Here is a 139,649-nt window from a genome sequence, read left to right as displayed (position 1 = left end):
GCCTAAGAAAGGATTTCTTAAAGATAGAAGAAATTAAGGCATTTTCTTATACTTATGGGAAAGAAAAAATAGAGAAAAATTTGATGATTCCAGGAGAGAGAAAAGGGAATTGTTGGGCTCTAAGGAGAAGTACTCTTGTGATTGCTTTCATTTTCTCAAGGAAATCATCAAGGTCATCAGCTAAGAGGAAGGATGGGAAAACGAGGTGTTGGGAGACTTGAGAGGAGAGGAGATGGTATGAGTAGTCATCCAGAAGGTCAAGAGTGAATAGGGAATGTAGTGGGGGTACCAAGTAGTATGAAGGGTCCACTTGAGGTGATTAGGAATTTAAGTGAGACTTGTTTTTTTAATAAGATTTTATTTATTTATTTTCGAGGGGGAGAGAGAGAGAACAGGGTGGGGAGTGGAGGGACAGAGGGAGAGGGAGAGGGTCCCAAGCAGACTCCATGCTGGGTGCAGAGCCCAACGTGGGCCCGATCCCACGACCCTGAGATCACAACCTACATGGAAACCAAGAGTCAGACACTCAACCAACTGTGCCACCCAGCACCCCTCAAAGTGAGACTTATTAACACGAATGTGTTGGGGTTTTTCTCCTGCCACGTTAAGCACAGAATAGACAGGATTAGCCCGGGCTGCCAACTTACCATATGACTACAACACAGGGGAGAGAGAGAGAGGCCAGGGGATTGAAGGCATATGCAAGGGAGTGATTCTATTAGTTGGCTGTGGACTTTGCATCGGTTAAAGAGGGAAGAGAGAATGAGAAAGGAGAGAGGCACGATGGAGGTACGATCAGTAGATGGCAGGCCCTGGTGGGACCAAAGGAATTTTGGAGATAGGGTATTAGAGAGAATGAGTTGGGAAGAAATGAGATGGTAATCAGAGGGTGGGATGCATGAGAGTGAGATGATAGAAGGTGCTATGGGCTAAACTGTGCCCCCCTCAAAAAAAAAAAAGATGTTGAAGTCCTAACCCCCGGTACCTCAGATGTGACCTTACTTGGAAATAGAGACTTTACAGAGGTAATCCAGTTAAAACAAAGTCGTGTGGGTGGGCCCTAACCCAATATGATTGGTGTCCTTACAAAACGCATAAAATTAGACATAAGGACAGATAGGCACATGGGCAGAGGCCACGTGAAGACCCAGACAGAGATCACGGCGATGCAACTACAGGCCAAGGAGTGCCTGTCAGCAATTGTCAGCAAACCACTAGAAGTCAGGCCGAGGGCCGAAGGGAGCAGATGCTCCCTCACCATCCTCAAGAAGGAACCAACCCCGCCGACACCCTGATCTCGGACTTCTGGCCTCCAGAACGGTGAGGCAAAAACCTGCTGTCTTTCCAGAGACCGCGGGACACTAGTACAGAGGGGCTACAGTCACCGGTGATGACAAGGACCAGGAAATGACCACAGGAGTGAGTAGTTCAGACATGGTAAAGGGCAAGGTCGTTGGAGGAGAAGAGATCATGGAACTATCTGTGTGGATGTTGAAATCTCTAAGAACTAGGACAGGATTAGCCTCGGAGGGAATGACCATGAGGCAGGAGCCAAAGCCTTCAGGAAATGAGAGGAAGTAACCCAGGGGTTGGTAGATGAGCGGGAAAGGGGGGTAGACTGAGCAGTATGGTCTGTCAACAAGAGATTCAAAGCCGAGGGGCTTTAGGGAAGAAGAAGGGTCCGCAGGCCACGCTGAGGAGTGAGGAGGGTGCCTGCACACCTTCTGGCCTGGGGGGGACCGGCCAGCTGAGGGAAAGAAGGCGGCCTCCTCAGGGCAAGGCTGCAGGGGGAGGTACTCTTCACAGAGGCTCTGTCGGCTTGCTGAGGAGGAGCCGTGAGCTCTAGAGGCCCCAGCGGAAGGGTTCCAGGAGATGGGAACTGAGGAGGGAATGTGCAGGGCTAAGAGGATCAGAGTGTGGGAGATGGGTGGCCATCGCACGCCAGTGGGAACGACTACCAAGTACTGCGGCCATGTTCATCAACTTCCCACAGTCCAATGTCCCCTTTTGTGCCTTTTGAATTTCATAGCACGTGGATGGGGAACGTGGGGAAGATGTGGAATGGTCACTGCCGACAGAGAAGAGGGACCGGGGTAAGGACAAGTCCAGGATTTTCAAACGAGGCTGGGGCCCAGTGGCAGGTGAAGAGCGGGAATGTCTAGGGGCACCAATCTCCAGGAAAGTGGAGTTCTTGTGGTTGCTTTCTTTTCTTACCGGGGTGCAGAGGCCTGGTTCGAAGCCTAGAGAGGGAAGAGTGTGGGATTAGTGCAAGGATGGGTTTTGCCAGTGAGGGAGTTGAGGTGGCTGGTGACGTCACCCACCATAGGCTCTGGCTTGGGCAAGAATAATAATAAATCAGAGCAAACATCATTTACAGTGGGCCAGGCACTGTTCTTAGTGCTTACCCGTAGTAACTCAGTTACCCTCACCACAGTCTTTTATCCCCACTTTAATATGAGAGTGTGGGGCTCAGAGAGCTCACGGGAGCTGTCCGAAGCCAAAGCCCATCTGCGGACGAGCTGGGCGTCGAACAAGGCAGTTCAGCTCCAGACGGTGCTTTCAACAGCACGATGGAGGAGGGGCCGCTAGGAGGGCGCCGAAAGGAGCGGGATGCAGGGGAGGGGTGAAGGGGCAAGGCTGGGGTTTCAGTGTAACCACAGTGCAGGGGAGAAGCAGAGAGGAAGTAAGAGTTGGCACCATGTGTGGTTGTGGTCTGAGGGCTGAAGAGCAGACTTTTACATCCGGTGCAGCTGGCCGAAATGAGGCAGAGGGAGAAGTCCCCGCAGAGAACCGAAGATCGGGAACCGGGGAGCTGGGGGCTGGAGGGTCATCCACGGGACACTGAAGTCTCCCGAAGTGACATGGACCTGGAGGAAGAGGCCAGCTGGAGGCAGAGCTCTGATAACTGCAGAGAAGGTTTCCTGCAGGACACTGGGTGGGCAGGGAAGGGTCTGGGCAGAGGGCCACCGGGGCTTATGGTGGCAGATGCCATCGGGAAAGCAGGTTTCTGTCATTGAGTCGTGGGGAAGCCAACAGGGTAGCCCCGGGGGCCTTCTCTCAGGCAGGAGCACTCCACGGAGTTAGTTTAAAATCCCTCATTTAAGTTTGCCACATATTTTCTTTGGTTACGATTCTTTATTGCGAAAAAAATCATTTTCTGCAGAACAGTCGGGAAATAAATTGCCACCAAGTGGCGCCCTGGCCGCCGTGCCCGAGGGAGAGGTTCGCAGGCCTGAATTGCCACTCCGTGGAGAGAAGAAGAAATGCGGGGTGCCCGCCCTTCCTCATGTCACCAGGGCCCCAAACCAGCTGCCCTCCGTCTCCCCACGCCCTCGCAGGGTTGCGCGAAGCGCGGAGAACACGCGTATGTGCCCTTGGCCCTCCCCTCTCCTTCCGTCATTTCCTCACACTGTCGTTTATACAACAAACATCGCTTGGGCCCCTAGTGGGTGTGAGGCCCTGCGCTGGGCACCAGGACCCAGAGGGGCATGTGACATGCCCCTTCCCTCGGGACTCACAGTTCTGGCGCCTGATGCCAGTCACTGGGCGACCTCAGGAGAACGCGGGTGGTGCTGTAACGGAGGGTACCCACGTGCTGTGGGGGCCGCCGAAGGGCTCTAACCCAGTGTCCTTGGGTGAGGTGATACCAGGACTCAGACCTGCAGGTGGGTGTGGCCGAGTCACGCAGAGGGTGGGGGTGAGAGTTCTAGGCAGAAAAACGTAAATGCCCAAGCCTAGCGGTGAGGGACTGAATGGAACATTCCATGACATAAAGATGAGCTTATTATGGCTGGAGCACTGAAAGATGAGAGGATTTTGAGTACACAATGAGAAGTTTGCACTTTCTCCTGACAGCAAAGAGGTGCCATTGAAAAGTTCAGTGCTTATGATCAGAAAGATCCATCTAGGGGCGCCTGGGTGGCACAGCGGTTAAGCGTCTGCCTTCGGCTCAGGGCGTGATCCCGGCGTTATGGGATCGAGCCCCACATCAGGCTCCTCTGCTATGAGCCTGCTTCTTCCTCTCCCACTCCCCCTGCTTGTGTTCCCTCTCTCGCTGGCTGTCTCTATCTCTGTCGAATAAATAAATAAAATATTAAAAAAAAAAAAAAAAGAAAAAAAAGATCCACCTAGAAATAGTGTGCAGAGACCCAAGGCTGGGGCTGAGGCCAGTGAGGAGGTGGGAGCCATAACCCAGGCAAGGCTCAGTAGGGCCGGAACCTAGGCAGCACTTGCGTTGAGAGCTGTGGACTAGGTGTCCATATGCTCCTTAACTATGAGGTTCCTGGGGTTCCGTTGGGCTTGATCATTCCTCCTAAAATAATGCCTTTGAGATCCATCCAGGTTGTTACACGTATCTAGGGCTGACCCCATCTCACTGCAGAGTACTATTCCACTGCATGGACGTACCACAGCTAGTCTGTCCATTCACTGGTGAAGGCTATTCGGATTGTTCCAGATTTGGGTTATTACAAATGACGCTTCTGTGAATGTTCAGGTACAGGTTTGTGTGTGAACACACATTCTTATTTTTCTAGGATAAACATCCAGTAGTGCAATTGCTGGGTTGTGTGGTTAATAGGCATTTAATTTTATGAGAAACTGCCAAATTGTTTTCCAGAAGTTGTACCATTTTACTGTACCATTGGCAATAGAGGAGGGCTCGAGTTGTTCCACATTCTTACCACTATTCGGTGTTATCACTATGTCTTTAAAGTTTAGTCATTCTACTCGGTGTAGGGGGTATTTCACTGTTGCTTTAGTTTGCATTTGCCTAATATCTCATTACATTTAACATCTTTTCATGTGTTTCTTTGCCATGTGTGCATCTTCTTGGATGGCGTGTCTGTTCAAAGAGCTGACTCACTTTTATGGTTTTAAAATGCACCAAATCGTCCACGTCTCTCTCTCTCATTTCCCCCCTGAACTTTAGAATGCGATGCCAGCGCTGCAAATGCCTCCCGACCTCTGCAGGGAAGCTCCCCGCCGCTGTGATCCCAGCATGTCCAAAGCCAAAAGACCCGTCCGTCCCTCAGCAGTCCTGGGTCTCCCCCGCGGAAGAGCTGCCACTTAGAGGGGTTACTTTCTGCTCAACACTCTTCCAAGTGCTTTACATATTTTAATTAACTTAACCCTCACGACAATCCTTTAGGTAGTACTGGTTTTTGTGGGGTTTTTTTTAAGATTTTATTTATTTGGGGGCACCTGGGTGGTTCAGCCGGTGAAGCGTCTGCCTTCAGCTCAAGTCATGATCCCAGGGTCCTGGGATGGAGTCCCGCGTCGGGCTCCCTTCTCAGCGAGGAGCCTGCTTCTCCCTCTCCCTCTGCTTGTGCTCTCTCACTCGTTCTCTACCCCCCCAAATAAATAAATAAATAAATAAATAAATAAATAAATAAATTTATTTTTTAAAAAAGATCTTTATTTTTATTTTTTTTATTTTATTTTTTTTTAAAGATTTTATTTATTCATTCGACAGAGAGAGAGACAGCCAGCGAGAGAGGGAACACAAGCAGGGAGAGTGGGAGAGGAAGAAGCAGGCTCATAGCAGAGGAGCCTGATGTGGGGCTCGATCCCACAACACCAGGATCACGCCCTGAGCCGAAGGCAGACGCTTAACCGCTGTGCCACCCAGGCGCCCCAAAAGATCTTTATTTTTAAAAATCTTTTAAAAAAAGATTCTATTGACTTATTTGGGGGGTAGGAGCAGAGGGAGAGGGAAAACAAGGCACAGAGATGTTGAGTAACTCACCCAAGCTTGCACAGCCGGCAAGTGGTAGTAGGTCTATCCAGATCCCAGAGTCACCCTTGATTCTCCTGTCTTTCTCACTTCCCCATGTCTGTTCGGTCATTAAGGCCTGCACAGTTGCCTTCTGAATGTTTTACTTCCATCATCTTTCCTCCAACCCTTATAACTACTGCTCTGTTGCAGCCATCTTGTCTCTTGTCTGGACCATCGTGAGTACCATTTAAAAAAAACAAACAACTTTTTATTATAGAAGATTTCAGCAGTACAAAAAAGTAGAGAATAGTACAAGGAATATGCCCATTGCTACAATCAGTATAAACTCATGACCATTCATTTCATCTACCACCCATGCCCTGCTGCCACCTGACTGCATTATTTTGAAGCAAATCTCAGCATATTGATGCATCCATAAATATTTCAATATGCGTCTCTAAAACAACTTTCAAATAACAATTACACTAACAGGGGCAGCTGGCTGGCTCCGCCTGTTGAGCGTCTGCCTTCGGCTCGGGTCGTGATCCCAGCGTACTGGGATCCAGCCCCGCATCGGGCTCCCTGCTCAGAGGGGAGCCTGTTTCTCCCTCTCCCTCTGCTGCTCCCCCTGCTCACGCTCTCTCCCTAATTAAAAAAAAAAAATCACAATAACATTCTTTGCATTATGCATATCTCTTTAATTCATTAATCAGTATTTGTATCAGTTACCCCCTGCTGTATAACTTAGTGGTTTAAAATGATAATAAATGTTTATTGCTGCTCACAGTTTCCGTGGGTTGGAACCCCGAAAGCAGATGAGCTAGGTGGTTCTGGGTCAGTGTCTCCTGAGCTGCTGGTCACCTGAAAGTCCAACAGGTCCCGGAGGATCTGCCAGCCATGCGGCTCATCGACGCTGGCTGGCAAGTGGGTGCTGGCTGTTGGAAGGGGCTCCAGTCCGCAGCACAAGGGCTCTCCACAGGGCAGCCTGAATGGCCTCAGCACCTTGCCTGGTTTCCCCCAGAGCAAGTGAACCAAGGATCCAAGGAGGAAGCTGCGAGACCTTTCATGACCCAGGCTCGTAAGTCGCACACACATCCACAGTATTCCCTGGGTCACACGTGCCAGCCTCCTTCACTGGGAGAGGGTGGGAATACCAGGAGGCTGGGATTTTAGGGGGTCGTCCTAGAGAATGGTAACCACAGGCTCCAATTGCCCCGGTTTCGTCCGTCTCTCATTGGTGCGTGGTTTATTTGAATCAGAATCCATGCTTGCATTTTGTTGATATGGCTCATAAGTCTTACCTCCAGGTTCCTTTCCCTTTTGTTTTTTCGTTTTGTCTTTTCTTTGCCTTTTTTTTTTTTTTTTTAAAGAATCCAGGTTGTTTGTCCTTGGTTTTACACTTACTGGATTTTGCTGCATACATCCCCGTGATGTCATTAACACAGTCCTCTGATTCACGTCTTTCCTGTAAACTAGTACTTAGATCTAGAACTTAATATGATTTGGATTTTTTTTTTTTTTCAAGAAAGCTTCAATGGTAGTGCTGTTGACTTCCAGGAGGGGGCACATGACGTCGGGTTGTCTCTCTTGATATGATGTGGCTGTTGCCAGGGCCTAGCTTCATTATTCATTAGAGGTTTACAAAACAGTGATAAATTAACCCTATAATTTCACCATCTATTAGCTGGAATATTTCTGTAGATAGAAACTTTCCCTTTTTTATTACCTTGAAGCACAGCTAATACAGAAAAGATACATGCTTCTTTCTTTCCCTTTATGAACAAGTACTAGCATCCTTCAAAGGTGACCAACAAGATATTTTTAAAATGTCATCCTATAGATTTAAAACATCTGGTTTCAATCCATCGCACTTGTAATTCGTATTGATGTTCAAAGGATCGCATCTCCAGCCAGGAGGTGCGTCTGCAGGTGAGCCCCGCGTCCCTGGGTTATACCAGCCACCTTGACTGGTTCGCGCTCTGCCGTCGCGCTCCGCTCCAGGTTCACCCTCCACACCTCCCCCGCAGACCGCTCGGCGCCCAGGGAGCTCTGCTTGTTTTAAGTGGGAGATGGGAAGGACCAATCTGGGTGGAGCGTCTTTACCTTTCAAGGGCACCCCACCCCGCCCATCGTCCAGTCACCTGAGATGTAAAAATGCTTGTCTGACCCCTCCCTTGCTCAAGTCCTGACACCGACACTGTTGCCCTCAGGACAAAGCCAGTTCCTAAGCGCGAAGGAGCCGGCCTCGGGCGCCTGGGTCTCTCACATGGCTGAGCGCCTGCCTCCAGCTCAGGTCGTGATCTCCAGGCCCGCGGAGTCTGCTTCTCCCTCTGCCACTCCCCCTGCTTGCGCTCTCTCTCTCTCTCAAATGAATATATAAAATCTTAAAAAAAAAAAAAAAAGCCAGTCCTGTTACTGCTTCCCCGTTTCCCCCTCCCTCCCACGTCCTCCCAGTCTCCTTAAACTTTAAAACCCAACAGAACCTAAGGATTTTGTTGCTCCGGCATCTATCTTCACCTCTTTGCCTGTCTCACTTTAACTCAGTCTTGGAGATTGCTTTCTCAGGTGTCATCTCCAAAACACCTTTTTTTAAATTTTTTTTTTTTAAGATTTTATTTATTTGGGAGAGACAGAGAGATAGAGAGAGCAGCAGACTCCCTGCGGAGCACGGAGCCTGATGTGGGGCTCGATCCCACGGTCCTGGGATCATGACCTGAGCCGAAGGCAGACGCTTCACCGACTGAGCCATCCAGGCACCTTCTCCGAAACACTTTTCGCTGAACCGCCAGGCAGGGCTGTCTCCGCTGTTGTCTCGTGGCCACTTGTGCCTCCATCGGTGTAAGTACCTAGCATCTCCACGCAGCTGTCCTGCGCCGCTCGGCTGTGAAGGACTAAAAAGCAGTCATTGCCTTATCCGCCTTTACCCCCCGACATGGAGAACATCATCTGATGCCTAGTGGATGCCCCCATCTGCTCACCTGCTTAGGCAGGACAGACTGTCTCTTCCCAGTGCAGAAGTCCTTCCACTTCTGCCCCCCCGCCTCCTGCCCAGTGCCTTCTTCACTGGACTTCAGGCCTGCAGGTCTGCTAGGCACGGACCGGGCTGCTGCGCGTTAATCTCGTCTGTTTAATTTGTATTTGGTGGGCTCGCTGGGGTAGGAGGAAAAGGGAGCTCACTCTCCTAGTTAGTAAGATTAGGGACGGGGAAGACTGCTCAAACCACCTCACATTTTCTCCACTCCAGCCAGCTGGAGCCCCAGCCAGGATGAAAAGGATGACACCAGCCGGGAGGCATGAACACCATGAAACGTCACCTACACAGAGCAACAACGAATAGCTCTGGAGACAGCGTGCCAGGGTTGTTTGGACGCAGATTTGCCGCCACCTGCTGGCATGACCCGGGAAGTTACCGATCATATGTAGTAGAGAAAGCACCTTCTTCTTAGGCCCCCGGGAGTACGGAACACAGAAAGCACCTTGCAGTGCCTGGCGGATGAGGGCAACATCTCCCAAACAGAGGGGCTTTAGAGTCTCTGAGACTGGCCTTTTTCAAAGTCAGCAAGAGAAAGAAGGTTGAGAAGAGGGCTTAAGGTACACTTTCCAAGTTGTGGAGTGTGGCTAGTATTAGCTGGGATGGGGGTATGTGGAATCCAAGGGGTCAGCTGGGAGTAACCTGAACCAGTCAGGTAACAGTCAAATCCTGAGGAAGCTGTGTGTCTACAATGAACATGGCAACTAGAGGGCAAGCATGCCAAAATGGAATAACCTGATTCTAATGTAAACCGGTTTATATCTCAAAAACTCTGAATTCAGACGAGAATTTTTGTGTATTTCACTGGTGATTCCTATCACCTAGAACAGAGCCTGGCCACAGCAGGGGACCAAAAAGACTGGCAGAATAAGTAGATTACGATGCCTTTTCCATCGCGCATCCAAAATCCCAAAGCTTGGCTATCCACTGGAACCGACGGCACGTGCTGCTACCACAAAGGGCCTAACTAGGCTGCGGCGGGGGAGGACGGGCAAAGGCCCAGGCTCTCTACCGCACAGAGGAAACTCCCAACATTTGTGGCAAGCTGGGGCTAGAGCGGAAGGCCCCCTGGGGGTCCCTGTTTCTTTCTGGTCACCAGTCTAAGTCTAGATCAGAAACTCAATCCTGTTCCACTCCCAGGCCCCACTTACAAGGCGAGTCAGATAGTACCCGAGCCCGTGTTCAGCTGTGGCCCTGAATTTAACACACACTTACACCAGGAAAGGTTAAGGAATTGTCTTTATTTTTTACAAATTAAGACTATGTAGATTTCATATATTTCTGAATCAAAAACACCTTTGTCTTCACAGTATGAGTTAGAGAATGCAGCCTGAGCTGAAAACCAAGGAACTAGAAAAGAAAGTGATAATTACAGTGATTACTGTATTAAAAACCTGTTAGGCATTTTCTTTAAAAGTCGTTTTTTAGATCTTATAATTCTTGGCACTGTTTCTAAAGAAAAACTCCTTTATCCCAAGCAAAAAAGCACAAGAGGTGGAGATTGGCTTCAAGAGATGTAACTCAGATTCTCAGGCCTTCCAGAGAATCAACAAATTTACGGAGAGTGCTATTGGGTGTTTAATGGGAAGGAAGTCCCTTTATTAAAGTTCTCAAGCCAGAGGCTGGAGGCGGCAGCTAGGTCAGAGGGCAGCACCCTCTGCAGAAGCAAGCCATTCCGGGCAGCACGCCACTCCAGGAATACACACACCCTGGGAACAAACCTCTTCACGGGACAGCACAGTGACATGGTGCACCATGAACCAGCCGCCATGGGTCAAACTGTGCTGCTTATGAACAGGGAGAGCCAAAAATGGTATCCTACTGGCAATGAGCTTTGGAGGGCTCAGTCCCCCCGCCACTGAAGCCCTGTGAACAGCCAGAGCCACAACTGTCTCTAGGTCGCCTGCCCTTCTGTGCCAGCAGACTGGCAGCTCCCTGGGAAAGCGCCGGTGACCCCCATTAGTATTGGCTTCCCACACTCACAACCACCAAGCTGCAGGGAATCAGATATCTTGCAGGTTTGGTCACCTGGTCCCCGGCTGGAAGGCTACAGATTTCTGGGAACAGGTGAACAGACCAAAAACTAAAGTGCATCTGTAAAATGAACGTTCACCTACCGCTGCACACCTGTGGCCTGACACTACCGTCCAGGCGGGAGGAGACAGAAATGCACTGGACTGTTAGCAATGCTGCCTCCCAAGTCATCACAACCCAGTTCTGCGGATCTCAACAAAGAAGCATTCGGTTAGCAGCGTTTCTCTCCCCACTCCCCACCCCACCCCGAGCAGGTCCTCATCTAGGTTTGTCAGGCAGGATTAGTTTACTATTACCCCTGGCTCAATCACTCCCCTTCCCCATCCTTCCTCTCCTGGGATCTTCAATCAAAGCCAGGTTGGAGAGACCACTCTGCAAATAAGGTGATAAAACATTAAAATAAAGACAGAGGAAGTATGGGAATTCTCTGTGTATCTTGCCATACATAACCAGCCTTTTCATAAACACCTGACAAGAATCAGTCCTTCCTTTGTGGGGAAATCCTCCCACCCCACCATGGATGGAAAACCGGCAGATTCCCCAAGCGTCAGACCGGGGACAGGGAAAGGGAACACGTCAATCCACATTCCTTTTGGGACAGCAAGACAGGAAGGTGTGTTTGCCAGACCAGCGGCGGCTTGGGCAGCTCAGAGGAAGCAAAGCATCCACCGGAAGAGGCTCTTCGTTTTCTCGGTAGGGGCTGCGAGCAGCGCAGATGTAACGAGCCTGAGGAACACGGACACCAAACTCCTCTCCGGCGGAAAACACCCTGCCTGGTCCCAAAGGAACTGTGCACACACCACACAATGGGAGGGGAGAGCCGAGTGGCTCTACCGAACAGTTCACGTGCCCCTGGCGAAGCGCGGGGAGGCGGCGGACTTCTGGAGTTTGCTCTGCTGCGGGTCCCACTCCTCCGCACGGCGACCGGCTGGCTGCCTGAGCAGAGGAAGAGGCTAGGGATGGGCTGGACAGAAAAGGGAGTGGGGAAGAACCCCAGGAATACGAAGCCAAACTCCAAACTATATTCTGCTAATCAGTTTTTTGATCAAAAAATTCAAAATAGAGAAAACCACAAAGTACAAAAGCTTTTCTGATGCTTTTCATTATCACAGAACACACCACCTGCAATGTGTGCGAAGAGGAAATGAGGGGTGGAGGGAGAGGAGGTCAAAATGGGAAAGGCTGCATGGTCATTTCACTTCTTCTCTTTCTTCTTGTCCTAGAAATGGAGAAAAAGTGCCCACTTAATTTTTGGCATCTGACATTCAAGCTAAAACTGTTGAGTGAGCCAATACCTGGCTGCCTTTGGTTAGGGGCTGGAAGGGAAAAGGACGATAAAAAGGAAGGAGAAGTACTCCCTTGGTGCGGTAGGAACTGAATCGTGACGATCCTCCACTGATGGTCCCTCAAGTTGCTGACAGACCTGACGAGAATTTAGGTTAAGCGGTTGCTCCCACTCCACCCCAAGAGTACCCAGCTGGGCTGCCTGACCACTCCTGCTTACTCATAACCGCCACAGCTCAAATCCCAACCCACGGAGACTCTAGACTGGCAGTCCACCCTACAGTAACTACACAAGGGGCCAAGACCGACTTTCCATTAGCCTGAGCAGCACAACACCCAGGCACAAACCAACACCCAGAAATAATCCAGCCCAGTGAATTCTTCATTCCATCCTACATGGAAGCCCCGTGTATGAAACAGACGCAAGCTGAGGCTTTGGCTGAAAACTGCTTGGAGCTTCGTCTAGTCGCGGCACAGGAAGACCGAGAGCCACCAATCCCACCTCCTCCCTGGCTTCCGCCACCACCATACTGTCTCTTGTTCCCTAAGAAGGTCTGTAAAAAGCCCTCAAGGTTTCATTTGCTCCCCTACCGCTGGAGTAGACTACGTGTGACACTCACTAACCACATACAGAATGCTTCTCTGGAAACAAGACTAACAAACGGGTAAAACCAGTCTACTCCTGACACATACTTATAAAAGCCAATATTAAACAAATCCTCTAGAATATCTTTCCCTGAGTCATAACTATCTTCACAACCTTTAAATTCTTCATGTAGTAGACTGTTTCTTGCTGCCACTTAAGCCCCTTTCTCTTTTGATACTAATCTCAGGGATTTGTTTTTGGTGGGTTTTTTTTTTAAGATTTTTAAATTTTTAACTAATCTCTACATCCAACATGGGGCTTGAATTTACAACCCTGAGATTAGAAGTCACATGGTCCACCAACTGAGCCAGCCAGGCGCCTCTTGTTTTTTTGTTTTAACTTGTTCCTTTTTCTCCATGGGCTAAAAGACTTCTGGTTTACCTCTTACTCGTCGGCCTGCCTTACAGTTAACCTGGACCTACACACTGTGTCAGTTTTCAAATCTGAAGTCTACACAGACGCGAAGTTCAGGTGCCATTCTCTCACCCTCAGGGAGCAGGCGGACTAACCTTCTCATTCATAGCCAGGATCATCATGAGTTTTCTGAAGAGAGTAATGAAATCTAAGAAGAGGTCAACGCAGTGCCTGAAACAGAAGAACCAGATTACCGACTGGCATGTCCCACCTTCCTTTAGCCACAGCCCACAGAAGGGCAGACCACAAAAGCCCCACACCCACCCCATGAGTGAGCTTCGCACACACTCCACCACCAACTAAGTAAAACTCTGATGTCTGAGATCCTTTTCAAATCAACGAAGCCACGCAGCACAGGGAAAAGAAAAACTGAGCTTCAGACTCTGCAGGGGCCTGCATCTGAACCCCGGACCACCAGTAACTAGTTAAGGAGACCCTGAGATTTTTAAAAAAGTTATATATTAAAAAGAATGTGTATCTTCTTTTCATTATTAAAGGTTTAAAGAATATAAAAATAAAGAGTAAAAGAGGAAAGATCCCTTTCCTTCTCCTATGCCTAGAGATAACCACTATTAAAAGTAAGGATAATTAAATGCAAATTATTAGTTCAATTTTAAAAGCGCTGACGTCTTTCAGGAACTGAGGGAGACTATGCTACTTGGTGCACAGTTCCAAAACCATGGGCCTCCTACCATACACGCGCCCCAAGGCTGGCCATGAAGTTCAGCCGGCGCCACCTGGTCCACTCTTACCCCGCCGACGGCCACAGAAAGGGAGGCGATAAAGATCAGTTTCCACTCACCAGATATAATCCTTATCTCCATTTTCAGCCTTTTCAATAATGAGTTGAGTATCAAAAAGGACAAAGCCACACATGACCACCAGCCCCACATAAAGGTTTGCCTAACAGGAGAAGAATGACATGAGGTTACCATGTGGGAAACACCACAGAGGGGAAAAAACCAGCTGTGCCTCTTTTTGGCTCTTGGCTATTTGAAAGCACAACAAATGCTGACCCTGCTGACATGAACGTTCTTAGGAACGGAAGCCTATATGGTAAAGACCACATTACTTCCCTATGCACAACTCTGCACTGCCCAACGAAAGTGAACGTTCTGGAGGATTCTTAGTCTACTTTGCTTTAGGATAAAGCAAGTACAAGGAGTGCAAGGCAAATGGCTGCCAGAAAGTTATATGCAAAGTCTCACCTGGAAAAGCCAAATGGATCCAAAGAAAAGGTTCCCCAGGGAAGACAAGAGCATCAGGCTCATGGCTGACATCAAGACACCTGTAAGAGATGACAAAAAGCCATCCTGAGAAAAGCCAAAGCAAAGTAAGACAACCCCATTAAAGCCATTCCTTACTTACCCCCACCCCCAAAATTAAGGCTTTCAATTTCAACCCAACAGTCACAAGAAGCTGGAGGGTAGGGGAGAGTCACAGTGCGAACTCTGGTTAAGTGGAGACTCTCGGTTTTCCACCCCACACCTACCTCCCAGAAAGAGGTAGCTCCGGCGCCTGGCATAGAGGGCACTCAGGGTGAAGCAGGTGAAGATCATGGCTGTGCCCATGAAGGCGGTGGGAAGAATGCTGTCAGAGGAAAAACCATTAGACTGAGGGCTACAGGTCTGCAAACCTATATTTAGGAGGCATATTTGCAATGAAAAAAGGCCTAAGATGCTACTAAAATAGTTACCTGGGGTTGATGGCAATGCACAGCTCCAGAGCCGGGCCCAGGCCAACTCCTAGAAAACAAAAAGCCCCAGAACACAGTATTACCATCAACTCCTGAAGAGGACCCTCGTCCAAAAGCTGACCATCAAAAACACAGGCATGCCCATGGTCCTAAAAAACCAAAACATGAGTACTAAAATAATTAAATCTCTCTCTCCTCTATCCACCTTGTTTTCCAGAGAATATATACTTGACTGAGTTATTTATTTACAGATAGAGCTACAAAACTGCTCTCTTAGCTGAAAATCACGGATGGCCCAGGATGAAAACACATTAGGAAAAAGGAAGCAAGCATGTCAAACATTTTTGAGCAAAGTGGTAAGGCTGCAATACTCCGAAGAGGAGTGATGTGAGACTGTAATGTGGGCCAGATCAGGAATTGGAATACGAGGATCAAGAGCAAACCAGTGCCTTGTGGCCAGCAACCTGCAGTCACGCAGGGCTGCCTCCCTTTGTAGAAAAGGCCAGACCGGTTCTGCAGGTGGACACTTGCCAAGAGAAGGGTGCAGTGGCACCCTGTTCCGGCCCCAACGTTTCCTCTGCTCTTGCTACTCTCTCTCCTTCTGGTAATTCCACCCCTTAATGTCTTCAAAAACCAGCTTTCCCTATTTTAAAAATCTTAATCTCTAAATCCCTTCCTTTCTACTTCAACACTATGTAGATTAGACACACTCAAAATGAGTCAGACTAAGTCAAATGCTGCTTTGCAAGTATTTTTACTATGTAGCTTGAGTCCTGTTTCCCCTAATGATAATTCTAGAAGAGCTGTGCTTTCAAGTCTTTTCTTGAGAATCAGCAAAGTGCTCTGTTGGGTGGATCTCCATGTATGGCTCCAATGAACTGTCCGCAAAGTTCAGAATAAATGGTCACAGGAGTGCGAGTTGCCAGTGTGAGCCCAACTAAGTTGGAGTTTTAGGCCTAGTTATGCTACCTAAGCTCTTGAACCTCATTCATTCAAGCACACAAAGGCTTATTTTTGGATACAAAAGCAGAAGTCACAGTCACTAGTCCTAACGAGCTACTCCTCTGGATGGGAAAGCAAGATGCACCTCTACGAAGTCAGAGAGCAATACGGGGCCAAATACACCCGAACACAAGACTGAATAGTACAGCGTGCCAGTTGGGGTGAATCAGAATACATACAAATCGGGGCCTTAGTCTAAAGAGATGCTAGATACAGTACCCCCTCCCACCCCAAATTAGCCCAATTCCTAACATACCTGTAAGGAAAGCAAATCCAGCAAGAAGTCCCAGTCGTTTCTGCTCAGTTTCATGGCTATGAGGTATTGTCATCAGCCAAATCATCAACCCCAGAGAGCCCAAGGCAGACAGCAGGCCAGCCTGTCAGATCCAGAATCAATAATGAAATACTTGAAAATACCAAATTTATTCTGCAGACCTTACTGGGGTCAAATATTCATCTGAACTTCCTAATATTTCCTTCTAACCTGGCGGTAGTGGAAAGGCAGAGAGAGCTAAGAAGAAACTAGAAGCCGTGCCGGACAGGGCTAGGACCACGGTGGATGGAAAAGCTCTTCTGACCCAGGCAGTCCATCAGCCACAACTACCCAAGTCAAACTGAGTCTTGCCCAAGAAAAAGATGAGTCAAAGTGACAAGTGCTTGAAGCACGTTCCAATCTGTAGGACAAGGAGAAATGACCCCTTTTTGATCACTCTGAAACACACATACAAATATATATACCCATACAGAGAAAAAAGGGTGCTACAGACTGAATGTTTATGCTCCCCCCAAATTCATGTTTAAATTTTAACCGCCAACGTGCTGATATTTCGAGGTCGGGTGGGTGTCTTGGGAAGGTGATTAGGTCATGAGAGTGGAGCCTTCATTAGTGCCCTTACAACAGAGATCCCAGGGAGCTCCCCTGCCCCTTCTGTCATGTGAAGACCGTGAGAAGACGGTCATTTACACAGGAAGCAGGCTCTCACCACATAGAATATCCGCTACTGCCATGAGCCTGGACCTCCAGCCTCCCAAACTGCGAGAAACATTTGCTGTTTAAGCTACTCAGTCTATGGTTTTCTGTTAGAGCAGCCTATATGGACTGAGACAGAGTAAGAACCAAAATGTTAAGTTATGTCTGGGTGTTTTCTTTCTCATCACTAGTCTGTTTTCCAAATTCTCTACAATGAACATGCATTAGTTTTGTAAGAAGAAAAATATTCTTAAAAAAAAAAAAAAGCAAGTGGGAAAAGCTATAGGCAATTAGAAAGAAAAGAAAATCACTAAGGAGGTATGTAGGCACTGAAGTTCCTTCCTTTATTTAAAGGCATAGCTGATACTCATTTTTTTCATAGTTATCCTCTATAAAGTCACTGTGAATAATGAATGAATGAATGCTGAACAACTTCTCCTGAGAAAAATAAAGGGTGAGACTCTCACGCACATCTGGTTACATTTTCTTCAACTGCAAAACATGTTTTATGTATGTTTATGTTTAAGGATACTTTATTTGATATGTATTGTTGGTTCATTAACCTGAACTCATGGCCAACAGCACTTAAACTCAAGCCTGAACAAGGCTTACCTAAGAGACATATTTTCTCCATAAGACACACCACAGTCTTAGTGTACTTTTTTTTTTTTTTTTTTTGCACTCAGGAACGCTAGACAGCACTCGAGCACTATGCCTGGGGTCCATTTTAAACACTGACATCACCACCAAAATCACAAAAATGCAAAAAATGTAGCACTACACAGACCATGAAAAAGACCCTCGTTTACAGTACAAGAGCTTGAAGCAGGTCAGTGGGGCGCCTTATTCAACCTCAGCTGGGAACGGCGCCGTGTGCAGCTCAAAGTTTTTGCCGTTCTGCTTAGGATTGCGAATGTCTGCAAAAGCACCGTGAGTACTGATTTTAGGGTTACAAATACATTTTAGCAAGTAGGTAAATTCATAAATATAGAATCCACGAATAATGAGGATAACTGCATTTATTACACTGCTTAAAACAAAAACAAAACAAAAAAAAACCCACCGACAACCAGAAACCAAAATGGCTAGAAGGTGGAGCATGTATTAGTCTAAACTCCAGGGATCGGAAGTCTTATCCTCTGAGTAGCTAGAGTAATTTTTCACACAAGCTCTGCCAGGAGATGCCTGAGCATAGGGACAGTTCTCAGTAGTTGCAAATGCCAACACAGACACCCTCCCTGAACTTACGCTAAAAAGGACACTTGGAAAGGCCACGTCTTGGTTAGTGAGAACTTCAAACTTTTTGATTATTCGTCAACTGTCCCTTTTATTCCTACTGGCCAAACTCAAGGTCTCTTTCAACATAGGAAAGTGAGCTGCTGAAGGTTTTCACGCAACCCTGCAGCTATAAGTACATCAGCGAATAAAACAGGTCAAATCCTTGAAGGTCTCAACCCTGCCTCTCCTAATAATCAGTGTTCTATATCTAAGAACAAGCAAAAAAGAGGAAGAAGTGAGGAAAAGATAAAAAGGCTACTGTGCAAACCCCAGCGCACACGCCATGCCACAACTCAGCGGGCCGGGGCCTCACGTGTCACCTACACACCGTTCAGTGTCCAGGTTAAGACATTCTGTTTTCAGTACCTAGAGAGGACACAGCTGCCAGAAAATTTAAATGGCTCTGCATGTCCTTAGTTACCAGCTGGGTCTGGCTGAGTGCAGACTGCAAACTACGGAAAAGGATTAAGGAGGGGTACAGGCTTGCACCACCCTGCTGAGCTGGTTTCTTCCCACTGCGATCTGTGCCCCATCAACTAGGAGAAAGTGCTCTTACCTGAAGGAAATGAGTGACCACGTGGACATAGGCCCCCGCGGCCGCCACGAACATACAGAGGGCAAAACTGGCATAGACCTTCTTCAGGTGCTGCTGTGTCGAGGGGGTTCTGGGAAAGAATGTTAGTAAGAGCCATTATTTTAGGACCAATTTCATTTTCAAGCTAATACTCATTTCCCTTTCTTCTTCCCAGGGAATATGTAAAATTATAATTAATAAAAAAAAGAATGTTTTGAAAATAGATGAACTGAGAATCTTAAATGCTGGGGAGGAGCCAAAGGTCCCAAATTATGAACAATCAGTACCCAAACTAGAACAACTAAATGGTTTTTCAGTGACTACGGGGCAGCCTGTAGAATATGGGTGCTTTTATCACGTCCTCTGGATCCTAGCAAAGTTAATATGCTAGTTAATACACACAAAAGTTAATAAACTAGGAAAATGAAAATGATATGAAAAGGAAATGCAATAAGAAACTACAGTCAAGATCAAAAAACTTACATGTGGGAAAATTTTAAGAGTGCATCAAAGTTGATCTTCCGATCAAATATGTTCATGATGCCAGAGTCTGTGGGACACAGCCTCCGCTCTGTGGAATCAAGGATAAAAAGAAGAAAGGTTATTTTACAGATATAAGAACATACAAAATAACAAACAACTTTCTCATGAAAAATAGCAACATACAAGTTTGGAAAAATGAAAGTTATCTAAAATCCCACTGTCCTGGCACAGATATTTTCATTTTTATGCATTTCCTTCTAGGATATATTTGCAATCACACTCAACCACTTTAAAGGACACAGAGGAAATGAAGCCATCTTCTTCCTAAACTATTTTGTTACTAGCATTGGATTTCCATCCTTTCAGAAGGCAATTTGTCCCTTTAATAGATAGTTTCTTTCTTTGAGAAATTACCAGTTAGCAATTAGTTAAAGGGACCCAGTCACTGGAACATAAAGTGATATTTAGGGAGAGAGAGAATCTTAAGCAGGCTCCACACTGGGCCTCCACCCTGAGAGCATGACCTGAGCCCGTATCAAGACTGGAACACTTCAGGGGCGCCTGGGTGGCACAGCGGTTAAGCGTCTGCCTTCGGCTCAGGGTGTGATCCCGGCATTATGGGATCGAGCCCCACATCAGGCTCTTTGGCTATGAGCCTGCTTCTTCCTCTCCCACTCCCCCTGCTTGTGTTCCCTCTCTCGCTGGCTGTCTCTCTGTCAACTAAATAAATAAAATCTTAAAAAAAAAAAAAAAAACTGGAACACTTCAGCACCCATGCAAAATAAAGCAATTTTATGTCACTGTATCAAGATGCTACAGAATTCTCTCAGCAAAGGCACACAACCTCAAAGAGGGAGGTAGGGAGGAAGGAGGGAGCTGGGCCTGGTACTAGGTTTTGAACTTTAATTTTTTCAAAGATTTTATTTATTTATTTATTTGACAGAGAGAGAGAGAACAAGTAGGGGGAGCAGCAGACGGAGAGGGAGAAGCAGGCCCCCCGCCGAGCAAGGAGCCTGACATGGGGCTCAATCCCAGTACCTTGGGATCATGACCTGAGCCAAAGGCAGATGCTTAACCGACTGAGCCACCCAAGCCACTCAGGCACCCCAGGTCTTGAATTTTAAATATATGCATGTAGAAACTTTCCATCCAATGCATGTTAAAACTGAACTGAAAGGGATTTATAATTTTAAAAAGAGAAAAGTTCCTCCATGAAAAAGGAATTTGTGTAGAAAGGATTTTCTTACATAATTTCAGAAACTTTCCTACAGAAGAGATGGAATAGTACAAAGAATTCCTATAAACCCTTTACCCAAATTTCCTACCTGTTACTGTTTCACCGTATCTGCTTTATCCCCTCTCTATATAGCAGTATATAGAGACTTTGAAGTAGTTTTTCCCCAACAATGAAGGCACAAAAATATTTTTTCCCCAACCATGAAGGCACCCCTAAATACTTGCGTGTACATCTGAAAACAATAATCAAAACCAGGAAATTAACACTGACACAATACTATTATCTGATCTACAGACCTTATTCAGATCTTGCCAACTGTCCCAATTATGTCATAGAAAGGACATTTTTTATCGAACTGCACCCAGGTTACATGCCATCAATACCATCAAGTTCAGCTCTTAAATTTTGTTCCCTCCTCTATTTCACATACAATCCTAAACAAATACATTCAATTTACAGAGCTAAAAAAAAAAAAACAAAAAAAACAACAAAAAAAACCTAATCACGAACTTTTATCTTTCCTAAATATCAATCTTCCACAATCATCCAGATTCTTATTAGACCCATAACGCCTATTCATTTCAAAATGTCCGGAAACGGGAATGGGGTGGTATTAAAACACAAAGCTAAGTAGTTTGAAAGACAAGCCAACTAGTCACACCTATTCTAATGAGCACCTAGCCCAATACTCAGCAAAATTAATCTGGGTAATAAAAGTTACAATCCCAAACTGACTCCTGAGAAGTCGGGGGCCAGCGGAAAGCTGCCATTCTTCTAGTTCACAGGCATCACTACCGTTAGCTTCCTGAGGCTGGCTCTCGCACAAATGCAACAATTACAATGGCTAGCTTGTGCTCTCCATCTCCTTTTTCCTTTCTCACCAATATCCTACTCACCTCGATTTTTTGGTTAGTTCTGTTCTTAAGGATGGATACAGTGAGAAGCTGCAGAACCTAGTAGAGCTGCTGCTCACACCTCTAAGTCCCGGGGCTCTGGGCCCTCTTGATCTAGATGGTGCAACTATTGCAGGCTGTTGCAGGACGGACCACAGCCTTTCACAACCATGATGAACTCACATCCTCTGGAGAGCACACTTATAGGACGGCAGAATCCAGCACCTGGTAAGTGTCTTTGTTTAAGGCTTCCATTAACACCCTTAATGACATCCCTAGATAGAAGTTGCAACAGTTCTGAAGCAACCTTCAGAGCCAAGTTTCTCAGTATTCACAACAACAACACTGAAGTACCTCTTGCTTCCAATTTCAAGAGTTAAAAGAAGGAAGGGGGGTGGTGGTGAATGGGCCTCGAAGTGTAAATCCTCAAATACCCAGGGGATTGTTAGAAAGGGGCAACGCCCTGTAACCAGACCCCACTGAGTGGAAACAGTGGGAGGGGATAATGGCAGAAACTCCTCTTTCCCAATATGCTCTTTCACATTTCCCAGGGGGTACTGATTGCCTCTTACAACTGCCAATGGAGAAACCAAAACTATCGAAAGTTGTGAGGACAGGGAGGGAATATCAGGAATTTCTCCATGATTTAAGTAGTGCCTTGTGGTTTAAAAGTAGTAAAAAAATAAATAAAACCAATTTTCTAACACCAGTACTTATTCTAAAATTTAAGTGAAATATGTAAGTACCAAATTTTCCAGATACAAACGCACACAGCTTTTCTGTGAGAGCGTGCACTTACACACTTACACACACACACACACACACACACACACACGCGAGGGGTGGGAGAGGGCGAGAGAATCTTAGGCAGGCTCCAAGCTAAGTATGGAGCCTGATGCAGGGATTGATCCCAGGGCCCTGAGATCTTGACTTGAGCCAAAATCAAGAGTCAGATGCTTGGGGCGCCTGGGTGGCACAGCGGTTAAGGTTAAGCGTCTGCCTTCGGCTCAGGGCGTGATCCCAGAGTCCTGGGATAGAGCCCCACATCAGGCTCCTCCGCTATGAGCCTGCTTCTTCCTCTCCCACTCCCCCTGCTTGTGTTCCCTCTCTCACTGGCTGTCTCTCTGTCAAATAAATAAATAATTAAATCTTAAAAAAAAAAAAAAAAGAGTCAGATGCTTAACCGACTGAGCCACCCAGGCGTCCCAAGGCACACAGCAATTTTAATAATAGCTTTGTAAGGAAAAAATACAATGAAGTATACATTTAAATAAATGACATGATATGTATAGGACATAATTTATTTCAGTACTGTTAAAACATGAGATGGAAAAAGTTAGGTCTTAGAATCAAGGAAGTAAGATAGTTTGCTCTAGGTCTGTCCCAGGGAACAGTTTAGCTCCTAACAGAGCTCGAAGTGTTCTATGAACCAAGTAACTCCGTTAACGTTTCAAAGGGGCCCCACAGTTAAATGAAAATATTTGTTTTAAAAAAAGGACATTAAGGGGATGCCTGAGTGGCTCAGTGGTTAAGTGTCTGCCTTCTTAAGTGTCTGCCTCCGGCTCAGGTCATGATCAGGGAGCCTGCCTCTCCCTCTGCCTGCTGCTCCCCGCTTCTGCCAAGTGCTCACTCACTGCCCCCCCTGCCACTCCCCCTGCTTGTGCTCTCTCGCTCTCTAGCAAATAAAATCTTAAAAAATTAAAATGACAAGTTTTATACTATGTATATTTTACCACAATAAAGGAAAAAAGTATACAAGCTGCTCAAAAATTATTCAATACAGTAGTTCCCCTAACGCACATCAGCCCATTATGAAATCCATACTAGCACTGATCCTGCTTCACCCTAGACACCAACTCACACAAAAACCTAGAAATTGCATCCTCTCTCCCACCGCCCCCCAAGTTCTACACTCAAATGTAAAACAGGGAGGTGAGATTATTTATTTAGAATACAATGCCTTAGGTCTTGTTAAATCTCTTGTTTTGTTCTAGGTATCTTCCTTACCCTTGTCCTAAAATGAATAATTATTATCCAGGGCCAAGCCTTGAGAATAACACAACAACAAAAATTCTCTACAATCTTAATTTAATACCTATTAAATACAATCCACATGAAACACGGCCAAGTGGCCAAAAGTTACGCAAAACAGAAACAACTACAAATTAAAAAAAAAAAATCCTTGCCTTCGAAAGACAAAAGCCTGCTGACTATTGGGCAGAAGGCTGCCTTAATGTACACAATTTAAGAACAAAACCAGCAAGTCAGGGGAACTTGTGTGGTTCAGTCAGTAGAGCATCCAAATCTTGATTTCAGGGTTGTGAGTTCAAGCCCCACATTGGGTGTGGAGCTTGCTTAAAATAAATATTTTTTAAAAACACAGCAAGTCAAGGAAACATTATTCACACATTTAATTAAACATTTAGTTTGTGAATTATATGGTTTCTCATTCCTGTTGTAATTCAACCATTCTGAGTCCCCTTCCCACATATCCAGAAGGAACCAACTGATACTTAAGAGAAGAAAAACCCCATGAGGTTAAAAAGCTGGAGGCAGGGCAGCAGAACTGTATTTTTTCAGTAGTTCTTCCTACTGAATAGCTTTCAGACTCTGTAAAACCAGGTATCTAGAATAGTTGTTAAGAGCTTGTTTTGCTGCACTTGAATACTAACTGATATTTCCTTAGCTGTGTAACACACAGCAAGCTTCTGGCACTTGAACCTCACTGTGCTTTAGTTTCCTCATGTGTATATAGTAATATATAGTAACCTCTACTTCATAGGTTCTAGGATTATGTGAGATAATACAAATAAAGTGCTTAGAATAGTGCTTCATACAGGGGTGCCTGGGTGGCTCAGCCAGTTAAGCATCGGACTCTTGATTTCCCCTCAGGTCATGATCTCGGGGTCATGGGATTGAGCCCTGCCTGAGTGAGGCTCTGTGCCAGGTGTGGAACCTGCTTAAGATTCTCTCCCTCTGCCTCTCTTCCCCCACCTACCCTCTCACGCACGCGTGCTCTCTCTTTAAAAAAAAAAAAAAAAAAAAAAAAAAAGGAATAGCGCTTCATACCTAAGACTGGCTCCCTATGTTGTTACCAGTGTACTCATTACTCTCATGTCCTCAGTGCATTATTTCCCCCTAGTTTTATAAAACATTTATTGCAGGTCTAATTTACATATGCCTTATAAATTAATTTTTTAAATATCATTCAACCATTAACTCACAGCTAACTATATCCTGAAGACTTAATATTTACCCAAATGAATAAAATTAAATTGGGTGGAGAGGAAGAGTCTAAGAAAATTATAAACTGGAATTTAAAGGAATTTGATAAATCTTATTACTGGCTAAAATTACTTTTGTTTAAATGGCATACCTCTCCTCGGGCACATTTACACTGTACCTCCTGTCCCACAGGGCCACCAGGCGTTTTGAGACAGCCTAATAACCACTAAGTGATAATCCGATGTGGTAGAGAATTTGATGAAGTAAATGGTCATTAGCTTGATGCTTTCCTTGTCACCCCTAGAAGGTAGGTCAGTTTGGTTTCAGGAAGTCCAAAGAACTGCTTTGACAGGCCTAGGCTCTGGTGGTTCTAGATTTGAACCCTAGATGTCCCCAGCCCCTCCCTTAACTTGGGCCCTAATTCCTGGCTAGCTAGATTAGCTAGCTAACACTGGATCCTGTCTCTCTAGAGTGCTGCCTCAGAACCAAGACAGTAACTGGAGATGGAATGTCTACTGCCTTCAATAAATTATTTTTTGCATTGAACTCTGACACTACTCAATCTCTCTCTGTAACCACAAGTGTTTGACAGACTGAATCATAAAGACGCCCCAATGTCCTAAATACATACTCATTTTCCAGTGTAAACCAGTAATCCCTCTCCAATAACAACATATTAAGCCCAGATGAGAGCAGGCATGGATGAGGACAAAGAACACACCACTCAATTCTCACCCTTGAAGCCCTTTTCAAGTATTTTGGATTCCAGTTAATTGTGTCGGAACTCACACATTTGGCTATAAGCACCTTGAGAGCAGAGTTTGCATCTGATTCAGCTTTTATCCCCCCATATTTAAGCACAACCAGGAGTCCCCAGAGTAAATGCAGATCCCATTATCTAATCAGGACTGTTGCAACCTCAAATCAACACTCCCCAGCTGGGTCAAAGGCGAACCTACCCTGAGGAGTAACTCAAGTGGCCCTAAAAGCCAATCTTTAATCTTTCCTTTCCCTCCTTGGTTTGAAGACCGTCTTTGGAAAACAAAAATGTGTTTAATACAAAAGCTACTTCAAGAAGCTTGGTTAGAACCTCCGGGGGTGGGGGGGAGCGCCTGGGCGGCCCAGTTGGTTAAGTGTCTGCCTTCAGCTCAGGACATGATCCCAGGGTCCTGGGATTGAGCCCTATGTCGGGCTCCCTGCTCAGCTGGGAGTCTGCTTCTCTCTCTGTGTGTGCGCACTCTCGATCTCTCTAAAAAAAAAAAATTAAAACAAACAAACAAAAAAAACCCAAAAAACTCTGGGGGAACAAATCAGGGTAAAGTGGAAGACACTCCTAACAGCTTCTACAGTCAAGTCAAAGTGGCAAAGGAAAATTTAGCAGACAGAATATCAAGAGAATATTCAGTATTTTCCCAAAGGAGATTAACACCCTTGGGTAGTTTATGAAATAAAGTGAAACTTGAGGCCAGCAGTAGTACCTTCTATAATACGACTACATTTATATAAATCTTTACAACTTTTAAAGTGTTTGTATATGCATTATCTCCTTTGATCTTTACACCAATCCATAAAGAAAGGGCAAAAATGATTAGTCTCCCTTTAAAAAGAAAGTTCAAAAAGGCAGCGTTAATAGTGGCAGGAGTACTGGCTTTGGAGTCACAAATCCTGCCGTTTTCTACCACATAACTTTGGGAAAGTCATTTTACCTAAGGTCATCTAGGCTTCCTTATCTTACAGATAAGGATGATTAAGTAACACCTGCTCTACCAAGCTTACTGAATGCCAGTTTAAAAAAAAAAAATGTATGGGACATAGGTAAAAAGTACAGCACAGGGGAATGTAGTCAGTGATAGTGTAATAGTGCTATATGGTGAGATGACAGCTACACTTGTGGCGAGCACGGCATAACGTATAGACTTGTTCAATCATCACTATGTTGTGCACTGAAGTAATAGAACATTGTGTGTCAACTATACTTCAATTAAAAAAAAGAGGAAGAAAGAAAAGCTGTGTGAAATATTGTAAAATGCTAAACGCACATTTTGTATTGATTTGACCAACACCACAAAGTTAAACAGTACAGCCAGAACCAGATTAGGGGCCTTATGACCTCTAATGCCTGGTGCTCTTCCTACTATTAGACCCTACAGTAGAAAAGCAAGTTTTCATTAAGGCAGTTCAAGCCAAAGGCCAAAAGAAGTTTTAAAAATATTAATACATGATGATTCCTACTACACTTCTCTGTATTTTCAGCACTTCTACGATAAGCATGAACTATATTCTTAACAAGGAAACAACTGAAATGCTGACTAAATATCTGGATTAATTTTACCTTTCCTATTCTTAGGAGAGTAAGACTTCAGTCACATCAATAGTGGGGAAGATAGACACAGGAAGAAAGAGGGTTTACTAAGCCATGTTTCCACAAGACGAATAATGGAAGAAGGAAACTCTGAATATAAATTACAGAGAGTGCTTCTCAAGGATTTAACCACTCTGTCCCTATTAGAGGAAAATGGTAGAAAATCTAAGTATCAACATATTCTTGAAGCCAGAACAAAAAATATTAGACAAGAGAAATAAACCACCAAAGAGAGTAAACCTAATAATCACAGAAATAAGTGTATTTGCAGAAGCCATAAGAACTTGGTTACGCAACGTGAATAATCATTCTTGAACTGAATTCTTACACTACACAGTCAACCAAAAGATAAACTAAAACTAAGTATCAATAAATAACTAGAAAAGTCTATTTGCCATTAACTTTTAACCTTAAAATCTTTGTGTTTCAGGCACAGTCAGCTCTTCTACTGAGTTACACATTCACAAGCAAACTATTGCTAGAACAGTCTCAAGTTCAGAGCGGGATCTGTTGTTGTTGTTCGGTCAGGGAAAGGCTGATGGGGTAGGCAAGGCAGTCTGGGCTGGAACTGAGGAACAACTCCACACTTAATAAGTATACAAAAATACCAAAGCCTACTTACTACCACAGCTCCAGCAAGTAGGCCCAAGAAAAAACAACCGCCCAACGACGCCTTTCCTGCGCGGACTTTGAGAAAGTCGCCCACAAGGCTCAGGACCGAGCAAAGCTAAGGCCACCTCACCTGTCCAAAGGTAACCAATCAGACCAGGGCGGGGCTGGAAAGCCAGGAAGGATCTTCTCACCTCCCGCCTCTGCTTTCGGCTTCCAAGTAACTAAAGAGCTTCGCGTGTCACAGAGGAGTGTGACATCACCCGCCTGGCCGTGACAGGGCAGCCTGCCTGACCAGGCCCTTTGTCGAGTCCTGGCCCTCGCTGCTCACCCAGGAGGGGCCCAGCCAGAGGGCCCACAGCAGAGAAACAATCAGTCGGGTGAAGCTGGGTGACCACAAACCCGTGAGGTTTCGCTTTCACTAGCCTCGGAAGGAAGGGGTGGGGGACGTGGCCTGAATTCAAGTAGTCGAGGCTGGGGCAAAGGGCCCCTGCGCCTACTCTTGGCGGGGGTGGGGGAAGAGAAAGAATGCAGAGTGGGAGGAAGGAAGGAAGGGAGACTTAACAAGGACCCTTCGCTAGCACTGGCGCCCAGAACGCGAGCCTTGACGCCCCTCAAAACCCAGCCGATGCACCCCAGCCCCTCCCCCACTCCTGTACGGTTGCGCATGCGCGGTACTAGTTCCCGAGCTTCTCCCCTCCCCGCGCAGCTTTTCCGAGTCCAGTCGCGGAGCAGGGCCCCACTCCCCGAGGATGCAGTCTGTTCGAAAACCGAGACTATTCCCACTCTTGCCCTGACAAAAACTGCCAATTCCCTCTCCATTTCTCACTCCCGGCTCACACAGTCCCTGTTTCAGACGTACGCTCTTACCCGCCTCCCAGGAGCCTACACAGCTCTTCCCGCACCGGATGTGCTTCTGACCCTCCCAGGGTCTGCTCCAGACTCTTTACCCGGGAGTCGGCCCCTCGGGGGAAGCTCCGCCCCTGCGTTCCGCTTAAGGCCAGTCCTCATTGGCCCCTGGCCGCACCTCTACCTTCCCATTGGCTTTACGTGCGTAAACAACGGCCGCTTACTTCGGAGCCATTCGCGAATGCTCTTGTCGATCAAGACTCTGGCCTCCAACCGGCGTCGTACCAAAAGGTCTCCGCCTCTTCCCCCACAGTTAGGTAGGACGGCGGTCTAAAACCGCCCCTAGTGGAGATAGTGAAGAGGAACAGGCCCCACCCAAGATACATGGCCTGTAACGGAACCCCCGCGACGCGTGATGGGATAGCGCAGCAAACACCCTGGATTCTGGTTTTAGGCTTCTCGTGGAATGTTAAAGGGGGAAAGAGGTTCAGATAACACGTAAAAAGGGCTCTCACGGGGCCAATCTACCTTGAATCTAGTGGGGCTTAGGTTTCAGGGCACTTCTGAAGGCTTAGCGAGTTGTCCAGGAATGCGAGCCCAGTCCTGTATCGGAAGCACCGACACCCTCTAGCCCAAGTGGTAGTCCTGGGGCCGCATGCGGGGCTGGCGTGCTTCCAGGATCACCTTGCCTGCTTGGTGGAGATAGGCGACAAGTTCATAGTCACTTTGGCCTGTGGAGTGGGGTGGATGAGAGAGGTAACGAGGGCGGCGACCTGGCAGAGCTGCCCAGGCAGCCCCGGAAGAAACTAAACCAAGGGAGATCAAAGGGCTGGAGCTCCCCAAGAGCTTGTCCCGTGCAAGAAGCACCACCAGTGCGAGAACTTACAGTAAAGAGTTGTGAAGCAGATAGGAAAAAATAAATTAATTAATTAATTTAAAAATATATATATGTATACATATACATACACTGTCAATGTTTTAAATTACTTTTTTCTAATTTGTCTAATAGCTTTAAAAATAGTACAAAATCGACATATGAAGAGGCAGAGTATGCAGACAAAAAATGTAGAAAAAAAGAGCTTATAGTGGTTGCCAGGTAGTTAAAAATGTTTTTTGGGTTTTGTTTCGTTTTTTTTCCGGATTGTGTGATGTTTTTCGTTTTGTCAGCATTTTAAAATAGGCAATGATTTCTTTTTCTCATTCTAAGTAAATATTGACAATTATATAATTTCATATTCTATTTCTTAAATACAGCCCCACAATTGTATATATTTTTAGGCTGCACAGAATATAGATTCACCGCTGCCTCTCATTTTATAGATGAGGAAACAGCCCCTGACAGAAAAGGTTCTGGCCCAGTAGGGGAAGAAATGTAGATTAAGAATTGGATGAGTGGAGAGCCCTCTAAATCATCCTTCTAGAGGATATCCTTTCAGTAAAGAATACAAATGTGCAGGGTATGATTCTCGGTACCCAAACTCAGGTATGCAATAAATATAATTTTACTTTCTACAGTACAACGTAATATTTACTCTGAACCTCATTCCATCAGAGTGGGTGAAAATGTATTATTGTCTTCCTTGGGGTTTCTCTCGCCACCCCACCTTAATGTCTGCCACATTTCTTGGGCTAGAGTGCTTGGGAATGGGGCCTGTCTGCTTCCTGGTCATCAACCCACACAAGTTGCTGCAGAGGTTTTTACCTTTGTACTAGTGCAGCCCCTCTATTCCATGCCATAGTTAAGGCACAAGAAACCTTTTGTCATGCTAATGTTGAATTCTCCACCTAGAAGAGTAAGTAACTAAGGGCTTTGTCTGTATGGTATTGACCGATATAGGTTACTCATTCACTGGTGACAGATTATTCATTCCCTCTGGCTCGGGGTCTCTCATGAAGTTGCAGTCAGATGTCAGCAGGGGCTGTAGTCATCCAAAGGCTTGACTGGGGCTGGAGGAATTACTTCCAAAGTAGCTCACTCGTATGGCTGACAATTAGGTGTTAGCTCTTAGCTTGGAGGCCTGAGTTCCTCTGCGTGTGGGCTCTTTCTTAGGGCTGCTTGAATGTCCTTATAGCATGAGTGCTGGCTTGTTCTCTTCCAGAGTGAGAAATCCCAGTGATAAGGAGAGCTAGATGGAAACTCCCTTTAAAACTTATCCTCATAAATCACATAGCAATCACTTCCTTATGATAATACCCTATTCCCAGGTTCCTGCCCTGGATCCTGTGCCTCAGAGGGCCTCAGCTTTGGAGGGCCTTCCTGGAAACGTCCTAGGTGTCCCTTATGTGCCTGGGACGAGCCAGGGCCAGCAGTGCTATTAAAGCTGAGCCCAGACTAGGCCCTGAGTGAGCCTTGTCCCAGTTTCTCTCCTTCATGGCATTCTCCAATCCCACGTTGCCTGAGAAACTCTGGAACTCATGTCTATGGGGTCATCCCAAGGCCCTGAGACCAGGTCTCAATTTTAAGAGGGCATCCTGATGAGCCAACTACTCTCTCTGGTCTGCACAGTATTCCTTTTTGGGAATCAGATGAGATCGTCTCCAGGATGGCGCTGATAAGCCTATTTGTAGTCACGTGGAAGATGAGTTTGGGCCTCTGGGCTACTAACAGAGCTTCCCCAGCTCTTGAACTTGAGTCGTGTGTATGGGTCCCTCCCTGTGTTGACCTTCTCTTTTCAGTGTTCTTTTTTTTTTTTAAATATATTTTTTTAAGATTTTATTTATTTATTCGACAGAGATAGAGACAGCCAGCGAGAGAGGCAACACAAGCAGGGGGAGTGGGAGAGGAAGAAGCAGGCTCATAGCAGAGGAGCCTGATGTGGGGCTCGATCCCAGAACGCTGGGATCACGCCCTGAGCCGAAGGCAGACGCTTAACCGCTGTGCCACCCAGGCGCCCCATCTTTTCAGTGTTCTGACTGTGGAGCTACTGGTGGTCCATAGTGCCAGAGGACAATAGAGTGGCAGTGGGCATCTTTTCTCCTGTCCATTACTGCGTGCCACCACCCCACTGTCTACTCCACCACTGGTACCCAGGGCAGTAACTCCATTCCCTCCAAAGGCCCTGGGACACATATCAGGCAGTCATCTGGGAGTAGCTCCACCTCTCTCCTCCAATATCATTTCGAGGTGCTTTAGAGACTGTCACTTCACAGTACCAATAGGCCCTTTCCAACTGATGTCCTCTTTTGCTTCTGAATGATGTGGTGATAAAATGCCCTCCCCATGTCAGTCTTAAGTCATGCCATATGAGGCCTGCACAAATGGCATCACTCCTCTTGCTGCACCCGTGGATCCCCCAGTATATTCCCTGTTGGTGGCAGTGTATGGAAGATAAGGATGTGGTCAACATTGAAAGAGATCACAGTCTGGGAATGCTGTGATTATAGAATACAAGAGAAGACATGGTTGGAAGAGGTGTTGTTCTATGTTTATGGCATAAAATTCTGAATGAAAATTTAACGTGACCATACACGAAATTATTGTTCAAAATTTCCTGCACACTCTGGGTAAGACTTCCATTTGTGGTCATCATCAACAGAGCACAGTAATAATTTTTAAGAAAGTCAAGGGCAACATGATGAATGATGTAGTGTCATGAGTAATGATATAGCCTGGAGTAAAAAAATAGCATGGGGGAACTACAGAGACAAGAATATCTTTATTGTTTCAATACAAAAAAGGTTCCAAAGAGCCATGGCACTGCATTTACAGTGCTATATTTTCTCCTGGTAGGAGATAGTCAGGAATGACGTATCTGACAATAAAGAACATAAAGAACATGTGGGGGGTAGGAAACAGGTGAAAGGGATTAAGGGGTATACTTATGCCCATACTCCTAATCATGAAGCCGTACTGCCTCTCACTGTAAACTTGACATGTATTGTTCACGTAATTTTGTAAAGTTGTGTGTGTGTATGTGTGTTAATTTAATAAAACCTTTGAAAAAAATGGCAGTTTTACCTGACTTGAAACACTAAGTGTGTATAAGATGGTGGGGAGGAAGGTGGGAAGATAGCAATAGTTCTACATTCTAGAAGTTGGGGAGCAGAATGTGGCAGAGTTAAAGAAATGGAAAGCAGGCTGAATTCCTCAGCCTAGGGCAAGGACGAAGAGGAGAACAGGAAGAAGAGGCAAGCTGGGAATGACTTGAGGCCCTTGGTCTAAATTCAACCTTAGGAGAACCACTGTGGTTTCCCAACAAGTAGAGATAAACATGGCTTCCCTGAAGTCATTTTTTCTGTGTCTCACACCTTTTCTCGTCTACTTTTACAACCTCAGTACTTCCTTCTGATCTCAAATGCACTGACCTTGTTCTGCCCAGCGGTTATGAGAACAAGCAGCTCACAGGAGTGAAAATTAAAATGCACACCATCACTTATAAGTGTGCGTGAGTATTTAATATTCTGTTTAAGATTCAAGAGGAAGCTTTTCACTTCCCAGATCTCATTTGCATACCCATTGACACCTGAAGGACAGGAACGAGGAAAATTGAGTTTTCTTTTTCCAACCTCAGTATTTTGGGCTATTATTACTGAAGACTGGCAGGAGGAAAAAAAAATACATAGCTCGCAACATTTCTTAATATCAACTCAGCCCCTTCTAACTTTGGAAAGCGGTGGGAACAAAAGAATGCTTTACTCTTTTCAAAGTAATTTTCCAACTGTTGTTTCACTTTGCGTAGTAACTCAGTAGGAAGATAAGGCAGACGTTATTAATCCCATTTTACAAATAAGGAAACTGGAACCCAGATTAAGTCAGTTTCCTTAAAGGGCTATCATAGATGCTTCACTCTTGAAAGTAATTAGCTCTTCCCATATCACCGTGGCCCTCCCGCCTGAGCTTCAGATCAATTACTTCAGTATTTCCCACCCCTCTACCGTCCACATTTTTCTATTCTCTTACTGTTTCTAAGCCCCAAACCCTTGGCCAGCCTCTTCATCTGCTTTCCCTGGCCCTGCTCCTGTCACATAGCACAGACAGAAAAGGTACTACACTGGTATAACAATTGCTCGCTGCGCTAACTCCAGTATCGCTATTCGCAAGTGATGATCCGAAACCTTTTTTCATCCTTAAGGCGTTGATATACATATTTTTTCTTTGCCTTCTTGGTGATGGTTTTCAAAAAGGTCCTGACATTCTTTGAGACTCTTCCCCTCAAGAGATGGAGTCTAGGGGCGCCTGGGTGGCTCAGTCGTTAAGCGTCTGCCTTTGGCTCAGGGCGTGATCCTGGCATTCTGGGATCGAGTCCCACATCAGGCTCCTCTGCTGGGAGCCTGCTTCTCCCTCTCCCACTTCCCCTGCTTGTGTTCCCTCTCTCGCTGGCTGTCTCTCTCTCTGTCAAATAAATAAAATCTTTAAAAAAAAAGAGAGAGATAGAGTCTAATTCTCCTCCCCCTCGGTGTGGGCTGGACTGAAGGATTTGCTTCTAACAAATACACTAAAGTGGAAATGATTAAGGCCAGAGAGACTCCATCGTAAAAAGCACTGTGACATCCTCTCTGCTCTCGGATCACTCACGGCCAGCTGCCATGTCAGGAGGAGACTCAAGCAGCTCAGTGGAAAGGCCCCGGTGGCGAGGAACTAAGGCCTTTTGCTGACAACTAGCGAGGAACGCGGCATCTTGACGACAGCCTTGTGAGGGAGGCTTCTTCAAAGGAGTCAAGACTTCTGATGACTGGAGCCCCAGGCAGGAGCTTTATTGCAACCTCATGAGAGAAGCTAAGCCAGACGCAACCAGCTAAGCCTCTCCCGGATGCCTGAGTCTCAGAAACTATAAGATCATAAAGTTTTTTGTTTGTTTCAAGCCTCGAGGTTTTGGGTAATTTGTTCGGCAGAAATATATAACTAATACTCTTATTCAGTCCTCTCCTGATTCCAGCTGACAATGTGACAAAACTGGAGGGCTTCACGGCTTGAGCACGGGAGGGTGTTAACCGTTAGCGTAAAGGGGGAAGTAAATGTCAAGGAGATTCCATGGGAGAAGGAGGCATAGGACCCAATTCGTGTTTGAACACCATCATTCTAGCTGATTTGTGGCAAATGGATTGTAAGAGAACAAGAACGGCATCCAAGAAAGGAGGAGTTAGGCTCTCAGAACAGAACAAGGGACAGAGAATGAGGACTTGGACGGGAAGACGAAGAGGGAGGGAAGCAAATGGATACTTTCACTGTATGAAGAAGTTTTTGTTTTGTGTACGGGGAGGGAAAAACCACCTGGCTTCTGTCCAAAATCGCTTTCTTCAGGGCCCCAGTGCCATCTAACTGCTAAATCCGAAAATCAAATGGCCCTTTTCTAATCCTTCTCCTTGCAACTGCTACTTACCTTGGCTTCACTGCCATGGCACTACTTGGCTCTCCTTGTCCTCCTCCTTCACTGTTTCGTTTCTGCCCTTCCTCCTGATTCCTCCATATCTGTCAGCAGCAGCACATTCTCTCTCTCACTCAGGTTAAAACTTGGAGGTATTCTCAACTCCTCTCTCTCTCTTCTTTCTTCAGCAAATATGTGTCAAGTACCTAATATGCACCAGATTCTATGTTAAACACAAGAGATGTGCCTGTGCAAATAGATACAGCCCCAGCCTCCATGGAGTTTTCATGCAAGTGGGAAAGACAGACGTCAAACCAACAACCATGTAAGTGAGTATATACAAGGACTATAGGGGTTTCTTTCCAGTCCAAAGGTCTCTGCTTTAATTTTTTTCTTAGGTATAATTTTTTTTAAGATTTTATTTATTTATTTATTTCAGACAGAGAGAGTGAGCACAAGCAGGGGAGAGGGGCAGGGAGAGAAGCAGGCTCCTGGCTGAGCAGGGAGCCCGATGTGGGGCTCAATCCCAGGACTCTGGGATCATGACCTGAGCCAAAGGCAGACGCTTAACCGACTGAGCCACCCAGGTGCCCCTCTTGGGTATAACTGACATGTAACAAACTGCATATATTTAAAGCATCCAATTTCATGAGTTTTGACATGAAACCATCATCATGTGGTTTTTTAAAAGATATTTTTATTTATTTGAGAGAGAGAGAAGGCCAGAGAGATCACAGAGGGAGAAGGAGAGGAAGAAGTAGACTTACCACTGAGCAGAGAGCCTGATGCGGGGCTTGATCCCAGGACCCTGAGATCATGACCTGAGCTGAAGGCAGACGCTTAACCGAGTGAACCACCGAGGCGCACCAAAACCATCATCATAATCAAGATAATGGACCTATTCATTATCCCCCCTAAACTTCCTCATGCTCCTTTATAATCTTTCCTGCCTTTATTCTCCCTTATCCCTAGGCAACCACTGATCTGGTTTCTATCATTGTAGATTAGTTTGAATTTTCTAGAATTTTATGTGTACTCTTATCGTATGGTCAAATTGTTTGGTTTCTCTTAATCAACATAATTATTTGCAATTCATCCATCATTATAGTATCACAATTTATTTCTTCCTATTATTTTTGTCATCCCATTGTATGGATTACCATAATTTGTTTATCTACTCACTTGGCTTTGGGATTGTTTCCAGTCTTTTGCTATTCCAAAGTGCTAAGAATATTTGTGTACCAGTCTTTGTGTGCCCATGTGTTTCTTTTTCTCTGGGGTAAATATCTAGAAGTAGAATGACTACATCACATGGTAGGTGTATGTTTAACTTTTTAAGAAATTGCTAAGCTGGGGCGCCCGGGTGGCACAGCGGTTAAGCGTCTGCCTTCGGCTCAGGGCGTGATCCCGGTGTTATGGGATCGAGCCCCACATCAGGCTCCTCCGCTATGAGCCTGCTTCTTCCTCTCCCACTCCCCCTGCTTGTGTTCCCTCTCTCGCTGGCTGTCTCTATCCTGTCGAATAAATAAATAAAATCTTAAAAAAAAAAAAAAGAAAGAAACTGCTAAGCTGTTTTCCAAAGTGGCTTTACCATTTTACGCTCCCAGCAGTAGTGTGTGAGAAGTCTGGTCTCTCCACATCATCACCAACACTCAGATCAGACTTTTTAATTTTAGGTGCGTGGTGGTATCTCATTGTGGTCTTAATTTGCATTTCCCTAATGACTAATGATATTGAGTATCTTTTCATGTGTTTATTTGTCATCCATATATCTTCTTTGGTGAGCTGTTCAAATTTTTTGCCCATTTTTTAAAAAAATCATCGATTTTTGAGACTTATTTACATATTCTGGATACAAGTCCTTTGTCAGATACGTGATTTGCAATATTTTCTCTGGGCTTGTGGCTTGTTTTTACTTCACTTAACAATGCTTTTCAGGGGAGCCTTGCTGCCTCATTCAGTAGAGCATGCGACTTTGATCTCGGGGCTGTGAGTTCAAGCCCCACATCGAGCATGGAGCCTACTTAAAAAACAAAAACAAAAAAACAAAAGCAAAAAACAGTGCCTTTCAAAGAGCATTAGTTTTTAATTTTGATGAAGCCCAATATGTCAATTCATTCTTTACAGATTGTGCTTTTGGAATCGTAGCTGATACATTTTGCCTCACCCACATCACAGAAAAGGGCAAACTATAGCCTAAAGGAGCAGACTAAAGAGACCAAGACCAAAGACTAAACCAGCCACCAGGGTAGGCATTGGTCAAGGTGGGTGGGGAAGGAGGAAAAGACCCAGTGGCAGGTGACAAGGCTTTGGGTGGATTTCAGACTAGCGGAGTGGTGGGTATAGTTAGTTAACATTCATCATATAATCCCATCTCCTTCTGGTGTGCTTTCCTACACTGCAGAGGCTGAAAAGCTAAGGATTATATTTCTCAGAAGCCCTTGCAGGCAGTCAGATGTATTTGGGTGAGATTTAGAAGGCAGAAGTGAAACAAAGGCCATTGTACCGCAGCTCCGGCTATTTCTCCTGGCAAGCAAGTTCATGGAATTGTGATATATTTGTATAACCGTGATTCAGTGATGTCTCCCGCTTTGTAAATATTGAGAGGTGGTTGCATCAGAGTGTAGCAGCAGCAACATCCTGATCATAGCTTCCAGATCCCTGGATCACACTTGTAGCCACTTGTTCTTAGACCCAGTCACTGGCGGAGACCTCCAGATACACCACCCTCCCTGACCATGGCAGAGGTAGCAGCTTCCTTGGTGGAGTTTCAGCCTACGGTGGGCTCCTGTAGACTTTCCAGTTGATTTTGTAGTTGATTTTGCGTCCTAGTATCCTTACAATACTTGGAGGAACTTTTGTTTCCTGCATTGAACCCTGAGTGATACAAGCAGACAGATTGTATCTGGGAGGAATGGTAAAGAGTAAAGGGATTGCCATTGTGTGGCAAGAATGTGACAATGTATGAAGTCATTCATCTGTTCGATGAGCATGTAGCAGACATGAAGTGGGTGGTATTGCTAAATACTAGAAATATCTACCTGCCCTGAAGGAGCTTACACAATGTGATGATTTCACGGTATGATGTTAGAGATACGTTGGGACACTATGTGCTCACGAACGTGTTCTCAATTAAACTTGGGAAGTCATGAAAGAGGTGACCTGTAAGCTTTAATGGATGAGAGGAATTAGCCAGCAAGGAGGGAGGGAAAGAGCATTCTATGTGTAAAAGGGTAAATTATTAAGAAAAACTTTTAAATGTCTGTGTTCACATTCGCCTCCATCACCCGCCACACTGTCCAAGGAAAGAGAAGGAGAAAGAAAGTGTGTGTTTCTCAAGACTTTAGAGGAAGGGGCTAGAGATAATGTAGGAACTTCCTTGGTGGGGAAGGCGCAGGTGGAGGCAGGAGTTTGGAAGTGTTTTGAGTAAGGAGATGGAAGCAGTTGACCTAAGAGAGATTCTGGGTTTCCCTAGAGATTAAGGGTAAGACATCCTCAAGCTGGCCTCAACTTTTCAATCTTTTTATTCCCTCACCTCTCACAAGAGAATCAGAATGGCATGGGATTCCAAGGCCAAGGTCAGGTTCAGTGCCAGGGTCACCAATTACTAGCATATGGCTTTGAATATATTATTTAACTTTATTTAGTCTGTTTATTCATCTGTGTAATGAGAATAATGATAATACCCACCACCTACAGTGTTGTAAAGTTAAAATCAGATAATGGATGTGAAAAAAATATTGTAAATTATAAAGCACTGTAAAAACATTAGTCACTATTATCTAATAGGTGTAACTAAGTCTTCTTGATTCTGTCTCAAGTATACCTCTGTTATAGACTGAATTGTGTCCTCCCCAAATTCATATGTTGAAGCCTAAAGCCCAAGGTGACTATATTTGGTGATAGGGCAATTAAGGAGGCAATTAAGGTTGAAGGAGTTCATAGGATGGGGCCTAATGCAATAGGACTGGCATCTTACAAAGGAGAAACACTACAACCCTCTTTCTCCAAGTCTGAACAGAGGTGAGACCATATGGGCACATAGGGAGAAGGTGGCCATCTATAAGTCAGGAAGAGAGGTCTTACCAGAAATCAACCTGATGCCACCTTAATCTTGGACTTCTAGCCTCCAGGATTGTGAGAAAATAAATTTCTGTTGTTCTAGACACCCAATCTGCAGTATTCTGTTATGGCAATCCAAGCAGGCTAATGTAATCTTTGCCTATGACTTTATTTCTCTTCATTTCCCTGCCCTGATTTGGTCCCAGCCCTTCTCTTTTCCATATCCTCTCTGTAGACCTTTCTGTATTCTCAATCCTAATAAAGGAATCTTTCCAAAGGGCATACTGGAAGACCATCTAGGATACAGAACTATCTACAGCACGGGACAAACTCCTCAGCGGAGCCCAAGAGTCCTCTTGAACTTGATTTGACATGCCTCTCTAGCTTTGTCCCCTGTCCTCCTGCTACACGCAGATCCTATCTTCAGCCTCACTGAAATCCTCAACATTGCTTAGACACCTGTGCCCTTTCGTAATTCTCTATTTTGGCCTGTAATTTTCCCTCCTTCCTAAAATGCCTCTTCCTCTTCTGATCACCCTCCTTCCATCACCTTCTCATCACAGTGTCTCACCTTCCCTCTGGCACATCTATTTATCTTTCAGCCGTGGTTCAAGTGTCACCTACTCTCCGAAGCCCCCCTTTATAGCTCCGCCCTCAGTTCTCTTGGGAACATTTTGCACACCCCTCTATTCCAACACTTATCACACTGTTTTGTAAATATGTAGAGACTCTTTCCTAGGAGATGGTAAGCACCTGAAAGAAAGACAACTAGTCATCATTGAATCTCCCTTCATACTTAGAAACAAAGGAGGTACTGGATACATATGTTTCAAATAAACAAACAAAAAATCCCACAGTCCAGACAAGACACAGACACAAAATTAAACAACGGAAAGCAGTAGAGGAACCACGAGTTATGTATCTGGGTATCCTCCACAGCACCTAGCCCAGTGTTTTGCATGTAGTGGCAGACTCTCAGTAAATGTTGTTCTAAATGAAAAGTTGAGAAAATAAGAGTCACGATTATTTAAATCTAGGAGAACTCCAGGATGGGACTTAAAAGCTGGTCTCCACCAATGATTCATCTTATGCCTTCAAACTCAGTCCAGATTCCTTCTCCTCTCTACCTTGCCTCCCCTGCCTGTCAGCTCTTTTGAGGTCGGGGAGTCTCATATTTATCTTTGTATCTTGCATTCTTTCTCTATTTACTGGTATCTAGCCAGATGCTTTGCACATGATAGGTATCCAATAAGTATTTGTTGCGTTTTTGTTAAAAACTAAAGATTATGCTGAGTCTGAGTGGGATTTGAATAGGCTGCACAGAAGAAAGCAGAAATGTAAAACAGGGACACAGCAGGGCTGTACACATTCTTTACTACTGCTTTAACAAATTACCACAAACTTAGTGGCTTAAAACAACATAGATTCGGGGCGCCTGGGTGGCTCAGTCGTTAAGCGTCTGCCTTCGGCTCAGGGCGTGATCCCTGCATTCTAGGATCGAGCCCCACATCAGGCTCCTCCGCTATGAGCCTGCTTCTTCCTCTCCCACTCCCCCTGCTTGTGTTCCCTCTCTCGCTGGCTGTCTCTATCTCTGTCAAATAAATAAAAACTCTTTAAAAAACCCATAGATTTATTATGTTACAGTTCTAAAGGTTAAATATCTGAAAATAGGTCTTACGGGGCTAAAATTAAAGTGTTAACAGGGCTGTGCCCCTTCGGAAGCTGTAAGGGAGAATCTATTTCCTTGCCTTTCCCAGTTTCTAAAGGCTGCTGCATTCCTTGGCTTATGGCCCTGCATCCTTCCAACTTCTGCTTCTGTTGCCATGTCTCCTTCTCTCATTCTGAGCCTTCTGCCTCCCTCTTAGAAGGGTCCTTGTGATTACGGTGAACACATTCAGATAACCCATGATAATCTTCCCATCTCAAGATCCTTAATTTAATCACATCTCCAAAGTCCCTTTTGCCTTGTAAAATAACATATTCACAGGTTCTGGAGATTAGGACATGGGCATTTGGGGGAGCCATTATTATGGTTAGCACAAAGAGCTAAGCTGAAGACATAAGAATGTACAACGAAATGTTTGGAGGTGGATGTTTCCAGCTGAAGCAAAGGGTTCATAAAATATTAGAGCCAGATAAGATAGGAAAAGTAGACTGAAGGGGCAATGGGGCTTAGAGAAGATATAGACCTTTGAATACCAGATTAAGTTTTGGCTTTATCTTGTATAAAGTTAGAAACTTTGAAAGTGGATGAGCAGAGAGTTAACAATGAAAGCAGTAATCTAGCAGACTCCAGAAGTCCCTAGAGTATGTAAATCTGGTGGTCAAGTAAAACCAAAAATAAAAGGTTGGGGACCAAAAGACCACACAAGGATAAATACACTCCTGGTCACTATCTTATTGAGTTTCTTCTTTCTGCTGGATGTTCCTTGAGCAGCTGTTAAAAAAGTGACTGATGAATTATTTCCCCTTTTGAATTCTCAGTTTTTTCTCTAGTAGCAGTCTTCAGTATATCATAATATCATAACTCTTCTGCTTTAGAAGAGTCTGCTACAGCAGTTGGGAAAGTATGTGGTTGGGGTGGAGGGGGAGGAAGAGAGGGGATAAGATGTGAGTTGATTCATTTGTCCAACTGTTTGGAAGAGGCTGAGCTTCACGGGAGAGAGTTTCAGTGGTCTGAAAAGACAGGGACTCCTCCACTTCGGGGTTGTAAGCAACAGAAACAATGCAGACTGACTTGCAAAAGAGAATTTACCAGCTTTAAATAGCATGCACATGATGATGATTTCCAAATTGGTACTACCAACCTGGGTCTCCAGACTCATTTATATCCAATTGCCAAGTGGCTACCTCCCCTTGGATGTCCAGTCAGCAAATCAAATTCATCACAGCCAGCACCCTGTTTCTGATCTTCCCTTTCTGGCTCTCCCTCAACAAACCTACTCCTCTCCATTTTGGTTAGTGAAAACTCCACCCTCTCAGTTGCTCAGGTCAAATAAAAACTTTGAATGTGGAGGGTGAATAAAAGATAATTCCAAAGTGCCAAACAATTCTATTGGTTCTACTTTGACCATTTCTGGAGCTCCTGCCTGGCTCAGTCAGTACAGCAGGCAACTCTTGATCTCAGGGTTGTGAGTTCACATCCCACGTTGGGCATGGAGCTTACTTAAATAAATAAATAAATAAAGTTTAGAGATAACTATGTTTGTATCTATAGACAAAATGTGGCAAGAAAAAAATTAAAAAAATAAAAGAATCCGACCATTTCTTTCCACCTGTACAGCTACCCCTGGTTAAAGCCACCACCATCTCTCTACCTGTATTCTCTCACACTGGCCTCCTTGCTGTTCCTCTGACACAGAAGCATAGTATGGACTTGCTATCCTCTCTGTCTGGATCATTCTTCCCTCAGATATCCACATGGCCTACTCCCTTACTTTCTTTGGATCTTTATCTAAATACAAATGTCATCTTATTACTGAAGCCTTCTCTGACCATCTTATTTCAAATTTTAACCTCTCTTTCATCTCTATTCCTTTTTCGTTTTATTTTTATTAACATTGACCACTAACATCTGTACATTGTACTTGTTTAGTTGTAAGTGTAAATTCCAAAAGGGCAAGATATATGCCTTTTTTTTGTTTACAAATGTATCTTCAAAGCCAAAAACAGTATCTGACATATAATAAGCTTTTCAATAAAAATGTGTTGAATAAATAAAGAAAAAGTCAAGGTGATAACTTCAGGCATGGCTAGATTCAGGTTTTCAGCATGTTGCTAGAACTCTGTCCCTATTTCTTAGCTTTGCTTTCCCCAGCAGGCTTGAGGTGTGATCGGTGATGGCATGATGGCTACCAGCAGCTCCAGATTTACATTCTAACAATGGAAAACAGACTGTCTCTTTTCTGGATTTGGGTCAAGTGTTGATCCCTAAAACAGTCTCCGAGAATAGGGAAAGAAAATCCTGTGACTGGCAGGGTCTAGGTCTTAGAGCCCTCGGCAAAGGGGGTGAAGTTCAGCTCCAGTTGGACTGAGAACAGGGGATTGGTGGTTCCCTACGAGGAAATGGGGTGCTATTACTTGAAAAAAAGGGATGGAAGCTAGGCTAGCAGAAACAACAGATGTTCATCACATCATCAATGATGACCCACCAGCAGAATTAGCCCAGAACAGCGTTCTTCTTCTGCACACCCATTTTCACATCCAGCCAGATCAACATCTGACCTTTGGTAAGGTTCTCTCCTCCTAAATGCCTTTTCACCTGTCTCTGTCAGTTAAGGTCTTCCTCACCCCTCAGTGCCCAGTTCAAATGAGTCCCTTACAACTCTTAACAGATGTGGTCTCTCTCCCTCTCCTGAGCATCCAGTTGTTTTACTTCTCTTGTAGCTAGCTTTACACACCGGGCCGTATATTTTACATATTTGTGTGTTTTATGAGCTCCTTGTGGAAACCGCCAGGTCCATTGCTCGGATGTCCAAGCCAGTGCCTCACACCTTCAGCAACCGCGGTGATTCCATTCGCACCGGAGCCGCCAGGGCGCGCTAGGCGCCAGGCGCGAGGCCGCCGGGGGCTGGAGGCGCTGTGATTGGCAGGTACGGTCGTCAATCAGGCGCGGGGGGCGGGGCGGGGCGGGATGCTCGGGAGGCCTGTAGGCGGGAGGCGGGCCCTGCATGAATGGGGCGCGCGGCGCGCGGGCTGCAGTCGGCGCTCGGGGGGGAAGCCGGAGTCTCGGCCGGGAGTGGGTGGGAGGAAGCGAAGTCGGGGGGGGGGGGGGAGGGAAGGGAAAGAGCGCGAGGGGGCGGGGAGGGGCAGCGCGGGAGCGGCGAGGCGGCGGGTGTGAGCGAGAGCGGTGGCCGCCGGGTCGGTCGCTTCGGTGCCGCTGTCCGCTGCGCTGCCTCCGCGCTCGCCGCGCGGCACCGCCTGCGGGACCCCGAGGAGCTCCCAGCGCCCCGCACGGGGCAGAGGAGTCGGGACTAGGGGAGCCGACGCTGAGGGAGGAGCCGGGTCGGAGCGGCCGAGCCCAAGGCCCCCGGTCGTGGAGGTGGGGGGGCTGAGGCCCCCGAGGGGGCCCCGCCGAGATGGGCAACCTGGAGAGCGCCGAGGGGGGCCCGGGAGAGCCCCCTTCAGTCTCGCTGCTGCCGCCGCCCGGCAAGATGCCGATGCCTGAGCCCTGTGAACTGGAAGAGAGGTTCGCCTTGGTGCTGGTGAGAGCTGAGCCCAGTCCCTTCCCCCTCCTACCGTCCCCGAGGTCCCAGTGCCCGGGTAGGACTCTGCCCGGGTGCCCCTACCCGGCCCACCCCTTCAGGGGGGGCTTCCGATAGACTCAGTGTCTTCTTGGCAACCTCTGAGCAGCCGCTGGCCGCCCGACACCCTCGTCGGGGACCTCCCGACTGCGGCCTCAACCCCTGGACACTTAGGAGGAGGGGGTCCTCAGCCCGGGACCTCCCCAGGATCCACACTTCCTCCTCTCTCCCCCTTCTGTAGCCCTCTCACTTCTCCCCACTTCTCCGACAGCCTTCCCGGGTCCCTAGAATTCTCATTTCTAAGCCTCTTGCTGGTGCCGGGGAATTCAGAAACTTGGGGCCGGCCCACTCCTCAGCCCAAGTCAGGGTTCTCTGACCGGGGAGACAGCCGCTCGTGTTAACATGGAGGCTTCCCAGGGAGTGGGTCCCACTTCCAGCCCCGACCAGATGTTTGGGGGAGAGGTGGGGGGAACGGAGAGGGGGCTGGGAGCTCTTGAAGGGGGTGGAATAAAGAGTGATGCCATTCTCCTCATTTTCAGAATGGCCTGCAGGCATCCTGCAGAGTTATAGTGGATTTGTCTAAAAGGCTGAACATGTGGATAAGCCATTTCACCAGTGTATTTTTCCAATTGAAACAATACACAAACCATCCCGCCTCCTTTTTTTCCTCCCTCTTTATGTTAAGCCCTAGTGGCTGGTTTGTGTTCTTTGCCTGTGCTTCTTTTTAGTCTTTCTGTAGGTTCCCCAAAGATCTGTGTAGATGAATTTTAAGCTGACTTTGGGATTCTTCTTTAGTGTGGAAATTGGACATTGGTGTCAGTGGCTCTGTGGATAGGGAGGATCTGAGCTGGTATATCACTGGTATGGCGCCAAAAGGATGTTGGAGGTAAAAATGAAGTTCTGGAGAAAGAAAGTGAACAAGGTGATGGAACATTTGCTGGCAGAGGTAAACCTTTTAAGAAATTTGGGGAAATAATTCCAGTTCCTCAAAGAACTCTCTAAAGGAGCAGAGTTAATGCTGCTGTTATTGTTGGTATGGCCTGAAGGGCCCACTTTGCCTTTGCCCATGCGGAGGGAATAGTGGGCTTAGCAGCCTTATTGGATTTCATCTGCCTTGGAATAGGGAGATTAGATCTGTTGGCAACAGTGGGACTGTCTAGAGATCCTGGCCTCTCCGATGGTGGAGAGCCTGACATTAGCCCACTGGCACTGCAGCCAGCCGAGAGGCATTCCAAGGGAAAGCGGTGTTACTGGAACCTCTCAGTGCCCACCAGCTCTGCAGAGGGCCAAAGGGATCTGGGCCACACATCCTGTGGCCCTCTGCATTTCCCCCAGCCTCCTCAAGGGGATGGGTGAGTCAGTGATTACTAATGTGCTGTGGCCAACTCAGAGGCTGAGGGGGAGAGATTGGGATTTGGTGCCCTTGAGAACAAGAGCTGAACTGTTGGGGAAAAGAGTGGGAGGGAATCTGCACTCCAGTGGGGGTGTGAGCCCCCCCACCCCCCAGGGAGCTGGCACAAGGTAGTTACAGAAATTGGAGAGAAAGGGATGGTTTGAGGTGGACTGGGTCGGGGGCTGTCTTAGGTAGGGGCTGCCAGGCTGTTGATCGTGAGAGCTCAGAACCAGAGTTGATCGTGTCCTCCTTGGAGCTTGGTTGACAAGTTTGTTTAGTTAGTTGGCAAATTAATGGCTTAATATCCACGAAATGCACACGGTGTCCTGATTACGAACCAGAGCACCCAGAGAGCATAGGTCAAGCCAGAGCCGGGACCACCCACTTGCAAGTTATACTTTCTGTATAAAGTTTTGATTTGTTTCCTCTTGGCTTTTGTTTTGGTCTTGTTTCTGTGTGCCTGAGCTGCTGTTGATGGGGGGTTGGAACAGGGCAGGCCAGGGCTAGTTAGCTGTCTTATGGGAGGAGGGGATTTTACTTCACTTCTCCAGCACAGGAAAATCATGCTTTCTTGGGGATTTGAGTTCTTCTCTGGGGTCCCTTTCCTCTGCTTCTGAAACATGCCCTTTTTACTATCCTTCTTTCTACTGTCCTACTGTTTGGGAACAGTACTGGCATTGGATGTTTGACCCTGGAGCAAGCTCAGGTGTATTTCCTGTATAGTCAGGGGAAGTGGAGTGTGTGTGTAGTAGAAAAAGCAAGGGCTGTCTTAGTAACTGTCTTAACCTCTCTAAGCCTCATCTATCTGTTTTATAGATTTCCTTACCTAGAAGATGGGGTAATAATTTCTATCCTGGTAGGTTTATGAGAATTAGATGAGCCAGGTATATAAGGCCCTTCCTTGGTACCCTGTAGGTACTCAGTATAGATTAGCATTTTTTTCTTGATTGTGTGAGTCAGGCAAGCTGCTCCTTTCTTACTCTTTTCTTTCCCAGGTTGTCAGCATTATTATGATTGATTTGACTTTAGAAAAAGCTATTTGGAAGTTTGTTGAGGTGACATTCTGGTGTCCTGGTTAAGCGTATGGACTTTCAAGTCAAAGTGGGCTCAAATACTGACCTCTCCACAGTCTCTAGTTAGAAAAGTGTTTGGCCTTAAGCAAGTTGCTTCATCTCTTTGAGTCCCAGTTTCTTCTTATAAATGAAGATAATAATAGTATTTGCCACATGAAGTTGCTGTGTGGATATAATGAAACTGGAAGTCAAGTACTTGGATGGCAGAGTCTGGCAACTACTATATGCTCAGTAAATAGTAGCTTTTAAATTTGTAGCCCTCAGCAGTGACTCAGATCTGAGATCACTTATATTCCCAAAAAGGATTTTAAGTTTAGAAATGTGATGAAACCAATTACCTATTTTGTATAGCCAGTCTCAGGATATCCCTTCTGCTGTCGGATGGAGGGCTTCCCCCAGTTCCAGTGTTATCTGTGGAACACCCCACCCCCACCCCAAAAACCACGCTGGCTGGGGAAGTTGTATCATTGTGAGTCAAGACCACAGGCTCCCGGCTTTCTGGTGTAGACACATGATCTGACACACAGCCCGACAGCTGAGGTTGGAGAGCTCAAGGTCTGAGGCCAGGGGGTGATTTGTTTAGGACATTGATCCCAAGAGTCCTAACCTGGCCCAGGGCCCTAATCCAAGGATTTCCCCTCCTGCTCTGCTGGGATACTGATCCCCTCATCCCTGGGGGGCAGCTGAGGTCCCTGACTTGTCACCTCTGACTGGGATCAGTTCCACTGTTTATCAGGTGTGCTGTACAAATAGTATTATTTTCTGGTGTGCCCTGATATGAAAAAGGTTGTGAAGCTGTGTTATGCTGTTTCTCTGGGATCCTTCCTTACCCCCTGTCTGAGTAGCAGCTCCTATTCCGTTGAGTACTGAGAAGTTTAGGGATGGTACAATTATTGGAATTTCTCTATCAATATCAGAATGAGAACCCATCTCTGGTCTGATAGAGCCCCAGGCTGTGTTTTGGTCCCAACTAGATTATTACCCAACCTCAATTTCTCAGAGCTAGTATTCCGGCCAGTATTGGCCTTTGCTAAGATAGAGAGGGGAGGCAGAGGGCCTTAAGGGCTTTGAAAGGATAGCTGTCTGCCCTTGTTGTGTTTGCACCCTCATTTTTCTCTTTGCTGACTTATTATGGACTTGAAATGGAGTCTAAAGGTTCTGACGCCAGAAAAAGCCCTGGTTCTCCCTCAGGCGGAGGCTCTCAGGGCATAAGGGTAGGGTTGTATGACAGGGCCTGTCCCTGCCATGGGTCCTCCTCTCACATTTCCCTGGTGATGACTGATGGCCTGGGGTTTTGCTGTTAAGTGTAGCGTTGATGTGGGAGCTAAGTTGGTCTGGGTGCTAGCTGTCTAAGAGGCTTTGAGGGCCTCCTGTGACACAGAAAGGGGCTGGGAAAAACTTGGACTAAATATCAAGTTCCAAGGAATTTTTTCCCAGCCCTGGGGATTGTGGTGAATTAGTTCAGGCTGGAATAGGACGTGGGGGAGGGAGAGGACCCTTGACAGCAGCTGGTCAGGGAAACCCCCTTGCTCAGAGACCCCACCAAGAAGACCTTAGGCCACCAGAGAGGAGCCTCATTCCCTTGACGTTCCCATATGACCCTGCCTTAGACTGGGGGAGGTGTGGGGGTATAGGGTGATAGGACTGATGGAGTGGGCTTCTTGTCATTTGGGAATGTTTTCATTGCTCAGAGGGAGTTTCAGCTTTTTTTCTTTTTTCTCTTAAAGTAGTGCTCATTTCCTAAGAAAAGTATGGGCAATTTAGAAAGAAGAAAAGATTAACGATTTGTATTGAAGAAAAACATCCATATTTTCTCTAGTTCCTTTACCAAATGGAGCCAATGTGTTTTAAAACCTTTCATATTTTTTTTCTCTGCATAAGGTTTTGTACAATGTTGTAATATTGGTATATGTTTTTTAATCCAGTTTGGGTTTTTTTTTTTTCCTTTGGCTCTGTTATTTCACTAGTTTTCCCAAGCCAGCCATTGTAAACATTTTTAAATGCTTGTACGGTGGTCTCTCAAATGAATGTACCATTGTGTACTCAACTGTTCTATTGTTGGACATTCAGGTTGTTTGCTTCTGTTTGCCGTGATAAACAACGCTGTGACGAACATCTTGGTATACAAAACCTTTTCAATATTTAGAATTTTCTTTAGGACAGAAACCCAAAATTGAACCTGCTAGGTTGTAGGATATAAAGTTTTTAAGGTCCTCGACACATATTTCCAAATGGTTTTGAAAAAGGGAGTCATGCATGTGAGTATCCTCAAGGAAGAGAAGAAGATTGAGAATAGCTTCTTTTCTCCTGCTTATGACGGTAATTCATGTTTATTAAGCAAATGTAGAAGTCAAAAATATAACAAGTATAAACTATATATGAAAAAGTATAAAGAAGAGCATTAAAATCACCTGTAATCTCACTGTCTAGCATTAACGTTTTGATGTACTTATGTATATTTTAACAAGTAGGAGCATACTGGGCAAATTGTTTTGTAAACCGATTTTTATTTTACTTTCTTAAGTATTTTCTCCTTTGCTTAAACGTTCTTTAGTGTCATGATTTCATAGCTGGATCGTATTCCATAGGATAGTAGTTTATTAACGCCTTATCTTTTATTTCTCTCTTTTTTTCGCTACTAAAAATAACACCGTGAAGAATACCCTGTTCATAAATATTTGTGTGCATCTCTGATTATTGATTTAGGATGAATTGCTAAAAGTATAATTATTGGGTCAAAGGGGATATGCTTTTTAAAGTCCTCTGAGAAATATGCTTCTAGAAAAGTTGTACTGCTTGGCTTTTTCACTGACAGTGTGCATCCCTCCCTTTCTCTGTAAGCTGAACATTTTTGGATGGTTTAACATTTTAAAAAACCTTTGCTAATTGCATTAATAAGAAACAGTGTCTTGTTTGACTCTGCATTTCTTTCAACATCTCATCATAAATGTTTTGGCTATCTTTTGTTTGTAATCTTTGCTCTCTGTTGAGGCTTTATTATATACACATTCCTATGTAATAAATGTATGCATTTCCATATTTTTATTATAAAACTTTTTCACATAGGAAAGAGCCTATTATATAAAATTAAAATAATTTAAAAAATGCACACTGGTGTATCTACTGTGGAGTTCTTGGAATTGCTTCCTGTCCCTTCATTTGTTCTCCCTGCTGTTTTATCTGGGACGAAGAGACCCTTGAGCTCAGGACTTGTTGGGCCTGGGACAAGTCTGCAGCTGGGACGGTCCAGGTGGCAGCCACAGCAGTGTCTCAGAGCTCTGTCTGTGGGGGGACAGCTGCTACAGCTGCTGAGAACAGGAACTAGTCGTGGTGGAAATAGCTAATCTTCAATGAAGTGAAAAAAGAAGCCAAGGTGGAGAGGAAATGAGACCACAGATCCTCCCCTGCCCCTGAGGTTGCCTGGGAAGGCTGGTTGGAGCCAGGGCCCTGGTTCTGTGGTCAAGACCAGAGTTCCGCCCCAGAACCGACTGCAGCGGGCCCAGGGGACAGCAGCGGCTGGCTGCCTGAAGTCAGTGTGTTAACTGGTCCACCAGGCCGGTCACCTCCATTCTGGGGGAAACGTTTCTCCCAAGTCTGAGCTGAGCTGAAGCAGTGCCAGGGAAAGGCCGGGGGTTCATTCCAGTTCGGAAATGCACTTCAGAGAAGAGGAAGGACCTTTTACTTTGAAGATAAGAGAGGGTGCTCTCTCCACACAGCACCCCCGCCTCCTGCTCCTTGCTGGGTACTTCTGGGCTCCCTCGTTGAACAGTACCAGTTGGCAACTTAAGGGTTTTAAGATTGTCATCCGCAAAGAAAAATGTATTCCAGAATAGAGATGAACTGAGCAGCTAGAATTCCTGAGTTCCCAGTTCCAGTCTCTCTTTTGCCTCCCTCAGCAAAGCCACATCTTTGTATGTTGTTTTCCTTCCACAAGGGAGAATGAATCACCCAAGGAAGACGTCGAGCTGTCAAGCTGCCTCTCTCTGTCCTTGAGATACTCTGGTTGTCTTCGCCTCCCACCCTGCTCCCTACTTCTCTTTTCATCTTTAAGAATCCCCCTCTTTCCAGATTCTCTCACCTTTTCTGTCTTCCATCCCCTCCCAGCAAAGTCACAGGCTGGGAGTTTGTGTGTTGGGCAGGAGAGGACCAGGATAGGGTTTTGGAAGCAGCACCCCTCCCCCCTCCCCAGCTTTACGAATTTGCATGTTCTTCTCAGTTTATAAAGTACTTTGAGGTCCTTGAATGGTGTTATAAATAATATTCAGAACCACAAGGGGCTAGCAGAATTATTTACATGATGAATTTTGCCAGGAGAGGAGGGGTTTAGGCTGTTTACGATGTGATGGTTCAGTTCTTGTCCTCATCTCTTCCTCGTATCCCCTCCCCATCTCTTTTACCACCTTCCGACCCTCACCCAGAGTTAGCGCCAGAGGGGCTGGAGTTGCCCCTCGGTCCCTAAAAACATTAACGGAGCTGGTGTGTATTCTCTTTCTTCCCTACTTGCTCGTCTACTCAGGTCTAGACTAGAGAATGTCATAGCCCTTCTCCAGTTGCCCAGTGCCTCTTTAAGGAAGAGCTGGGGATGAGCCTGGCTCCCTACTTTAGGAGATGGTTATCTTGTTTTAAGAACCTATAGGGGCGCCTGGGTGGCGCAGTCCATTAAACATCCGACTCTTGATTTTGGTTCAGGTCATGATCTCAGGGTCTTGGGATTGATCCCCGCGTCGGGCTCTTCGCTCAGTGCAGTCTGTTTGAGGTTCTCACTCCCTCTCTCTCCTTCTGGCCCTTCCCATGCTCCTGCACACACGCTGTATCTCTAAAATAAATACAATCTTTAAACAATGTTTCTTTCTGCACAACCTTCATTCTTTATGAAATGGGTAATGATAATACCTATCTTACAGGGTTTTGAGGATGTTTAGAGTAGAAACCATAGTGAAAATACTTTGTAACCTATAAAGGTTCTACAAATAAATGTTTGTGGCATATACATTCCCCACTACACCAACCTCTGTTCCCATAAATAAAAGTGGTTGCCGTGTGGGTGAGTTATGATCCCAGGAGGGAGTTTTTGGAAATAAGTGAGGATGTTTTGGTTATCACGCTGACCGGGTGGTGCTGCTGGTACTTTGTGCCTGAGGGCCAGGGATATTAACTATCTTCCAGTGTTTGGGTCAGTCCCACACTGTAAAGAATGGTCCTGTCCACCTGCCGATAGCACCCCTGCTGAGAATCATCCTCTACTAATCTGTACCTCCACCATCCTGTGTCCCCGTTGGGGATCAAGCTTCAGGGACAGCAAAAGTGAAGGCAGATACATAGTTTTTGGTACTTTCTTAATTTTCCCATTTCCTATTATACCCTCAGGCAAGAAATGGACCTCTTTTATGACTTCTGTCTTAAGGTTAAGGCCTGATTCCTTCTGTACTTTGGGCCCTACTGTAAATTTTATCAAGGAGCAGTTTGGGGTACACCTGCTCCATTGCTGATCTTTACCCACCTCCAGTTAGGACCTCAAGCCCAGGTGAAAATTCTTTTAGGTTGGGAATATGTTTGAGAGATCTTTGAACAATGCTTCTGAATCTTTTGGGTAACAGACCCTTTCGAAAATCTGATTAGACCTGTGACCCCTAATTCTCCCTGCCCTAACACATACGTGTGCATGTGCACGCCCGTGCACACACACACACAATATTTGGGGGTTTAAAGCTTATTCTTGCATCTGCTAAGGAATTTCTGGCATTGAGCCTGGAGGAATGGGAAAGTAGAGCTGGGTGAGAAGGTAGCAGGAGCTCCTTGATACAAGTACTCTTGATACTTTGCAAGGAGAAGCAGCCCTGGTCATCAGTTCAGATAAACTGATGTCTCTTGTTGGTGATGCCAAACAAGAGAGCTTGTTGAAACTTGGCTGACTCCCATTCCGAGGGAGATATTCTGGCCCGTGGATGTTTTGATTTCATTTTGATTAAGGACACTTTGTGATGGGGTCTGCCCTTTTGAACTACACCCTCAACATCCAGGAACATCTAGGTAGGGATGACAGGATGTACTCTGACAAGCCAGGGGAACCAGTGGCATCCTTGCAGTGAGACCCGAGCGTTAGGTCACATCCTGTGTTTGGAAGTACTACCTGCCTCAAGCGGTAGCTGTCTCTTGCAGGCCTAAATTCTCTGGGAATATCCAGGCAGTCCGCTTCCCATGGTGTGCCCGAGAGGGAACCGGGAACAACTGGTCTCTAGCAGTTACTTTTACGCTTAAAGCCTCTTGCTTTCTGCCTTACCAAAAAAAACGAATAATAATAATTTTTAAATGACCTATATGTTTTTTGACTGCTCAGAATATTTCATACTAAAATTTTTGAAGGAAAATTCAGAGTTTTTAGGGGACTTACTATGCAAAAAAGTTTTTTTTCAGAACAACATTAAAAATGTTTTTTTCTGGGTAGAGTCTCCTATCTCATCCTTATAGGAATGGCTCAGTTGCTGGTACCACTAATGCCTCAATTTAACTGTATAGGTTAAGGAAAGAGAATTAACATTTGTTGGGGAGATGCTGCAGGCTTTTACATGCGTTAATTCGTCAACTTGTCAACAACTCTGTGAGGCATTTGTGTTACTTCTATTTTACAGGTGATGAAACCAGGGCTCAGAGTGATTAACTAACCTTGAGAAGGTCTCAACTGAAATGTCACTTACTTAGGCCTTAAGCAAAAATTTTCAGTTAGATTTTTTGCTCATGCGAAAAGGACTGCTAGAAATAATTCTTGATTGCGTATATAGATTTTTATTTCATTTTATTTTTAAAGATTTTATTTTTATTTATGTATTCGAGAGAGAGAGAGAGAACAAGCGAGCGGAGGGGCAGTCATAGAGGGAGAGGCAGACTCCTCACTGAGCAGGGAGTCCACTGTGGGGCTCGATTCCCAGGACCCTAGGATCATGACCTGAGCCTAAAGCAGATGCTTTCTGCTGAGCCACCCAGGCACCCCGCGTATACAGATTTTTAAAAGCATAGAAAAATTTCTGGAGGCATACAGCAGTTACCTCTGGGATGGAGAGTGAAGGAACCATATTGGGAGGAACAGGAACGTCAAAGGGAACTTAATTTTTATAATGTTTACATTTTTTACAAGGAGAATGTGCTTAAATTCTTAATCTCACTAGAAGTTAAGGAAATGAACATTTAAAATATACACTTTTTATGCTAATTATCTAGGTGAAATTTGAGAGATTGATAATGTCTGTGGGTATCTCAATGGTACATTAAAATACCATTAATAGTGGGGTAATTTGGTACAGGCATTTTAGAAGGCATTTTATAGTGTCTCTCAATTTCAAATGTGCATACCCTCCAACCAGTCCATCTTCTAGGAAACTGTCCTACAGACTGTTTATACACGTGCATGAATGTGTGTGTAAAGGACCCCCACGGCCGCATTGTTTAACAGTAACAAACTGGGAACAACCTGATGGTCTATTTTTGCCCAAATCGATTTCTCTTCTGTTCACCTAATTACTCAAGGCAAATGCTGGGAGTTATCCTTAGTTTTTTCCTTCTCCCTTTACCGTACCCTATCAGCGAGCTCTGCTGATTCCATCTCCAAAAATATATCTCAGATCTACCCATTTTCTCTATCTCTGCTACCATGGCTTCAGTCCAAGCAATATCAGCTCTTGCTTCTATTATATCCAACCAACTGGCTTCCTCTACTGCCCCTTTCTCCATTCCCCCATTCATTCTCCACAAAGCAAATTCAAAATATAAATCACATAGCATCTTTCTCCTGCCCAGAACCTTTTTTATTTTTTCCACCTGCCTAAAACCTTTAATGGCTTCCTTTTGTACATACCAAAAAAAAAAAAAGCAAACTCCTGACCTTGGCCCTTAAGATTGTGCACTATTTGATCCTGCTGACCTCTTCAACCTCACTCACCCTCCTGTTTATCAAGCTCCACGTTAGCCTTCTTTCATTTCAGTACAAGCTCCTTTCTGTCTCAGGGCCTTTGCACAACCTGTTTCCTCTTCTGGAATGCCTTTTCCCTGGATCTTCAAATGGCTTGATCCAGCTTATACTTCAGGTGTCAGTTTAAAAAAAAAATGTCACCTCTAAAAAAAAAATGCCACCTCTCAGAGAGCCCTCCCTCACTTATTATTCTCTATTGTAGCATGCTACTTATTTCTTTTGTATTATTTTCATTTTGAAATTATTTGTTGATTACTTGTTTGTTATCCGTCTCCTGAGACTGTTGACTCCGGAGGGTGGAGCCTTTATGTATGCTTATCACTGTCCAGCCACAGAACTGGCACTGGGTAGGCACTCAGGAACGTCTGTGGCTGATGGGAATTTCCAAGGCGCGTGCGCGCGTGTGTGTGTGTGTGTGTGCGTGTGTGTAAATATAATCATCTAAAAAAGCAATTAAAAGAAGACTGTATATAATGCTTTTTAAGCCATGTGTGTTTATATGTAAACATATAGAAAAAAGGCCTGGAAGAATCCACACCAAATTGTTAATTGTGGTGACCCTTGGGGGGCAATGGATAGAGTTGGGGGCTGAAGAGTGACTCGTTTTTTATTCTGTAAGCTTTTGCATTGATTGATTTTTTTTTTTTACAATATATACTCATACATTTATTCTTCTTCTGAGGGAAAAGGAGGGGAAAAAAAATAGGGGAGAAGGATTCAACTTTTCTTGCAAAAAAGAAAGCTCCTCTTTCTTATTCTCTATACTGAGCCAAAAGAGGAGAGCAAGAGGGAGAAAGGACACCAGTGGGGTCAGCAACTGGCCACAGCCCATTCCCTGCCCTGTGCTGAGCTGGCAATCGTTTTTAGAGTAGAAAGAATCCTAGGAGATGCTCTTCTGCCCTGAGGCTGCATTTTAAATTCTTTAACGGAGGCATGATCTTGGTCCCCCAGACACAGTCAGGTTGTATATTTTTAGCCTTTTTTATTTCTAGGCCAGTGAAAGCTGCACCTCCAGCCTTAGCAGAGCTGTAGCAGGTGAAGTGAGCAAAGAGAATAAATGTGAGCTCTGGACTTCCTGCGGTTAAGTTTCTCAAAGTCCTGACCCCCATGGAAGTCACGTTCTCTAGATTCTTATCTCCCAGGAATACAGATAGCTGATCATTTGCACAGCCCACATTTCCAGTGCTAATGGTATGCCAGGCACCGTGCAAAGCTCTTCACACATTATCTCATTTAATCATCACAACTTTATGAAGTAGCTTTATTATCTGCATTTTACAGATGAGGACACCAAGGTCCAGGAAGGCTGAGTAGCTCACTTAGGATCACACGGTTAGTAAGTGGTGAAGTCAGGATCTGAATTCAAGCCGTCTGACTCCAAGCCCACATTGTGGGCTAGGGTTTCCTTCTCTTCCCAGGATCAGCCCCCTTGCCCTCGGTGCTGCTTTGGAGGGGATTGTGTGGATTACGGCAGAATATATGGAAGGTTCCAGAACAAGTCTTCCTTTGCTAAGAGATGTAGGAAGATTTGCTTTGGAGTCAGCCAGACTTATCCCACTAGGACATGGGCTATTCAAGCGTTTTGGTTTTGGTTTTTGGTTTTTGGAGGTTTTTTGTTTTGTTTTTTTACTTACTATGTGCCAGCAATACCACTGGGTATACAATGGTGGAAAAACAAATAATCACCTCTGCCTTGGTGGAGTTTACAGGGAAAGACAGATATTAAGCAAATAAATACTTAATCACGAATTATGATATGTCCTTGGGAGGCAAAGAACAAGTTGTTAGGAGAGAGCATAACAAAGGCTCCCTTTAAATGAAGGCCAGAAATAGCCTGGGAAGTTTATGAGAGGTTTTCTGCTTTCATTTCATTTTTCTTCCTCTCTTGATTTATTAAGGAAACAGGTCTTAGGTTCCTGCTGTAAACATGGCACTTTCCTGAGTGCTTTGGAGAACACCAAGAAATAAAAGACAAAGCTCGCTATCTAAGTTGGAGAGACAAAACTATATACTTAGAACGTACTCTGAACACCTGGAGAATTAAAACCAGTGTGCGTCCTCAGGTTGTCTACGGGACTCCTTGTGTACGCCAGTTATCTTATCCATTACCTGGGGATGCTCTTTGTCTCGCCCAGTCCCATGCGTTTGGGAAGACCAAATGAGACCCTGAGGTGACGGGCTGTCACACAGCTAGGAGCACAGAAAGACTGGAGAGTTAGGGAAGGGTCACTGTGGCAGTGGATTGCTGCTCCGGCAGTGCTCTAAGGAGGACATGGGCTTTCAGTCAGGTCTTAAAGGTGACAGGTGCGGCTAAGGAGCAAGGAGCCTGCTGCAGTCCGGAGCATAGGGGAGGGGATTAAGAGAAGAACGACCAGCCGTGTGAGGGGCAGCCAGGAGCCTGCTGCTGGGACAGAGAAGCCCAGGTACAGACCAGGAGGTGAGCCTGGATCAGGACGGATGGGCAGTTCACAGAGAGTTTTGTCCGAAGTGTTCTTGATCGTTAGAAAAGGCCGTGGAGGCCTTCTTGCCCAGGCTTTCAACGGGGAATAGAGATTAGTTGGTAAGCGGTTCATGGCCATTCATGGGTTTGCTCTATAAATTACATGATTGAAGTATAGGAGAAATAGGTGGCGACTCAGTCCTTAGAGGTAACAAAATCAGAATAATTTGACGTAGGCAAAACTGGATAGAGGATGATCCATATGTTACCCTGAACTGCAGAAGTCCCAAAATTTGGAAGACTCCATTTCCAGTCACCAGGTTTTGGGCTAATTCTTGCCTTTGCCAAATCTATCTTGCCTTCCTTTAGGGGGAAATGCCGTCTTGCACTACATAATTTGTGTTATTAGCAATGCCTTGTTCATGGTAGGTGCTCAATAAACGTAGCTCATTGCTTAGTACTAACGTCCAGTGTTTCTGAGCCACTTTCTACCTGCTAGTGTTTTCTTGCACACTGTTGGGGTAGAGGGTAGAAGGATGACCCCGCACCCTCTTCCAGCTAGTTGTGCGGGCCAGACACCCGGGAGTCACGCTAGGCCACAGCTGAGGACCTGAAGGAATGCCAGATTGGTTGACAAGGATGCTGGGGGCGCCTGGGTGGCTTAGTCGTTAAGTGTCTGCCTTCAGCTCAGGGCGTGATCCTGGTGTTCTGGGATCGAGCCCCGCATCAGGCTCCTCTGCTGGGAGCCTGCTTCTTCCTCTCCCACTCCCCCTGCTTGTGTTCCCTCTCTCATTGGCTGTCTCTCTCTGTCAAATAAATAAATAAAATCTTAAAAAAAAAAAAAAAAGGATGCTGGAAAGAGGTGAGCAGGGCCCAGATCACGGGGGACCATGTCAACTTTGGTAAGGAGTTTGGATATTATTGTAGGGGGAGTGACTTGATCTGCTTTATAGTATTAAGAGTTCCCTATGGCTGCTGCGTGGGGAATCCTGGAATCTGGCTCCCCTCTGGGCAGCATGGTGGCCTGAGTGAGACCAGGCTCCTCACTCAGCTTTGCCCAGTGGAGTGATCATGCCCTCTGCCCTTTCAGGTTTGACTGGTGCTCAGTCCTCACTCCTCTACCCACCCTCAGGCCAGAAAGGGCAGTGCCTCTGCTGGCCCCAGTGTTTGGCGTGCCTACCAGTGGCCTGAGCCTATAATTTGGCGGGTTGGCTGGTTACAAAAATAAAAAGTGCGACCTATAACTAAAGCTGAGTGGATTCAGTAAAGAGGGAGCTTTTAATTTGCAGAGGTCCTGGGCTGTATTTAAGTGGAGGAGAAATGTGTCTCCTCCCTAGGCACTGTTCCATTTTCTCCCTTTAGTACCTGTTCTGGGCAGGGTTGGGGTTCGTAGGCCTGGGGTGAGCTGTGCTGGATTTTAGGGAGATATTTGGAAGGGATGTTAGAGTCCGACAACAGATTTATAGGGCTTCCTGTGAAGTCAGTATTATTCAGTCTTGTTTCTTACGTAGCCCACTGGGATAGAAGTAGAGTCTTTAAATACTTGTTTTTCCAGGGCTCCTCAAGCATCATTCTCTCAAGATCTCCTGAAGTCACTCTGTGTGTCCTTGGCTGGCGGAGGAATAAGAAGTCTGGCCTAGGGGGGCGCCTGGGTGGCTCAGTCATTAAGCGTCTGCCTTCGGCTCAGGGTGTGATCCCAGAGCCCTGGGATCGAGCCCCACATCAGGCTCCTCCACTGGAAGCCTGCTTCTTCCTCTCCCACTCCCCCTGCCTGTGTTCCCTCTCTTGCTGGCTGTCTCTCTCTGTCAAATAAATAAATAAAATCTTAAAAAAAAAAAAAAAAGAAGTCTGGCCTAGGAAACTGCAAGGAGTTTTGCCTGTTCAGCCAGGCCTTTTTCAAGAGCTTTGGGACTCAGTGAATCGGATTTGAATCCTGGCTCTGCCATTTATTATCTCTGTGACCTTGGGCCAGTGCCTTCATTTCCTTGAGTCTTAATTTTTTTATCTGTATAATCAGGATAATAATACTTGGCTTCTAAGGATTTTATGAGGATGTAAAGGGCCCAGGGCAGTGTCTGGCATACTGGGCACTTAATAAATTTTAAGTACAAATGTTTTAAGACCACTAACCTCTTCATGTCAGGGATCTAGTATTAAGGAGCCCAAAAGGAATATTCAGGAAATATGAATTACTGTTGATGAGTAGGGACTGGTTTTGTGTACCACAAGTTGTCAAATCACTGAACTGCACAGCACACAGCTGTCCCCTTGCTTTCCCAGTTGATGATGTTGGCCTTGTCCTGACTTATCCACAGGCCTTACGGCCTTTAGGAACTGGTGTAACCCTTGGTCTGCCCCTCAGCACATTTCATCTCTTGTACAGCCATGGAAGGATTGGACAGTAAAGATTTTGTTTATTTGACAGAAAGAGCAGCAGAGGGACAGGAAGAAGCAGACTCCCCGCTGAGCAGGGAGCCCGATGCAGGGCTCGATCCCAGGACTCTTGAGCCACCTAGCACCCCAGAAGGATTGGATGTCAAGAGGCTTCTGGACTGGGGCATTTACCAAGGCCAGAACAGCTCGCGTAGGCCTGCCCAGGTCCAGACCCATGCTCCTGGGACAGTAGTGAACTCTGGGGTGGTAGGGGCCACTCTTATGTGGGCTCGTGTGCAGATTGGAGATCACATACCCTACCCTCCCCTCGATGCCAGCCTTAGAGTGAGGCCCAGACAATGTTCTAGAATGGATGGATGAGAGCTAACTGGGAAAGAGTGTCTTTGTTTGAACCTTATGTGTCCGGGATATGTTTGAGCCCCTTACTTTGGGCAGGCTTCTTGTTTGTGGTTGTGGCTATTTTGTTTTTACTCGCTGCTCAGCGGAATCAGCATCACACAAGTGCTCATTATCCTCCGGGCCTTGGCAGTCGGGGCACTCGGTGAATCCCTTGTAAAGTGCTCACGTCTGCAGATTATTTTCCAATGCAGCTGGCATGAGTTCCAGAACGATGGTCCAATAGCAGCTATTACTTGCGCCCTTTGGATTGGCTAATTACTGCTGGCATCGTGGGTGACTAAGGATTTAAGAATCTGTGCTTTTATGGGGCAGCTGGTCCTGGTGAGCTCCCAAAGCATTTGTTTGTCATTTCTCCAGAGTATCCTTTTTAAAAGTTTTGAGCATAACCTTAGGAGGTGAGGCTAGACAGTATATAGCGGCATTTGGCTTCTCAGTTGATTCTTCCCAAGAATTGTAAAGACATCATCTCATACCTGTTGCTGCAGATGCCCAGGGAGATATCGAGGTGGTGTCATAACAGTATAAAAACACTACCAGTTGTTTCCGAATGACGTGGAGGCCAGAGGGCAGACAGCTTACTCCATCCTTACTCTACCGCAAGGCAGGTGAAGAGTCACATCAGTACCCTGGAGGGCCTGAGGCTGTGAACTGAGAATTGTTAAGGTGTCATCTTCCCTGCCTGGAGAGGGAGAGAAGGACCCAGTGCCAGCCCTCAGAGACTCGCTGACTGCAGCCTGGCCTTCATTCACTCCGTAAGCATTTACTGAGCACTTAGAATTATGTTAAGTGCCAGAAAAGTGGAGATGACTAAGACGGTGTCTGCCCCCAGGAGTTCAGTCTAGAGAGGGAGACAAACACACTAAACGTGTAATTGTAATATACAGCTTGGGAAGTGCAATGGTATAGACAATGCAGGAGCATCTGGGGGGCACAGAGGAGAGGTGGGGCTCGGGGAATACTGCCTGTGGGAGGAAATCTATGCTGGCTAAAGGGATAATTAGGAGTTGGAGAGACGTGGAGGAGAGAAAGCGTTCTAGGTAGAGGGGACAGCATGAGCAGGGGCAGCGGGGTGAGGCAAAGCAGATATGTCGGGAATCCTCATGCAGCGGCTCGGGGTTGTTGGAGCGGGAGGGGTCAGGCTGAGCGGTGGGAGGAGAGGCGAGAGTGGTCAAGGAGGCCGGGGTAGTGTGGTGATGGCAGTGGGAGCCTGAACCAGGGCTGGCGTGCGTGATGGAGACCATGTGACAGAGTCGCTAGGTAGTTACCAAAATTAAATGTGGGGGACTCGACAACTGATTAGATTTGACATTGGGAAGATGGAGATGAGGGCTGAGGGAGGGATTCAGGATGACCCCCACGTTGCTAGCTTGCCGGGGTGAGTTAGATGGAGGTGCTGCTGGTTGAGAACACAGGAGAGGAAATAACGTGGAAGGAAAAGTGATGAGGCCAGTCTGAGGCACGTGAAGTCACGGAGACGGCGGAAGTCCAGGTGGAATGTCTAACGGGCAGTTGGATAACTAAAGCTGAAACCCAAAGGAGAAGTCTGGGATAGAAGGAAATACTTGACAGTCATCAGTCTCTACTGGTCAAATAAAATTGGGGGCTGAAGCATTCTCCTGCCTTTCTCTCTATCCCCAGAGAGCATAACCCTGCAAGTGACTGGGAGGGCAGGCACTATCCCAAGGAGAGGACAGACTTGCTAGAGGAGCGGTCAGTTGAGGGGACCAAAAATAGAGATTTGTGGTAGAAACCGGACCTCAGGTTTACAGACTGCAGATTTAACCTGAGGACGTCAGGAAACAATGGGGAAATGAGGGATGTGAGATAAGGTCGAACACTGAAGACAGCTCAGCAGAATCTCCGAAAGGTTAGAGGAGTTGTCCCAGGTCACTCAGCAGGGCGCCTTCGTCAATGACTCATTTGTGTCTCCCCAAATTCTGGTCCCAGCCTTCCTGGGACTCCCCTGGTGGCCGTTGGTGTCTCGGTCTGATCTTTCGGAGAGGAGTGTGTGCAATTGCTCTAACCTAGAGGGTTAAGAAACACATAAATAAATATATTTAATCTATATTAATTAATTAATTAATATTAATTAATCTATATATTTAATCTATAAGTATATTTAATCTATACTGTTCGCTCTATATAGTTTCACCTTTATGTATTTTAAAGGACTATGAAATTGTATTTTGAATGTGTGCTTAGAAGTTAACTCGAGTCACCTGTGACTCCTGGAGTAGGTCACCCCAGGTACCGTTTATAGAGCCCTTCTCCCGTGCCAGATACTGTGCGAAATCCTTTTCATTCATTCATCCCTTCACCTAATTCTTATAAGAGGTGGACACCACAATCCACATTTTATGGATGAAGAAACTTAGGTTCAAAGAAAGTTAATAACTTTCCCACTGTCTCATAAAAAGTACCAGGTTTCAAATCTAGGTCACCCCTGATTCCAAAGTCCATGCTGTTATCCGTAGCGCTCTGAATGTTTAAGACGCCATTCATATACGAGGGAATTGTCACCATGTGGTGTTCAAGGAGGCAGTTCCCTTGTCTCTGCTCTGCAGGGTCTCCTTCTTACTCTGAGACCAAAGCCTTGCACTTTAGGTGCCTGGCACACCTTGTTTAGCTGGTTTTACCCCAGTTGTGCTGGACAGGGAAGCACTGCTTAATCATCAACCAAAGCCAGTCAGACAAATCCAGGTGGACCTTCCCAAGCTAGAAATGGAATTTTTTGTTTTTTGGTTTTGTAAAGAGATGGCAGGACACGGTAGAAGGAGCCACGTCCTGGCAAAGTTATGTTGGAGGCCACATTTCTGGATTTGAATCTGGGTTCTGCCACGTTCTGGGTGATCTCCAGCCAGTTGGTTTCAGAGTCTTAATTCTCTCACCAGTTAAACAAGCGTAACAGTTCCCTGCAGTGGTTATTGTAGGCAGTAAGGGAGCTTATGTGAGAAAAGTGCCTGGTGTGCAAGAGATGCTGAGGAACGTTCTCCTCTGCATCTGTGGCCCTGAGTGGATATGGTACTTAGGGAGCCAGACGTTGCAAGAAGCAGAGAAGAGTCAAGGTCTCTTTAGATTGTGGGGTGGGAACTCTCGGAAGGCTAACTCCAAAGAGATGTAGTTATTGTTGCTTTTCTGGGTGGATGATGAAATGAGACATAAAAAATCTGGGACACTCAAAGATGGAATTGGGGTTGGGCACCTATGACACCTGTGTCAAGCTCTGGCCTTACTTAAAAGGCAGAGGGGAACAATGTTGGGAAGACAGCCTCATGGGTCAAGAGCAGACTGGGGTCATTATCATTCCTCCCCCAAGACGACAGGAGCACTGCCGCCCTGAGGACAGACCCACATTTGAGAGCAATTGAGAAAGCAAGGACAGACAGAAGACTTGAAGTGCCTCTCCCCAGCTCATGTGACTTGTGACAGATGTGTGCCATGTTGGGCCTCAGTTTATCCTTCCATAAAGCAGGAGTCATGCCCCTCCCACATTTGGCCTGCAAGTAGGAAGGGATTCATTAACTTTTATGGTTTGATAATAAGCTCCTGGTCTTATAATGAGACTCCTGGAAAGCCAGAGATGGGTCGCTCGCCAGTGTACTGGGTGCGACAGCGTGCCGCCCCAGCCGGCCTCCGCGGTCCACATGGCTGGCCCGCGGTATCTACGGAGCATCTTCTGCAGGCCAGACATTCTTGTCTAGGAAGAGCGTATTCAAGGCAAGGTCCGTGCCCTCATGGAGCTTACAGTGTAGTTTGGGAAACAGCACAAAATGTGAAAGGTGAATAACAATATGAGAGAGAAGTGATTTTTTTTTCCGTGACATCTTATAATTAAAGGAGCTAGCACAGCGCCTGGCCCAGAGCAGATGTTTATAAACTGCAATTTCCCGTTTCTTTGTAAATATATAGGAGTTACCACAAAGCAAAACACGCCTTCCCTTTGGCACAGTGAGTGATACACCGAGCCGTTGAGGCGGGATTGAATGCGATTGCCAGTAGGTGAAGGGCAGTAAACCTCGTGCAAGCTAAGCTCGGAGGAAGGAGCGTGTGAACTCTGGGTGGTTTGGGGGAGGTTCCGTGAGGAAGGTTCATTGTGTTGATCCCGAAGGATGCATACAAATAGAAAAGGCACAGAGGAGGCCTAATATAATTCATTGCCTCGTTGTGTGGGGTTACAAGCTCAGGCTGCGGAGTCAGACCTGGGTTCAAATCCCAGCTCCACCCCGTATTTGCTCTGTGAACCCGGGCAGGTTCCACAGCCTTCCCAAGCCTTTGCTAACTCACCTCTGAAATGGGAGTAATGATAGTCCCAACTTCATAGGCTTGTGAGAATTCAATGAGGTGATTCATGGATAGCTCTTATCGCAGTTCTGCGAATAAATGGTAGCTTTTGTCATTATTACAACTTTCATTTTAATAGTGCTATCCTTATTGTCCTCTTCATGGCCACCTACTTGCCTTAGCTCCTAAGCCCCTTTGTCCGGACTGTTCCCTGCCTGCTGTAATTCCCTCTATACACCGCCACTTCATCATTGAGGACCACTCAGGGGCTTCTGGACTTTGTGGGCTGTTTGCACTTCCATGTCACGGAGATGCTGTCTCCTTGCCTAGAATATCGCCATCCTCCCCTCCTTCATTGCTTTGCCTGACTCCCTCCTGCTTGATCTTTAAGACTAAATCCTACAGGGTCTCTTCCAGCAACCTTCCTTGATTCCTCTGTCCAATTAGGTGTCGCCTCCTCAGGCCCCCGCAGGGCCATGCGCAACTCTCTTTTCCAGCAGCGCTGCCTACACTCACCCCTGCTTTGCTCCTACCTTGCCCTCTGGATATAAACTTCCTGAACGGAGGGATCTGCCCTATTTATTTTAATATTCCCAGCTCCTAGCTTAGTGCTTGGCAAATGCTTGTTTCCCAGCTATGTGTTGAGTAAAAAAACCCAGACAAAAAACATCGCTATATAGCATTATATGTAACATTTACTACCTAGGTTCCGATTTAAATGCTTTACGTACAGTAACTACTTTACGTGTATTAACGTATTTAATCATCATAGCAACCGTGTGAAGGAGATACTATTTCTACCTCCGTTTTATAGATGAGGAAACTAAGGCTCATAGCGACGAAGTAATTCTCTCAAGGCCACGTAACTAGTACGCGGTAGAGGTAGGATCCACGCCAGGGCGGTAGGGCTCATCCTTCACTGCTTTAACCACACTCTGAGGTTGTGACAGGATATTGATTGGATGCCCAAGAAAAGGTGACAAGACGTTAGCCGTAAGTCACAGCTCTCTGGAGACAGTTTGGAAGGCATTAGTAAACGTGTGGAGACACTGTTGGGGGGTGGGGAAGAGGTAGGATTTCACATATGTTGAATTGAAGAAGAGGCAGTGCTGACAGTTGGGAATGATGTCTCTAGGGTGTCATGGAGCAGAACGCTTAAACACAGGGGCAGGCAGAGGAGTATAGTATGGGAAATTCAACTTGCCCGATCTCTGTAGAGCATTACACCGGTCACTAATCTGGTGGTAATCCCTGGGCTCGGGACCCTAGGGTCTAGCACGCATAGGATCAGGCTGATTAAAGAGAAGGGCAGAGGAGTGGCTCAGATTTATGGCGTGAACTGAAGGACAGAGTTGAAACTCAGAAGGAGGAGCGGGAGCTTGCTGAGGGAGACGCAGCGTAGCAGCGTATAAAGAAAGTGATTTGGGCTACAGTAGATGAGGCTGATTATAGGAAAGAGAGCCCAGAAATAGAAAGGACAACAGTGAGAAATTGGGTAATCCCCTCCAAAAATAACCAGGGGCCAAAAACGAACTTGGTGGTAGGAGACGTAGTAGCAGACCAGTCAGTTACTTATTAAGCACCTGCATGTGGTTCAAAAAAGGGATCAGGCATGACCCCTACCCTTAAGGAATTTGGGTTCTAGTTGTGAATAGAGGAAACACGCACATGAGAGACGCTATATGGAAGACGTTTAATTTGCGCTGAGGTCCACGGTCTCAGTGACCACGTATTTTCTTTCTTGTTGCTTCATCCATCTGGACTTCATTTCCAAGGTCACTTCATGGTCCAGAATAGCTGTTGAAGTTCCAGCCATTACCTCTGCATTTCAACCAGCTGGAAGCAGAAAGGGGAAAAGAAGGGTACGCTCCCTCCTTTTAAGGACACTTCTCAGAAGTCGTACCCACTACTTCTGTTTACGTCCCACACACTACTTCTGTTTATGTCACATAGCCATACGTAAATGCAAGGGAAGAAGAGAAATATATTAATTCTGGGCTGCCAAGTGCTCCACTGAACATTGGAGGTTCGTCACTAAGGAAGATGAGAAGAAGACGGCGGGGTAACAAGGTCTCTGGCTTTTCATTCTTCACGTGTATGATTAGGCTTTGGAGCTCAGAAGAGGGGCTGATTATTTTAGGTTGGGGGGTCATAGAGCTGATGGATTTTGAGTCAGTTAGTAATAGGTAGGGATTCAGGAGATTGGGGAAACATCAGTTATAAGCAGCTCCTATGGCAAGAGTAGCTGTTCCAGGAGAGAGTCCAGAAGAGGACAAGGCTGGTCAGACATGCAGGGGCCAGCCTGGGGGAGAGAGGACAGCTCTTTCTTATTTTAAGATGCTAAGAACAGCAGGCCAAGGAGTTCAGGGTTTTTTTTGTATAAATGATAAGGAGTCAGAGAAGAGTTCTGAATTAAGAAAAGACATGATTTTTCTTAGGTGCTGAGAAGTTGAGGAATTTCATCCTTGCGCAGGTTGGGGGGAAAGAGGGCTGGAAATAGGAAATAGGGATGCCAGCTGGAAGTTTATCCCAGAGGGTCAGGAGTAAACAATAAGGGCCTAGCTGATTGGTGACAGTGGGAATGGAAGGGAAGGTATGGACGAGAGGCCCTGGGAGGGACATGTATTGGGTCTCAGTGAGTAACAGGCTGTGGTCTAGGGAGAGAGAGGAAAATCCCCTTTGTGGGATGTAACCCCAGAAACACTGTGTCCTCTGAAAAGTAGTGCTGCCTCTCAGGGCTCCCAGGCAGGAGGGGAGAATATCATGAGGAGAAAGGGGGACCTTGGCTGGCCGCAGGGAGAATGTGAGGCTCTGCCCCAAGCCTCCTTAGCTTTGGAAATCCAGCTGCCCCCAGCAGAATAGTTTCCATTTTGCGTAACTGGGGAGTGTGTGGGCCTGGCTAACCGCGAGGAGGGGCTGAGGAGCCAGCAGACAGATCGAGTTGCTGTGGCAGTGGCTTTTCACTAGGGCCTGGGGGCTCGGTGGGGAAGAGCTGACCTGAGCTCCTCTGTCTGAGCTTGTGCGCTTCTTGACCGAATAGGCCAGAAGGGACGTCCTACCTGGCGTCTGGGGGCCAGCTTACCTACTGAGGTTATCTGATATCAGGTGTGAGGCCGACGGTGTGGCAGACGTAGAGCTATGGGGTTTGCTAGCATTGGGGAGATGGCCAACTTCCTTTGCCTTCTCAGGATCCAGTGGAAGGGTCTTCCAGGGTGAAGAAGAGGCCTCGGGGGTACAGTTGTACTTCGGAAAAAGCCACCTCTTTGATGCTGACCTTCTAGGGCCTCTCCTTCATCTGACTTCCCTGGTGTGAGTTGCAGAGCTCAGCCTGAGACATCTGGTGAATCCATCTCTTTTTCCTCCAGGCTGCTCAGGGACTTGGCCCATAACTGCTCAGCAAGTCATTTCTGGTTATAGAGTCATCAGTGACCACAGAAGCACGTTCTCCAGACGGGGCTCTGAGTCTGTGAAAGCTGGCTTTCCCCTGGCAGCTTGTCCCCGGAGTGAGAGCTCCAAGCAAACAAAAACAGAAGGCTAGACCTAACCACTACAGACACTTAAGTCAGGGAGCACCCACTTTTCTGATGTCTTCTGTCATGCCGTACCCCAGCAACTTTCCCATGAGTGTACCAGGGCAGCTCAGGCCTCGAGGAAGCCGTGTGTGGCTAGAGTTGGGTTGCACACCGGAGCGCCTGTGCAGGGGGGTTGCAGGCAGAGGGAGATGAGGAACAGAGGGGAGCCGTGCTGCCGAGGCTGCTGGGTGTGGCGGCAGCAGGGCTGGAGGCCTGGAGCCCGCCGCTTCCTATCCTTGAACGCTCTGCTGTGCAGGGGGCTGGGTGAAGCGTTCACCCCCACTCCATCATGGATGGGGAGGGCAACCTCTCCCTCCAGCCAAGTGTCCTAAACCCAGTTTAGGTTGTCCTTCCGCCACAGGATACGGTACTTCTCCCAGAACCTTTCACGGTTGGCTCTGGCTCATTCCAGGCTGTCTCAAGCGCTCATCTCCAAACCTAAGGTCTGGAAAGAAGGATGGGAGGGAGGGAGGCCAGGAGAGCCGTCCCGAGCTTCATCTTCTGGTTGGCATCAAAGCCAGGCTCGGCCCCGGCCCGTGGGGGCTGCAGGGAGACCTGGCCCCCTGTCCGGTCCGCTTCCTCCCCAGCACTACTCCCGCCAGTCACGGGACTGGGGAAAAGAGTGGGGGTGTTTGGAGGGGCTGCTCTGCTTCCCAGATCTGGACCTTCTGAATTTCAGCTCTTGGATCTTTGATCAAACTCTCTGATTTTTTGGTTTCCTTTTGACAGGATTCCAGTTTTGGGGGGGCAGTTAAGAGGAGCTGTGCTGAAAGGAGATAAACAGTGACGCAGAGGCGGGAGAGGCGTGGGCAGTGGGCTGGGCCAGCGGCTGCCGTCTGGGCGGGCTGGGTGGAGGGCTCCCGCCCTGCACACGGGCCAGCTGGCTTGTGTTAAAGCGCTGGCTGAAAATAACTCTCATTGTCTGGGAGCTGCTACTGCAACGGGGCTGGCTGTGGCCGCCAAGGGGGCCGAGGCGGCAGGAGCTGGTACCTCCCACCTCCTTGGGCTCTCGCCCTTTGGGAGCCATGCCCAGCTGGCCACAGCTGTGCCTACTGCCCACCAGTAGTAGAGAGACGTGGAGGGCAGGCTGGGCCACTCCTAGCGCTCTGTCCTTCTGGCGGCTGGGGACGGGCCTTTGTGCCTGGTGTTGCTTGCTTTGCTGTTGGCTTGGGCAGGATTGTTGGTTTGTGAAGGAACGCAGGGCGGGAACGCAGGGCTCCAGCCCCTCCTACAGCAGTCTCCTGGGCTCCCAAACCTGGTGCCTCCTCACCTCACTCTGCCTCTGCCCGTCTGCAGAATGGGCTGATCCGTGGGTGCCCAAGAGGACTTGTTGGCAGCTGTGGCCAGGGGTCTAGCAACAAGTGGTGCCCAGGACAGTGTCTCATTTCGTCTCTGGGAAAGTTCTAGATTCAGCTTTCTAGGCTCCCCACCCCCATGAGCTGAGCATGGGGACTGGGCCTACCACACTTGGGAGAAAAGTCAGCCATAACGGACCTGGTGGGGAAACGGTTCTGAGGGGGAAAACGTAAAGAAAACCAACTCACATTCTGTGTTTGCTCAGAATAAACAGTCCCTGCCTGCCTTCCCTAAAGCCTCCAGAATCCCCTTCGTGGGAAAGTCTCAGACATCCCTCTCCCTGCCTCTCAGAGGAGCTATGCCTGTGTTCATTTCTGTTCCCCAGATTCATCGTGATCGACTGGGACCAGCAGAAACAGTTGGGAGTTTTTGGTGGTTCCTATTTCTGTTGGTTGGGTTTTCCCCAGGCCCGGCCCAAGGAGACTGACAGAGTCAGGGGTGAGTCCCAGAGCAGGACCCACACCTTCGAAGGAAACTCCAGCCCCACCGGCATTTCCCTTCCCCTGCGATGGGAAGGAAGTGAGGAGGGGCTAACTGGCTAGGGGTGCAGGGCAGGCAAGGGAACCTCTGTGACCAGGGCTAGCTCCGTCTTCCTTGGCTTCACTGGGGCTGAGAGGGGTTGGGTGGGGAGTAAGGAAGCCTTGCTCCCACAGAACCCAGGAGGGGGTTAGGCACTGAGCAGGGCTCTGTGCCTGACCTCAAACTGGCAGTAAACCAGAACAGCCCTGCTGGGGAAGCATCACATCCCCCCCTTTCTGCTGCTTCCCGTTATAGGTTTTTATTATTAGATTTCTGGCTGGTTGCTCTGATGTCTCAGAGTTGCTTTCCGTGTGAGTTCATCTTCCCCTTCTCCCCCCATCTCTCCAGGGTCTCCTTCCTCGAGGATGTTGGTGTTTAATTGCCTCCTCGTCTTAGTGCTGGTGGGGGACGACGAGGTGGGGGTAGCTGCAAAGGATGACTGTGTCCTGAGTGGTCGAGAAGCGGCGCTGATGGAGGGACAGGGGCAGAGATCGAGTCAACCCAGAAGCAAGAGGGGTCCTTGGGATGTCCGAACATTACCCGGGATTTTCAGGAGGAAGGGGAAGGAGACAGTGGAACACCCACAGTGTTCCAGACACATACGGATATAAAATATTTATCATTTAATCCTCATAAACCCTGTGAAGTAGTGAGATTATCTCCATTTTATGGATGAGCTCTGAAGAGCCCAGAGTTGATCTTGGGCTTTCTGACTCCGCATTCAGTGCCTCGGCTCCAAGACAGCCGCGCCCCCTTTCTGCTCAGCAAGGGTTTCAGTGAGCAGTTAGCAAGGACTGAGCCTAGCTTCTGCCTCACAAGAGCTCACCATTGCTGCGGAACCACTGAACAAAAGTGTCAAGGAAACACACCTTTGACGGCGACCCGAACAGGTTGGGTTTGTCCCCTGGCTGTCCCCGGAACTCAGGAAGTTGTCCTTGCTCAGGATGTCAGGGCCCTGCTGGGCTCCCACACGTTATCGGGCGCCTGCAGAAGACCTAGGGCCCTCGTCTGGCACGGAGAGAGGCCCGTGCGGCTGGCTCCCGCCCTGCACTTGGGGACCAACTTCGTGTGAGAGTGCTGGAGGCGGGGGGGAATTCCCCTCCCCACTTCCTTCCTCGTCACACTTGGGCCCCAAAGAAACAGAGGAAGCCAGCATCACTGCCCAGAAAGTGCCACGCAAAGCTCAAGACTGGAGCTTGTGGGCCTGTGGTCAGAGCTGATTCATGCTTCTGCCACCCATGTCCATCCTCCTTCTCTCCTGGGCATCTAAAGTTTGAACCCTGATGTGCTTCTTCCACTCTTCCATGCTCTTAGGCTAGGGTTCCCAAAGGGGGTGACTTTGTTCCATCCTCAAAGCCCCTGGGGCACCAGACATTTTCTCCCCAGTTCACCTTGTGGGGAAGGACAAGGCCACAGCCGCTGACAGCGGGTGGCTGAGGAAGTTGGTGTAGACAGGATGTGATGTCTGCCACAGTAGCGACAGGCTCCCCACTTCTCCAGTCGCTTTCTTCCAGGGGAGACAACTATTTTCTATTTCCATGGCATGGACTTGGGAGAAATGGACAGAAGACAATGAAGTGCTCGAGATGTGCCCAGAGCCGGAACCAGGCCTGAGGTCTCTTTCTTCTCTGGCCTCACTTGGGCTTAGCCAGCAGCAGCCTGGCTGTGGTTAGGAGGGAGACCTTGGTCCGGGCTCACTTTCCACTTTGGGGTCCCTGTGATGTTGTGGCCTCCTGCCCCTGTCCTCCTCTCCACAGACAGGCTGAGAATGGCTCTTAGCCAGGTAGTTTCAGAGAGAATATTCGGGATTGTATTTGCCCAACCAGCCATCCCTACTGCATCAGCAGTGAGGGGATTTGATTAGCTCCTCTTCCTGCAGGGGTTCAGGCAGACTCGCAGGGCAGCAGACACTGCGAAGACGGGTGTGATGGGTGGTCCTCTCCCCCTTCCTTTCTTCTCTCCCTTGCCCCATTTTGGTATTCCTAAACACTGAGCAAAAATCCCAGCCATACTCCTTTTTTTGAGCCACAGTGACCAGGTTTCTGGCCCAGAGCTGGGCCCATTACTCAGAACCAGGATGCCTTAGCCTTAGGGTTACTGTCCGCTTTCTCTCCACTAGGTGCCTATCAGAGTATTAGACATCATCAGGAGTTGGAGACCATAAGAATAGACACAGTCCTTGGGGGGCTAGATGAGAGTACAGCTAGTTTAATAGTATGTGTGTAGGGGCGCCTAGGTGGCACAGCGGTTAAGCGTCTGCCTTCGGCTCAGGGCGTGATCCCGGCGTTCTGGGATCGAGCCCCACATCAGGCTCCTCCGCTATGAGCCTGCTTCTTCCTCTCCCACTCCCCCTGCTTGTGTTCCCTCTCTCGCTGGCTGTCTCTATCTCTGTCGAATGAATAAATAAAATCTTTAAAAAAAATAGTATGTGCGTAGATAAACGCATGATAGGTACGTCTAACAGAAATAAATGGTATTTACGGTTTCTCTTTCAGTTTCTTAGAAAATGGAAGGCACACTCCCGGCATGCTCCCACTTCTGGAATAACGCAGGGCCTGTGTGACTCCTCAGGATCCTGGGTGCACACAATTCGTGTCCCCAGGGATGAGGATGTCAGGGAGTGGGCAGATAGATGTCAACATTGGCCATGCTTGGGTGCCCAGGGAGTTGGAGCTGAACTTGGAGCAGTAAGTAAGGGAGAGAAAGAGGAGAGGAAGGCCTTCCAGGTGGCCTGCAGTGTGCTGGGGAAAGAGGCTGGATGTGTGGGAAGTCACGTGGTTTATCAGACAGCTATGATTGTTCGGGTAGGAGATGATATTTGATTCGGGACTATGGGGCGAGGGGCAGGTGCAGTGATCTGCCTACAGAGGCAAGGGCTGTGCCCTGAAATGAAGGCAGCCACACTGGGTAGACGAGAAGCTTGGCTGGGTGCGGGTCAAGGAGGGGAAGGGAAGGTAGGCTGCTGGGCCGCGTACGGCTAGCCCAGGGGTACCTTGGGCTTCCCTTGCTCATGCCCACTTTTATTTCTTTATTTATTCAGCAAACAGTAGTGAGTGAAATAAGACAACTTCTGGTCTGTGCTTCTGTATTCCAACTTAGAGTGTCTTTCAGGAAGGGGTTGGAACACTTTCCTGTGTCTTAATGGGGAGTTGCGTCATAAGTAACTTGCTACTAATAATTCAAGTACTGACATTTCATAAATTATTTCCTTAAAAAAATGAGCCGTTATCTTTATGCTAATGTCCTTCTCGTGTACTTGTGTCCTGATATGGGGCAAAGGGGTAGACTCGTGGCGTCCACACAGGCTGTGGCTGGCTCGGGATTCACCCGTGGTCGTGCATGATGCAGGAAGGCCATGCATCCCTCAGGCCATGGGGGAGAAGCAGATTGAAAGTTGCTGTTTTAGACAGGGGGCTTTCTAACTTTTCTGCCCTGTCCCAAGTTAAACACATTTTATGGAATGACTGGTGTGTGGGCATATGTATATGTATATACTTCAAATATAAAAGAAACAAAAGCTTCATGAAGGGACTTCTGGTATCTTCTAGCCTCTTCTATTTTAATGTTTGTTTTCATTAAAAATAAAGTTAATCTCGACTCACTAATTTGGAAAACATTGCCCAACCAAACTGAACTAAATGTGAAGGGGGGGCAGAAGGACTGTCACACCGCTCTGAGCCTTCCTTATCAGCCACAGAACATCAGGGGGAAGCCGAGGGCCCAGGAGGGGAAAGGTACGCACGCTCTCCCTTGCTCTCCTCTGGGTGAGGGGAGCTTTCAGCCCTGTTGACTCAGGTTCTCTCCTCAGAGCTCCATGAACCTACCTCCTGACAAGGCCCGGCTCCTGCGGCAGTATGACAATGAGAAGAAGTGGGATCTGATCTGTGACCAGGTATGGGGTTTGGGGCGAGGCCCAGGAGTAGGGGTTGTATCTTGGGCTGGACAAGGCAGCAGGGCCGAAGGCACTGACCACAGCCCTGGGGTCCTTGAGAAACCCTGGCCTGGGCTTGGCCTTAGTCCGTGCTCACTTCCTGTTCCAAGAGGGCTCTCTTAACAGAGACAGGGCTGGCAGGCCAAGTTCCCCTCTAACTCCTGCAAAGAGCTGTCTTGATTTCTTCCCGATGGGCAGAACCCTGAGGAAGTTTGTGTAGGTCTGGCTGTCTGGCTGTCTGCAGAGGAGCTGGGTAGCTTTCCCAGCAGAGTCTGTTTCTGCCTTTCCCCAGGGTGAGGGCTCTGTCTGGCAGGGTCGGCCAAAGGACCCTTTCTCTCTCACTCTACCCCAGCCCTGGCACCTGGGTTTTTCTCTAGGAATGAGAAGACCCAGTCCCCTAAAGGCTTCAGTTCCCATATCTCAGAACATGAGGATTGGCAGCTCTCCCTGCATGAGCGGTGTTTTGAGGTGGAGTAGAGTAGAGAGATTGTTACTTAGCTCAGAACTAGAAGCAGGACCCAAGGCCTGGCTCTTTCCCCTGCGTGTGTTTGGATTTCACGAGTCACGCGTTTCTGAACTCCGACAGGCCTGTCTGCTCAGCTAGGAGAGTCCGCTTTTACTGCCTTAACTCTCAGGAGCACGAAGCACCTGGCACGGCGGGTACTCAGTGTGCCCGCCCAGCACCTGGCACGGCGGGTACTCAGTGTGCCCACCCAGCACCTGGCACGGCGGGTACTCAGTGTGCCCGCCCAGCACCTGGCACGGCGGGTACTCAGTGTGCCCGCCCAGCACCTGGCACGGCGGGTACTCAGTGTGCCCACCCAGCACGTCGTGAGGGAGCGCTCAGGAAGTTATGACTTCTTTTCAAGCACAGAACAGAACCGTAATAGCTAACATTTATTAAGTACTTATCGGGGACCAAGAACTTTACATCTACTGAAATATCTCATTTCATCCTCACAAAACCCTCCTGAGGAAGGCGCCGTTATGTTTTCTGGATGAAGAACTCAAGGCTCAGTACCATGCCTGACACTAGAGCCAGGACGAAGCAGCTGAGTTCGTCTGTGCTGGCTTTCACGTTCCACCGCCCTCCCAAATCAGGCTGCGTGACCCAAGGTAGACTCAGGCCTGAGAGCCCCTGGTTCAGGCCCCTGCCTCTCCAGGGACGGCCCGTTTCCTTGTCTTCTACGTTCAGCAGAGCTGGCGAGCGTGGCGAGCTCCTGCTTGGGGGCTGGAGAGCAGTGGCCTGTTGGTACTGAGTTTCCTTAACTGACCATCTCCCTGTCTCTTCCAGGTCACATCATTTCGACTGTTTCTCACACCTTCCTTTTTTCTCTCATTTTGGGTTCGGGTTCTGTTTCCTACCATTAGATCATTCTCCCTGAACCCCCTGCGGCACCCCCACCCCCAGCTCTTCAGGTTTCTCAGTTGTGACGGCCCTAAAGGATCAGAACGCTTCAGAGTTTCCCCTGAGTTTTCTCTTGGGTCTGATACGGGGTGGGGGGGGTGGACCAAAACGGGGAGGGCACGGTCCCGTGGTCCCGTGCCCTCCATGGAAGGGGATCGAGGGATAACCTCGCCGAAAGCACGTTCAGCATTTGCGATTGCCTGGCTTGTCGGGGCCTGGGGTCCAGGCAAGGAACAGACGTGTGTTTGCAGCCCTGAATGTGTGAGTGCTGCGAAGCCAGTCCCGTCCCAGGTCTGGGGTCAGGGCTGAGGAGTTTGTATTCCACACGGCTTAGCTCCTCTCTCCACGGCCCTCCTAATCCCGGGCCGTCAGTTCGCTAAGCAGTGGACACCATTTCTCCATTGTATCTTTGTTTCGGGTGCTGCTCCCAGCTCTTTAATCCCCACATCTTAGCAAGCAGCAGGCTCTTCACATCATTTTCAACATAGAAAAATATTTTAGGCTCAGAGATCACTAATCGGGGAAGGGAAAGATGGCGGTAGATGAGAAGCACCTGAAAATAAGTCAAGGAAGAGAACCTATGGTTTGGATGATGTTAAGGGCCAGCTGACAACTTTAGGAGGCTGGGTCCCCTCACACTGAACGCCATGAGTGTTCGACTTCCTCAGCACTGTCCTCAGAACTCTGGGTGTCTGTGCGCACACGCGTGTTTCCCTCACAGGAACGGTTCCAGGTGAAGAATCCTCCCCACACTTACATCCAGAAACTCCAGAGCTTCTTGGACCCCAGCGTAACCCGGAAGGTGACGTGTGAGGCAGGGAGGCCCCACCTTGCTGCCCCTTGTAGTCCTGTGGGGTTTGGGGGGCAAACCCTGTGACTTGGGGTGGGACATCTGCTTCTGAGCAATGGGAGTTGGGTTTCTGGGTTCCGAGGCCATGGGCCTGGAGTGGCTGGCTACTAACAGAGGGAAGGCTTATAACTGCCCTCTTGTGTCCCCTCCCTTCCTTTTCTACCCCTTTTGTTTGTACTATGAAGTTGGATCGGGGGCCTCCAATAGTGACAGGAAATTCCATGTTTACAGAAGTTCAGGAGGAGAGTGCAGGAGTCAACCAAAGTACTGAGGGAGCTGGAGATCTCACTTCGTACCAACCACATTGGGTGAGTCAGAATCGGCCGTCAGGATCCGGTGTCCTCTGAAGATGGGTGGCTTGTTTCTCTCCCTGCCATGAGGCACAGTCGCCCCTTGAATGGCTTTCGGTTCCCCAGAGCTTCAGACTGTGCTCTTTCTGGCTTTGCTCCTTTCAGCTCTGCCAGCTGCTGACTGGATGCTGCCGGCGAGCTTGGGGCCTCTCCTGGGGTCTTCAGCCTGTGGCTTGAAGTAGAAGACATTCCCGTAGCAGCTGAGACTCGAGTCTGCCTGTGGCCTGGGGCTGGGCCAAGGGAGGCCCAGAGAGTGCTGGGGATGGGCGAGCACATTACATCGGGTAGCTGAGACCTCGTTCCCGGACTGTTTGGTGCCCAGAGGATTATTTTCGTGATTACAAGACAATCTTAGCTCATGAGCAGAAGCAGCTTCCTAGGGCACCAAGAAGGCAGGTCAAAGGCAGTGAGGGCCAGGAATCGAACGTCTTCGGTATCTAGCCCCTGGTACCGCCATCTGCTGACAGGGTCCCTAGGAACGGTGGGAGTCGTGTTTGCTGGTCTCCGAGCGGGGAACCAGGACTTGCTGAACAGGCCCGAGGCTAATGTGTGAGGTACAGTGATAGATGGCCGTGGTCTCCATTTTACAAAACTGTAACCAGTCAGAGTATATGTAGTGGAAGTGAGAGAGAGACAGAGACAGAGAGAATGTACAGGAAGGACAGTGAGGGAAACCTGATGGAGGACTGCGGGCGGGGCTACAGTCCTGACCGAGGGGCCTGGCACAAATACCGAGAGCTTGCATGAGCGAGAAGTCGAGCCTGGGGTGGGGGTGGGGGAGGCTGGGCAGGTGCCATCCCCAGGGTCCTGGGCTTCCTGAGAGCAGGGGTGGAAAGAGCCAAATGACATCATCTGCCTTTCCCCTCCTGCCCGTGGCGGCCGCCCGCTTGTCCACACCGGGCTCGGCCGGCCTGGGGCTCTTATAGCGGCTACCTGTTTGCGGCCAGCTGCGGCCGCAGCAGTCACGGGGACATGGCGCAGGAGAGAACAGGAAAGGGCTAGTTCCTGGCCTCGGCAGCTGGGCTCGGTGGCCAGAATTGGCTTCCACGCCTCATCCATGAACCAGAGTGAGAGCTGACATGCTAGCAAACGTGAAACTCAGCCTCCAGCTGTATTTGGTGAATCCTTGCAGAAGGAGTGGCAGGGCCCCCTCAGCTACCCTGTGTGTGGGGGGCAGTGGGGGGAATGAAACAGATGGCAACTCCCAATCCCACCTACATGCCACCCCACAGGGCCTTCGCCCCCTCCCCTCCCTCTCAGGCCCCTCTTTCTTTCTTAGTAGGTCTTGCTGGATGAGGATGGGAGCCTGTTCTTCTCAGGAGAGGGCCACAGAGTCGTGTGCGACACACCGCTCTGCTCACCCCTTCTACCTGGTGCCTGCCTCTCTGGCCGCTAGCCAGGAGCTGGGGCGAGAGCAGCATGGTTCCCAGGCCCGGGGCCTCTTGGCAGCTGGCACAGAAGTTAGAGGTCTGGACCTGGCCCTTGGTTCCCAAGGAACAGCTTAGTGTCTGGCATTTTAGGAGCTCCTGCCGTCTGAACTGTGGCTTCTCTGGGCAGTTATGTGGGAGGGCCAGGCTCCTTCCCAGAGTTCCAGGCAGGAAGAGCTTGTCAGGCTGTCAGGCTGGGGTGTGGGTGCTCCGGGGTGGTAGGAGGCCAGGGCAAGGTGGGGAGAGGAGGGTCCTGCTTCTGTCACAGCCTGACCAGCCCCAGGGCCTGCCGAAGCTGGGTGTGTAGGGTCAGCCCAACGGGAACTCAGGCCCTGGAGCGGGGCAGGCTGGGAAGTGGGATTCCAGCGCCTCACCAGCTCCTCCTCTCTCTGGTTTGTATTGGTTTCTCTGCCTTGCCGAAGTGCCCTTTAACCTCTCCTCAAAGTGTCAAGATCCCGAAAATAGCAGTGTAGACTCAGACAGGAAATGAGAAGGGGGTGGGGAGCTGGAGAGCAGACAGACAGGAAACGGGAGGCCTGTCGGCCCCCAGAGAGGAAGCTAACTTCAGGCAGCTCCGGTGTCAGTCAGCTTCAGCTGAGCCTGGCGCTCCGGCCCAGCCTCTCACTGTGTCCCAGGGTGTGGCCAGCAAACATGGCGCTGGTGTTCCTGCTGCGGGGGAGACAGCCCTGCAGGGCTGTTGGCTGCAGCTGCCTATAAAGACCCCCAGACATCCAGGGAAACAGCCCTGAGGAGAGTCGGGGTTTCATCCTGCGAGTTTTATGTTTCTCTGTGCCGTGGAATGAACCTGTCCTGTAACAGCCCTCCTGGGATCGGCTCTTGAATTTCCTTCCAGGGATATCTCAGGCCAAGAGGCCTGGAGGCCGAGGGTGGAAATGCCCGGGTCCATTGTCTTCAGGGTCTTTGTTGTCCACCTTCCTGCCTCTCTGGCTGAAGGGGCCTGAGGCCTCAGTCTGGCTCTGAGCGGTCATAGCCATTCTGAGGTTACTTGCCTAACTGTTCCCCCATCCTTTTCCTTTTCTGTCAAACTCACCCTGACCAAACACAGAATTCCCACATATCCCTCTTTGCTCACTGTGGCCCAAACTCTCTTTCCTTTGGCCCAAAATGTCTCTGTTCCAGAGCTCTCTTTGACCCTTCCTGCCTGTCTTTTGACCGAGACTTCAGTCCAGTTGGAGCCGTGCTGGCCCCTGTCAGGCACGCCGTGCACGAGGGCCTGTGGTAGATGTTCTTGCTCAGCCTCCCGCCTCCGCACAATTCTGCCAGTAGACACCAAGCAGGGACAGCGCACCCGGTGTTGTGCTAGACACCAAGGACACAGAAGATGACGGAGCCTGGGCCCCGCCGCTTCGGAGAGGGTTCCTGAAAGCTTGTGTGGATGACACGGCATTGGGAAGCCTTGTACCTTTCCCCATTCCTGGCTCCCCGGCCTTGCGGAGCTCTAGGCCAGTGCTGTGACCGTGGATCAGTCTACCACGGGTTTTAAACCTCAGAATTTTCCCAGCCTTGTGCTAAGTTCCAGAGGATTCAGGAGTGGGTGTTGGGTCAGAGGCCCCTCGCCTTTCTCACCCTTGACCTGCTTTAGCAGACCCCTCCACTATGTTTCCTCTATCTGCAGGTGGGTGCGGGAGTTTCTGAACGATGAAAACAAAGGCCTGGATGTGCTGGTGGATTACCTGTCCTTTGCCCAATGTTCTGTCATGTGAGTACCTCCCTGGGGCTGGGGTTGGGGACCAGCGAGGGAGGACACAGTGCTATTCTGATTTGCTGAGGAAGGGTGAGACTGCAGTCACGAAGACGGGAATGGGAGTCCCGGGCCAGGAGTCCCAGGCCAGGCAGTGGTGTGGGAGTGGACAGGCAGCCAAGGAGATGTCTGGGATCCGTGAAGAAGGCCAGGTGGCTGGCGCAGAAGGTACATTTTGGGAAGCAGAAGGAGGGAGATACAGAGAGGGAGCTCAGGATTAGAACCCAGAGGATCCAGACTCCAGGCTGAGAGCAGTCTAAGGAAATGTCTTGGCTTCCGGGAGAGACGCCCGGTGGGATTCATTTGACTCTGGGGATTGAGTCTTTAAGAATCTCCTTTGGGTCTCCAGACGTGAGGGGGTTACTACAGGTCATTGCTGAAGAAGAGCCCCAGGAGCAGTGGGCATGACCTTTGACCCAGACCAAAAATGAAGTATTCAGAGCCCTTGCAACCAGGTCGCTGGGTGGGGGCGGAAAATAGCCGTGAGCACACGAGTGCAGAAGAGAAGGCGGCATGAGGTGATGAAAACGAGTGCTTTCGACCACAACAACCGCAAAGCTGGCTGTGGGTCTCAGTTATAACGACCTTGACTCTCTGGGTGACCTCAAGCGCATTTGCATCCTCTTGTATAAAAGGGGATCCATGTTCCAGGGTTGTCGGAAGGTTGAGATGATAATGTGTGGAAAGCCACTAGTAGTGTTCGGAGCATAGCTAAGTCTATACTGCACTAGCAGATTTATTGTTAATTATTATTATTCAAGGTGGTGTAACCTACTGTAATTGCCCGGATACAGGGAAAGAGGGACTGTACTGATCATTCGTGGGGTGACCGAGGAAAGCTTCAGACCTAGAGCCGAGACTTCAGTCAGCCCTTGGCTCACCGACCACCCCAGTGTGCCCGGGACTTTTCCCAATGTTAGCACCAAAAGTCCCGAGTCCTGGGGAACCCCTCAGTTCTGGGACTCAGTCCTAGCCTTGGTTTTCACTTTCGTCGTTACTGTCCTTACCCCACGGCCATTCTCCTTTGTCCAGCAGACCCTCAGCCGTAGCTCTTTAGGGGTTCTAACTAATGCCTCTCCTCGGTTGGCCTGTCACTTTCTTCAGGTCACCCCTCGTGAAAACCACGAGCGGCCTACTCCCCGTTCCCATCCCTGCAGAGTTCAGGCCTCGTGACCCTCCTCTCCCTTTAAAAACTACTCTTTTTATAGAAAGAAATGAAAAACATTTGCTGAAGTGATTTTTTAAAAAATTCAGAGCTTTTATAGTAAAAAGATGTAGATCATTTTTCCAAGTAAGCCTATCTATCTTGTTCGAAAAGCAAACAAATCCCAGCTGCTTGAAACCAAAATACGCTGGATTCTCAGTATTGCAGCGTCCACAGCAGAGCTTTTGACTCTGTTTTCGAAAGGAAGATTCAGGGCAGGGAGAGAGTGTGAAGGGGAGAGAAAGTGTATTTTGGGAAGGGTTGAAAGGAAAAGGGTGAAGCCAAACAGAGTTTGGGTGAAGGCATTTATTTGTAAACTGCGTGTACCGGGGCTAAGGAATACTATTACTGACCAAGGGAAGCCACTGGCAAGCTTCCCTGTCAGGGAGCCTCCTCTGATGTTTACTTGAGAGCCCCATTAAACATCTCATCATCGGGACTCTGCAGCCTGCCCCGGCTCCTTTGGAACATTCAGTCATCTGCGGATATCACTTCCTATCTCAGAGAGCCCTGGCCTCTGTGCCTTTGACCCTGGGGCTATGAATGTCTAAGCAGAAGGTTCCTCGGGGGAAGAGCCTGTCCGAGATGCTTGTTCAGTCCTTAATGACCTACTTGGGGGAAGAGGACAGGAAAGAAAAGTGGAGCTGGTTTCTCAGAGTGGGTAAAACCTGACGTGGGGATCCGTAAAGGACAATGACCCATGGGCCTGTGATCTCAAGCTGTCCTCCTTGCCCTGGCCCCACTCCCAAATTGCTGGTGGTGGTCGTGGAAGTAGAGAGTGGCAGAGACACCATCCCAACTCCTGTAGGGATGAAGGACCCCAGTCCACACCCTTGACCTGTGATTTCTTCCCCCCAGGGAAGCTTAAGCCCAAGGAGCCTCTATTCCAGAAAACCTAGCAGTCTCAAGTAGAACCACAGAAAACCCAGCCATTAAAACCTAGTGCTGGGATGGGACCATGGTACTCTTGAACCTCGTGGCCTGTCCCACTCTAGGTTGGCTGGGACCCCCATTCCCCTCCATTCAGACCTGCCCTCATGAGCCCAATCCAGAACAAGCCAGGCCCCTTCAGGGCACTGAGAGGCCCCTTCGGCCACTGCCATTTGCCAACCAGCGAGACCTGCATCGGCCTGTTCCCCACCACCCTTCCACAGGGCAGATTCTCCACGGGGAGCCAGGGTTTCTCTGAGATGCGCTATCTAAGGCTGGGAGCGCAGAAAGCCTCCCTTCGGGCCCATGGAGCGGTCACTCCTGGAGTTGCCTGGCCAGCGGGGAGCTGCAGCTCACCCCTGTCAGCATTCCCATCCCCTCAGGTCCCCCTCCTGGTTGCTGCCTGCGCCTCCGCTGCCCTTGTCCTGCGTTGGTGGCTCTCCCGACCAGGCTTGGGTCTCTGCTGCCCAATTCCGCTTTCTCTTCTTGCCGTCCTTGCTTCGTATTGCCCTCGAGGTCTACAGGGTGGGGGTGGGCTGGCCAGGGGGCTTAGCACTGACTTTCTCCTGTGTGTGCGCTTGTGTGTCCCCTTTCGTGCTCCAGGTTTGACTTTGAGGGTCTGGAGAGTGGTGACGACGGTGCGTTTGACAAACTCCGGTCCTGGAGCAGGTCCATCGAGGACCTGCAGCCCCCCAGCGCCCTGTCAGCCCCCTTCACCAACAGCCTCGCTCGCTCTGCGCGCCAGTCTGTGCTCCGGTATGTGTGCTCTTGCTCTGCCCGCCTGCCTCCCTCCCAGCCCCCAGGCCAGGTCTCGGGTGCCGGGGTGAGTGCTCATTGCTCCTCCCTCCACTCTTGCTTCCAGGCTCAGCTCTCTTGCCCTCTGCCTGCCAGTCTGTCTCTGGTCTGTCCTCTCTGTCTCCTTGACTCTGTCCAGCAATCTGTCCTGGGTAAGTACATCGCCCTCAGCTGTACCCACCCCACCTGGGGTTCCAGCTCTCCCCTCTCCACACTCCCCATCTAGGGGCTCCCCCCATTCCTCTTTTTCATTCTGCCATTCCTGCCGGCCTGTTCGTCGGGACCGGCCCTCATCCAGCTTCCTGGTCGTCACCGGGTGATCCGGCTCCTGCCCTCACGTCTGTTTCCCTCTGCTTCTGCATTCTGCCCCATCGGCTGCTCCGTGACCAGCTCCCACCCAACCTGCCCACTGCTCGCCTTCCCTTCACTTCTTCCTTTTCTTTCCAAGCCCGCCTTGTGTTCATTTTTTTCCCCAATATTTTAGGAGCCATCCTGCCTGGAGGCAGGTGGATAGACCAGACGACTTTTCAGAGCCTCTCCTACCCAGGGAGGCTTTCCTTTGGGCCCTGTGGCCCTTTCTGTGCTCCGTGTCCCTCTTGTGGTCATGCTTTTCTCCTGGTCTCCTTTGGGTTTTGTCCCTCTGACCCCGCTCATCATTCTCGTGCGTGAGCAGACACCATTCGTGCTTCCTCTTCCTTTCATAAAACCTCACTGGGGGCAAAGCCAGATGGAGCTCCGGGCCCTCCTACTGTCTTTGGGGTCTGCTCTGCCCTTTGTGGGACACAGAAGTGGGATGGGGGCCAAGATGCTCCTGCCTCAGGGAATTTGTGGAAGATGCAGCGACTGGAAGGAGGAGGTGGGAAGGCTCACATGAACATCTCCCTGGATCCATCTTGAGGACCAGGAAGCCCTGCGTGGCTGCCGTTGTATTTCGGAGGAACCCTGGGCTCAGGATGGTTTGGGCACTGATTCTAAAGCTGGGGTCCTGGGTGGTTCCTCCCAAAGGCCTGGGGTGGAGAGGTTGAAAACAGCTGAGCACCCCACCCCCGCCTCCCCCACTCTCGAGGCTGTCAGTTCAAGGTTGTCTGTCCCCCTTTCCTGCTGCTGTTGGGGTGCAGCCTGCTGTCTGGGTGATAGTGAGTGATTCTAGACCCTTCACCAGCAGCCCCCTCTTCCCCAGGTATAGCACTCTCCCCGGGCGCAGGGCCCTGAAGAACTCCCGCCTGGTGAGCCAGAAGGATGATGTCCACGTCTGTATCCTTTGCCTCAGAGCCATCATGAACTATCAGGTAAGGGGGCAGCACTAGCCACGATGCTCTGCCCGTCCTGCCTCATGTGCCAAACTAGAAGAGCTGGGAGGGCAGCGGCTTGTAAAAGGCCCATAGTCAGGGAGATCCAGCAGGGGGCTGCCTTCCCCACCATCAGGGTCTTCCTTCCTTCCGTCCTTTCCCCTTGCTGCAGTACGGCTTCAACCTGGTCATGTCCCACCCCCACGCTGTCAATGAGATTGCCCTCAGTCTCAACAACAAGAACCCAAGGTGAGTCCCTTCCCGGCCCCTTCCTGCCCACTGCGCCCCGCACTCTGGCGATCCGCGCTCCACTTGTCCCTGGCAAGAAGTCCCGCCTGCCTGGCCTCGGGGGCCCGCGGCCTAGGTCAGCGCCTTAGTTCTGCTCCTCACTTCTGCTGGGAGGGGAGTGTCCCTGGCTTCCCTCTGGTCTGCACGGCTCAGTGAGGGGGTAAGCCCTTGTTCCCCTGCTTTCTTTCTGAAACCCACTCCCCTCACTTCTGAGGCTGTCACTCTGAAAGGGCTCACCTAGTCGTGCAGGTGAACTGTGTGGTGGTCGGGGTGGGGAGCTGGGGGCTCATCTGTTTTCTTCACCCCTTAGGACCAAAGCCCTTGTCTTGGAGCTCTTGGCAGCTGTGTGTTTGGTGCGGGGAGGTCACGAAATCATTCTTGCCGCCTTTGACAATTTCAAAGAGGTCAGTCTCCTACGTGTGTGTGTGTTTGTGTGTGTGTGTGTGTGTGTGTGTGTGTGTGTGTGTGTGTGTGTGTGTGTGTTTGGTGAGGAGGTGGGGAGCCAGGTAGGTAAGCACCCTTTCCTGTGATCTCACACACCCCAGTGATGATTTTAACATCTGGTGCTTGACTAAGAAGGCTGCCCCCCTGCCTTTTTTTTTTTTTTTAACACCAAAACCAGAACTTCAATCTTACCAGATCTTACGGCAAGACAGCGCCAGCTAAAGATGCCCTCAGTTGAGGGCCGCAGTCCAATGGCTCTAGCCTGGCCATGCATCAGAATACCTGAGGAGCTTGTTAAACTTGCTCCTGGGGGGCTGAGTACCTGTGCTTTAACAGCCCCCCCCAGGTGGCTCTGAGGCAGACAACCCACTGGGAGAACCCAAGGCAGACGTGTTTGCGGTGGGAGGAGAAGGCAAGCAAGGATCCTCCTGGTTGTTGGCTGTTATCGATGAGGGAAGAGGGCGCTCCTACTTGGAATTTCCCCAGCCTCTGGGCCTGGCTCGGAAACCCTCATCTGCTTGAACACAGGATTCCTCGACATCCAGTCGCAGCTGCTGGCCCCACCCCTTCCTCCTCTTTGGACCTCTTCCCTAACATCCATTGTTCAAGCCAGGAAATGGCTCTTCCTCCTTGAAGCCAGAGGCTCAGCAGAGTCTCTGGACCCCTCTCTCAGCACAGGGGCTTTCCTGCACCCTGGCCTCTCTCCTGTGTCCCCACTAGGACCTCAGCCATGGCCTCCCACCTTCCTCCTTCTTCCCTCCTTCCTTCAATAACGGAGCAACTGTGTTTCTTCTTGGCCTACCCCCAGAGGCACCTAAAGCCCAGACTAATGGCCTACGCTTTACTGGGTTCCCTCAGCAAATTGATGGGGGACCAGTGACCCAAGGCAGTGGCAGATCCCAGGCTTTCTTCTACTTGGAGAGCTTGTTAAACTTACAGGCTTTCTTCTATGTGTCACAAATGCTTCCTTGCATAGAAAGAGTTGTGGTTAAGCTTAGTCTGAACCAGGGGCGCCTGGGTGGCACAGCGGTTAAGCGTCTGCCTTCGGCTCAGGGCGTGATCCCAGCGTTATGGGATCGAGCCCCACATCAGGCTCCTCCGCTGGGAGCCTGCTTCTTCCTCTCCCACTCCCCCTGCTTGTGTTTCCTCTCTCTCTGGCTGTCTCTATCTCTGTCGAATAAATAAATAAAATCTTTAAAAAAAAAAAAAAAAAAAAAAGCTTAGTCTGAACCAGCCCCTTTGCTGTGATGTTCCTGGGAGCCGGGCTCAAGGGCTTAGGTTCTGCTCGGGATAGAGCTTCTCACTGGGAAAGTTTCCTTGTTCAGGTATGCAAGGAGCTTCACCGCTTTGAGAAGCTGATGGAGTATTTCCGGAACGAGGACAGCAACATCGACTTCATGGTGAGGAACTGGGCCTGGGTCAGGCGCATGCCCAGCAGGGTCCCACGCTCTTTGAGACCAGGCCGAGGCCGACAGCATTATCTTGATATTCTGTCTAGAACCTAGAATGAGTCTCTCTACTCGATCAGTGCTCCTTGTCCACTCTCCTACCGCAGAGAGCTTTTAGAAACTTCAGGACACTGACCTTTTCGTGTCTTGGGTCCACCTCCTTTCCCCCTTTTGGTGGCCTTACTGCCCCTGATTCGGATTTTTTCAAGCTGCTTCGCTCTGCCCAACCTTTCCCTAGCTTCTCTTCCCTTCAGCCTCCGGTCTTTAGTCACGTAGCGTTGTCTCAAGAAATACGTGCTGACGTGCAAAGGAGATCAGTTGTATCTCCATTTCTGTCCAGTTCTCATGTAACGTCTTCGTACACTGAATACTGAATATTAAGGTCGATATTTTTTCAGTTAAAATACTCTTACTGTTCCCAGAAAGACTCAGTATTTTAATTCAGTCCTTTGAGCACCCCCGTGACGACGCCGGTGCTAACAGCCTGGCTCTGCGGTCGCCCCTGGCGCTCCCTGCCCCTGACCCTCCGGGGGCTGCTCCGCAGGTGGCCTGCATGCAGTTCATCAACATCGTGGTGCACTCAGTGGAGGATATGAACTTCCGGGTCCACCTGCAGTACGAGTTCACCAAGCTGGGACTGGAAGAGTTCTTGCAGGTGAGCTGGCCTCGAGTCTTGGCGGGTGGGGAGCCTGGGGGCAGAGGGCCCGCTTAGTCATATCACCAAGGGTTCTTTGACAAGAGCCTAGTGGATGCTCTCGGAACGCCGCCTGTCTTCTGCGGCCAGGGTCCCGGCCCTCCTGCAGGGGGCGCTCTCTAACTAGGCCGTTCCATAGGGTGAGCCTCGCCATGGCTGCAGAAGGAAGTCCCTGGGTCTTATGCTCTAGGAAGCGGTCATGGAGGGTGGTGAGGACCAGGTCTCTCTCAGGAGACTCCCCCAACTACTACCGTCTCCACTCTTCCCAGAAGTCAAGGCACACAGAGAGCGAGAAGCTGCAGGTGCAGATCCAGGCCTACCTGGACAACGTGTTTGATGTGGGAGGCTTGTTGGAGGATGCAGAGACCAAGAACGTGGCCCTGGAGAAGGTGGAGGAGCTGGAGGAACATGTGTCCCACGTAGGTAGTCCTTTTTTGCTGCCAGAGCTACCATTGAGGATGGGGAGAGGATGGGGCCATCTCAGTTCCAGATCGAGGCCCACGGAAGCCTTGGAACCTGGCATGCTCTGGCCGAGGCCATATTAGGACACACACTGACCTCCAGGACTGGGCGCGAGGTGGCCTCAGGCTTGAGAGAGTCCGATGTGGTCTGTTTCACAGGGTCGCAGACCCTGGGCCCACCGGAGTGACGCAGGGAAGCCACCGGGCCCCGCTGCCTTTGCAGCTCTGGAGGCGGGGGTCGGGCCCAGATCCTGGCAGAGGTTCAGGCTGTGCAAAGTGCCCAGGCTTTAGGCCCGGCTCCAGACCTGCCCTTCCCATCCTGCAGCTCACGGAGAAGCTTCTGGACCTAGAGAATGAGAACATGATGCGTGTGGCAGAGCTAGAGAAGCAGCTGCTGCAGCGGGAGAAGGAACTAGAGAGCGTCAAGGTACCAAGTAATCTGGGGAAGGGAGGCCCCAACAGGTGCTCGGCGCCGGGCCTGGGGAACAGGCCTTGCTCTTTCTTTCTTTCTTTCTTTTTCTTTCTTTCTTTCTTTCTTTCTTTCTTTCTTTCTTTCTTTCTTTCTTTCTTTCTTTCTCCCTTCTTTCCTTCCTTCCTCTCTCTTTCTTCCTTTTCTTTCTTTCAACATTTCTCTTATCAATTTATTTTTATCTCTTTGCTTTTTCATACAGTCAGCTCCATCCTAGTATAAGAAATGCACCTGCAAATCTTAGTTTTTTTGTTTGGCTTTTATTTCTTGAGTCATGTTAAGTCTTTGAAAATCCAGATCTTGGTTCACACTTGAGGCACTCAGATGAGGGTGGGCTGATGATTTCACCCTAATTTTTAGTTGGGGAGGGAAACTGAATCCAGAGTGGGCCAGGCACATGCAGAGGAGGGCAGGAGCAGATGGGGCACCCTCAGGTACCTCTAGCGTCCAGGCCTCCTCCTACCGGCCCCTCCCCTGCCTAACGGGCAGGCCGGGTAGCTCAGGTGCTGTCCGACAGGTCTCCTGAGTCGGGAGACCAGGGGCTTGGTATACATCGGTCAGGCCTGCTGAGAGTCTGCAGTACTGTTCCAGGGAGTATGGAGGACACAGAGACGGCTTGGGCAGGGCCTTGTCCACAGGGGGCTGCCAACGGAGTGATCATACAAGGCCAAATGCAGCGGGAGCAGTCGAGGCATAGAGGGCTGAGAGCAGTGTGGCAGGCTAGAGGTAGGCCCGGGACGTGTGCCCCGGAGCAGCCTCCGGCCTGGGCCTTGAGGAACCAGTGAGTCTAAGGCTGGGTCCGAGAGGAAGCACACGGGAGGGTGTCCGCTGGGCCGGCGCTCTGTGGCTCACCTCTCGTTCTGTGCGGTCCAGCCTCCCCGGCCCCCACCTGGGTTCCTGCTGCTCCCTGCCTCTGGGCACCCTCCCAGAGACCCCAGCTGAGAAACCGGGGGTAGGAAGTGTCCCTCTCGGGGGCAACGACTGTTGTGCCTTCCGCTTACCTTTCCTTACTGGCACTGTCTCCCGCTAGGAGACTTACGAGAACACGAGCCACCAGGTACACACGCTGCGGCGGCTCATTAAAGAGAAGGAGGAGGCCTTCCAGCGCCGATGCCACTTGGAGCCTGGGGCGCGGGGCCTGGAGTCAGTGGGCAGCGAGGCCCTGGCCCGGATAGGCCCTGCAGAGCTGAGTGAGGGCATGCTGCCCTCCGACCTGGACCTCCTGGCTCCAGCCCCACCGCCCGAGGAGGCCCTGCCCCTGCCTCCACCGCCAGCTCCTCCCCTGCCCCCACCCCCACCCCCGTTACCAGGTGAGGAGGACCGTGGCCACCCCGAAACCCCAGTGAGCAGTGCCTCCCTTAGGGGGAAGCCAGGGACATGAGTGGAAGGATGTGAAGTCAGGTGGGCAAGCGTTGGCGGAGGGCAAGAATCTGAGGGAGGCTCAGGTTACTGGGGAAGGGGTATCTAAGAGCAGACATGGGTCTGTTTTAAGGGTCCATAAAGGTGCTGCTCCTGATTCCTCTGAGGACGGCCACGGGGAGGGCTTAGACCAGAGCAGGAGACAGTGGGCCAGACGCCAATGAGACCTGCCCCACCAGAGTTAGGGCCCCTGGGAGCCGGAAGGGCAGGGAGTTCACACATCCGCTTTCCCCAAGACGCTTCGTGGACAGGTGGGGTGGCATCAGGGAAGGGATCTCTGAAGAGTCTTTGGGCCCTGGGTCACCGTGGCATTTCTTTTCCCCCAGACAAGTGTCCCCCAGCCCCACCTCTCCCTGGCGCTGCTCCCTCTGTGGTGTTGACAGTAGGCCTGTCCGGTGAGTGCCCCCAGAGCAGGGCTAGTGGGACGGAGGGAGAGTGTCCTTAGCTTCGGCGCCTCACTGATCTTCCTTCCAAATTAGCCATTCGCATCAAGAAACCTATCAAGACCAAGTTCCGGCTGCCTGTCTTCAACTGGACGGCACTGAAACCCAACCAGATCAGCGGCACCGTCTTCAGTGAACTTGACGATGAGAAGATCTTGGAGGTAGTGGGGCCTGGAACCCTTAGGGGTGGGGTTGAGGGCGCGGGGACCGGATCGTGCTTTTAGCCAGATCTCCTGGCCTTGGAAACGCCCTCAGACTCAGGCATCCATGCGCCAGAGCTGAACAGATGCTGGGCATGCTGCCAGGGGTCTTCTAGTAGGACAGGCCACCGCTTTTTCCCTTCTCGTCAACCCCTGCCAGGACCTAGACCTGGACAAGTTTGAGGAACTGTTCAAGACGAAAGCCCAGGGCCCTGCCCTTGACCTCATCTGCTCTAAGAACAAGACAGCGCAAAAGGCCGCCAGCAAGGTGACCCTGTTGGAAGCCAATCGTGCCAAGAACCTAGCCATCACCCTCCGCAAGGCTGGCCGCTCGGCCGAGGAGATCTGCAGGGCCATCCACACGTGAGGCTCCCGCTCACCTCGCCCTGGTCCCAGTCAGTTGGCAACCCAGTTCTCCACCTAGGATCCTGGCCTTCCCTGGATTCGAGGGCATCGACAGAGCTATCTCACACCCCTCAGTCAGCCACTGGTTTGGCCAGAACTTAATGCATCTGTGCTGTGTGCCAGGCACTGTGGGAGGTGCTGGGGATCAGCCCAAACCTTCGCTCGAGTTGCTGCCAGTCTAGGGGGAGCAGTCCGGTAGCACTGGGTGATAAGGGCTAAGGTGGTGGAGGTATAGGCAGCTTTGGGGGAACAGAGCAGGCCAGGTAGCTGAGCTGGGTGATCAGGGATAGCTTCCCGGAAGAGGGGAGGTCTCACCTGCGACCTGGCCTGAGGAAGTGTATGAAGTCCACTTCAGTGTCTGGAGGGAGAAGCACGATGATCGGGTATTAAGAGTTCTCCCTAGGGGTAGAGGGAAGACACTGAAGGGCTTTAAGACAAGCTGTGGAATGTTCCCCTAGGATTGTTCCTCATGCTCTGATAGAGAAGGCAATGGGCAGACCCCATCCTCAGTCCTTCTAGAAGCTGGAGAACCAAGGGATGACGGATAACAGCCGATGCAAGACCTGAGGTGGCTCCTTCCCCTACACAGGTTTGACCTGCAGACGCTGCCCGTGGACTTCGTGGAGTGCCTGATGCGCTTCCTGCCCACGGAGGCCGAGGTCAAGCTGCTGCGGCAGTACGAGCGGGAGCGGCAGCCTCTGGACGAGCTGGCGGCCGAGGACCGCTTCATGCTGCTCTTCAGCAAGGTGGAGCGGCTGACCCAGCGCATGGCCGGCATGGCCTTCCTGGGCAACTTCCAGGACAACCTGCAGATGCTCACGCCGGTACGGCCTCGGCCTGCACCTGCTCCCCCGCCCCGCCCGCCCCGTCAGGCTGGCTCCGCCCCATCCCGGCCGGGGCTGAGCGGCTCTGCGTCTTGCCTTCCAGCAACTCAACGCCATCATTGCCGCCTCTGCCTCTGTCAAGTCCTCGCAGAAGCTGAAGCAGATGCTGGAGGTGCGGAGAGGTCGCGGATGCGGGCGCCCGTGGGCCTGGGCCCGGGTGGAGGAAGGAGCCCGCCGGGCCCGGCCTCACCTCCACCCGTGCGTCTTTTGGCTAGATCATCCTGGCCCTGGGGAACTACATGAACAGCAGCAAGCGAGGGGCTGTGTACGGCTTCAAGCTGCAGAGCCTGGATCTGGTAAGACGGGGGGGCAGCCTGGGGCCGGGAAGCCTGAGTCACGGAGTTCGGCCCTCCCTCACCACCCCCGGCCCCCCTCTCCCAGCTGCTGGACACCAAGTCCACTGACAGGAAGATGACCCTGCTGCATTTCATCGCCTTGACGGTGAAGGAGAAATACCCAGACCTGGCCAACTTCTGGCATGAGCTGCACTTCGTGGAGAAGGCCGCGGCAGGTGAGCGGAGCCTGGCCCAGCGAGCCGGCCCTCGTGGCTAGCCCAGGACAATCCCAGGAAGCTTGGGAGAGGGAACACTTGGGTCCCTTCGTTTCTGGCTTTTGTTATCTCCTTTCTGGCCACTTCAAAGCTTTCCGCTGGGGCCATGCGTAGGGGCCACCGCAGAGGGAGCCTTCCTGCAGCACCGGCCTGCCCCAGCCCTTCCCACCCGGGCGCCGCGGGGTCAGGCAGAGCAGCCACAGTGGCTCTTCGCTCCCAACTGCCTCGGGCTGGCCCTGGAGACTTTCTCTGTGATGCACGCGAAGGGCTTAGAAAAACCATAAAGCCCCCACAGCCATAAGGCAGCTGGTATTTCTGCCCCAGGCCGCAGGCAGCTCCATTTTGGAGACCAGCAGTCTCTCTGGCTTGTCTTCTGTGCTACCTTGCATTTGGGGTCATGAGCTCACAGCCCCCATTCCTTTTCCTTACCTCTGTGGGAGCCCCGTTCGCTGGGTGTGTGCTTCTCTGCGTCCCCCGGGTGGCTCGGGTGGCAGGGGCATGAGCAGCTGAGGGAGCCCCTGCGGAGGGGGAGGGCCAAGTTCTGTGCGGCCCTGGGCTGGGAGGTGGGCATGTCGGCCCCCGAGCAGGCCTCAGCCCAGGTTCTGGTAACCACAGTGTCCCTGGAGAACGTGCTGCTAGACGTAAAGGAGCTGGGCCGGGGCATGGAGCTGATTCGGCGGGAATGCGGCATCCATGACAACAGCGTCCTTCGGAACTTCCTCAGCACCAATGAAGGCAAACTGGACAAGCTCCAGCGTGACGCCAAGACGGCCGAGGTGGGCAAAGGGTGGGGGCGGGTGGGAGCAGCCAGGGCCAAGGCACTTGCCCCTCCAGATGGGCTTTATTCTGGTTCTTGGATGAAAGCACTTTTTTTTTTTTTAAGATTTATTTGAGAGAGAGAGAGCAAGTGCATGCAGGGAGGGGGCAGAGGGAGAGGGAGAGGGAGTCTTACGTAGACCCCAAGATCACAATCTGAGCTTAACTGTGCCGCCCAGGCGCCCCTGGACCAAAGAACTTTTACCACATGGTTGGCTGGCTGTATGTGGGGGAGAGGGGGCTTTGGGGGTGGCCAGCAGCTGCTTCTGGGGACATAGTCTAAGGAGCTGTGGGAGCCCCAGGTTCTCTTCCATCCCACAGGGGTGCTAATTTGCCCCCTTCGGCCCCAAGCACTGTTTTCTGTGGGCCTCCTGTCCCTGCTGGGGAGCCGGGCTTGTCCTCCTCTGCCAGCCTGACGCCTCCCGCCCACCCCTCCCCAGGAGGCCTATAACGCAGTCGTGCGCTACTTCGGCGAGAGTCCCAAGACCACACCCCCTTCTGTATTCTTCCCAGTATTTGTCCGATTCATTCGTTCTTACAAGGTGAGCAGAAGAGGGGATTTTAAAAAGGAGTCTGGCTGAGAGAAGACTGGTAGGGGGAGAGAGGGCTGGGCTCCAAGTCTGGGCCTTTTCTGTCTCCTCCTCGGAGTCCTGGGAGGGAGCAATGGAAGCTGGCCACAGGCCTCTCAGCTGTGGACTGGTGGGCAGGGTGGGGGCCCAGGCCCTTCCTGTCATTGTTCAGGGCAGGAAGTGCCCCTCCAGAGGGTGGCCACCTGGGGTTGCTGGTCCCACTGCCACCCATTCTCCACCCTCAGTGTCAGCCCCTCCCCTCACGGCCTGTGTGAGCCTCACCCCCCACCCCCCGCCCGGTCTTAGGAAGCAGAACAAGAGAACGAAGCTAGGAAGAAGCAGGAGGAGGTAATGCGGGAGAAGCAGCTGGCTCAGGAAGCCAAGAAACTGGATGCCAAGGTGGGTGGGACCAAGAGCTGGGGCCTGGAGCAGAGGATTAGGAGGGGGTGGAGAGAGAACTCAGAGATGGAAAACTGGAGCCCAGAGACCACCCAGAGGGTCCGAGGCTGGAGTCCAAAGGGATGGGGAGAGGGGCTTTGGGAGGGGATTCCTAGGTGACGATCGAGGGTGGGCTGCTGTGTGCGATCAAGGGCACCCTCAGACTGCGTCCTGGGGCAGGAACCAGCCCCACGGTAGGTTAGTGAGGACTCCCTTCCCCTTCATTGCTCGGCCCTAGACCCCATCTCAGCGGAACAAGTGGCAACAGCAGGAGCTAATTGCAGAGTTGAGGAGACGCCAGGCCAAGGAGCATCGGCCTGTTTATGAGGGGAAGGATGGTACCATTGAGGACATCATTACAGGTGGGGCCCTTGTCCCTCCCTTGGGCCTGGCCTCTAGGCCCAGCTCCCAAACTCCAACCCTACCCCTTCGGGCCCTCCTCCCACCCCATCCCCAGGAGGCCTGACCACTGTGTCTCTTTCCTGGGCCACAGTGTTGAAGAGTGTCCCTTTCACGGCCCGTACTGCCAAGCGGGGCTCACGCTTCTTCTGCGATGCAGCCCACCATGATGAGTCAAACTGTTAACCCCCAAGGCTGGGGCTCTTGACAGGTACCGGGCACCACAGCTGCCCCCTCTGCATGCCCACCTCACAGGACTCCTGCTGGGCCCACAGGCACCTCCTCCCCTGCATGACTTGGAACCATCCTCTGGCAGCCTCACAGGGATGGGGGTACACCCTTCTCTACTTGCATGCCCCATGCTCTGAGAAGCATGGCTTAGCCCCTTGCATGTGCCTTCAGGGAAGTGGTGTCTCCCACTAATGCTGTCCTGGCTTCTACTAAGACCCAAGGGGTAGGGCGTTTGCAGAGCAGGCAGGACCAGGCCACCACCTCTCGGTGCTGACACTGAGGCTCCATTCCTGGGCCCGGGTATCCTTTGTGACTTGTCCCCCGCCCCCATAAGAGCTCTGGCAGTAGCTTCTGCCCTGGGGCATCGGATGTCCCTTGGCCGGTTTCCTGATACTGTCTCCCTGGGGTCTCTCCCCAGCTTCTGGCTATTGCCGAGTCTACTTCGTCTCTGCCACTGCCCAGTGGCCTCCTGTCACCACCACCTGGTCCTCTGAAAATGCAGAGCCCCAGCAATCTCCCTGACCATCCCCTCTAGCCTCTCTTAAAGCTTCTCCCTCCTTGGCCTCACGATGGGCTCTTCTTTGGCCCTGCCCATGGGGCTGCCCCTCAAGGGGCTATTCCGACAGAGGGTGGGCCTGGCCCAGCCTCCTTGCCTGTTCACAGGCCTTTGTCTTCCCCACAGGCCTCCACCGCCAGCCCATTGTCGTTCGCCACCAAGCCAGGAGTGCTGCCCCGCCCAACGGCCCCCCTCGGGCTCCAGGCCCCCACTAAGACCCCCCCCCCGAAGGCAGAAGCACTTCAACTCTCCAACCTGTGGACCTGGAGCCCTGGAATTGGCTGAGGGCGCAGCACAGGGCTATGCTGCTCTCAACCCAGTGTCCACCCCAGCTCTCAAAGCTGCACATGCCTGACGTCACTGGAGGCACTGGGTCTTTTGGGGCCTGGCACTTCCCCGGTGCCTCCAGTACTGCACTTTGGCCCCAGGGTCTTCAAATTCATTTCCTGACTGAAAGGTCACCAAGGGTCAGCTCAGAGCTGGGAAAAATCACTTCTAGCTTTAGCCTGTGCAGGGGCCCACAGCCCCCTCTATCACTAGGCCAGAGGGATGAGAGGAGAAAGCAAATACCCCTTTTTTCCCCTTCCTTCTCGCAGGCCTATGGTCAGCTATGGTGTGGAAGTATCCAGACTTAGGGGGCCCCAGGACCCTACCAGTCTCAGAACACCTTTTACCAGGAGCAAGGCCCACCTAAGCCTGGTCCCCACCCAGCTGTGCCCTGGTGATAAGGGGAGAGGAGAGATGCCGCGCTTACTGCCCTTGGCCCTTTCCACTCTAGGCTGACTCTGTTCTCGTTGGGTGGGCGGAGGGGGAGAAGTTTCCCCTGGATTGCTAGAGAAAGGGTGTGCCATCAGCACCCTCACCTCCTTTCCACAACTAGGGTTTTTTTTTGGCAGGGGATAGGGGGCATGGCAGTCCTAGCTGACTATTTTCTCAGTCTCCTGCCAGTTTCTCCTCAGCCCCTGGAGGGGAACACAGGGACCCACTTCTTTCTGTACATGGACCACCTCCCTTCTCTTGTGTACATAAATCCCAGACCTCCCTTCTCTCAACAAAGGCTTGAAGCACCAGGCCTGACTCTGTTTCCTCTTTCGGGGGGGGGGGGTTGTCAGGTGGCCCTTTAGCCTGACCCGAACCATGGGGACAGAAAGGAGGCCACATGGAGCTGCCGTCTGCATGGGGGAGGTGAGCGCAAAAGCCTGGGGAAGGGGAACCGGGCTGGGCGAGCTCCAACCACACAAAGGGAGACTGGCCTGCCACGAGACCCTGGTGCTCTCTGCTGGCCACGCGTGCACCTGCCCAGTCCCCAGCGCGCCCCGCAGGACATGGAGATGATAAAAGAGCCACTGGCCATGTTATAAATATTATTTAAAAAACAAAAACAAAACAAAACAAAACACACATACACTGGGTCCCGGGGCTGAAGGAAGGAGTGGTGGAGCCCGAGGGCCCAGGCAGGCAGGAGCAGGCACTGATGCTAGAGGGTAAGGACCCCGCCTGTCACCAACCTGTCATTCTTCCCTAGAGGCCCCTTCTCACATTTTCTCTACTGGCACCACCTGCTCCGCATGGCATCCCCATCTCCGGTCTGGGGCTGAGGGCGAGGACTGCGCTAGTTGCCTGGGAAGTGGAGGACCCTTGAAGACCACGAGCAACCTGGGCAGGTGCCAGCCGTGGCGTGCCGGGGGTGGGCTTACTTGAGGAAAGGTGGACACAGACCAGACTAAGAAAGGAGTCTAGTGCAGAGAGTGAGGGCGACCTAGGACCCACGGCCTCACACAGACCCGAGGCAGAGCAGCTCGTCGGGTCACTGGTGGTCATCCAGCTGCTGCAGAAGTGTCCGCCGCCGCCTTTCCAGCTCCCCCTCGCTCAGCTCACTTTCCGACGTGTCCCAGCCCGTCTGGTGGAGCAAAGGCACAGCTCACACACAGCCTCCCCCGAGGGCCACGGAGGCCTGGAGAGGGTGCTGACTGGGCTGGGGTCAGGCGCCTGCCTCTCACCTTCTCCTTCTTGATTCCAAAACCCGGGGAGCGGTTAGGGAGTTCTGCCCGCCGGAGCTCCCTGTCCTTGTCCTGTTCTGGTTCTTTCTCATCACTCTCCTTGCCAGCTTTCTCCTCAGGGTCTGTCTCGCTCTCAGGACTGTTCTGTAAGAGCCCAGAGTCCGCCTGCTCAGTTCCTGTGAAGGACAGCCCGGGAGGCGGCTGAAGAGCTCTCTCAACATAGCAGGACCCTGGGTAGAAGTCCCTTCTCTACGCACCGACTTGTGTCTTCTCTTCTTAGTCTTCTTTTTTGGTTTCTTGGCTTTCCGAAGGCCATGATCTGGAGATAGAAAATGCCCAGTAAGTCCCACAGGAGGAGGGAGGGCTCATTGCTTTCTTGGCCGCAGTCCTCGTTCCTTAGACAGGGAGCTAGCTGAGGACGCCTCTGTCCGTGCAGTTTCCCTTCCTTCTCCCAGTTCTCCCCACTGTGATGGGCGCAGACCTCCCGATCCACTCCACCCTCAGGGCGCTGAGTCAACTGCTCCAACTCCCAACTGCTCACCTGATCCAAGGAGAAGGCGAGCGGATGGGGAGCCCCGTCCTCCAAGGGCAGCACCCCCACTTTCAACCGAATCAAGTGAGGAAGAGGGCTCGGAGCCTGACTCCGAGGGGTTCCGCCTTCTCCGCTTGGGGGGTCGGAGAGACGGTGGGGGCAGCTCCTCCTCTTCCGACTCAGAGCCCTGGGCAGACCGGCAGACACATGTCAGCGCACAGGTTCTCTGGCCTCCAGAAGCCCTCAAGTCTGGGAACTGGGGACAGAGAGGAGGATCCAGGGCCAAAGGAAGTTTCAAATCTCACTCCAAGGGGAGGTGACGTAGGGAAAAAAACAAGAAAAGCGGCTCCTATTTCCCCAAGACAATCCAGCCTCCCCCCGACATCCCTTCTGCCCACCAACTCACTGAGGGCGAGTGGGAACGCTTTCGATGGTGCTTCTTGCCCTTTCTGCCGTGTTTTCGGCCTTTGGTGTGGAGGTGCTGGCATTCAGTCTGGTAGGGGCAGAGGGAAGGGTGAGGAAGGCGCCAGGGCTAGCCGAAGGAAGCACCCTGCACCGAAAATCTGGCTTTGCCTCCTCTCAAGCAAGGGAAAGGAGAGCCCCAGGGGTAGGAGGCCACTGGGGTCTCTGCTGAGGCCGACCGGGTGTTCATGAGCCCGGGACGGACGCGCAGGGTCAGAAGCTCTGCCTCACCTCCAGTACCTGCAGGAACTCCCGGAAGAGCCGGATCCGCTCCGACTCCAGGGTGATCTGCTCAAAGGCTGAGTCGCACACAAAGCGCTCACGGACCTTGAACGGGAGAGCACTGCTGATGAGACCAGCCCCGGCAAGGCACGGACACCGCCATGAGCACAGGGCAGGGCTGGGGCAGAGGAAGGAAGGGAGCCGAAGCTGGCCGCGAGCTGTGCTACGACTGGGGCGGGCCCCCAGTGGTGGAGAAGCACCGCTGCCCTCAGGACCGAGGGGGTGGTGTTTGGTGCCAGGCTGCAGCGCTGACCTCTTCCCAGGCAGTGCCCAGCTCCAGGGCAGGCACGGCCTGCCTCAGCATGCTTCGGAAGGCAGCCTCCCTGCGCCGCATCCTTCGCGCCTCCTCCTTCTCCCGCTCTCTCTCCCGCGCCTCTGCTTTCTCCAGCAGCTGAGGACAGAAAGAGGGCAGAGCAGGGTCACCCAGGAGGGGGGGCGCCCAGGCCCCACGCAGGCATACTGCAGGACATGGGAGGCTGGGGGCTGGGCTCCGGCCGCCACCCACTGAACGGAGGCGGGGGTGGGGGTACAGTCACACCGGGGCAGTGAGTGAGAAGGAATGGAACAAGGCACAGGGATGAGTTCGAGAACAGAGCGCTGGCCCCGCCCGGCCCCTCACACTGTTGAAGGTCAGCTTGATGTTGCCTGCGTCCAGCGCAGCAGCCCTCTTGTCAAAGCTTATGACGTGGGCGAAGTCCTCAAAGGCTGTGTTCACCTCCACGCAGAAGCCCCGGTCCTGTGGGCACAGTGGCGCATGAAGCAGGGGCCACCATGGGCCGAAGCCTGAAGCCGGCCTCCGGCACAGGCAGGGGTCAGACTACAGGATGCGCTAGAAGTCCCCCAGCCCCCAGAAGAGACCCACGGCACTCCGACGTACTTCTGCTGTCCAAGTCCTCACCACGTGATGACTAAGCCTCCCACGCCTGCCCTTGGTCTGGATGTCGCAGGGAGCGGAGGGGGCACCGATCCCATGGGGAGGGGAGCACGGTGTGTGGTGTGCGTGCGCCCTGTCTGCTGACTGATGCCTGCCTTTCTCACAAGTCATTCTTTGTTCCTTCGGCTTAAGGCTGGGCCCCACATGGGCCCTCCTGCTGCTCAGGAACTTCCTTGCATTCTGTCAACATCTGTCGGTCCCATCCTTTGGCTTATTTCTTGGGTGCTTACTATGCTGCCAGGTACTGTGCTGAGTGCTTCACACACCTTATCTCTTTTAATCCTCAGTATCGAAATTTAACCATAGGTCCTGGCCTCCTGAGTTTATGTGGAAGGAGAAACCAAGGTTTAGAGAAACTAGAGCACTTGCCCCCGGTCCCACAGCTAACTCTACCCCAGGTCCTTCCAACACCGAAGCCCATAGTTTGCAGCACTACCCCCACACAGATCACTCAGTCCTCAGGGGGATTCCAGGCCATCAGGTGTGCAACTCCAGAACACTATTAAAAATACCTCCCCTTCTCGAAGCACCTGGGCCAGACTCCAAGCTTCTCATCTATGCCTCCCAACACCTCCATGAAGCAGAGGCTTAGGAGAGTTATCTCACTGCGCCCAAGTCGACCCGGTGAAAAGTGGAGCCGCTGGAGTGTGCGTCAGTGGAGGCCCAGGCCCGGTCCCCTCCTCCGCCCACCGCACAGCACTAACTTGTGGCGGCCTTCCACCCACGGCAGAGCGTGCTCTTGTCCATTTCGAGAGCATTTCCTCAACCCACGCTCCAGCCCCTCTCAAACATCCCAGTCTCTCTCAGGGGAGTGAAAGCTTCAATCCCACCTCTCCACTGGCTGCTTCCATCAAGCTCACACCCCTCACTCCTGTCCACCCTGCTCTCACCTTCCTCAAGCTAACAACCTGTGCTGCCTTCCCTTTGGTTCAAAATCTTTAAATGCAGCACACGGAAAACAAATCAACGTTTCGTGAACCTACTATAAGCCAGGCACTTTACAAATATTAGCACTGCCCACAACCATGCACATAAATTATCCCTATTCTACACATGAGGAAACTGAGGCTCAGACGTTGTATGACTTGCAGAGGTCTCAACCAACATACCGCCAGGCGTTACCTGACTCCAAGGTCTGCGCTGCACCCACTCTACCCTCTTTACAGACACTGCTTTCTAAAAGCGCTCATGTCCTCAGAGACAACTTCCAAGGGCCCCTTCTCGGTCCTCACTTGACTGATCCTTGTACGTGTGCTGCTCCCTTCGACGACTACCGTCTTGTCTCTCTGACCTCTTTTACTGCCTCTCTTGCCTGTGCTTGTTCCCCTGAGAACAGCACTTGGGTCTTTGCAATCTGGACCGTCCCTAGCAACCCCGGCCCCTCCATCCCTCCTGATTTTCAGACCCATAACAGACTGGATGTTTCACGGAAACTTCAAATTCAGTGGACCCCAAGAGAATTCATTCCCTGTGAGCCATCCGTCTCCACTCCCATGGATCTCCCAGGCCCAGATCTTCTGGCCTCCAGCTGTTCCAAGGCTCTCTGCATTATCCCATGGGGTGAGAGGTGCCCTCACAGTCTGTCTGCCTAGTGGATGGCCACGGGGACTCCTGGGCTCCTCGGCCTTCTGTACGCAGGAGCCCCAAAAGGAGAAGAGGTAAGGGAACTCTCTAAAGAAGCTTCTTTCTCAGGAGGTGTGGACAGACAGGACACAGCAAGGACGGGACTCCTACAGGGCCCGTCAGCAGGACCAGCCACTCTGTGGCAAAGATGTAAGCATCCAATGAAATGTAGCTCTCCTGGGATTCGATATTTATACTTTACGCGATCATCCTATTTAAAATATGGTCTTTGCTCTTTTCCTCCCCCCCCAGGTTACTTTCGAGACTAGTTCCCCAAATGGAATTCCTATTTTCTCCAGCCCTGTTCTGCTGAGTCCTCACTAATGGTACCATCGTCCCACCTCCGCCAACTTCAACCTCCCCCTTCCTTGCCCTCCATGTCACACGCAAAAAATCTATCCACTCGACTTCTGAGTGACTCCACCCTCCTACTTTTAAACTTCTTTTTTTAACAGCAGAAACATTTTTTTCACAAAAATCTTATGTAGAGCCTCAACATATAAAAGAAAAACTGCTATACTTAAAACTAGAGGAAGGAGCATCAACTGTCCCTCTTTCTTGTCCCAAGGCACCCCTGAGGAAACCCAAGGGGAGGGGGGTCCTCAGAAAAACACAGCTGGAGCACTACAGCTCTCCCTCATCTGCTGTCCCTGCTGCCTCTGCCGAGCTCATTCACCACCCAGACCAGCTCCCGCACCGCTAACCGTACCCCAGTCCTGTACTGCTCCGACTTTTCTACCAAAGGGCCCTAACAGCAGGGAGAGAGCCTGCGGGTGAGCCAGAAGAGGACGGCTCAAGCGCCAAATCTGCTCGAATCACCGGCCACTGTGACTTTTCAGTGTCCCGAGGCTTCAAATACTGTCTCTCCCCCACCGATCCCTAAGGACGCAAGCACTCAGTCTGAGAGGCGCTACTCTGCACTCGGACCCCGTGGCTCTTCCAAGACATCCTCCGACCATACCGTTCCCTGGCTGCCCATTACTTACAAGATAAAAACGCAAACTTCTTATGTTAGCATTCAAGGTATTTTACACCTAGGGCTCTCCTTCCAGACTGGGCCGTCGGGTCCCAGCGAAGCAGGAAGCCACAGGACAATAGGGCATGTGTTACCTAATGGTAAGGACTTTTAAAACGTTATGTTTGTATTAAACAGCGAAGTAATACGGTATGAAGATACAACACCTGCGTCTGGAAGCAAAACTCAGGACTTCAGAGAAACGCTGCGTGTGCAGCCACGTTCCTAGCTCTATTCTCAGACCCTTCTGCCCCAGGTGCCAAGTCACTGCCCCAAGATCAGGTATGCGTCGGTGGAAAATCCCCCATTTTTCAGATGAGGAAACTGAGGCTCAGAAAGGTTAAACAGTCTGCCGAAGGTCACACAATTAGTAAGCGGTTAAGCTGGACTCGTGTCCCAGGCAGTCTGCCTCTGCACCGCTGTTCCTAACTGCTGTGCGAACTGCCTCCCCAGCGCCTTTGCGTGTTCTTCACTTCCACCAACGAACACGCTTTCTCTTTGTTTTTTCCTTCTGAAACACGAGGCTCTTAGTGCAGCAATCACTCTTCCATCTTTGGTGGACACGGACGTTGAGAACTCTCTCTCCAGTGTAAGACAAGCAAGGTGGCTGCAAGGTGCCACTAAACTCGCTGCCACGCCAGAGTGGTGGCAGGCACGTGAGGTTAAGGATGGCATGCCCCTGAGGCCACTGAATGCCTTGCAAAACCAGCCCGGTGCTGCTAGATAATCCGTATTTTTGAGAGAAGCTGAAGACCTAGATTTTTCTGTACAATCTCCTAATTTAAAAATGTTAGCAACAAAGTTGAACTTTTTCTAAAACGCTGTACAGGCCAGAAGGAACATCTCTGTGCGCTACCAGCTTACGATTAGCTGTGGCCCTTGCTCCTCAAACGTGCCGTGCCTTTCCCACCCCCTTGCCTCTGCTCCTGCAATACCCTGTGCCTGGGACGCCGGCCTCCTCCACCTACTCGTTCTTAAAGGTGCAGTGCAAAGAGCAATTCTGGTGATTCTCGTCTCCAATAGCACTTGCCCCCCTCCATAATAAGTGTCACGTTTATCTTCCTCCTAGGCCATGAGCTCCTTATGGCCAGAAACTGCAACTTTCTTATTTCTGTGTCCCCGGTGCACAGTCAGGGATCTCAGCAGATCTCTGCTGAACGGAGCCACGCTGCTCTGGCCATACAGGACATAATCAGGGAGTCCTGTCCAGAGAGGTGCCCTGCACCCAGTCTGCATCCATCCACAACCCCGGGCCTCCCTCACCTTAAGGATGTCCTTAATGATCTTCTTCTCATCATGGAATCGTGCCTTCAACTCCTCCACATAGAACTTGAACAAGTCCAGAGGGGTGGAGCCTGCGGGGGAGGGAGGGAGGGGGGCCTGGCGGGCGGCAGCTTCCCGAGGCCTGGGGGAGGGGTCGAGGACAGGACGAGGGAGTGGGGTGCAGAGAGGCTGGCGGGACAGGAAGCCAGGCCAGAGAAGGGGGAGCCTGGCTGCCTTACCCGGCTGGCCCAGCATGTTGGCAAAGCGGACATCAGTGCTGACAGCTGGGTACAGCTCCATCCAGGTGGACATAGAGTGCAGCTGCCCTGTCTCGTGCAGCTCGTCCAGGAAGGTCTGAGCAGGGAGAGGCCAGTTATAGGGAGAGTGAGACAGCGAGAGAGGCAGAGCCAGGGACTGGGGAGGAAGAGAGGGGATGGGAGGGAGAGGCCGGGACAATCCAGACTGAGGAAATGCAGCAACGGAGGCAGAGATGAAGAGCTACAAATGGGGAGGCAGAGAGCAGTGAAAATGGAGAGAATGTAAATACAGAGAGGGACAGACTCAAACATGACAAGGAGCCGGACTAGAAGGCGGAGAAATAGAAACTTGTCTGCAGCATGTCCTTCCTGCGGCTTGCTCTCAGCTTCCCGAAGTGTTAGAGCTAAGGAACCCCCACCACGATCGCCACCGCTGCCACCTCCAAGCTGTGGGACACGCTAGCTCTGCCCATCTGGCTCCCCACCAAAGGGAAATGAACTGGGAGCTGCCAGGCTGTGCCTTTAGGGTGCTCCCTGCTGGCAGCTTCTGGGTGGTGCATTCATCTAGTCTTCCACGAGGAGCACGGCCTCCGGGGGAGGGGACACAGCAGGGGCAGAGCCACAGGTGCAGGGCAGCCTGGTGGAGGAGGCACTGCACGGGACCAGGCAGACACGGCACAGCGGGCCTAGCCGCAAGGAGGCAGGGCATGGGCAAGGGCGGGGTACGGCCCGGGTGGAGCTGAGCGCCTCTCCGGCGGGCAGCAAAGATACCTGGAAGGCCTCCCGGTTCTTGCGTTGCTGACGCCGCTCCCGAAGGCGGGCCCGCTCCCGCTCCTCCTCCTCCTCCCTCTCCAAAGCTCGGATGTGCTCCTCGAAGCAGATCAGTGCATCTTCCTTGTCCATGTCTAAGCACAGGGAGGAGGCTCAGCACCAGTGGGCCACCCTCGCCGACCCCAGCACCCCCCCATGTTCAAAGGTGCTGCCTCAGTAGGTGCCGGGGTCCCCCACGGTGGAGGCGCAAGGGAAGCAGAGGCCTCTGCGGAAGAGGAGACTGGAATGGTGGTTCTGGAGAAGGGTTCATTAACGTATGAGAACAAAATCAGCAAGTAGGCAGCTCTTGTGAAGTCAGTTACTGGAAGTAATCCTATGAGACCGGTCATCTCGGGATCTGAAGTTTTGTGTTTTATGGAACTGGGAATCAATCAGGCTTTGATGAAAGTTCAGAGGGTCTATTTCTGATACTGCCAACGACTACAGGCCAACAACAGCTCATTGTAACAACATGCGACCAGTTAAGGCCCACGGGCCATGACAATTTAAGACCATATTCATAGGAGTTAGAAAAATCATTCTCTCCCGGCCTTCTGACACCTATCCTAGAGCTCCTTCTCCAAGGACACACAATGGCCGGGTCAACAGTGGACCCCGGAGTGGGGGGGGGGGGGGGTCCCAGCATTCTAGCATCTCCAGCCTCTGGAGAGATACAGGGACTGAGTGAATGCTGAGGACCCCTGGACATCCGGGGGGGGGGGGCAAGAAGTGCAGGGGAGCAGTATGAGGCAGGCTCCAGGGTCCCAGGTCGGTGAGGAAGGGGGGACAGGCGGGAGCGGAGACCCGGGCTTACTCTGCAGCTGGTGGTCCTGAGCAAAGCTGGGGTTATCCATGAGGTACTGCTGGGCCTGGGACCACGTAGTTTGGAAGTTGACACTACTCATCCCATCCAGGATGCTCTTCAGGGCCTGGATGTTGCGGCGCCGGAGCTGCTTGGCCTGTTCCTGGGGAGCCACAGCGTCAGGGTCAGGGTGAGGGAGGGCAGGTCGGAGCTACTCAAGTGGGCCTGGGCAGAGGAGCGTCTGGGGAAAGGCAGGCAGCTAGGGAACCCTAGGAGGCCCAGACTCAAGACTTCCACATCCGGGAAGGAGCGCGGATTACAGACCAACCCCTCACAGACGCCCTCCTGACCTCCCACACCCACGTTGTAGACCCCGAGCAGAAGTGGGGGGATGTGCAAGTGCCACACCAGCTTCCAAGTGAGGAGCTGAGACCCTGGGGCAGTGGAGAAATGAATGGCTGGGCTCCGCAAGGACGCAAAGACATGAAAAGCCTCAAGTAAGACAGACTTGACGGATCCAGCCAGTGACTGTTACCTTCTCCTTCTTGGCCAGGAAGAAGAGGACATCATCATAAACCTCTTTTCGATCCCTCTCAGGGACCACAGCCCACACCTCCAGCTCCCCAAAGGTCTGTTCTGCCCGCCTGTGGAGCATATGGGCCGTAGGTAGGCAGGAAGGGGACAGAGACCCTGGGCCCATGTGTTCTCAGGGTTCCCAGACCCCACCCCAGCCTGGCCCCCTGACCGGTAGCGGGTGGTAGAGGTCATGCGTTCGTGCTGCTCCAGGAAATGCTGCAAGGTCTGCTTGGCCTCCTTGGCCCTTAGCCGGGCCTCTTCCTTCTCTTCCTTCTCCCGCTGCGCCTTGTAGGCATTGAATGCCTGCTTTTTCTCACTCAGTTTGGGCAAGGCACTGGGGTGGAAAGGGTGGGAGTGGGGTGGGGATAGAGGAGTCACCCTGAACAGCCCACCAAGCAGGGTCACGGCACACGGAACTGAGTGAGGGGTCCATGCATGGGCACAGCAGGCTGCAGGGAGGCAAGACGGGTCTCTGGGATGAGGGGACGGGCGGGAGGCAGTGAGGGGGAAGACGGGGCTCCAAGACACTAACACTGAGCCCTTTTGCTCTGGGGTTCTCAAGGTGCATTCAGGCCTCCACCCTATCCAGCCCCCTCACCCCAATTAATTCAATTCGAATCAATTCAATTCAACAAGCATTTATTGAATGTCTCGTGTCAGATACCTTTCCCCTCCTCCTCCTGGAGGCCCTCCAGCTTCTTTCCCCTGCACCCTTGCTCTTCTATCACTCTCCTGACTCAGGCCCCTCTGGGGCCTGAGTGTTGAGCTGGGGCTTCTCAGGGAGGCCCTGGCCCAGCCGCTCACAAACACAGTCTGGAGGGCCTGGCTCCCTCTGCCCAGGCCTACCTGTAACGGGGGTCGGTGACCACCATCTTCATGGCCTGTTCCCACGAGGCATTGGAGGGGACAGCCTAGAATGGAGCAGGCAGGGGTCATGGGGCCTGCCCACTTCCAGGCCCCTCCAGGCCTACCCTGGGAGCCCCACCCCCCGCACCTTATCCCTCAGCAGCTCCTTGAAGGCCTGCTTTGCCTTCTCCCGGTTGCTCCAACTGAGGCCAGACCTCTCTGGCTCTGGCTTTGATTCCTCTTCCTCCTGCTGTGGTGGCTGATGCTGTCCAGTAGCACTGGGGGGCAAAGGAGACTCAGCCACAGCATCTCCCAGGCCCCACAGCTTTCAGTGCCCTATGTTGTCAGGAGTATGCCACCCTCTCCTGGCTCCCCAAAGCAGCCCTTTTCTGCCCTCCAGAGGCCATGCCCAGATCTTCACACCCTTCCCAAGAGGCCTGGCAGAAATCAAGGGTTGAACTAGGCTGGGAGCTTGAAGCCAGCATCTGGAATGCCTCGGGGGGGCAGCCCTCACCTGCTGGGGCCCTCCTCCGGCTGCTGCAGAAAGCCCTGCTCCACAGGCTGGGCAGCCTCTGACATATCGCAATCTTCACTCCCACCTGGCTCAGGCTCTAGAAGGCCCAGGGGCAGAGGGGTGGGGCCGGGCGGCCCAGGCGGGGGCTCAGGCTGGGGCTGAGGCGGCTGCGGCTGCAGTATCTGGGGCTGCTGCTGCTGTTTCCTGCAGGTGGGTCGGAACGGCAGTGTCCAGGAGTGGAGCAGAGAGAGGGACCGTCAGGGGCCAGCTGGTCTCTATCCTGCGAAGCACTGGGGCCGGGGCAGGCCGCTCCACAAGGAGACTGACAGCTGGCTCTTCCACAGAGTAGGGATCACAGAGAGTGTCCACCCCCACCCCTCAGGCGGCCCCAAGTACAGGTGGGTAAGTGGGCAAGTCACTCACCCTGCAGCCTCCTGTTTGACTAGAGCTGCAATGGGAAAAGATAACATGGTCACAGGGTGGCAAGGGCCACCCCCCAGAACCGCAGCCCAGGCCCCAGCCCCTCCTCACCCTCCAGGTCATCCAGGTCCTTGGGCCGGGTCCAGCGAGACTCCTTACTCTGGTTGTTATAGTAGTAAGGTTTGCCTGTGTCTGACTTGTACTCTTTCCAGGGACACTGGGACAGCAGCAACTGCAAGAGGATGGGTCAAAGGACATCAGTGGGCTGGGCATGCCCTCTAGCTACAGTCGGGGGAGCTAAGGGGAGCCAGTGAATAGGGAGTTTTTAGCTACCACCTGCCCTGGCTCAACATGAGGGAAGACAAACTTCCTGAGATCCTAGGGAGGCTGGGGGAATGGTCAGGGATCTTGGGATCAGAGGAACCATGTGTATGGTTACAGACTCAGGGGAGGCCAAGGACTCGGAAGGGTCAGGGCAGCTGAAAGGAAGGGCCAGAAAGCCCCGCTCAGGACCTCTGCCTTGGACTTGAGCACGCTGGGCTTCTCCCACACGGACTGCTTGTCGTCGGCATTGTAGTAGTAGATGCGCCCGTCAGGGGCCACATGCTCACTCCACAGGGCCCTCTGGGGGGGCACAGAATGGTGGTCAAGGCCCCATCCCCAAAGCTTCTCCTCCTTACCCCAAAGATTTAACCATCAGCCCCCCGATGTTCAGCTTTTCTACCCAAAGACCCCTGAGTTGGAAGAACTCACCGGAGGGCCTGTCCCAGCCACAGCAGCTAGAAAAGAAGCCAAGGGAAATATTAAGTCCTTGCCCCGACCCTCATCTTATCCCACCTATTCCTCCCCTACTCCATCCCCAATAAATATCCCCTGGTCCCATCAACATCCCAGGCTCCCTGGCATCCCAACAGGCATGATCCAGGGTGGGCTCTAGTCCACGGTCCCCTCTCCCCTGTACCCCCCCAACCTCCGAGCCTGGGGGGAGCAGACCCCCAGAAGACTCACAGCTGGCTGTGTCCGCACCCGGAGCCGTCTGCCGAAGAAAGAGGAGGGGGAAGGGTTGGGGCCAAGCCCAGTGGCCCCCAGGACCCAGGCCATGGGGGATGAAGAAGCAGGCCAGGCCAGGATCCATGTGTCCTGCTCCCAGGGACCTCTGCTCCCTAACAAGCATCCCCCACCCTCTGGGGCCGTGGCTGTAGGATCCTATGGGGAACCGCAGAGCAGCTCTGTTCTTTGTTTTCCTCAAGTGAGAGTATTTTGTTGAGTCAACCTCCGAGGCCCCTCTTCCATAGTGGATGCCAACTGCTACATCCTACCCAGACTCTACTACACTGAGCAATGCCACAGGAAGGTACGGTGAGATCCCCAGGTGCTGTTGCTTCCGCTAGAGACAAAGAAGATGTGAGGAGGGGGGCGCCTGGGTGGCACAGCGGTTAAGCGTCTGCCTTCGGCTCAGGGCGTGATCCCGGCGTTATGGGATCGAGCCCCACATCAGGCTCTTCCGCTATGAGCCTGCTTCTTCCTCTCCCACTCCCCCTGCCTGTGTTCCCTCTCTCTCTGGCTGTCTCTATCACTGTCAAATAAATAAATAAAATCTTTAAAAAAAAAAAAAAAGAAGATGTGAGGAGGGACTCTGTTCAAGTGTCCACAGTGCCAGCTCTATGAGGGTAAGCAGTGTCAGCCACGACTGTGTTCCTTAAGGGAGCTGGGCACAGCGAGGAGTAACAAGAGAGTAACATGCCTTTGGGGAGGAGTGAGAAACTAAAAGAGCAGAGTATGTGGCTGGAGAAGAGGACTTGAGTGTGGGGAGTGCTGCCTGGACCAGGATGGATCCGATGAGAAGAGGGAAAGAATGGAGGCCATTCCCTGTACTCCGAGTCAGACCCACAGGGCTGCAGGGCAAGGCCTGCTTCCTGCTGGCCCCCAGTGCTTACCGCTGCGGTGACAGGCACCGCTGGCATCAGCATTCCTGGCATCATGGGAGGTACCATTCCTGGTATCTAGGGATACAAAGAAGACAAAAAACAACTACCGAGGTGAGGGCAGGCACAAGCAAGGCAGGCTCCTGAGAGATCCCGTTCGGGGCCATGACCTTCACATGGCCCCCCTCTAGACAATCCCCAAGTTTTGGGCTCTCAGCCCAGCCAGAGAGTTTTCTCCCATCATTCAGCAGACAAATCCACATGGGCCTAGGCAAAGCTCCCTCCCTTCTCTCCCTACTTCCTAAAGTCCAGAAGCCCATTCTCACCTCCACCCCCAGCTGGACTCACGGGGTTTTCTGAGGCACTGGTGCAGGAGAGAGGATTACCTGCGTGAGTGGTGGTGGTGCCCCCATTGGTGGAAGCATTGGGGGCATGATGCCAGGTGGCATCGGGGGGATGGCTGGTGGTCTCTGACTCATGGGGGGTAGTCCCATCGGAGGAAAGGGTGGGGGGATTCCTGGAGGGGGCATCTGGAAGTGAGGAAAGGAAGGGACACTGAGCAGAAAAGACACCTCCTTGGACCTGTCAGGGAATATCCACTTGTCTCCCACCCTTCTCAACCCTCCACCCCAGGTCTGAGGCAATTCCAAGGCTTTGGTTCGAGAAGCATAAAGCATGAAACTGCCTGCTCCTCACCACTGAGAAAGATGGAAAACTGGGGGGGGGGGGCTCTTCTGGGTCTAACAGGCAAGCACACGGTTTCTTCAGAAGTAGGGAAGGGAGAGGGAAAAGTCTAACTGCCACCAGACTGTGGCTGGAAGGCTCCATCTCTTCAGCAACTCTCCCCAAAGAGGCCTCTCAGAAGCAGGGCCAGAAGGCAGGATTCCAGGTACCCACATCCCCCAGTCCCCTGCCTCCCATCCCTTTTTCTCCAGCTTGATGACCACCAGCTGCTACTTCAGCCTGACTTCTGTGGCACATTGAAAGAACAGAGAAGGAGTAGTGAAACAGAAAGGCAGCCCCACCGTGCCCTCACACTAACAGGGTCTTTTCCCTTCCACTTCTCCTACCCCAGCCCCAGTGTGTCCCAAGGACAAAAAGACAAAAGGGGAGCTGTCAGCTTTATGGACTGGGAGCTTCACAGCAGCTCCCCCCACCCCGATGCCCAAGCAACACCACCCCTTTCCAAGGGCAGCAGAGGAGGCAGGACACAAAACCGTGCTGGCGACGCAGCGGTGCTAGGGACCGGGGAGATGGGGGTGCAGGCTGGAAAAGCCAAGCCCAGGGAAAGACATAAAACTTACGAAGGGTGGTGGCATCATGGGGGGCCCCGGTGGGAAGGGGGCAGGCGCTGCTGGGGGCCGGGGACCAGAATCGGGAACCGACTGTTGAGGGAGAGAAAAGTCATAGGACCCAGGATGGGCAAAGAGATGGGCTTTTGCAGAAGGGAAGCAGAGCGGTGAGGATGAAAAAGGAGCACAAAGTTCAGAGGAAGGGTCTCCTGGCCCGGTTTCCTGCCCACGCCCAGCTCCAAGCCCTGGCTAGGTCTGCTCTCTTCCACCAGCCAAGAGCCAGCCGGCCGGGCCCATCCCAGGTCGTCTTTATCGCGCCAGAACCACAGAAGAGATGGAGGCGGCTGTACCACAGGCCCAGTCTGGCTCTTCCCGATGCTTTTCATCCATTCTCCCAACTATGGGCAAGGCTGTGCCTTCTCAAGCCTTAAACACAGGTCTCTCATTCCCAAAGCAGCCAGGGAGGAAGTGACCTCTTTTCCCGTCCCCCTACCTGAATTCACCCCAAAGCCCTCTAAACCCCAAACAGTCACCACGTCTTCTTAAGAGCTAGCCTCCCTCTCTCTTCACTGCGGGGGGGGGGGGGGGCACAACTGGCCTCGTCGTTACTTCCTCGCTCACTCTTTGACACCTCCCACTCCCAATCACCCTCTCCTCTACGGCTCTACTCCCCCTCCCCTACGGATCCCAAACTCCTCTCCCTGTGGCTGAGACTTGGAACAGCCCACATCTCCCTGTCCTATGCTTACTAGCTGCCACATCCCATTCCGCAGTCGTTGGCTTAAATACCACTTGCTCCCAGGAGCCTTCCTGACTGTTGAATTTATTCTCTATCTGATGCCCTTCTTAGTTTCCTGTTGTATACAGTTTCGTAATTATTACGTTTCCCCTTACTAATGTGTGATAACATTCCATGAGGACAGGGATGTGTCGGACTTATTGAAAACTGGACTCCTGGTACCTGCCACAGTGTCTGGCACATAATGGGTACTCAATAAATATTGAATGAATGCAAGAAGGAACAAATGAAGGAACAAACACTCCCAATTCTAAAAATTCATCCTATTGATATAGCCAAATTCATCCTATAATGGCCAAAATGATATGTGTATGTTTCCATTCCAGCATTATTCGTAAAAACAGAAGATTGGAATCAGCCTAAATACCTGTTACATATGAAATTATAAACAAACATAAAATGGAATATTATGCAGTCGTAAAAAATGAAGAAGTTCACTGTCTTGATAGGAGCAATCTCTAAGATATATTAAAAAGTGGAAAAAATGCAAAGGGCAGCAAGTGGGATCATTTGAATGAAAGCTGGAGAGAAAAGATGACATAAAGAAATCAGCAGAAGGGGGACTGAGGTGGGAAGGGAAACTTCTCACTGTATGTATGTCCTTTTGTAACTTTTGAATATGGATCCATGTGACTATAGCACCCATTCCAAAAAAAAATCTTTTCAAGTGAACTGAGGCTTGGAGATAGAGCTAAAAGGCTGTGCCCTTCCTCCTTTTGCTTGAGGGTTAGAGAGTTTCAGGGAGGAGTTCTAGGGAAAGCTGGTAGCTGGCTGAAGAGGAGCCATCCCACTGCTGCCCAACTTCCCTATTTCCCCAGTGACCCCTATGTTGAGAAGGCTCGGCATTTAAAGATGCTTCCTAATCTCTACCTCTCATAATATCTGTCCTTCCTCTTTACCCACCCATCTCATCCTAAGGAGAGAAGGGGATAAGCCACACTATTCCACCTTAAATCACCTTTCTCAGTGTTCAACTACTCTGGCCCCGTATTCAGACCTGCTCTTGACAGAGACTGTCCTTAGCATGGGAAGTCAGAAATTAATCACCGTGGGAGGAACTCCAATTCTCTGTGCTACACTTGCCCATCTCCAGCTGCCTTAGGACCCTCTCTGACCTCCCAGATGCTACGTAACCACGTCTGGGTCCTACCAGGCTCCAGAGTTGCCCACCTGAGATTGGCACCACCATCCATACAGTTGTCTAAGATGGAAACTGGTGAGTCGTTCTTCACACCTCCCTCTTGTCAATACGTCATTGAGTCCTGCTAACTGTACCTCATACACATTTCTTGAATTCGTCCACTTCTCTCTATTTCCTCCTCCGCCCCACCACCCCTCTTGTTTTCATCTGATCTTCTGTAGTAGTCTCCCCACATCCACAACAAGCTCATCAAAACGCACCTCAAATCATGTTACTCCCTGCTTAAAATTCTTCAGTGGCTCCCATTGTTCTTAGGGTAGACACCAAAACTCCTCCCCAAGGCCTGGGAGGCTGTGGGAGGTTTGCTTCCCAACTGCCTCGCCAGCCTCATCCACGCTGAGCTCCTGGGTCTTCACTCACCTGCTCTCAGTTCTCCCACATCAGACCTGCAGCTTGCCTGGCACGACTTCCTGCCGACTCCACACACCTAGCCTACAGGTCTCACATGACCAGTCGTCGCTTCCTCAGGAAAGGCTTCCTCCCAGGCCAGTGGCCTAGGCTTAGTCAGAGCCCTCTTTCACGTGCTCGTGTACCACCCACCCTCCCCTTTAGCGACTACCCACTGCAAGTTTAGTCACTTCCATAATGCTGATTGTCCCATTATTTTATGTGGCCACTAATAAAAAAACAAATGCCACCACTTAAATGATACTCTGTCGATTTTAAGATGTCTTGCCAAGAAATTTTAAAATGTGAGTCTTAGGATCAATGAAATATCTGTTGCCTCCACCAGATCTTAGACTTGAAGGGCCAGGGACTTTGCCTGTTTGGGCTTACCCTGATCTGCTATCCCCACTGCATTTTCCTCACTGCCCCCCACCGGAACACAGAAGGTGTTAGTAAGTATTTGTTGACTTAGTATTTGTTGACAAAATACATCCACTGATAAGGCCTTGTAGTTATTCAGGGAACACAGAATTGTCAGAGCTGGAGGGGACTCTGGCAACCATCCAAGGTAGTCTCCTTGAGACTGATGAGAAAAAGAAGGGGAATTATCAGTCCCAGGCTCCACCATGGTCAGGGACAGAGCCAGGACTGGATCCAACCTGCCCTCCAGTCCTACCCCCTCAGTTCTTGCCACAGGAAGCAGGTCTGTTTTTTCACTCCAGCATCTTCCTAGCTACCCATGTGGTTAACTCAGCAAGGATCCAACCCTTCCTTGAGAACTAGTGGTGGCTCCCTACTGCTCACCTTACAGAATCTGACCTAACATTCAGTCTTTCAGCAAGACCCATCTACTCTTCTTGGCTCCGCCCGACTCAATGGCTTCCCTCCTCCTCTCTGCACAGCAATTGTTAGGTTACACCATGTGTTCCTTTTATCCTACTTTCTCAAGTGTCTCTCACTTTCTCAAGATGATCCAACATTCACCTCCTTCAGATTACCTTTACGATTATCCTCCACACATACACATACTCCTCCCTCCCTGTGTCCCCTCAGGATAAATGCTGCACTACTTGGCACTGATGACACGCTACTCTGTGGATGTTTGCTGGGTGTTCCCCACAGGAAAGCCTGTCTCCCTACTTGGGAGGAGATTTCTCCATATTGGGGGATTATGTTTTCTCCTCTTAAGCCTCCCCTTGAGTGTCTAGTCAGGGCCCTGCATACAAAGTGCTGTGACAGAATGCAGACTCATCCTTAACCTTATTTGATTTTTGCATGCTGGAATAGCCTAAAACAGGCAAATACGTGCGTGCGCGCCCATGTGTCCAGGTACATTTGTATAAATTCTCTGGGTAAAGGCGGCCTATAATGAGATGGACGTCTTGGCAGAGGCTATCTGTATGGCTGGGGAAAGGGAACTGGAATCAAATACTGGCATGGGAAAAACCTACATAATAAAACACTCACTGTATGTGAGCATCTTTAACTTGGCATATGTGCCGCTGAAGCGAGCACTGACCGTCTTTAACTTGGAACGGAGACCCCTGGCCAGGATCCAGATGCTGGACTGTTTTGGACAGTTCCCGCAGAGGACAGAGCGACGGAATGAACATATATTACCATGGAACTTCCACAGCCCTCCCTTCCCTGGGCTTCCCGTGCAGTGTGTATACTTTTCTTCCTGAAACACCCCTGCCCCTATCTCACTTGCTGCAGTGCCTGGACAACTGTGGGTCTCATTACACCTTGGGGCAAGACTGAAGTAACTCGTGTGACAGAGGGATACAGGAAAGGGGCTGAAAGAGCAGATCCTGTGTCTTTCCTGGAACAAAAACACATATGTGGGCTGGAGAGAGACGAAGAGACAATTGATCATCTGGTCATCATGTGTTCACCTGGGCCACTGGAAGGACCACTCCCCCCAAAGGTGCAATCAATTCTTCCACATCTAAGCGGCATCTCAGAACTAAAGATTCAGAAGAAAGAATAAAAGGGGAAAAGAACAAGAATGGAGAGACGGAAGGAAGAGTGTGGAAAGAGGGAATACCTAATTAATATTTATTGAGTGCTTATTACGGGCCAGATATCATGTCAAACAATCATTTAATCCTTGCAACCTAATAGGTTATTATTGCCCCCATTTTATAAATAAAGAAACTGAGGTTCGGAGAGATTAAATAACTTGACCAAGGTTCCAAAGGATTAAACAGCAGAGGCAGGTTTGGAATCCATGCAGCCTGACCCCAAGCCTGTGCTTTCAACCACTCCACAAAGCTGTCTCCCAGCAAGGATGATGGTGCCACAGCTATCTCTTACAAACTGATTCTCCTGTTTTCTTTTCACCCCAACCCACAACACACAATCCTGAAATCCTCCAGGTGATCCCAAGGATGGTCTGGTCTGACTTACTCCCTAAAGGGATTTGTGTTGGAAAATGAAAGCTGGAAGGCACACCTCTCAGAAAGAGTACCTCTCATCAAAAAGAAAAATACCACAGAGGCCGAGAGGCCAGCCAATTACCCTGAAGTCAACCTTTACCTGCTGCCCTGCTTCAGCTGCCCCAACAGTGCCAGCCCCCTCCGTGTTCAAGACCATCCTAGTCCCCACTCCTCTATACCAGCCTTAGTATATTCCTCCTTCTCCCCACAGATATTGGCTGTCTACTAGAAAATAGCTTCCATTGCTTCTCTCTGTCCTGCCTTCTCCTCAGAATGAAGACCTCATTCTGGTCTTCATTTTCTTGGGTTAGGTCTCTCTCCTCTGCCACTTTCAGAGTTCCTCCATCCCTCCAGTAGGATGCCAGAGGCGCTGGCTAGCCTGCTCCAGCCCTGCAGGCTTTGTGCCGACCATCCCCCACATCCCTGGGGATTTTCTGCAGCCCCAGCTAAAGGCCTCGCCTCCATCTTCAGCCTGTTTTCCCTTGCTTCCCCACATCCTAGAACCCATTCTCCTGAACTCTTTCCTCAAGAACCACTCCATTTGGAAGCTGGAAAAGATCTGGGGTATCATTCTCATGCATTTTCCTTGGTTGCTTTTTTTTTTTTTTTTCCTCAAACCGATGGGAAATGTGAGGCCCAAAGAAAGGTAGTGACTTGCCCAAGGTCACACAGAGTTGTTAACACAGTTTGTTGATGGCAGAGCCAGGGTTGGGACCAAGGGTCCTCTGCTTTCTCATTTCTTGGACTACCAGCACTAGATGGGGGCCGCCGCCTTTCTTTCCTCAGGAGACAATGCCCCCTCACCTCAGGAGACAATGCGGGAAACGAAGGAGGGGGTCTCCAAGCGATCTTACCGGGCATCCAGGGCTTCCAAAGGAAACAAACACTGGGCCTGACGAGGGCGTCTTGCACGCCAAATACCCCGCAAGGGGAAACTGTGGCCCCCAGCTCTCCCCTTGTCCCCCGGTTCCCACATTCCCGCCCCCTCTCCTTTCCTGACCTTTCTCCACAAACCCACCCTTCTCTCCTTCCCTTCCTCCTCCTCACCCAGTCCCGCAACTCTCGCTTCCCTCAACCCCCCTCTCCCCCACCCCCGCCATCCTCCATCATGGCCTCCCCGCCCCTTCTCCCCCAAATCCCCGCTCCCCTCCCCCTCCCGGGCTCCTTTCCCTAACCCCTCATGCCCCTCGCCCTCCCCCGGGGTCCCGGGTACCCCCGGCGGCCTCCCCGCTCCCCCCCGGCCCCGGCCCGGGCCGCCGGGGGCGCTGTGGGACCGCCCCGGGCCCCTCCACCCCCGCGCGGGGACGTTACCATGCCAGAGCCTCCGAGCAGCTGGGCCGGCTCGGCCCACCCGCCAGTAAAAGCCGCTCTGATTGGCCGGGCCGCAGCCGGGAAGGCGGGGCCAGTGGGGGGTCGCACCCCTTGGTGGCCGGGGCTCCGGTCGCGCCCGCGGACCAGCCGGGCCCTGCACCGGCCCGGAGCGCCCGGGCCCGGCCCCGCCCCCGGCGCGGACAGCCAGACCCCGCCTCCGCGCCGCCAGGTCCCGGGCCCGCCCACGGGGGGCGGGGCGCGCCTCCGGGCTCCTGACGCGCGGCGCGAGCCGCAGAAGCCCGGGCGCGCCAAGCGGCTTGAGCGCGCTTCCCGGGCCGGCTCCCCGCGTCGGCCGCTCTCCTGCCTTCCCGCCCTTCCCGCCGGCCGCCTCCGGACCTGGGCCCGTCGTTTCCCGGCTGTCGCAGCTCGGCTGGCGCGTCCGCTGCGCACGGGCGCTCGCTCCCAGGACCTGGGGGCTGGACCGACGTGTTCATTCAGAATGTAGGGGTATCTTTGCACTTCACAAAGAGTTTTTTTATTCTTTGCCTAGTTATTTTTTAGCATTTTAAATTCATTCGTTAAACAAGTGTTTGTTGAACATCTGTTATGTGCCTCAAACTGTTCCAGGCACTGGGCAGACGGCAATTGAAAAAAAAGCATACAGATCCTCTGAAATCCCTGCCCTCCGAGGCGGCGTGCGTGCTTCTTAGGTGAGCCTGAAGTTACTTCTTTTAAGATTTGGCTCCCACCAAGCGGTGAAAGTGAGCCAATCATTTATAGGCGTTAGAGATGTGAGCGAAATACTACGTTGTGCAGAAAGGGAATTACAACCCACAACCCCAAACTAATGAATATGCAGAAGGTTTCAGGGCTAGTAACTGACAGGACTCCTGATACGGGTGCAGAAAGGGATCGAGCACCTTCTCTCCAAAGCCTGGATAAAAATGCTTCCTTTTTTCTTTACTCATCAACGCTTAGTTGAGTCTGTACTCTGTACTCGGTGCTGTGCTAGGTGCTGGAGTTTCAAAACTTGTGAGCCGGGTTCCTGCTTGCAAGGGGCTTAGAGTCTACCGAGAGAGTGGTAGGGCAACCACCAACAGGAAGCAGAACTCCTAAATTAAATAGGACAAATGGGAGGAAAGGAAGAGGGATTCGTTCTTGGGGACCATTGTAGAGAGAAACTGCATTATGGTTTTCTTCACAATACCTAGATAGCCTCAAATGAAGGCCTAGTCTTGTGGTTTTCAAACTTTATTACTGAGACCTCTGGGCATCGCAGAAGTGGTCAGAGGTTCCATAAACTTGTACCAGTCACATTTAATTTTATTTTTTTTCTTTTTCAAATAAGGTATTTCTTAGCCTACGTAGGCACCTATTTTAAAGAGTCAAATAATTGTATATGATTTGTTAGTAAAAACATCAAAGCCCTGCCTCCATCTTCTCTCCCTCCCTGGAGGCAGCCATTTTCAGCTCTTTGAAGCTGTTTCTTTTGGCATTTTACCTTCATTACCCTGGCCCTCCTCCAGCTGCATCCCTCCCCACAGGAGTCCAAGGGGATATGCCTATCCAAGGCCTATTTACCCCCTAATAAGCCATACTCTGAAGACCTGGGGCCTTGGATTTCCCTGCCCAGCTTGCCTCCTTGGAGCTTTCTTCCCCAGGAGACCTTGCTGATGGGCGTCACTAGGCCTGAGGGATAGCCAAGGAGCAGTTTTTTGCAGCAAGAAGGAAGAGCCCAAGCTGGGGTCTCCACAGGACCCTGTGTGAAGCTCTCTCAATGTATGACACAGGCAATAACAGAGGAGAAGGAGGTGAGACAAGAGCCAGGGGCCGGGGGCTCCTATTTTCTAGCGGAACTCTGAGGATTCCAAACATTCTAATTTAGAACCTGGTTTTCCAGGTTCTTATGAAGGTAGATTGGTAAAGTGAAGAGTTTAGAAGGTATTTTATTTAAGTTTTTAGTTTAATTTGTAACATTAAAATATTTGAGTACATATCCCATTTGTAGTCTTGCCTCAGCTCCCACAAATAAAAGGGGCAGATTGGAGAATTTAACTTTGTTCCCTTCAGGTCTCCCCCACCCCCAACTGATCCCTCACTCTCATCCCCCAACTGGCAAATTTAATCCAATAATTTTTGTTAGTTTGGTTTTCAGTTTTTACAACACTGACTGCACCTGCGACTCGGAGTTGAGCCATGTAGAAAACTTCGATGACTCTTCCTCTCCTGCACAACTTTCGATTTTTCCTGGAATTAATACTTACCTTGTTTTTTCATTTGTTTAGTTTTCTATGTATTTATCACAAAATCTGCCTCAGAATCTTCCCCTAGTTGCCTGAATCTCTTCCCAGAATATCTAGACACAGCAGAGACTCTATCAACTTCATCTTCTTGAAGAGATCTCTGCTGGAGCCTTCTGACTTCCAGTCCGAGCCTTTATCCTCTACCCTTGCTACACACCTGGCAACCTGGACTCTCCTCTCTCATCTTCCTGGCATTGTCTTTGATCTCTCCTTTGTTGGCTCTTTTATTTGCCATATTCCATGTCTTTTTCTGTTGTTTAATTTATTCCCTCTTTTTGGAGACCATCTTGCAGAAGCTTCTTGAGAAAAGGAGAGGGAAATTATTTTGAAACTTTGCATGTTTGACATCGCCATTTTTCTACTCCAACACTTGATTGATTGTTTGGTTGGGTATTGAATTTCTTCGGAATTATGAAGGCATTGTGACATTACCTTCTAGCTTTCATTATTGCTCATGAGAAGTCTGAAGCTTTGTAAGTCCTTATCCTTTGTAAGTGGCTTCTTCCCCATCTCTGAACCTCTCCTTGTCTCCAGTGTTCTAAGATGGCAGTGATATGTCTGGATGAGAGGCTATTTGTTGTGCTGGGCACTTAGTGCCCCCTCACTTCAATTATCCCATTGGTGATTTCTTCCCTTCCATTTTCCCCATTCTTTCTTTTTGGGGACGCCTAAAATCCAGATGATGAATCTGATGGAATGCTCCTACCAATTTCTTATTTTTTTTCTCCTACTTTCCATCGTTACTACTTTGTGTCCTGGGAGAGTTCTCAATCTTATCTTCCCATTCTTCTACTGAGTTTTTCAATATTGTAAAGATTTTTATTACTCTCACTTTACTGTTATTCTTCGAGTATTCCTTTCTAATATCTTATTTTGTTTCAGTGTCACAATGGTTTCTTATCTCTGAAGCTACTAATGGTAGTTTTGTTTCAATTTTCTTCTTTCTGCGTAATGTTTGTTTGCTCTAAATTTCTTTTTCTGTTGTTTTGGTCTCTCTCGTGTTAGAATCTTTTCTTGGACGTCTTATAATCCTGGGTCGTTTGCTCACATTAAAGGATGGGTTACCAAAAAGCCCACGGGAGGCATCTGTGTTCTGTGAGCTCAGGTATATGGGTGGGGCTTGTTGGCCAAGAGTTTCACTGCAGGGAACCCCTAATGCTACCATCCTTAGGTCTTCCTTCTGGGGTGGTCAGGCATCTGGCACAACCAATTCTGTTTGCCATCCAGTTGCCCCACTGCTGCCTTAGGACCCATCCTTCTCTAGTCTAAGTCAATAACCACTGGTCCGTATGCTTTCCAACTTCATAAAGTATTCTGTTCCTGTCTCCTCTCCTGTTTCCCTGGCTTTGTGGATTTTTGGCCTAAAAAATCCCTTTGCTATAGTTTTAGTGTATTTTTAGTAGAGCAAAATTAGATACATGTGTTCAATCTACCATTTTTATCCAGGAACTTTAAATATATTTTATCTGTTTTTAGGGGCGCCTGGGTAGCGCAGTCGTTAAAGCGTCTGCCTTCGGCTCAGGGCCTGATCCCGGCGTGCCGGGATCGAGTCCCACATCGGGCTCCTCCGCTGTGAGCCTGCTTCTTCCTTTCCCACTCCCCCTGCTGTGTTCCCTCTCTCACTGGCTGTCTCTCTGTCACATAAATAAAAAAAAATAAAAAAAAAAATCTAAATATATTTTATCTGTTTTTAAAACAGTAGTTTAAAAATATGTATACTCAAGGGGCGCCTGGCTGTGGCTCAGTCAGTGGAGCGTGCGACTCTTGATCTTAGGGTCATAAGTTCGAGCCGCACGTTGGGTGTAGAGATCACTTTAATAAAAAATTAATTAAAAATATATACACTCAAATGTTCTACATACCAAGTTTTGCAGTTTACCAAAACATCCTTGTTGACGTTGAATAATTTTATAACACTGGGATATCATGAAATTGAACTTATACTATTAATGTATTCTAGTAAGATATTGCTTTTATCTGTTTTCGGTAGTGAGGTTCTGCAAAAGGCTTTGCTTGGAAAAGGAGATTGCTGCTTAAAAAAAAAAAAAAAGGTTTACAAACATCTTTCCTGGGCTAGGATCATTAAGGGTGGCTCTTTTTTTTTCTTTTTCTTTTCTTTTCTTTTTTTAAAGATTTTATTTATTTATTTGACAGACATAGAGACAGCCAGCGAGAGAGGGAACACAAGCAGGGGGAGTGGGAGAGGAAGAAGCAGGCTCATAGCGGAGGAGCCTGATGTGGGGCTCGATCCCACAACGCCGGGATCACGCCCTGAGCCGAAGGCAGACGCTTAACCGCTGTGCCACCCAGGCGCCCCCCTTTTTTTTTCTTTTTAGAGAAGAAGCAGGGGAGGGGCAGAGGGAGAGGGAAAGAATCTTAAACAGGCTCCACCCCCGTCACGTAGCCAATCTCATGACCCTGAGATCATGACCTGAGCCCAAATCAAGAGCCAAATTTTGTCATGTTTTCATTTCCACTCAGTTCACAATATTTCATAATTTTCCTTGTGATTTCTTTTTTGATTCATGGATTATATAGAAGTTGCTTAATTTGCAAGTATTTGGGAATTTTCTAGGTATTTCTCAATTATTGATTTATAGTTTAATTCCACTGTGGTCAGAGAACATATTTTTTTAATGATTTATTTATTTGTTTATTTGAGAGAGAGAGAGTGCATGCGCACAGGGGGAGACGCAGAGCGAGAGAGGCAGAGGCCCCACTGAGTAAGGAGCACCCACCCAGGCTCTATCCCATGACCCTGAGATCATGACCTCAGCGGAAATCAAGAGTCGGTCACTTAACTGACTGAGCCATCCAGGCATCCCATTATATGACTCTAATCTCATAAACTTACTGACATTTGTTTTAAGGCTCAGATTATTGTTACATATGCATTTGGAAATAACATGTGTCCCGCTGTTGTTGCATGAGGTGTTCTATAAATGTCAGTTGAGTCAAGTGGGTTGATAGTGTTTTTCAAAACCTCTAAGTCCTTACTTATTTTTTTCTACTTTTACCAGTTCCTGCAAGAGAAGTGTTGAAATCTCTAATTGTGGATTTGTCCATTTGTCCTTTCATGTCTGTAAGTTTTTTTGCTTTGTATATTTTGAAGCTCTGTTATTAGGTTCATGCACATATAGGATTATATCCTTCTTTTAAAGATTATATATATTTATTTGAGAGAGAGGGAGAGCACAAGCAGGGGGAGGGGCAGAGGGAGAAGGAAAAGCAGACTCCCCGATGAGCAGGGAGCCCAACATGGGGGTTTGATCCCAGGACCCTGAGATCATGACCTGAGTGGTAGGCAGATGCTTAACCAACTAAGCCATGCAGGCGCCCTGGATTATGTCCCCTTTATTAATGAACATCTCTATCATTATGGAATGTCCCTCCCGTTTTTATCTTTGCTGATATTTCTTATTCTAAAGTCTGCTATTAATATAGCCATCCCAGCTTTCTTTTTGAATAGTATTAGCATGGTTTATCTCTTTCTCTCCTTTTACTTTTAACCTATGTGTGTCTTTTTTTTTTTTTAAGGTTTTATTTATTTATTTGAGAGAGAGAGACAGCCAGCGAGAGAGGGAACACAAGCAGGGGGAGTGGGAGAGGAAGAAGCAGGCTCCTAGCAGAGACTCGATGTGGGGCTCGATCCCAGAATGCTGGGATCACGCCCTGAGCCGAAGGCAGACGCTTAATGACTGCGCCACCCAGGCGCCCCGATGTGTGTCTTTTTATTTTTAAGTGTGGTTTCTTATAGACAGCACATAATTGAGTCTTGGGTTTTTCTTTATTGAACCTTACAATCTCTATCTTTTCATTAGCTTTCTTAGGTCATTTATATGTAATCTAATTATCAGTATGATTGGGTTCAAAAGAAAGAAGAAAGGGAGGAAGGGGAGGAAGAAGAGGGAAAAAGGAAAGGACCCCAGACTGGGAATCAGGAAACAAGGGTGAAGTCCTGGCTCTGTACTTTCCCAGCTCTTTGACTTTAGGTAAATCTCGTGAGTCTTCTGAGTCTTAAGTGGCTCATCCATGTTTTTAAGGATGAATAAGTTATTTGTAAACTACAACGTGCTCTGAAATGTTAAGGGATTAAAGGACTATCCAGTGCCAGATGTATAGATAGAGAGGTATCTGTAAATCAGGGTATGAGTGCCTCAAAGACAGAACTAGGTCTCACTCGTTCTGTATTTCTAGCTTTGAGTATACGAATGAACTGATGGTATATGGAAGGTTGGTGTCAGGTGACAAGTTATTAAGTGGCCATGGCACTGCTAACTGAACTTTACAATATTTAGTTCCTTATCTGTTAAGTGGGAGTACTTTTAAGTAGCATGGAAGAATAATTTGCAAGTATACGTATTTGTTCTTACATATGCATTCATTCAACAAGTGTTTATTAAGTGCCTACTGTGTGCCAGGCTTGGTTCTAGGTCCTGGGCATACAACAATGTCCATTTTAGACATTTGTTTCTAAAAGCAATCTTGCAATAATGATCCCCTTCAGTAAGGAAAAGTGCTGATAGAGCCTAGATCCTTGGTGCAAATGCAAACATATCACCATTACTTATTGATTGGTTCTAATTTTTAAAAACTTTTCTTTGGGCAAAGAACTTTTTCTAATTATTTTTTCCTATTTTTAGCCAGCAATATTTAGTTTGGTAGCAGACATTTAAGGACTTAAGAAAAAAAACAATAGGTCGACACGGGACACCGGGGTGGCTCAGTTGGTTAAGCATCTGCCTTCCACTCAGGTCATGGTCCCTGGGATTGAGTCCCACATCGGGCTCCTTGCTCAGCACGGAGGCTGCTTCTCCCTCTGCCTGCCGCTCCCCCTGCTTGCATGCTCTCTCTCTCTCTCTCTGACAAATAAAATCTTTAAAAACAAAAACAAAAAAAACCCACAATAGGTCGACTTAATATATATTAGGTAATAGATAAAAAGCTAGATAACCACGCAGATAGCTGACAAGGAGCCATTCTTCTAATCAAGCTGATGATGTCACTGGAGAAGAGGTCAGTTGGAACCTGATGTCTGGCAGTTACAGGGAGCTGTGGCTAGGCAGAGGGTACTTAGGAACTGCCCTGGAGTCCTTAACCCCAAAGCAGCTAGCATCACATGTCCAGGCCTGGGTACCAGAGACACAGGACACCTTTGCAACTAACAGGGTGATCCGAAATGGAGAAAGACAGGCCCCCACAGTTGATGACCCCTGCATCGGTGAAAGCCATCATCTCAAGGATTGAGGCTGCCCAGCTAACACGGGCTCAGGAGGTAACACCTGTAATGAAGGGGTCAACCCTTCTATTGGGATCTGATGTGGAGACTGGGAACTGAGCCCAGACTGGGACAGCAGTCCAGCTCTGGGCCTTCAGGGGTCCTGGGATCCTCAGCGAGCTGGGTTTGCAGAGTAATCCAAACTATCTATGTCCTAGACTTGGCCTCTTAGAGTGAGCGGGAATCAAGCCACCCCACGAGACAGGGCATAGGAAAGGAGCAGCCCATGAGGAAGCCCCAGGATGGCCCTGAGACACATAGTGATAAGTCTTAGCAGGGCAAGAGGGGGGGCCCAGAGTTCCTGATTCAGGCCTGTTCTTGGCCACCAGTCAGAATCCTTCACGCTAAGCCCTAGAAGCTTACAGGGAAATGGCCAAAGACTGAAATCACCCTGCACGTGAGCCTCTAGTGCATTTTTTTTAATGGGAGCCTCTGATCCTAAGGGTTTCTTGGGGCCTCATTTCTTTAGCCTGTTGCTTCTGGATCCTTGTGAGGAGAGATGTCCAGAAATCCCTAGAAAATTTTGAAATTCTGAAGAAATGTATGCTCTGGATTTTTAGTGTTCTCTCCCTTCCTGACCTGTCTTAATCATCGAAGTGACATTAAGAAGAGCTAACACTTATTTTATGTACCAGGCACCGTCCTAAGTGCTTTACAAATATTGGTTCATTTAATCTTTAGAAAAATTGTGACGTGGGTACCGTAATGATCCCCAGTTTATAAGTAAGAACACTGAGGCCCCAAGAGGTGAACTGACTTGTCTGAGATCACACTACCGGGACATGGGATCTGGTGCCAGAGTTCCCATCCCTAAACACTACAATCTGCTGCCTCCCCTATAGGATATCTCTTCCCAGCTCTCAGACATCTTGGACAATGTCAACTGTGTCATCAACCGCTTCCAGGAAGAATTGGGATATGATTTAAAAGAAAAGGTGAAATCTGAACGAACAGAGCAAAAGGGCAAGAACAGATTCATCTTGCTGGAGAAAATTGCCTCCTTCTCTGAAGATGCTAAGACCAAAGAGAAGCACTTGTACGAAATTCTCCGCTGGCTGGGTGACTGGGGTGAGTCTGCAGACCGGGTGCCTGGGGGCGGGCACCTTCCCCGCTGGACACTGGTCCCACACTCACTCCTGTCTCCTCCTTTCCCCACCCCACGTCGGCTCTTGCCGGGAGGGGAAAGCGGGGCAGCAGGTGCAGTGCCTCTCCACTGAGACCTTCCCCCACTCCTGTCACAGCGATCCCGTCTACTCCCCAGAGGGACAAACATGTAATTGTCCAGAATATAGTAGATTGTGACATTAGCTGCATGTGTGATGAAGCTAAGTCACAGGTCCATTGTGACATCTCATTTTTTAGCAGGGTTGAAACTAAATTCAAACCCAAGCTGCTTTATTTATTTTGTTTTTATTTTTTCCAGATTTATTGAGACGTAATTGACAAATAACATTGTGTAATTTAAAGTGTACAATGCGATGATTTGATAGACATATATGTTGTGCGAGGCTTGTCACAATCAGGTTAGTTAACACATCCATCATCTCACAGGTTACCCACCCCCCCTTTTTTTTCTGGTGGGCCTATTACAGGCACACAGTATGGCATTGTTGGTATAGTCACCACACTATATTAGATCCCCAGAACTTTTTTATTTTTTAGCTGAAACTTTGTACCCTTTGGCCAACATCTCCCCATTTCCCCCACCCCCCAGCCCCTGGTAACCACCATTCTACTGTCTGTTTCTGTGAGTTCAGCTTTTTAGATTCCACATGTGAGATCATGTGGTGTTTGTCTTTCTCTGTTTGACTTATTTCACTTGCCGTAATATCCTCAAGGTCTATCCATGTTGTGACAAATGGCAGGATTTCCTTTGTTATGACTGAATAATATTTCATTGTATAAAGGGGGCTCCTGGCTGGCTCAGTTGGAAGAGCATGTGACTCTTGACCTCAAAGTCATGAGTTAAAGCCCCACGTTGGGGGTAGAGGTTACTTAAATAAATAAATAAACTAAAAAAAATAAATATTTCCTCATATATACCACATTTTCTTTAGCCACTCATCGATCTACTGACTCTCAGCTTGGTTTTATGTTTTGGCTCTTGTGAATGATGTTTCAGTGAACATGGAAATACAGATATCTCTTGGAGGTAGTGATTCCGTTCCCTTTGGACATATGCCCAGAAGTGGGATTGCGGGACCATGTGGTAATTGTATTTTTAACTTTTAGAAAAAAACCTCCATACTGTTTTTCAAAATGGTTGTACCAATTTATATTCCCACCGGCAGTGCACAAGAGTCCCCTTTTCTCCACGTCCTCACCAACACTTGGTATCTCTTACCTGTTTCATAATAGCCATCCTATCAGGTATGAGGTAATATCCCCTCGTGGTTTTAATTTGTGCTTCCCTGACGACGAGTGTCGTTGAACACCTTTTCATGCGCCTGTTGACCATTTGTAGGTCTTCTTTAGAAAAACGTCTGTTCAGGTCCTTTGCCTTCTTTCCTTCCATATACGTATTTAATCGTAGGATTGAAAGGAATCATAAATATAATCTGGCTCTATATCCTTAATATTATATGTGAGAAAATTAAAAATAACAAAAGAAGTATGTCCAAATTGTTGTCATTTTAAATTCATCATCTCCAATGTTAGTGTGCCCTCCATATCTCTCAGGATACTTATTTGAATATTTGCCTGGGGCTGTTGGCCCCTGCCTCCTGCTGTCCCTCCCTTCAGGGCCACTGACCCTTCTCACTTTCACTAAACCTCCTTTCCAACTTCCGGAGGCACCGAACCCTTGTGGTTAAAATTACCGGCTGTGGAGGAGATGTGAGTCCGTCTCCACCATTTAGTAGATGTGTGAACTTAGGCACTGGATTCGATTTTTCTGCACGGCTGTTTCCTCATCCCTGGAGTAGATGGTTCCGCCCCAGCCAGGCCCACACTGACAGGTGTTTCACATGGACACATTTATCAGCACAGCGGGGGACACACATTTGCCTGCTTTCCTAAACTCCAGGACAACACTGACAGCACCTGTACAGTTTGCTCCCCATGTCAATAGGCTGTCCGGTACCTGATTCTGCACCGTGTACATTTAAACCCGTTCGGAATGTGTTGCAGCTCGTGCAGGAAGTTTGATCCAAGGGATGACTTTGGGTATGACTCTTGCACAGTCAGGGAGTAGCTACGGTTGGACAGTTAAATTGTCGTCATTTTTCAAAGGGCCACTGTCTAGGTGCTGTGTGCCTGCATCGCAAAGGGAAAGATCTCTGAGACCAGGCCAGCCTCCTTGGTCTTTAGTATGGAATCTCTGTGGCCTTTGCCTGTTTTTTCATTGGATTATTTGTTTTGTTCACTATCCAGTTGTATGAGCTCCTTTTGGATATTGACCGCTTATCAGATAAACGGTTTGCAAGTATTTCCTCTCATTCTGTAGATTGCCTTTTTCATTTTGCTGATCCTTTCTTTGACCACGCAGACACGTTTTAGTCTGATGTAGTCCCACTTGTTTACGTTTGCTTCTGTTGCCTTTGCTTTTGGTGTCATATTCACAAAATCATTGCCAGGACCAATGTCAAGAAGCTTTTCCCCTGTGTTTTCTTCTAGGAGTTTTAGGGTTTCAGGTCTTAGATTTAAGTCTTTAATCCATTTCAAGTTAATTTTTGTGAATGGAGTAAGATAGGGATCCATTTTGCATATGAATGTCCAGGTTTACCAACATCACTCATTGAAGAGCCATCCTTCACCCATTGTGTATTCTTGACTCGATTGTCAAATATTAGTTGCCCATTAATGCATGGGTTTATTTCTGGGTTCTTGACTCTGTTCCATTTGTCTATGTATCTCTTTTTATGCCAATACCATATTGTCTTGATTACTACAGCTTGGTAACATAGTTTGAAATCAGATAGTATGATGCCTCCATCTTAGTTCTTTTTCTCAAGATTGCTCTGGCTATTTGGGGCCTTTTGTGGTTCTATATGAATTTTAGGATTGTTTTTTCTGTTTCTGTGAAAAATGTTGTTGGGATTTTGATAGAGATTTTGTTGAATCTATAGATGTCTCTAAGATGGTAGTATGGACATTTAATTTATTTTTTTTTTAAGATTTTATTTATTTATTTATTTATTTGACACAGAGAGAGGCAGCAAGAGAGGGAACACAAGCAGGGGGAGTGGGAGAGCGAGAAGCAGGCTTCCCGCTGAGCAGGGAGCCTGATGTGGGCGGGGCTCAATCCCAAAACGCTGGGATCATGAACTGAGCCAAAGGCAGACGCTTAATGACTGAGCCACCCAGGCGCCCCAAAATAGTATGGACATTTTAAACAATATTGTCTTCCAGTCCGTGAACGTGGAGTATCTTTCCATTTATATGTGTCTTCTTCAATTTCTCCTATCAGCATCTTACAGTTTCCAGTGTAGAGATCCTTCTCCTCCCTGGTTAAATTTATTCCTAAGTATATTAGTGTTTTTGATGCTATTGTATATGGGATTTTTTTTTCAGATACTTTATTGTTAACATATAGAAATGCAACTGATTTTTAAAGAGAACTTTATTTTTATTTCTTTATTTTGAGAGAGTGAGAGAAAGTGCACACACATGCATGCAGTCAGGGGGAGGCGCAGAGGGAGAGGGACAGAGAGAATCCCCAGCAGTCTCCACGCCCAGTGTGGAGCCTGATGTGGGGCTCGATCCCACAGCCCTGAGATCACGACCTGACCTGAAATCAAGAGTCGGATGCTTAATCAACTGAGCCACCCAGGCACCCTGAAATGCAACTGATTTTTATATGTTGATTTTGTACCCTGCAACTTTACTGAATTTGTTTATTAGTTCTAAGAGTTTTTTTGGTGGAACACACCAGGTATTTTATAGAGGAACCCACAGGTGACATTTACTTAATGACTCTTACTTCATGGGCACTGGGCCAAATAGCACTGAGGCCAGCTGTAAACAACTGGTATAGCCACTTGAGTGTGGACCAACTATACGCAGGCCTGGAGCCAGGTGCTACCCTCATTAAGATCAGAGTTATGCCTTCACAAGACCTTACTCTGCTATGAAGTTGGGCAGATGCTGCAATGTTGGAGTAAGATGGTATAGGGATGTGCCCCACCCCCTTTACACTGCCCTCCCCCAAGGAGCTCTCAATTCTGTGGTCCTTCAGCTGCACCCAAGAACTAAGCAGGGTTGTTGCCTCCAGTTAATTCATTTAATTGTCCAGATACCAGCCTAGGCAATGGGGATAGAACAATAACAAGGCAGACACATCCCTGGCCTTATAGTTAAACAACACTGTTTAATGTCTATTGCATATTTTCTACACAGCAGGTTTCATGTTAATCATTTCACATGTATTATCTCATTTAATCCCCACCCAACTCTTTTACAGGCATGTATGTTGAGGCTCAGAGAAATAAGTAACTTACCCAACATCACACAGCTAGTAAGAGGTGAATCCAATCCGACCTTAAAGCCTGCTGGTGTAACTCTCGTGCTATGGGACTCCTTGGAGCTCCCTAGAGGACAGATTGCACTCAGCTGGTACCCCTCACTCCCTTTCCAGGTGACAGTCTGACCTATGAGCTCAGGAACAGGAAGGATAAGGAGGAAGAGAAAGCTCTGGACGAATGGATCGAGGTGATGGAGAAGGTGTTACCTCTCTCTCTCATTGCCACCAAAGGAGGCATCGAGTCTCTCATTTCCCTTTGCTCTACTCTCATTGAAAGACAAAAGAAAAGGACACAAAGTAGGTTGCAGGAGCACCCAGGAGGGGGGTTGGGTGGGGTGGATGCCATCTCAGGAGAAGAAGTCACATACTGGGGTCTATGGGGGTCTTTTTGACTCTCCTCCATAACAAAAGCCTTATCTGAAATGGAGAGGCAGTAGTAGGGGGTTGGGGTGTTGAACCCAAGCTGAGCACTCAGCAGTTCTGAGCTGTGAAGGGAGGAGTAATGTGGAGACGGGTCCCTGTTGGTGCTTCCTGGGGCTGTATCCTCATGCATGTCCTGGGGATCAAGACTAGAAAGCCAGAAAGGCTGGATGGAGTTTGTAGCTGCAGAGCCAAGAAGTCTAGCGAGACTCGCCAGAGGCGCTTCCAGAACCTTCTCAATTGTGGCTGCTCCAGAAATGGTCAGTCAACAATACGGCTCAACCTCGAAATTTTACTTGTATCAGCACTAGAAGGGACCTGAGATTATTGAACTCCTCTTACATTTTGTAGTTGAGAACATTAAAGCTCAGAGAAGAGAAATGACCACAAAACAAAACAAAACAAAAACTATGGCAAAACCAGACCCCACACTTAGGTTTTCCGGCTTCTTAATCTTACTGGGCTTCACAGTCAGATGGACTTGAGTTTGAATCCCGTGTGCCAATTTCTGGCTGTGTGACTTTGAGCAAGTTGTTTAATCTTTCTGAACCTTGTTCTCTTCATATACAAAGAGAGGAGCACACCGCCCACCTGCAGGGTTCCCCTAGGTCTGAGGCATCTGGCACCAGCTTAGAACATGCTCAGGGCCTAATAAGCAGTAGGTCACATGTGTGTTTTGTCATTGATTCTCATGGCCAGGATCCTTATCGAGCAAGATCGATAGTTGGGGGAGTGAAGAAGCAGGGAAGGCTGGGTAAGAAGGAGACAGACTCTCCTACAATCCTTGACATTATGTCTTGAAATATAGTTATTTGTATACTCATTTCCTTGCTAGATTATAAACTCCTGGAGGGGCAAAGGCTGTGTCTTATTCGTTTCTTCTTAGGGATTAGTTATTGAGCACTTACTAGGTACCTGGTACTGTGCTTGCCACTAAACATGCATGATCTAGTGAATTCCTATGAGTAGATGCTGTGGTTATCCCCATTGTTCAGAAGCAGAGGCACTGAGAAGTTAGGAAACTTGCCTAAAGCAAGTAGTAAGGATGGGATTCAAGCCCAAGTTATCAGATTCCAGAATTCAAGCTCTGAACCACTAGGCCAAATGCTAGCTTGACTTCAATGCCATTTAATTTCCATATACCCTTTAGCTCCTCACCCAAAGTTAGCCAATGTTTTTTCTGTCAGTGATGTTCGTTGAATGGGCGAGTGAATGGATGTTCCAAGATAATAACTCTAGCAGCCCTATGCACCTAGATCAAGGGAATACCACTATGACCATGACCCAGCTCTGAGGAGCTGAGGTCTATGAACTGGTTTGAACAGAGTGCACAGTCTGTGTTTATGTGCATTTTCCTGGGGAGGAGGTCCCCTGCTTTCCTCAAAATATCAAAGGAGTTCATGACCCCCCCCCAAATGGAAAAAGACATTAGTCATTAAAAAACCCAGCGTATGAACAGTTGCAGAACCATATGATAAATTCCCTACACAGTCTAGTGGTAACAGGAAAGGGAAACAAATCTTCTCAGGTGATCTGAAATCTAAGTGCCAGGTAGGTTTCTGGAGTTTGGGTAGTTGACAGTAGGGAGCCAAATATGGATACTGAGGCTGGGAAGTAGCATGATGAGAAAAGTAACTTTACTCCAGGGAAATATGTAGGATCAGAAGTACATTGAATTGAGTTGAACTGAATTGAACAGTTTCAGGCCCCATGGGCCCTGCAGGTGCCATGGAGCTGGCAGACCCCGACGGGAAAGCTCTGGGCAAGCTCTGAGCCTGGCAGAGACCTCTCCTGATAACATCTCCCTGGCCTCATGTATTGCCTCAGCTCCTTATTCTTGCCAAAGGCCTAAGAGGGTTGGATGGGAATTTAGCCAAGCAGGGTGTAGAGAATCAGTATAATCTTTGGCACCCACGGGAGTTTGTTGCCTTTGTTCTCTCTACCTCTCCTAGTATCCAAACACACCTTCTGGCAGGACTGGTGGGAACAAAGCCCCCCCAGATCTGCATCCTATCCTCAGCCACTGAGCCCAGAGCAGATGCTCCAGGACAAGCATACTACCTGCATGAAGGTCTCTGAGGTGACATCCATGCTGCAGGAGCTCCTGGACTCCACCATGTTTAACCAGGGGGAGGTCAGAGCCATCAGGTACATGTCTGCTGTGGTGGAGAACCTCAACAAGGCCTTGACCCTCCAGCACAAGGAGAACAATAATCTGGAGACCAAATACAGGAACCTGGAAATAGAGATGACCAAAGAACTCAGCAGCCAGAGGCTCTACTTCCAGAATTCCCTCCAAGTTCTCCAGAGCAAGAGGGATGCACTACTAAAGCAGGTGGAAATTCTAGGGGGAAAATGCCATGACCTCCCCCTGATAAAGCGTGCCTTAGAGTTCCAGCTGAAGAAGGCTCAGTCTGCTAGAGATCAAGCAGAAGAACCAGCCAAGATCTTGGTCGACTCCCTGGGCCCCCCTGAGATAGAGACCCTCCCAAAGAAAAGAACAGTCATGGAGGAAACCCAACAGGAACCCAAGGAGGGGTTGTTTTTGTCACTGCCCCCAGGTTCCATGGCCACAGCCTGGGACAGTGGTACCAGGCCTTCAACATTTCAGCCACTTTCCACCATGACCACACATTCAAGGATTGCAGATGTGTACAGCAGCAAGGACACTGAACGTCTCCAGCCCGTGTTACTGTCCCCGGTGGATCACAAGTTTCCTAAGAAATGGGAAGGACCTGTGGCAGAGAGCCCAGGCCACCAAGTCAAAGACCAGAAGGACTTCCAGAAAGCAGCCCAGGAGAAGGAAGGACTCCAAATTAAGTCTCATTTTAGGATGCAGCTGTCCCCAGAGAGCTCCAAGAAGGTGGCCTTGGAGAGCAAAGTGGAGCACTGGGAAGAGGATCTCAGCTGGGAGAGACAGAGGCAGCAGTGGCTGGAGGAGGAGGCGATGTGGCTGCAGCGGCAGAAGAAATGGGCCCTGCTGGAGCAGGAGCACCAGGAGAAGCTGCAGCAGTGGGAGTTGGAGGAGAAGGCAAGGGAGCGGCAGCGGAGGTTGGGCCAGCAGGAGAAGGAGCAAGGGGGCCCGCGGAGAGAGCTAGAGCGGTCAGGGGAGGACGTAGACAGAACGATCTTCACGACTACCAGGCGCTGGAAGGACCTGGAGAAGGCATCGCTGGCGCCTCCCCCAAGCCGGGCCCAGTCTGCTCACCAAGGCAGGAGGCCACACCGGCCCAGGTCCCCTAATACCCAGCGGCCTGTCCCCAGAAACCAGAGGAACCTGAGTTCTGCCAAGTCTACCCAGAAACCATGGGCCTGCCAGGTTCCCACGAAGCCCAAGAAATCGGCCTCCTTCCCTGTCACAGGCACATCCATCCAAAAGGTGTCCCGGGCTCCCTTGCAAACCTCCCCAGCAACTCTTAAAGGGAAAGTATACCACATGGACGCAGAGGCCCAGAGGAAGAACCTGAAGCTTCTGGAGGAGGCTGAGCCGGGGCTGCCCCACTCCCTGCGCAGCAAGGCGCTGGAGCTCACCACCACCACCATGGAGCTGAGCACGCTCCGGCTGCAGTGCCTGTGCCGTAGGTACATCCTATACAGACGCTTCCAGAGCCTCCGGTAGGTACTCCCTGGCACCCGCACCCACTGCTGTGTGTGGCAAATGGGGATGGAGAGGTCACCCCGGGGGAGGGGACCGGCAAAGGGTGTCTGACCTTGGGGCCTTGGGAGGTCAGGCACATACACATGCACTCTGCTCTTTCTGTAGCGGGCTTTTCCTCGAAGGCCGCCTCCTTATTTCTTCTTCTCTTCCCTTAGCCCTGTCCATAATGCACCTACTGTGCTCCCCGGCTTCCAGCCAGGCCCCAAGGCTCCTCACCCACCACCACCTCCCACTTCTCCGCCTCCTGCTTTCCTTGGCTCTCCCCAACCTCTGTTGCTCTCCTTGCTGTCAGGAATCACAAACACAGAGCCCTAGCTGCTTAACAGACTTTGGGAGCAGGAGGTCCTTTCACCCACTAAATCACTTCCCTCGTTTCCCAGACAGGAAGTGATCAACCACATACAAGTCATGAGAGAAACTGAGACTACCTACAAGGCCCAGAACCTCTACATCTTCCTGGAAAACATCGACCACCTGCAGAACCTCTGGCTGCAGGCCTGGGCAGACAAGCAGAAGGACCTGGAGGAGAAGCGCCGAGAGTGTCTGAGCAGCATGGTGACCATGTTCCCCAAGGTGGGCCTCTGCTGCCCGGGGTCAACACCACCAGGAGGGACGGGCCAGAAAGTGAGCCAGTGGGGCTGTGGGGTGGGACTGGGGGCGGAGCAGCGGAAGGGAACTAAGACGGCAGGTGAAAGCCTCTGAGCCAGGAGGAGGCGAAGGCTGGAGGCGCCTGAGTGGGAGGAAGGGCAGCTTTCCAATTTCCATATATGGGGGAGGTGGGGAGAGAGAGAGAGAGGCCCTCAAAAAGAGCTGTAGAGTTTGGGGGAAGCTGTGTGCTGAGGCACGCAGTGTAAGTGCCGGCATTGGGCAGCTGGAGGTGCCTTGGCCTTGGGGCTATCCTCCCAACTCAGTTTCCGACCACTTTCCCCTCGTCCAGATCATCTTCTGTAGGTAGCTTGACTTGCTGCATTGGTTTTGAGGGTGAGAAGGAAAGGGACTGCATGACAGTTCTCTGGGTGGCTGGCAGGGTTCCCTCAGCTACTCACGCAGTGCCAGGGCCGGGCCTGGAGACAAAGATACCCTAGAATGTTCTGGTATCTTTGGCCTCGTGTCATGAATCCTGAGTGCTCTCTCGAGTTCCCATTGCTCTGGCTTCCATTAGGTTTTTCCTTGCTGTTTCGCTCACTGTCCAGCTTCTCCACAACAAAGGAGAAAATAGGAACTAATCTAGCAAATAATAATTCAAGGAATTTTTAGGAAATTTGATCCTCGGGGGTCCCAGGGGTCTCTGATTGGAGGGGTTCCCTGGGGCTTACCTTCTCCTCTCCGCCCTGAGTCAGGCTATGCTCTAGAGAGGGGCTACATTCCTGTCTCCCCGATGCCCCTCTGCTGGCTCCTCTAGCTCCAGCTGGAGTGGAACATCCGCCTGCACATTCCTGTGATCACCAACCCAAAGTCGAGGAAAAACAAGCCACCCCCCTCCTTTCTTCGCCGCACCCACTCCTGTGGTCCCTCCTCTAAGCAGTCCCCAGAGCGCTGTGCAGCCAAGCCCTGGAAATGTGTGCCCCTGCGCCTGGCCCGGTAGGTGCAGGGAAGCTGACGAGCAGCCCCTTGAGATGGGTGGGGAGACAGGGAGCAAGACTGGGGGTGGCCAGACTGGGGAGCCTGGCAGTTTGGTGAGGGCACAGACAGGCCAAGCTCACCTCGTGAGTTGCAAGATGCCCATCTTCTCAGCTGCCCTGCTCAGCTCTGGCCATTGGCTCGGAGGTGTGTGTGTGTGTGGAGGGGGGATGTGGGCTTCAGAAGCCAACCTGACCAAGCAGGTTTCAAACTGCAACTAGAAGACTCTGAGGACCCACCCCTGAGAGCCTAGAACCATTTCTGCCCTGAGCATTGTCGGTCCAGCACTGCTATTGATCTGTCCATATAAACAAGCCTGATCCTTCCCACCGCGTAACCTCCAGGCTCAGAAAGACATACCATGAGCTTCTGGGCAGTCAAGAAGACCCACATCCTCCCCTATGTGGCCCTGTATGGGGCAGCCCTGGGGCATGTGCCTAGAAGAACAGAGGCTATCCCGGCGCCCTTCCAGTAGCTCCTCAGCCAGATAAGCCCCAGAGAGGTGAGGCTTAGGGTTAAGGGGACAAGAGGTGACAGGATGGTGGTGACAACTATTTGAGAGGGAAAGAAAACAAGACCCAATGTTTTGGGCCTTACATCTTTGGAGAGCTTGTTGCTTCTCGATCTCCCTCTGTGTATCTAACTCTTCGTTTCTTTCTACACTTTCAACCTCCACACCCCAGCCAACAGGAGAACCAGATGGAGGCCATCTGGAGAACTGATGTGGCCTCCTCCAGTTACCCAATAGAAAAGAGGACTCCCCCCAGCCTGCCCTGGGAGCAGCTAGGAGGGTGCCCAGACGTTCCCCGGCTGTTGGCCTTGGATGTGCATTCCTCCTACCTCAGAAGCTTAAGGTCCCTCAAGGCCTGGTAAGGTGCAAGCCTGGACGGTTAATCTGGATTCAGGGAGACCTTCCCACCACGGGCAGGGGCCAGAGTGCATACTGTCTCTGTCCAACCGCCCAAGAGATCTCTTTCCAGACATTCATAACCATCTCATTTATTGCACCACCTCAGACAGAGAGATGTTCACCTGCCTCACCAGCCAGCCATCAGCTTCAGGCCCCACGCCACCATTCTAGAACTGGGTGCAGGAATGGAGAGATGGGGGAGACCAAGAATCCCGTGATGAGCCTGAGACTCAGGCCTGGCCCTGTTTTTGGTATTCTCATTTCCCTACTGCCTTCGAGAATTGTTCCGAGAAGAGTAGCTGAGGGGAAGAGGCAGGACTCGGTGGGCCAACAGGAGGCTTTTGTAGTTAGGAAGGTTCAATTCTCCTTTGCCTCCCCGGGCTTGAAGATGTCACTGTTGAAGACCCAAGGCTCTTTCAAGGAGCCTTTTTAAAAGATTTTTTAGAGCCAATCCCAGCTGCCTCTTGTGGCCCTGGCCCTGCCCCAATTATAGATCTTTGACAGGGAGAGGGCACTGATGCCTGCCCGTCTAGATCTAACCAGAACCAAGGCTGTAAGACGCCGCCGCTGCCCTGTCCTCCAGACGGGGACTTAGGGAAGACAGTATGACATGGTAACATGAAAGCAGGCTGGTCCTTGGCTCTGCTTCTGCTCTGAAGTGGGCCTGAGGATCCCAGCTAGTACGTAGATGCCCGGTTTCCAGCTCCTGCAGAATGGCTGAGAGCTATGTGTGTGTCTGTGTGTCTATATGGGTATGTTGTTAGTTGTGTTGGATAAAGCAAACAAAATTGAGAGTAACCAAAACAACACTGTGGCAGAACTCAGGAACCCAGGGGTCAACTGGGGCCCTGCCCTGCTAAGATTTGGCTAAAGTTGCCCAAGGCCCCCTAGAGTAGAGTCTCTTCTCCCCGACCTCCTCTTCTCTCTGCATCCCCGCCAGGGCCTGGGCTTTGCTTGGCCTCTGTTTGAATCTGAGGCCCAACCCCTTTGTTCTTCCCACACACATAAATATGTGTACGTAAATATCAAGAATACACACTCCACTTGACCCTTGAAAATTGGGGGGGGGTTGTTGGGGAAAGGGATTCACAGTGAACAGCACTGAGCAACAGCCTCCTTTCTTCCCCCCTCTCTGGCATAACATGCAAAACCCGGAGACTCCTTCCTATCTCCTGCAGAGCTGTTCCACCCACACCCAGGCCTCCACTGGGATCTCAGCTTCAGGCTTACGCACTTATCAAAATATTGATCCCAGCAAAGACAGCTTCCCCTTTCCAGGGGAATTTAGGTGAATACAATTTTCTTCCCCCCTTTTTTAACTCCATACGAGTTTATTCAGTGTATCATACTACCAGGTGTAGCGGCAAAGCCCTGCCTCTTCTGTCTTCTTGCTCCGCATCCCAGGTGGGCGCCCCCTCCCTGCGTGTCAGGCTCATCCTGGATGGTTCAGTGCGGGGGCTCCCCGTGTTGTCTTGGGACCCCGTTACTGTGGCGTGGAATCTGCTACTCTTCAGCGAAAGTTCTCTGCTGCTTGCCCAGGCTACTGCTGTCTGCCGGGGGGTGGGGGGTGGCCGTGCTGCTTTCTTTGTGAGGGCTCCGTGCATGGAGACACACTCTGCTTCCACTCCCACTAGAGTGTACCTTCTCTCTGGCTGCCTGCCCCTGGCTCATCAAGGATCCTCACATCCAGCTGCTGTGTGGTCCCAGGTCGCTCACTTCTTTGTGATCCTGTCAGCCTCACCAGCTCCCCGGGGCCCAGGTCAGGGCACCATCTAGTTTCGTAACTAGGATGGGCTGCACACCGCCTGCCCCATTCTCCTGCCTGCAATGGACAGCATGTCTCTTCTACAGGCCCCTGGGGTGTCCCCTCAGAATGTGGGGAAGGGCTATTCATCTTGCCTCCATGGGTTGGGACACTACAAAGCCATGTCCCTCAAAACCCAGCAGACCCCCTCCTCCAAGAGCTGTCTCTGCTTTGTCTTGTAAACAGCTCCTCCGGGCTCTCTGGCTGACAGGTAAGATAGCTGTGTGCCTGCACACACCAAACGCTGTCTGCAGGTGCAGAAGGATCTCGAGCCCGACTCTAAGCGCTCTGCCCTCCGTTGCTCGCGGCCTATCCCTGCACCGCTCAAGGACAGTGGTTCACGTGCACGGCCAAGATGCGGCGAGCACAGACTCACACAGACCTCCAACCTGCTGCAGACAGAGAGGGCTTGTAACTTGGTTTCTGGGGAAGGAGGTTAGAGGGCAGTGGAGCGGAAGGAACACGAATGGATAGGAAGGAGCAGGGCAGGATGAGGGGAGGGAAGAGGAAGTACTCTGTGATGTGAGACAAGAGGCAGATCACCAGAAGAGAAGCAGAGCCCCTAGGATGTGGCAGAAGTGTTATGTTAAGCAGTTCCGTGTCCGGATCCAGTCTGGGCACCGCCCTGGACTGTCTCCCAGAGGCGAAGAGGGAAGCTCTTGGGTGGGCTGGGTGGGCATTCACATCCTGGGGCCTTGTCTCAGCTGCTCTCCAACCCATAATTGAATTAACTCTTTCAGTGTCTTGGTGGCTGACAGAAAGGAGCGCCAGGAAGCCCAGGATGAGTCAGCCGAGCTTGTCTGTAAAAAGTCAAATGAGTCCTTTCCTGGAACCCTAAAAAGCCAGAAGGATCGAGACAATCTCAGTCCCCACTCCATCCCTTAGTCAGTGATTCTCAAACTTCAGGGTGACTAAACATCACATGGGAACTTGTTTCAAATGCAGGTTCCCAGCTGGTGTTTTTACACAAACATCCTGGGTATTGCTAAGTAGTCCTAGAACTTTGAGAAACACGACTTTCCTCCTTCAGTCCCCAAACTGTACATTTTTAATAAAATAGAGGTGTGTTTATTTTTAAAGATTTCTGTGTTGTTGCTGAAACCCGCAGCTCCCCAACTCATTTTTGGAGCTAGCTCCATGACCACCTGGCCCCTGACCTGGACGCCAATCGGGGGGGATTCCCCAAGTGGTGTCTCTACCCTTTGAGAGCCAACAAGCTGAGATGGCCACGGTTAGTGCCTGGCACCCAGTAGGCACCGGTGACTTTTCGATGAATCAGAGACACGAACAAATAAGTAACTGCTGTGCTGACGATTAGCCGGAAAGGTCAGAAGATAAGAACAAGGGGGGCGCCTGGGTGGCACAGCGGTTAAGCGTCTGCCTTCGGCTCAGGGCGTGATCCTGGCGTTATGGGATCGAGCCCCACATCAGGCTCCTCTGCTGTGAGCCTGCTTCTTCCTCTCCCACTCCCCCTGCCTGTGTTCCCTCTCTCGCTGGCTGTCTCTATCTCTGTCAAATAAATAAATAAAATCTTTAAAAAAAAAAAAAAAGAAGATAAGAACAAGGGAAGACATCAAGTACCAGTCAAGGCCCAGTGTCCCCGGCGGGAGGCAGAGGCATGTAGGTCTCTGAGGAGTGAGGACACAGGTGGAAGAAATGGAGACACAGAGGTTCCAAATCTAGATGGTGCGGGCCGAGGAGGCCATCTCTGCCAGTTGTCTTCGATCCAGTCACAACACTACCTTCATGAGTTCACCCAGCTAATGAGCACCGCCGCCCACCCCACTCCCCCTGGCATGCAGCCATCTGCCCCATCTCGCGCTTGGCCTTCACCCTCCCCCTCTCCACTGGCCCAGCCACACCTGGCCTAGGGACAAGGGTCAGGAAATGACCTTGTCATCAGAGAACTTCAATCCAGGGATTCTGTTTATTAGGAATGGTGTCTATCCTGGCTTCCACTCAAGGTCGAGACTCTGGAAGGAAGAGGAGGACATGGGACATGAACAGCTGGCCTTTGGATGATGTCAGAGTAGAAAATGACTTCTGAGCAACGGCTTAACATACAGCATGGATGCCTGGTCCGGGAGGGAGGTGAGAGGCATTCCCGATGCAGGTCTTACACAGGACGGCTGTGGCAGCCACGCTGCTCCTGGCCTTTCAGGTCCCAGGCTTATTCTTTCTTTGGAGGCCTCACCCCAATTGTATCCCACATAATAAAATGCCCTCGCACTGCATGTACAGCTTTACATAATCTGAAAGGATTTATATAACTTTGCTTTGGAAATAACTGGCTCTGAGTTTTTTTAACATGTCGTTGGCTGTGACTTCTCAACGATCTTCATGCATAGGGATGAAATCTAACAAGTTTTGTAAATGTAATGAGAATATTTTAATACTCAAGTTGACAGTGTAATGAAACTGACAGTATTATGTTTTGTCAACAATTGCATATTAATATTTTCCCATGTTTGTATTTTGATGCCAATGACATTTTCAAGGTTCCATGCGTTTCTATAGGCTCTTGGCGCTGCGCTTCAGGTGCC

General features: G+C 49.9%; 4 protein-coding genes across 11 annotated transcripts; 2 read left to right on the top strand and 2 right to left on the bottom strand.

The window, feature by feature from the left end:
- Nucleotides 1-11,867: 11,867 nt before the first annotated feature.
- TMBIM6 (transmembrane BAX inhibitor motif containing 6) lies at nucleotides 11,868-28,437 on the bottom strand. Its single transcript, XM_045801106.2, has 10 exons — nucleotides 28,325-28,437; nucleotides 19,129-19,216; nucleotides 18,628-18,736; nucleotides 16,080-16,200; nucleotides 14,822-14,870; nucleotides 14,618-14,715; nucleotides 14,334-14,413; nucleotides 13,928-14,028; nucleotides 13,221-13,296; nucleotides 11,868-12,000 (listed from the first exon to the last, which is right to left on the bottom strand). Exons 2-10 carry the CDS (start codon nucleotides 19,182-19,184, stop codon nucleotides 11,977-11,979), a joined length of 714 nt encoding a protein of 237 aa, XP_045657062.1. The 5' UTR covers nucleotides 19,185-19,216; nucleotides 28,325-28,437; the 3' UTR covers nucleotides 11,868-11,976.
- Nucleotides 28,438-43,451: 15,014 nt separating this feature from the next.
- Nucleotides 43,452-95,033, top strand: FMNL3 (formin like 3). Of its 5 annotated transcripts, none has more exons than XM_045801109.2 (27): nucleotides 43,452-43,874; nucleotides 73,112-73,195; nucleotides 75,364-75,444; nucleotides 75,724-75,800; nucleotides 78,906-78,989; nucleotides 81,769-81,921; nucleotides 83,141-83,249; nucleotides 83,422-83,498; nucleotides 83,848-83,941; nucleotides 85,307-85,381; nucleotides 85,974-86,084; nucleotides 86,396-86,542; nucleotides 86,910-87,011; nucleotides 88,084-88,363; nucleotides 88,799-88,867; nucleotides 88,952-89,076; nucleotides 89,276-89,478; nucleotides 90,110-90,344; nucleotides 90,448-90,516; nucleotides 90,620-90,700; nucleotides 90,786-90,915; nucleotides 91,570-91,730; nucleotides 92,211-92,312; nucleotides 92,646-92,738; nucleotides 93,016-93,139; nucleotides 93,271-93,387; nucleotides 94,090-95,033. In XM_045801109.2, exons 1-26 carry the CDS (start codon nucleotides 43,749-43,751, stop codon nucleotides 93,360-93,362), a joined length of 3,084 nt encoding a protein of 1,027 aa, XP_045657065.1. In that variant the 5' UTR covers nucleotides 43,452-43,748; the 3' UTR covers nucleotides 93,363-93,387; nucleotides 94,090-95,033. The 5 variants fall into 5 exon arrangements, with proteins under 5 accessions (XP_045657065.1, XP_045657063.1, XP_045657066.1 ...); XM_045801107.2 differs by having other exon boundaries at nucleotides 86,393-86,542; XM_045801110.2 differs by lacking the exon at nucleotides 81,769-81,921 and having other exon boundaries at nucleotides 86,393-86,542.
- Nucleotides 95,034-95,313: 280 nt separating this feature from the next.
- PRPF40B (pre-mRNA processing factor 40B) lies at nucleotides 95,314-115,783 on the bottom strand. Of its 4 annotated transcripts, none has more exons than XM_045801114.2 (26): nucleotides 115,653-115,783; nucleotides 109,529-109,609; nucleotides 108,611-108,754; nucleotides 108,237-108,302; nucleotides 107,308-107,335; nucleotides 107,053-107,078; nucleotides 106,813-106,923; nucleotides 106,411-106,531; nucleotides 106,303-106,327; nucleotides 105,880-106,083; nucleotides 105,514-105,643; nucleotides 105,366-105,430; nucleotides 104,689-104,853; nucleotides 104,479-104,587; nucleotides 103,956-104,106; nucleotides 103,103-103,236; nucleotides 102,314-102,428; nucleotides 102,075-102,166; nucleotides 97,859-97,975; nucleotides 97,493-97,630; nucleotides 97,189-97,284; nucleotides 96,902-96,988; nucleotides 96,505-96,751; nucleotides 96,221-96,282; nucleotides 95,964-96,107; nucleotides 95,314-95,863 (listed from the first exon to the last, which is right to left on the bottom strand). In XM_045801114.2, the coding sequence occupies exons 1-26, from the start codon at nucleotides 115,653-115,655 to the stop codon at nucleotides 95,771-95,773; spliced, it is 2,754 nt and encodes a 917-aa protein (XP_045657070.1). In that variant the 5' UTR covers nucleotides 115,656-115,783; the 3' UTR covers nucleotides 95,314-95,770. The 4 variants fall into 4 exon arrangements, with proteins under 4 accessions (XP_045657070.1, XP_045657074.1, XP_045657068.1 ...); XM_045801118.2 differs by having other exon boundaries at nucleotides 96,505-96,682; nucleotides 115,653-115,781; XM_045801112.2 differs by lacking the exon at nucleotides 115,653-115,783 and having other exon boundaries at nucleotides 108,611-115,287.
- A 202-nt stretch (nucleotides 115,784-115,985) lies between these two features.
- On the top strand, nucleotides 115,986-138,264 carry FAM186B (family with sequence similarity 186 member B). Its single transcript, XM_045801119.2, has 10 exons — nucleotides 115,986-116,153; nucleotides 116,280-116,362; nucleotides 120,976-121,037; nucleotides 124,076-124,301; nucleotides 128,809-128,991; nucleotides 131,067-132,729; nucleotides 133,153-133,345; nucleotides 134,175-134,353; nucleotides 135,076-135,261; nucleotides 137,847-138,264. Exons 3-10 carry the CDS (start codon nucleotides 121,032-121,034, stop codon nucleotides 137,989-137,991), a joined length of 2,781 nt encoding a protein of 926 aa, XP_045657075.2. The 5' UTR covers nucleotides 115,986-116,153; nucleotides 116,280-116,362; nucleotides 120,976-121,031; the 3' UTR covers nucleotides 137,992-138,264.
- The last annotated feature ends 1,385 nt before the right edge of the window (nucleotides 138,265-139,649 follow it).

Source organism: Ursus americanus, chromosome 25, assembly GCF_024610735.1.
Source record: "Ursus americanus isolate L20-20 chromosome 25, mUrsAme1.1.p, whole genome shotgun sequence".
Classification (NCBI taxonomy): domain Eukaryota; kingdom Metazoa; phylum Chordata; class Mammalia; order Carnivora; family Ursidae; genus Ursus; species Ursus americanus.
Note: the sequence above shows the minus strand (reverse complement) of the source record. Positions and strands in the feature narration are given on the sequence as shown.

Excerpts from the sequence above, each read along its gene's own strand:
- TMBIM6 (XM_045801106.2), bottom strand. The coding sequence starts at position 19,184 with ATGAACATATTTGATCGGAAGATCAACTTTGATGCACTCTTAAAATTT. Across the intron at positions 16,201-18,627 it reads TGGTCACTCATTTCCTTCAG|GCTGGCCTGCTGTCTGCCTT; the intron begins GTAAGAGCACTT and ends TGGATCTGACAG. Across the intron at positions 14,414-14,617 it reads GAGCTACCTCTTTCTGGGAG|GTGTCTTGATGTCAGCCATG; the intron begins GTAGGTGTGGGG and ends CATCTCTTACAG.
- PRPF40B (XM_045801112.2), bottom strand. The coding sequence starts at position 108,901 with ATGCTTTATGCTTCTCGAACCAAAGCCTTGGAATTGCCTCAGACCTGG. Across the intron at positions 106,328-106,410 it reads GGACCTGGATGACCTGGAGG|CTCTAGTCAAACAGGAGGCT; the intron begins GTGAGGAGGGGC and ends TTCCCATTGCAG. Across the intron at positions 97,976-102,074 it reads TCATTAAGGACATCCTTAAG|GACCGGGGCTTCTGCGTGGA; the intron begins GTGAGGGAGGCC and ends CTGTGCCCACAG.
- FMNL3 (XM_045801107.2), top strand. The coding sequence starts at position 43,749 with ATGGGCAACCTGGAGAGCGCCGAGGGGGGCCCGGGAGAGCCCCCTTCA. Across the intron at positions 83,250-83,421 it reads GAGCCATCATGAACTATCAG|TACGGCTTCAACCTGGTCAT; the intron begins GTAAGGGGGCAG and ends CCCTTGCTGCAG. Across the intron at positions 86,085-86,392 it reads GACTGGAAGAGTTCTTGCAG|AAGTCAAGGCACACAGAGAG; the intron begins GTGAGCTGGCCT and ends CACTCTTCCCAG.
- FAM186B (XM_045801119.2), top strand. Across the intron at positions 124,302-128,808 it reads CCGCTGGCTGGGTGACTGGG|GTGACAGTCTGACCTATGAG; the intron begins GTGAGTCTGCAG and ends CTCCCTTTCCAG. Across the intron at positions 132,730-133,152 it reads AGACGCTTCCAGAGCCTCCG|ACAGGAAGTGATCAACCACA; the intron begins GTAGGTACTCCC and ends CTCGTTTCCCAG.